Source organism: Anopheles merus, chromosome 3R (genome assembly GCF_017562075.2).
Source record: "Anopheles merus strain MAF chromosome 3R, AmerM5.1, whole genome shotgun sequence".
Classification (NCBI taxonomy): Eukaryota; Metazoa; Arthropoda; class Insecta; order Diptera; family Culicidae; genus Anopheles; species Anopheles merus.
In genome coordinates, this window is record NC_054084.1 from 50031484 (window position 1) to 50175662 (window position 144179).

Consider the following 144179-nt stretch of genomic DNA (forward strand, 5'->3'; position numbering starts at 1 on the left):
CGTGTGAAAATTCCGCGACCCAAGCGGCGAAGGATGTCCTCTGAGGAGACTGGTGCCATGGACGAGGAGATGCGCCGTTCATCGCTAGGGCTAACTAGCGCGAGCGGAGGGCTAATTCCGCAGAACGGTGCGATGCTGCAACCCAACGTGCATCTTTTGGGCGACCAGCGCATTCTCGGTGGTATGCAGCGAAGTGAAGATGCCGCGCCGTTGCAGATAGGGTAACTGTACCAGTTTTCGGCACGCTAGTGCAGCAGTTTCACAAAAACTGCTCACAAATAAACATTTTTTATTATTTTTCATGAAAGTGATGTTATTCTGGTTGATAGACTATCATAATATGTTACACTATTTTTTTATTTGCCGGTTCAAAGCCCTTTTTCATAAATATTCGTAAAAATGCAAACATTGCTTTTGCTCCTATTTTCGGCAGTTTGTTCCTATTTTCGGCAGGTTGTGTTCCTATTTTCGGCAGCGCGAATACGGGTCAGAAAATGTTATTTTCTATGTAAATATGTACAAAAAATGTTTAAAGCAATTTTATACTCTTACTTTCCTAATACTGATGTTAAAAAGCACTTTAATTAATAATTTTATGTTGCTTATTTTGGCCCGTTTTGACAGCCATTTTGATGCGACGTTTAAACAGAGCAGCCATTGACAGTTTGATGGTTATAGCGTACGGTGCGAATTGGCTTACAAATATTTATTTTTCTCTTAAGTTAGTGCATTGTTTGTCGTAAAATTGGCGATATTTGGTACAAGAAAGGTCATATTATGTGTCTACATACGCATTGTAGTGTTCTGATCAATTTTAAAAGGAATATTCAGCCAAATTCAAAGTGTGTTATTGTTCCGAGTTTCGGCAGGAGCCCACAACATTGAGCTGTCAAAAATGAACATTTACTGTGTACCTATTTTCGGCAGCATTTAAAGTGAAAAATAACCTGTTTATCGTGATTTTAAAATTCCGAACAAGTTAGAATAAATTAAATAAGCATAAAATCTTTAATATACACCACTTTTTCATTGTTTTACTGTTCTGATTCTCTTAATCACAAAACCTGCCGAACCATTGGCTGACAGCAAAGCTGCCGAAAAAAAGCACAATTTATTTGATATTTTGAAAAATACGTAATGAAATGGTGTGAAACTTCGTATGTGAATATCAAATAATTACACTTTCACTATAAAATTGTGTTTTGTGAAATTTTTTACCACTTTTGTGCAGAATTTCACGTTTTTAGCTACCCTGCCGAAAATAGGTACACTGCCGAAAACTGGTACAGTTACCCTACGTGCGCAACCGCCAATGCAATCCGTGTCATTGCCTCTGTTCCACGGTGGTCAGGCGCCATTGCTGTCAGCTCCAACAGCGCCATCGCAGTCGGCTCCCGCACAACAGCACCAAAGTACAGGTCCGTATTTGAGTGGAAGTGATAATACGATGATGCAAACGCTGCAGCAGCTACAAAAGCAGATGGCACAGCAGCAGCTTATTAGTGAATTATTATGCCAGCGTTTAAATAACTTAGGTGCGTCTATGGCCGCGGTACACCCCGAGCAGATCATTGATACGCTAGCGAGAAATATAACGGATTTTCGTTATGATGAGGAAGGAGGTGTAACGTTCGGTGGGTGGTTTGCGAGATATGAGGAGCTGTTTAGGAAGGATGCGGAGCGTATAAATGAAGCCGCGAAAGTCAGGCTGTTGAAGACGAAGTTAGGTCCGGTCGAGCACGACAGGTACACGTCGTTTATATTGCCCCGGAAAGCGGGAGATTTTTCATTTGCGGAAACGGTCCAGAGGTTGACCGAGTTGTTTGACACGCGAGAGTCGTTGCTTAGCAAAAGGTTCAAGTGCTTGCAAATAGCGAAAAATAAGAATGAAGACCATATCCCAAGAAACATTTCCTATAGCTTTTACACTTAAACGTGTCTAAAGAATGCTTTACTATGAGTGTACTAAGCCTTATTGTTTTAAAATGTATTTTGAAGATGCTTTACAGTCTTTAAAGTTGTTAAAACTTTAAAACATTCTGAAAGCGATTATAAGACTGTCTGTTAAAACTATAATAGGAACCACATAGTTTAAACATGTCTTTTATAGATGCTTAACAGTCTTTAAAGTTGTTAAACCTTATAAATGATTTTTCTGAAACCTATTATAAGACTTATAAGATGCTTGGCTTTAATCACCCAGTAAACGTATTCTAAAGCATGTTTTAAGACACGTTATTTGAGACTGGGACATCAAGATCAACTGATCTTATTAAATGGTTATGTATTCTTGAATGAAGGGAACTTGGAACAAACTATACAGGCTGTATCTGAGATACGCTATTATCGCAAATCATGAAGAAGCGGTTTTCAGCCATTATATATTTAAGTTTCTTTTCCTTTTGTTTGCAGTGAGGGGTTATTATTGAAATTCTAAACATTTTTTTGTTTTTTTATCATGTTGCTATTAACTGATATTGTATCAAATCAATAAAATTTGTGCAAAGAACTGTCTAATTCAGAAACCCACGATTGTGTAAATTTGCATATACCAGGATCCGCGTATCTCGGACACTACCTGTACGTGGAGCGTGTTAAAACTTGTTAGTCTGCACAAGCGCTTACTAAAGCTATGTGATGTTTAAAACTATCTTAGCCACACACACAGCACTACAAATCGACTGAACTTGTGATCAGGAAAGTCCTCTTTATCTTAAGCCAATTGAATCCATTTTAATGCATAAGATTGTTGATTTGTGTACCCATAACGTGTCAGCAATGTTGATGTGTAGATAAACCCATTCATAATTTACAAGATAAATAGAAAAAGTGGCATTTTTTAAACGTTTTTCCCGTCATGTTTATTATGCCACAGCCTTGAATAAGCTTTTTGTGCGGGTTGAAGTTAGAGCACGATGTTGACTTCCGTACGAGGCTGCTTGCGCGAATAGAAGATAAAGCAGATATTACGCTGCAGCAGTTGTCGGCGGAGTGCGGCAGGATAGATAACTTAAAGAAGGATAGTGCCATGATCGAGTCCCCAGCACATGAGAATGTGTTGGCTGTACAGTCGGAAAGACACTTAAAAGTCAAAAGATCGCATCTAGATCAGCGTACGACGCAGAGTAAGCCCTGCTGGGCATGTGGGGATAATCACTGGCAACGAAATTGCCCATATCGTACAAAAGAATGTTTTAAGTGTAGGCGGATGGGCCACAAAGCTAGTCATTGCAACAAAAATCGAAGGAAATTTAGGCAACCTGAGTATGGCCTCGGATATGAGGAACAGGAAGGAAATGTTGTACAAGTGGTAACTCTGAGTGTGCATAGCGTAGTATCTAGGAGAAAATACGTGGAGGTTAGTCTCAACAACAAGCCAGTTCACCTGCAACTCGACTCGTTAATAACTCGGTCTGTGGTCAACCGCTAGTAGCTAGTATAAAGGCTGGTGTTGGCATAGATTATGCAGCAGGCACGGGAAATGCAATTCTATTCCTTTACAATGAGGTGGTTAAGCCCATGCAACGTTATACAATGCTGCGCAGATTATATAGCTATGGCAATTATGAAGGTCGAATAGATAGCGCTAATTACCTTCGTAAACAGCCCTCGCCGATAATTTGTCACGAAGCGTACCAAAGAAAAGGGAGACACGTGAGGTCCCAAGAACCTTAGCGTAGGTTTAAATAATGATTTATAAACGGGCATATGAGTTAAAGGATCCCTGGCGAGAGGGTACATGTCTCAAAGAAGTGCTAGAAATTAAGTGATACAAGAATGGAAAATAATGGTATTAATTTACGGTAGGATGTTTTAATGGCTGAGGGTAGAGTTTCTGGAACAACATAGCCGTCATAATTTTTAGCATTTTAGCAAACCCAGTTTTAGCCATCGTGGCACAACATTCCCCTAGCATAGTCTGCGTATGTGAACAAATGAATGGTCCACCTCGCCGCTCTTCTCGTGATAGAAGGGCGTCGCGCAGGTTGCAGATGTACCAGCTGAATTAAGAGAGGGAGATGTTGTGTACAGAAACAGTGCAGTGTAACCGCGACTCGATGCTGTCGTGCAACTGACAGCATCCGACATCCGAATGGCCGTTAAGGGCTTCGGGAGCGATCGGGCTACCGAGGGTCGGCATTCGATCATAGGCCGCGACCCGACACACACAACAGTCTTGTAGCATATATGTTATTTATATTAGAATATAAGTGGTTGATACAGAAGAGCCGCGTGTGTCCTTTATATCCTCAATTGTGCACCTGTCCGAAACACAAAACTTACGATGGCACAGAAGATCGACTTGACGCACATGGGATCGGTAAACTCGCTACAGGTTCGCGTAATTAGACCGAGTAGCTGATTTCCATTCGCAACAACGCTGTCAATGTGAGGGCGAAATGACATCTTCTGGTCGAGTAGCTCCCCCAGATCACAGATACATGTCGTGCGAACCAAAGCCGTGTTGAGCATAGTGTATGTAAACGAGATAGGGTAACGGACTCTGCTGAATGATATACACTGGCATTTATCAGCACACACTTGGAGGGCGTTTCTGCTGCACCAGCTGTCGAGATTCTCAAGGATCATATGAAGGCGTACACAGTCACTGTCGTTTCTAACTGGAGCGAATATTTTTACGTTGTCGGCGTACATTAGGTGTTGGCCTGGCGGTAAAATAAAAGATAGATCATTTATATAGATGAGGAAGAGTAGCGGTCCCAAGTTACTCCCTTTAGTTACTCCGGAGGAGCTGGTGAAGAAGTGAGAACGATGAGATCCTATGCTTATATAGTACGAACGACCAGTTAAGTATGAACGCAGCCAAGTGATGTGCCAGTCGAGAAAACCGAGTTTTTTTAGCTTCGAGAGTAGAATATCATGAGAGATACTATCGAACGCAGCCCTGAAGTCGATATATACTGCATCAACTTGAGTACCACGATCCATGTTGTCGAAGCAGAAACGAACAAATTCAGCAAGATTTGTGGTGGAAGATCTCCTTGGGAGAAATCCATGCTGACTAGGGCTCATATAGTTTGAACTGCTGTGAGTAGCGGATTGTATAGAATGAGCTCAAACACCTTTGCACAAGCGCATAGGAAAACAATGCCACGATAATTGCAAGCATGAAGTCGACTGCCCTTCTTATGGATAGGAACCATTCGCGCGTGTTTCCAGGACGCAGGATACGTGCCACGCGTAAGGTATATTTTGGCAAGAATGGGTGCGAGTGATTGACGGCAGTGCTTCAAAATATATGCGGGAATATTGTCAGGTCCAGATGATGTAGATGGTTTTATATCGCTGAGTGTGCGCGCAACTAAAGCTTCGTCAATTGTGGGTATAATAAAATCGATAGCATCCGGTGGAGTATTGCGAGTGGCCTCTGCTAATGTGTTAGGGTTGTGAACAGCAAGGGTGAATGCATAAGCCAAACGATTGGCGAAAGTGTTGCAGATATCGGATGTATCGATACTAGTTTGGTCATTGTAGCTCATTGACGGAGGGATACTTCTTACATTGCGCCGTTTGTTCCAGAAGCTCCAGAACCGTGTCGGCTTAGAAAACAGCTGCCTTTCAGTACGGCGAATGAAGGAGCGGTAGAACACACGATTTTGTCGACGATAATTGTTCAGTGCAACGAAAAAAATTCCCCTATGCAGCGATGATCTCGTTCTACTGTAATCCGCGTAGGCTTTAGATTTGATTTTTTTCAACCGTCTTAAAGATGCATTAAACCAATCGGGGCCAGACTTTCGTTGAGCAACAGGAACGCAGGAATTAATCGCTGAGCGCATAAAAACGATAAAGAAATCGTTGGCTTCGTCGATAGTGGCAAAGTTGGAGCAGTCAAAATTGCGGCCAAATGACACAATAAGAGAATTCATACGTTCCACATTCGTTTTGAAGAAATTTCTATTGACTGTACTGCGAGTGTGACTGTTGGTGGTGTGGGATAATTGTGCGGGATAATAAATCATCATATCCAATGAAGGATGATGAAAGTCCTCACTGAGAAGTGGAATACTACAGTGTGTAACGTATGGGAGGGAGTTCACTAGAGCCGAAGTACCATTCACAGAGTACAGAGGTGTGATTGAGTCGCACAGAATATTGGTTGCGGCTAGGTTTGCAAAGACCAGATCCAATTGACGCCCAGATTGATTTGCAATACCACTCAACTGAAATAGACCAAACCAATTCATCAACGAAATCGGTATTAGCCACGGAATTGCATAAAGGTGCATAATGCATGACAGAATAACATGGAGAGCAATCGGTGGCTTCTGATGTATTAGTCAGCTCCCATCTGATATCAGGTTTATTGAAATCTCCGAAGACGTATAATAAATCGCTCTCTTTAATGCGGCTTGAAATTTCACGTACACTATCATGTAAAGCGTTCATCACTGCGGGGTCATTCGCATGACTAGGCGGACCTGTAGATATGATAATTGTTGTGGACAGACCGCTGCCTCATCCTGAGGGCTCACTGTTGACAGCAGGGCTGTCATCCTGTGACGTCTTCAGTGAGGATCGCGGCGCGAGCAGGACCAGTCGTCCTCTCCCCGCATTGCGTGTGTGTGTGTGCGTTTCTATTTATATACGTGTTTATTTATTACTATACCAAATATAGGAATAAAACACGTATTCTGTTTGTGCCGTACACCACCGTCTACTATGTTTCATTTGTGCGGACACAACAATAATGATCGTCGGTATGGACTGAGTAAGCCAAGTCTCAGTGAGGAGGATAAAATCATATTCTGATTCTGATAGCGCCAGGCGATGATTTGTAGTTTTCGTTCGTAGACCACGTACATTTTGGTAGAAGATAGAGAGACTAGGATGAGCTGAGCAAGGTATATCGCCGGATGCAGTGCTAGATTGCTATTCGTCCGACGGGCCAGCGTCAGCAGATTCATCGGTCCGTTTAGCGTTTCCGCGCTTCGGTCTTTTTTTAGGAGCGGCTAAGCATTCGGGAGGTAACCTGGTAGGTGTGGTGGTAACAAGTAGTGTTGGGTCAAGTAGCTCTTTTGCAAGAGCGGAGCGCACCGCTCTCGCTCTCTAAAGTGTGCGGTGCGCTTGAGGTAGCTCCGCACAGAGCGCTGCACATAGGAGCGATTGTGCGATGCGCTCCCAGGAGCGATTGTGCGATGCACTCCCAGGAGCGAAATTTCGCACTTTACTGAGCGCTGCACGCAGGAGCGATTGTGCGATGCGCTCCCAGGAGCGAAGGTTCGCAATTCACGTTTCGTGCTTTCAAGCGCACATCTTCTAGCTCATTGTTTTAACTAGTGTTGGGTAAAGTAGCACAATCAGTCCGGATCAGTCCGGATTTTCCGGATCAGTCCGCACTACTCCGGATCACTCCGGACCAGTCCGGATCAGTCCAAATCACTCCGGATCACTCCGGATCACTCCGGGTCACTCCGGATCAGTCCGGATCAGTCCGGATTACTCCGGACCAGTCCGGATCACTCCAGATCACTCCGGATCAATCTGGATTAATCCGGATCAATTGAAATGAGTCCGGATCAGTTTGGATCAGTTTGGATCAGTCCGAATGAGTCTGGGTCACTCTGGATCACTTCGGATCAGTTCGGATCAGTCCGAATGAGTCTGAATGTCTGCGAACAGACGGCGTCCACGGGCCTGCCCACGCCGGAATGCACAGTCCATGGCATACGATTCTATCATCACGATTAACATGAGAGGGACAGAGCTTATACCCCGAACGTACCCGAAAGGTATGCATGCTTCACTCATCAAGATTTAAAGGCAAGGACAAGGCAAAAGAGACAAAGAAAAGTTACACGGCTACACATGTCCTCTAGACTGATCCGGTGTGATACGGACTGATCCGAAGTGATCCGGAGTGATCCGGAGTGATCCGGAGTAATCCGGAGTGGGTAAAAGTAAGGCTCAGCCCTCTACGTTACGCTAGCGTTACGCGTAACGCCTGTTTATCTCAAACCCAAGCAGCAAGTCTTGAACGCCTGTTAAATCCACGACGGTTAAATGAGCAAATTGATAAATATTAATGTCTAATAATCTAAACCTTCAGCAATCATTCATAAGGTTTAGATTCATTGATAATTCATTAGAATAAAAAAGTAATTATATGACTTGTACCTTACTACTTTTGATATCCATTAGTGTTATAGCAACTTTAAAAATATTTCTTAGCCACCTATTGGTAAAATTATGATATTGAAATCATAATCAATGTGTAAATGTTTTTGTTAACCTAATAAATGTAAATGCATTTATTAACCTGTATCATTGTCCTAATAAGAGTGTTTTTCAACTAAATGCAATTATGATTTAGATGGCCACAAACATAGATTTGATAAAAAAAATTCAAATATTTAACTTAATTAAAAATATTTTACATATTTTTTATGTTCTACTTATTGGAAATATTACTCCAATTTAAAGTTTCAAGGGTTTTAAGATTTTTTTCTTGAATATTTCTCATAAACTATATATATTACTTGTGTTTTTGAATTTAATATCCTAGATATTGGTTAATCTTAAAGCAATTTTTTTTATTTGCATAGCAGTTGAAAATATTCTTTGTTAAAATAATGCACTCTGGTCGGTCGCGTGGATGACAAGACTTTCTCTCTTTCTCTCTCTCTCTCTCTCTCTCTCTCTCTCACACACACACACACACAGTGCGAAATGTGCACAGCGCACTGAGATGTGCGTGCGTGTACGCACAGCACACTTCATTGTGCTACTTTACCCAACACTAGCTTGCATTAATTATAAGAAAATATTTTCTTTCAAACAGGTGAGTAAAAATAATTGACGCTTTCCGCTCACATTCCGCAAGTTAAAGCCTGGATTTATGCAAGCCATCATTTTCTGTGCGAAGCTTTCAAGCGCACATCTTCTAGCTCCTGCGTGCAGCGCTCCGTGAGGTGCGAAACTTCGCTCCTGGGAGCGCATCGCACAATCGCTCCTGCATGCAGCGCTCAGTAAAGTGCGAAATTTCGCTTCTGAGAGCGCATCGCACAATCGCTTCTGCGTGCAGCGCTCAGTAAAGTGCGAAATTTCACTCCTAAGAGCGCATCGCACAATCACTCCTGAGCAGTGGCGGATTTAACGGTGCGCGGACTGAGCGGCCGCGGGGGGCCCCGTCAATGTAGGGGCCCCGGGTAAGGTAATTCTAGCATATAGAACAATGTGTACAGTAGTCTCAGCAAGATCTTCTGTGCTAGTTAGGGGCCCCATGAATGAAGGGACTCATAAAATATTGGGGCCCAGGATTCTGCCCAGGCCAAGGACTGATGAGTAGGTCAGTGGCGGATCTAACGGTAGGCGGACTAGGCGGTCGCCTGGGGCCCCGCCGATTTAGGGGCCCCGTAGATCGCCATTCTATAGTATGCCGTATGGACAGAGTACTAGCGACAAGGGCCCCGGATGGCCGTTGGGGCCCCGAGGCTGGCGAATCATTTCCACCCCCCCCCCCTCTCCCCGTGAGCAAAAATTTTAGAACCTGTGACTGATGATCGAAAGGGGCTCCCGACGGCATTTCAAGTTTACTGTTCAATCTCCCAACTGCAAGTTTAGTGCCGCTACCCCCGCCCTAACAACATTTACCTTTACAGGGGGCCTCAACTCGTCTTTCCGCCTAGGGCCCCCGATACCCTTAATCCGCCACTGCTCCTGAGAGCGCATCGCACAATCGCTCCTGGGAGCGCATCGCACAATCGCTCCTGTGTGAGGCGCTCCGTGCAGAGCTACCTGTTTTTCCTGTGGGCAGTGCGGGAGCGCGCACAATAAGAAGAGCGGAGCGATTGAGGTACCTCTTTCGCTCTTGACCCAACACTAGTAACAAGCATTCGCTCATTAAGGTCTTGATGTGGTTCGTTTGTAAACAAAGCTGTATCTGTAGTGGTCATGGCAGGTGAGGAAATCGTAACAAGCTGTGCGAGCGTGTCTGTTGTAGTGGTTGGTATCGGGGCACTCCATCCAGAATGTAAGAGAGGATTATGATAAGTGTCGGTAGCGAGAGTAACGTTTTGATCGAGCATCGAATTTGTATCAGTTGTTGCACAGGTATTAGTGTTATAATTATTGGTCCGATAGTCACGGAACTCTCGGTAGGTAAGAGCAGAGGGCCATGTCTCAGGTGAGAGAGCCTTGTTGCGTAGAGTGGCTGGTATGCCCACCTTAAATGAGATAAATGAGAGTGTCCTAGTGTTGGCACCAAGCTTCGTCAGACGGTATACAAACACATCCCGCTTATCGAGTGCTAGACGTACTTGCACCATGAGAGAAATCTGCTCAGTGGTAACCGATGGGGAAAAACGTGTAAAGAATAGTCACATTCGCGTATCAGTGTGTGGGATGGTTTCTAGTGTATCAGAATCGAGCGGCGATTCCGATCCTCTGAGTAGTGGTGTTTGCGGGTTTTTAAGTGGTGGCATATTGGTGAAGGATGACGGTTCGTTTGCACTAACCCTAAGAGAAGCGGCTAAAGATGGATACTGTTGTAGTGTGGGTGTTATTGTACCAGGGATATTTTTGACCACTGAATTAAATAATTTAGGGTGAGGCGACGCTGGATTATGATGAATGGGCCGTTGAGACGGTAAATCGGTGGCGGCATTCGTCGAACGCAAGCAGGAACGGATCCCCTCCTTTAAAACTTCCAGAAGCTCAAACTTAATAGCTGTGGTATGCTGTGACAGCTCGCTACGGAGGCCCGCTTTAAGGTCGGCTATGCTGGACGATAGGTCGACAGAAGTGTGGATGTGGAAGACCTCAAGACGGCCGTACGCGGATCCTTATGAAACTTCACACAGGCCTTACAGGCCCAAAAAAGTTGTGCACAGGACTCAATAGTAGTATACAGCTCCTCAGAAAGTCCGCTGCATGAGAAGTGAAACTCAGAGTTGCACCAACCCTGACACTTCACAACGCGATCAGTAGCAACGATGTCATTGGCACAGGCGGAACAGATACCGACCATTGTTTGTGGTACAGTTAATGTTGAAGCGATGTTTTGATTGTAGGCCAGGAATCGTTCCCAGGTGATTGTAGGTGGGTGATCTGATTGTAAATGAAAACCTGGTTCTTGGATCTACTGCGTAAGCAGACAGGTTGTGCAGGAAATGTGTTTTCACTGAATAATATTGAAAAATTTCCGGAGCGCAAAGATTCCTCGACCAGACACAAGACGTTTGACGTTTAGAGTGTGAGTGGAATAGCGAGTGGAATAGCGACTGGTGTCAATATTGTTGGAGATACCATGGCCGATTGCAAAGAATGTCCAATGGGCATAGCCGTCATCCTTTTAGCAAGATAGGATCGCGGGCGGCTGAAATACTGGATTTGGTACATTCTGACATTTGCGGACCGATGGAAGTCAAATCTCTAGGAGGAAGCTGATCACGCCGGATGTGGACATATTTCTTGAAATTCAAGTCGGAAGCTGATGTAAACCAAATTTTCCAGGATTTTCACAAGATGGCAGAACGGCAATCTGGACGAAAATTGAAGGTACTCAGAACAGACAATGGAAAAGAATATGTCAACACAGATTTCACAAACTACTTAAAGAAGCACGGCATTGTTCATCAAACATCGAACGCATACCCTCCGGAACAAAATGGCATGGCGGAACAAGTGAATAGGTCGATTGTGGAGCGTGCAAGGTGCATGTTACACATGGCGAATCTTTCGAAAAGTTTTTGGGCGGAAGCTGTGGCTGCTGCTGTGTACCTTTCGAATCGTTCTCCAACCAAAGGCCATAATGTTACTCCGCAGGAAACGTGGTCTGGTAAGAAACCTAACTTGTCCCATATTCGGATCTTTGGTACTACAGCGATGAAACTTATTCCAAAGCAATATCGCAAGAAGTGGGACGCTAAATCAGAAGAGTGCATTCTGACCGGTTTCGATGAGTTTACCAAAGGGTATAGATTGTACAACATCAGATCGAAGAAAGTAACAGTCAGTCGTGAAGTAAATTTCATTAATGAAGGTGTTGCTGTTCCTATCCAAGAAAATTCAAACAGAAGGCATATGATTCTCCTTGACCATGAAGAGACAGTTTCTCTTTCACCGAATGCTACATCACAAATGGAGGCAGTTATGAGTGAAAATGAGAAGGACAGCGAGGACAGCGACAGCGAATACTTCACGGACGCGAACAATGAAACTTCCGAAGATACCGATGGAACTAGTAACGAATGTGACAAAACAGTGGTCGATGATGATGCAGCTGTGAACAGCGAAACTCTCGTCATGCCATCTCAATCGCAAATCCTGAGGCGAAGCAGTCGGACGCGTAGAGTCCCAGAGAAGTATAATGATTTTATAATCCCACATGGCTCTGGTCTTTTCAGTAATGTTACCAGTTCAAAGATCATGAGCAGCAATTCAAGCGAGGATCCAATCACACACCAGGATGCAATGTCGCGTAACGATTCAGAACGTTGGAAAGTAGCGATGCAAGAAGAATATCAAGCATTGATTGACAACAGCACATGGAGATTGACAACTCTTCCAGAAGGTAGGAAAGCAATAAAATGTAAATGGGTGTTTAAGACAAAACACGATGCCGCTGGAAAAGTCAACCGCTACAAGGCGCGCTTGGTGATAAAGGGATATTCTCAGCGAAAGGGGGTAGATTATAACGAAACATATTCACCCGTAGTTCGTCATAGTTCCCTGAGATATTCATTTGCACTAGTGGCCAGAGATAATCTTTTGGTTGATCAGATGGATGCGATAACCGCTTTTCTACAAGGAGATTTGGAAGAGGAGATATACATGGAGCAACCACCGTGTTTTGAGCAGCCTGGCAAGCAAAACATAGTATGTCGATTGAACAAAGCGTTGTACGGACTAAAACAATCAAGTCGTGTCTGGAATACGAAGCTAGATGCAGCACTGAAACAACTGGGTTTGGAGCAATCGAAGTATGATCCGTGTTTATATTTCTATAATGGCAATGGAAATATGCTGTTTGTAGCCATTTATGTGGATGATTTAATGATTTTCAGTAACAATAAAAAATGAAGAATCAACTGAAGACGAAATTGAGCAGTATGTTCCGGATGAAGGATTTGGGACCAGCTAAACATTGTTTAGGGATTCGTGTAAATCATTTAAATGACGGAATTGCACTTGACCAGGAAGCCTACATAGAAACTATCCTAACCCGGTTCAAAATGCAAGACTGCAAAGCTGTTGCTACTGCTATGAACTCTTCCATAAAGCTGTTGTGAGCTAACCTGGCCCGGACTCATTCACGGCGGTAACTCACGGATGACAGCAAATGGTCATCCGTCAATGTATGCGTGTGATTGATCCGGGGATTGATCGGTTGCGCGGTCACGGACGTTGACCGCCAAACACCAGCGTGCACTGAAGAACTAGCGGTCAGCAAGGAAGCGTACTCGGAGCCACCACCAAATTGTAACCAAAAGAAGTTGAATATACGTTATATAGTTTATTAGTAACGCGTGAGTTTTATTCGACCACCTCCGCGATCGAAATAACATAAAAGTGGCGACGAGTAAAAAAAAAGTGACGTAAAAAAAAATATATTTTTTTTAATTGCAATTCGACTGTGAGTGAAATTTTGTGCTGATCGAAAAATTACGCGCCCTCGAGCAAAACGCAGAAGGATGAGCACCAGCGAAAACGGTGCATCGGATTTCCCCATGGAAGGAGAGCAGCGAAGATCAACCTTGCTGCGTTCGACTGGTTTTGCTACGGGACAGCAAATTTTTCCACCCGCGAACGAGAATGTTGTGCCAACGGTGAATCTGCCATCGCAGAATGCAGCGGGGCAGCCATCGCTACAGCATTTTGCTGCGTCATCATCAGTACCGACGCAGTCACCCGATTCTGCGATGCTGATGCAGATGATGCAGTTAATGCAACAACAGATGCAGCAGCAGATGCAGCAGCAGTAGCAGCAGGTGCAGCAACAGATGCAGCAACAGCAGCAACTAATCACGCAAGTATTGCAACAGTCGCAGGTTACAAACCAGCAAAGCCAGGCCTTCCCGACGCAGGTCATTGCCCCCAGTAATCCGGAGTTGATTATTGATGCGTTGTCGGGCAGCATCACCGAGTTCCGGTACGAGGCGGAATCCGAAATAACTTTCGATACGTGGTTCGCGTGCTACGAGGACCTGTTCGCACAGGATGCCTCCCGCCTCGACGATGCAGTAAAGGTGCGCTTACTGGTGCGCAAGTTAGGCCCTGCGGAGTAAAGGTGCGCTTACTGGGGCGCAAGTTAGGCCCTGCGGAGCACGCGCGCTACGCTAGTTTCATCCTGCCCAGCGTTCTTCGGGAGATACCGTTCGATGAAACGGTGAAAAAGCTGAAGGCCCTTTTTGGGAGAGCTGAAACGCTTGTGAGTAAGCGCTACAAGTGTTTGCAGCCAACGAAATCTCGTACGGAGGATTTCGTGTCGTTTGTTTGCCGCGTGAACTGCTCCTGCATGAACTTTCAGCTGTCCGCAATGAGCGAGGAGCAGTTCAAATGCCTGATATTAGTGTGCGGCTTAAAGGATGAAGCTGATGCGGACGTGCGGACGAGACTTCTCTCTCGTATCGAGAAGAGAACCGACGTCACGCTTGAGCAGCTCTCCGCTGAGTGTGAGCGAATCTCCAGCTTGAAGGAGGATAGCGCCATGATCGCTACTCAGGCGGAGGAGCAAATCCTAGCACTAAGAAGAAGAAGCAATGCACAACAGCAGGCGAGCAAGTGGAAACAAAGAAAACAGTACCAGCATACGAGGAACAGTGATAATGTAAACAAACCACCTGGGCCGTGTTGGTTATGTGGTGAGGCTCATAGGGAAAGTGAGTGCTCATATTCTCTGCACAATTGTCGCGATTGTAACGTAACCGGTCACCGAGAAGGTTTTTGCAACCAGCAGAAAAGAGGCAACAAAAAAAGGAAGTACAAGAAAAAAACGCATGTCGGTGGACATGCGTACGGTGACGGTCAATGTTTGTCATGTCCAGCAAGCTAGAAAATTTGTTAACATTTTCATCAACAGTAACAGGGTCCGCCTGCAGCTTGACACTGGTTCGGATATTACAGTAATCGGACGAGAAACGTGGCAGCAGCTGGGTAAGCCAACACTGAAGCCGGTAACAGTCCACGCAAAAACAGCATCTGGGTCCCGCCTTGAATTGGATGGTGAATTCGAGGCACAGATAACGATCGGTGACAGAACGCGGTCTGCTGTTATACGCGTTATGGACTCGGCCTTGCATCTTTTGGGGTCCGATATGATAGCAACGTTCGAGCTCGGTGCTGTCCCCATGGACCAGTTTTGCAACAAGGGGGAAGCAGAGGGAGCGAAATGGGAGAGCCAATTCCCTACATTGTTTAAAGGCAACGGATTGTGCACCAAGGCGAATATACAGATTCAGCTCAAGCCAAATCACCGTTCTGTGTTTTGTCCTAAGCGCCCGGTAGCGTACGCGATGCGAGCAAAGACCTGTTAGCATTCGACTTGCTGCTGACGCACTACGACCCGAATGCAGAGATAGTGGTCTCTGCCGATGCATCGTCGGTTGGACTAGGCGCGACCATAAGCCATAGGTACGCGGATGGCTCGCTGAAGGTTGTTCAACACGCATCGAGAGCCCTTACGAAGGCTGAAGCAAATTAAAGCCAAATTGACCGCAAAGGTTTGGCGATTATATTTGCTGTGAAAAAGTTTCATAAGATACTGTTTGGGCACCACTTCCGACTGCAAACCGATCATCGACCCTTGCTGCGGATTTTCGGGTCACTTAAGGGTATACCAGTGTACACGGCAAATAGGTTGCAGCGGTTTGCATTGCAGTTGCTGATGTACGATTTTACCATCGAGTACGTGCAAACCGATAAGTTTGGCAATGCGGACGTGCTCTCAAGGCTGATACACGAGCACGCAAAACCGGATCCGGAATACGTAATCGCAAGCGATGAGTTGGAAAATGATGTAAGTTCCATAGCATCATATTGCATTAAAATATTTCCACTAAATTTTAGAGACGTTGCGAAGGCCACAGAGTCCGACCCTGTCCTGAAGAAGGTTTACGGATACATCATGGAAGGGTGGCCCCAAAATGTCGCGTATGCTGCAGAGCTGGCTTGCTTTTATCACAGAAGTGAAGCCCTAACCACGGTGCGTGGTTGCATTTTGTTTGGGGAAAGAGTGGTGATCCCTAGCAAGCTGCAGCAGCGTTGCTTGAAGCAACTACATGAAGGGCACCCCGGTATCCAGCGAATGAAGTCGAAGGCCCGAAGTTACGTGTACTGGCCATCCGTTGATAAGGACATAACGGAGCGCGTAAAGGGATGCCATGCTTGTGCGATAGCGGCGAAGACTTCACCTCGCGAGAAACCTGTTCCCTGGCCAGCGACACAGAAACCTTGGGAACGTGTTCACATCGATTTCGCTGGGCCAATCGATGGTGATTATTTTCTGATCGTGGTAGACACGTTTACCAAGTGGCCAGAGGTAATACGAACGCGAAGTACCACAGCAGCAGCAACGATCGCGATACTGAGGACAATCTTTGCGAGATTTGGATACCCGGAAACGGTGGTGAGCGATAACGGGCCACAATTTGTCAGCGCTAAGTTTTCGGAGTATTGCAGTAGTCGTGGTATACAGCACGTCACAACTGCGCCATTCCATCCGCAATCGAATGGGCAGGCGGAGTGCTTTGTTGACACCTTCAAGCGGTCGATGAGGAAGATCCAGGAAGGTGGTATAACGCAGGACGAAGCGCTTGACGTTTTTCTGGCGAGCTACCGGTCAACCCCCAACGCTATTTTACCGGACATGCAGTCGCCAGCTGAAGCCATGCTAGGTAGAAAAATGCGAACAGCGTTGGAACTGCTGAAACCTCTACCTGCAGCACAAGCAGAACCGATCAACTTGGGTAGACGATTTCAGCGCGGTGACCTCGTCTACACCAAGTTCTATGCGTGGAATTCATGGAAGTGGGTTCCGGCGCAAATCATACGAGAGTTGGGCAGCGTTATGTTCGAGGTGCATACGAACAATCAACGGGTTCACAGGCGCCATGTGAACCAGCTGCGACAACGGGATTCGGCCGTGTTGAGCGGAGTTATAACACAGTGGAATAAAGGAGGAGCAGAAACTAAACAATGAACTTGTATGTAATGTGTTATGGCCCAACCAGCCTAACACATTAGGCCACTCACCGACGACAGGCAAGGGTCTTCGTGTGTTGTGTGAGTGTAGGAGGTCGGGTCTCTCGGGAGAATGAGAGGGCATCAAGCGGGAACCGAGCGGCGGTCGAGCACTCGGTACGGGCAGGCAGAAGGGCAAAGACATTATTAGCGAATACACGGTTTTTACCTACATCTTAAGCTTAAACCCTTCCCGCGTTATTGGCCGTTGTTAAGTAGCGCAACATATCACAACAGTGGCGACGAGAGTAAAAGAAAAGAGAGACTATTTTAATCCAAATAAGTATTTATTTCTTTTATCGAACCCGACGAATTTTAATTTGCGTGCTATTTGTTAAAAGTGTGTCGTTTATGGAACTCTAAGTGTTTTATAATGTGTGTATCGCGCTAATAAGACGGGACAATTTCGCGTAAGCGTAGAAGGATGTTAAACCCGGACGAAATGATGGAGGATGAAGAGCATCGACGTTTATCGCAAAATTGGGGAAACGCAGGTTTTAGCAACGGGCAGCAGCAACAGCAACAGCCATTGCCAAACAGTGCAGCGTTACCATCTCAGCCACAGTCGCAGAACATGGCCGGAGCGCCATCGCAGCAAGGTGCATCGACCTCGAGCCCGGACGCTGGGCTTTCGCAGATGATTCAACTATTGCAGCAGCAAATGAGTGAGCAACAACAGCTTATGACGCAAATATTGCAATATCAACAGCAACCGGCAGCACAGTTGCTACAGCATCCACAGCAGCCACAGCATCCACAGCCTCCGCAACAAAGTTCGACACCGACAAACCCCGCGCTTATCCTCGAACCTTTGGCAAGCAACATAAGTGAATTCCGGTGTGATGCAGAGTCGGGAGCAACATTTAAGGCATGGTTTGAGCGGTATGAAGATCTGTTTCTACGGGACGCTTCCCGACTCAATGACGGTGCAAAAGTAAGGCTCCTAGGACGTAAGCTGGGCACCGTAGAACATGTACGTTATACCAGTTTTATTTTACCCCGCGCACCCCGTGACATGTCATTCGATGAGACGGTTGAAAAATTAACGGCGCTTTTCGCAGAACAGAGTCTCTACTAAGCAAACGCTACAAGTGTATGCAGATAGCTAAATCGTGCAAAGAAGATCTGCTCACGTTTGCTTGCCGTGTGAATAGGGCGTGTGTCGATTTTGAGTTCGCTGGGATGAATGAGGAGCAATTTAAGTGCCTTATCCTGGTGTGCGGGCTTAAGGAAGAAATCGATACCGACATGCGTAATCGGCTGCTTGCCCGCATTGAGGAGAAGAATGACGTTACATTGGAGCAGCTATCGGCGGAATGCCAGCGTATAACTAATATAAAGGTGGATAGCGCGTTGATCGCTAATGATCACGGAGAACGAGTGTTTGCGGTGAAAAACGGTGGCCAAAGATCGCATCAACAGCAGTTTTATCGGCAGCAGTACCAACCTTTCGGTCAACAAACACAGACACATCCCAGAGGAAACACCATGTATTTATGTAAAATGTAAAATGTAGTATGTAAAATTGTGAAAGCGTGTTCTGGTTTTCTTAAAAATATACCACAACGTAGGGATTTGCGCGATCATAAATTGGTGCTGGTCGTGCGGTGGTCCCCATTGGAAGAGAGAATGTCCATATAAGTCACATGTATGCACGAATTGCGGAAGATATGGACATCGGGAAGGATATTGTGAAAGAGTAAATCGATTTCAGCGACAGGACAACAAGAGAGGGAGCACACAAATTGCAACGCGAGTCGTAAACGTAAATGTGTGCAACGTAGTGTGTGTGCAAACACCTGTTAAGCTGCAGCTCGATACGGCATCCGATATCACAGTGATCAGTGAGGGGCTATGGAGGGATGTCGGACAGCCTCCTTTGATGGCAGCAACAGTAAAAGCGAAGACAGCCTCGCAAAATTATCTGCAACTAAAGGGTGAGTTTGATGCATCAATAACCATCGCTTCTAGAATTCAACAGGCAACAATCCGAGTCGCACGGGCCAACCTTTTCCTGCTGGGAGCGGATGTGGTGGAAGCTTTTGAGCTCGGATCAATCCCGATGGACCAGTTTTGTAGTAACATAGATGCGGTGAGTACACCTGAGTCAGTATGGGAGAAGCGTTTTCCGACAGTTTTCAAGGGCATAGGGCTTTGTTTAAAATCGCGCATAAAATTGTAAATAAAAGAGGGCAGTCACCTTGTATTTCGTCCTAAGCGCCCCGTGGCTTATGCAATGCTACAGACTGTCGATGAAGAACTGGACCGTTTGGAAGCCCTGAAAGTCATTACTCCCGTGGATTACTCGGATTGGGCTGCCCCTATAGTGGTTGTACGGAAGGCAAATGGAAAAATCAGGATTTGCAGTGATTACTCGACAGGGCTGAATGACATCCTACGACCACATGAGTACCCGCTTCCACTGCCAGAGGACATTTTTGCTAAGTTAGCCCGATGCCAAATTTTCAGTAAGATTGATCTCTCCGATGCTTTTCTTCAGGTGCAGATTGATGAAAAATTTCGCCCGCTGCTAACAATAAATACCCATCGTGGGCTATACCACTTCAACCGTCTACCGCCCGGCATAAAAATAGCCCCAGCAGCATTTCAACAACTGATTGATACCATGTTGGTAGGAATAACAGGAGTTTGCGGCTATATGGATGATCTCATAATTGGAGGTATGTCAGATAAAGATCATGATAATACGCTAAATCTTGTACTAAAACGAATTGAGGAATTTGGTTTCACATTACGACCTGACAAATGTGTGTTTAAAATGTGTCAGATTAAATATCTTGGGCATGTAATCGATGGCAGGGGAATACGTCCTGACCCTGAGAAGATTAGCGCTATACAGAATTTACCAGCCCCCACCGATATTGCCGGAGTTAGATCTTTCCTAGGGGCAATTAATTATTATGGAAAATTTGTTCCGATGATGCGCGATCTGAGATTCCCCCTCGATAATCTTCTAAAGAACGAAAAGCAATTTAAATGGACAACAGAATGCGAAGCAGCTTTCAAGAAATTTAAAGAAATACTGTCATCAAACCTGCTATTAACACACTACGATCCTAAGGCAGAAATAATTGTATCAGCAGACGCTTCATCCGTTGGAATCGGAGCTACTATTAGCCATAAATTTCCTGATGGGAGCGTTAAGGTTATACAGCATGCTTCACGAGCGCTGACCAAGGCGGAATTTAACTACAGTCAGATTGATCGCGAAGGCTTGGCCCTGGTTTATGCAGTTACCAAGTTCGATAAGATGCTATACGGGCGTCATTTCAGACTCCAAACAGACCACCGTCCCCTGCTCCGGATTTTTGGCTCGAAGAAAGGCATTCCCGTCTATACAGCTACCAGATTGCAGCGATTTGCCCTGACCATGCAGCTGTACGACTTTTCTATTGAGTACGTGCAATCAGGAAATTTCGGGAATGCAGACATCCTCTCGCGGCTTATAAGACACCACGTGAAACCGGAACGCGAATACGTAATCGCCAGCCTAAGCTTGGAGGAAGATGTAAGGTCAGTAGCAGTGAATGCAATAATTAATTCCTCTCCTCTTTGTTTTAGAGACGTAGAACAAAGTACGCAATCGGATTCTTTGCTGCGAGAGGTTTATCGTTATATACAAGAAGGCTGGCCGCGTGAGACTAGCTACGGCTCGGAATTAGCGCGTTTCCATGACCGCAAAGAGGCACTATCGACGGTTGAAGGGTGCATTTTGTTCGGAGAGAGGCTGGTTTTACCAGCAGACCTGCGAACACAGTGCTTGGAACAGCTCCACCGTGGTCATCCAGGAATCCAACGGATGAAATCGCTTGCGCGAAGTTATGTGTACTGGCCACTGATGGACAATCAAATAGTACAGTACGTAGCTACTTGTGAACTATGCGCAGCGGCTTCCAAGTCACCACCTCAAGCAATACCAGCACCGTGGCCGAAACCTTCCGGCCCTTGGCAACGACTACATGTGGACTACGCTGGGCCAATTCAGGACGCCTACTTCCTAGTGGTGGTGGACGCGTTTTCCAAGTGGCCAGAAATTATAAAAACTTCCACAACTACTACACGAGCTACGGTTGCCATATTACGAGGATTATTTGCACGTTTCGGAATGCCCCTTACAATTGTGAGTGACAATGGGCCGCAATTCACAAGTGATGCATTTAAGGAATTCTGTGAGAACCGCGGCATTCAACATATAACTACGCCACCATTTCATCCGCAGTCCAACTGACAGGCAGAGCGGTTTGTAGACACCCTAAAGCGCGCATTAAGAAAGATACAAACAGAAGACATGTCTATAGATGAGGCGCTGGACACTTTTCTGCAGTCTTATCGTACCACGCCTAATCCGGCGCTTGAGGGGAATGAAACGCCAGGGGAATTGATGGTTAAGTTTCCCGTAAGAACCCACCTCGATCTTTTGCGCCCGCCAACTGTAATTGAAAGGGAAACTAATATCGTTTATGGAGGATTTATGCCAGGTGACGCTGTTTTAACAAAAGTGTATGGGCGGAATTCATGGAGATGGATATCGGCTGAAGTGATAAGTAAGTTGGGGAATGTCATGTATCAACTAAAAGGGTCAGATGGCAGAATGCTCCGAAGACATCAAAACCAAATGCGGAGGCGAGCATCGAAGGACATCCCTCAGATACTGCAGCCAGGTAGCGAATCCATTCAACTACCCATTGATGTTATACTGGATGAATGGAAACTTCCGTTGGTGAGCGATCAATTACCACTAACCGATACATCAGGAGGATCGTGCTCGGACCCTCTCCCTCAACCACTCTCCCCGGAGCGGACGGCACCCCCAGAGACCAGTACTACCATGTTACGTTCACCTCGTCGGTCTTCGAGGAATAGAAGACCCCCGCGATGGTTCGACGCGTTCGTGTTTTAAAGGGGGAGATGTTATGGCCCAACCTGCCTAACACATTAGGCCACTCACCGACGACAGGCAAGGGTCTTCGTGTGATGTGTGAGTGTAGGAGGTCGGGTCTCTCGGGAGAATGAGAGGGCATCAAGCGGGAACCGAGCGGCGGTCGGGCACTCGGTACGGGCAGGCAGAAGGGCAAAGACATTATTAGCGAATACAATAACTTTATCCGTCTAGCTGAACTGCTTCAATCTACTGACTGGTCTTTCCTGGAAGGTAATCCGGATGTTAACTCAGCATTGGAACTATTTAACACAACACTACTGGCGCTTATATCTGATTGCTGTCCTCTAATGCCACCCCGTCGCAGTCCACCATGGTCTGATGCACGTTTACGCCGTCTAAAGCAAAACAAAGCGTCATGCTTTCGCTTTTACAGTACAAATGGTACACAACACTCCAAATTAAGGTTCATTGCTGCCCATAATGTATATAGAAGCTATAACAGACAACTTCATACTCGTTATCTCATTCGAGTGAAATCCTCGCTCATCAGACACCCAACACGATTCTGGAGGTATGTTGAATCAAAACGCGGTAACAGCTCGCTCCCCGATGTTCTCACATATAACAACGTCTCCACAAGCAGTAAGGAAGGCATGTGCAACTTATTTGCTGATCGTTTCAAGGACTGCTTTACTACGGATGATGCAAGCTTATCATTAGATGCAGCTTTAAATAATGTGCCCCGTGATGTTGTTGACATTGACGTACGCGATATTATTATCTCGGTAGATACTGTACTACGTGCTCTGCAGCAGGTCAAAACCTCATACAACCCTGGACCCGATGGTATTCCTACGGCAATCCTTGCCAAATGCCGCGAATTTTTAGCAGAGCCTCTGTCACAAATCTACCAACTCTCTTTTGCACAAAGTACTGTACCCACGGCCTGGAAATCCTCTGTGATGTTTCCGGTGTACAAAAAAGGGGATAAAAACTCTGCTGAGAACTACCGCGGTATAACCACCTTGCCTTCTTGTGCCAAGGTGTTTGAGATCGTCATACAAAACTCGCTAATGTATCACTGTCGTTCTTATATTTCTACACGCCAGCATGGTTTCTTTCCTCGACGCAGTGTTACCACAAACCTGGTGGAATTCGTCTCCAACTGCCATGCAGCCTTTACTTCCGGAGCTCAGATGGATGCAGTATACACTGATCTTAAGGCTGCGTTTGATCGTGTGAACCATCGCTTGCTGTTGGCTAAGCTCGCCCGGATCGGTCTCTCTACTCCGCTGGTGAATTGGTTCAGGTCCTATATCTCTGAACGTAGCTACTACGTACAAATCGATGGTGTCTCCTTCAACGTTTTCGAGAGTTCATCTGGCGTCCCTCAGGGCAGCAACTTGGGACCACTGCTGTTCTCGCTTTTTATTAACGACGTCACACTGGCCATTACGGAAGCAGATTGTCTGCTTTATGCGGAAGATGTTAGGCTGTTTCGTATCGTACGGAACACTTCCGACTCTCTTTCTCTGCAAAGATCGATTGATGTTTTCTCTGACTGGTGTATCAACAACGACCTGCTAATTTCTGTTGATAAGTGTACGTCAATGTCTTTCTTTAGAATAGCTAGTCCGATAAGGTATATCTATAGCATATCAGGGACACAACTACCGCGGTGCAATACGGTCAGGGATTTAGGAGTCACCCTGGATCGCAAACTAGATTTCCGACAACATTACTGTGATATTTTAGACAAAGCTAACAAAATGCTAGGATTTATTCGTCGACATTCGAGAGAACTCAATGACCCACACTGCCTGTTAACTCTGTCTAAGTCCTATGTTCGTTCCATCCTCGAGTTTAGTTCTACAGTTTGGTGTCCGTTCTCTAGTGTTTGGTCCAATAGAATAGAAGCTGTCCAAAAGAGAGTTACTCGTATTGTCCTTCACTTCACTCCGTGGCGTAATGTAACCCCTCGTCCATCGTATCATACTCGTTGTTTGTTGTTTGGTCTAGACACACTTGCTAGGAGACGTGGTAATGCCCAATGTACGTTTTTGTCCAAACTTATTGTCGGTGAGATAGATTCGCCAGAACTACTGGCTAGAGTCAACATAAATGTCCCTCCTAGAGTGTTCCGTAACTACAGACTAATAAGAACTGACCTTACAAGACGTGCATACAGCGAGAACGACCCAATGACTGCGATGGCCCGTAAGTTTAATCAGCGTTACATTTCATTTGACTGGCACCTACCTACTAGATTTTGTTGATCCGTTTTGTCATTGTACACTGCGTTAGTTATTTAAGTTTTAGTTTTAATTCAGTGATAAGGCCGCTTGTTTGGCCAATCACTTAATACAATAAACAATACAACAATACAACAATACACGGTTTTTACCTACATCTTAAGCTTAAACCCTTCCCGCGTTATTGGCCGTTGTTAAGTAGCGCAACATATCACAACATACTTACTTACTTATCCGGCGCTACAACCGCTTTGCGGTCTTGGCCTGCCTCAGGAGTATCCGAAACCGCTCACGGTCTTGCGCCTTCGTCTGCCAGTCCGTTATCCCGGCCTTAATGGCGGACGCCTCCACGCCATCTTGCCACCTCAATTTGGGCCTACCACGCCTCCTCTGTCCTTGTGGACGGCCTAAAAAGACTTTACGGGCTGGGTCGTCCGTTTCCATGCGTACAACATGGCCAGCCCACCGGAGCCTGGCGAGCTTTATACGCTGTACTACAGTGTGGTCGCCGTACATCTCGTATAGCTCGTCATTATAGCGGCTCCTCCATTGTCCTTCCACACATACGGGGCCAAGTATCCTTCTGAGCATCTTCCTCTCGAACGCGGCTAAGAGGGTTTCGTCAGATTTGGACAGTGTCCATGTCTCAGAGGCGTATGTGAGTACTGGTACTATATAGGTACTATATAGTCCCAGCTTCGTCCGTCGCGACAGGTTCTTTGAGGTGAACTGCTTTTTTATCACAACATAATGTATTTTAAACTAGACTGACGATATTAAACATTTTCTAAAGGCTACTGTGATGTGTTCATTGCACACATGTTGCTTTCTCAACAGGCCGTGGGGGCTTCCAGTGAGGACGTGGACATAGATCATTTGCCGTTTGATCTGCTGACGGACAGCGCGGTAGTGGAATCGAGTTATGTTCCCTTGACGGACCATCAAACTAGCGCGTCACCCACACAACCATCTCCACGCCCAATCCCGTTCGCTACTACAAGACGCCAGCAGCCGATACGGTCGCCACGCCGGTCTTCTAGGCTTAGAAGACTTCCGCGTAGGCTCGAGGGGTATCGTCTGAATTAAAAGGGGGAGATGTTGTGAGCTAACCTGGCCCGGACTCTGAAACACCAGCGCGCACTGAAGAACTAGCGGTCAGCAAGGAAGCGTGCTCGGAACCAACACCAATTGTAACCAAGAGAAGTTGAATATATACGTTATTAAATGTATTAGTAACGCGTGAGTTTTATTCGACCACCTCTGCGATCGAAAGAACATAAAAAAGCTAACTAAGGAAATGTCGCCACAGACAGAAGCAGAAAAGGAAGAGATGTCAGCGGTGCCTTATCAAGAGGCTGTAGGGTGCCTGATGTACCTAGCTCAATGCACCAGACCTGATATCCTGTTTGCAGTCAATCAGCTGAGCCAATACAACAATAATCCTGGATCGTGTCACTGGCAAGCTGTAAAACATCTTATGCGATATCTAAGAGGAACGGCATCGATGAAACTCAAATATTCCAGAAAAGGTAACGAACAAATAATTGGATATTCAGATGCTGATTGGGCCACTGATACAAAAGATAGGAAATCCACCAGTGGATATATTTTCTTGATGCAAGGATGAGCGGTGTCATGGTGTTGTAAACGACAACCAACTGTTGCATTATCAACCTGCGAGGCGGAATACATGGCTTTGTTAGCAGCGGTACAAGAAGCATCGTGGTGGAAAGGACGGTTAGAACAATTTGGAAAGAAGCAATCGAATCAGATATTTTGTGATAATCAGAGCACTATCTATATTGCAAAAAAAGGAGGATATACACCACGAACGAAGCATATCGATATAAGACATCATTACATCAGGGATGCTTTGGATCGAAATGTTGTGAATCTCCATTACATTAACACTGAAGAACAAGTTGCAGATGGACTTACAAAAGCATTACAACGAATCAAACAAGAACGTAATCGACGATCTATGGGAATTATATAACAATCGGCTTAAGGAGGAGTATTGGAATTATAGTAAGCCGTATTTGGGTTATGAGTAATTTAATTATAGTAACCTATGAATTTGTGTAGCTATACGTTTTTGTATGAAATACATTTCATTCTGTTTATAACCGTACTCCAAGCTGGTTGACTGCACTACTTCCAATAAAGAGCAGCCCGACCTAGTTTCCACTTTACCCGACAGATGGCGCACTAGGTACATAGATAGGGACGACTGGATTAGTTTGTGCACCATTGCAAACCGCAATTAGTTGCAAATTAGCATACGAAAAGATGACACTTATTTTAAAACTGCTCAAATAAATCGACAGCTCGAATCGATTGCTATACATGTAGCAACAAATAAGTATCATCAATTTTTTGCATCATTTTTTCTGTGCTGTTAGTACTCTACCTTAAACAATTCGTTAGTTAAAAAGGCAACGAAAATATCTCGTACCTTATCTCGATCGATATTTTTGAAAAAAAAAAAAAAAAAAATATATATATATATATATATATATATATATATATATATATATATATATATATATATATATATATATATATACATATATACGTTTATATATATATATATATATATATATATATATATATATATATATATATATATATATATATATATATATATATATATATATATTTCAAAATCAAACTGTGGTTGAAATAAATGTTGTAAATTTATTATCGGAACGTTTTCAACTCCGCTTAGCATCGCTTCAAAGTCGGTTAGTTCATTTGGTGTATCTTTGTCAATAACGCGTAAACCTTCTGCGGGACAAAACATGTGTAACGGTTTATGTATATATTTTGACAAAATATCAGATACGTTCAAAATGCTATGGTTTTTTTAAAGGACTAATATCCCGAACACGCCTCAACGACAAGTACGGGCGTCTGTTGTTTGTACTACCGCACAAAGGTGGAGGTGTACGATTTATGTATGGCGCACCCTGCAGAGGCCCGCGCTACAAACATGTTTGAATGCTTTTTTCACATTTGAGGTTAAATGATAATGATAGTTTTTTCAGTTTGTAATAGAAAGAGGTGGTAGAACAGCAAATGATTTTTTGTTGTCCTAAAAAGTATATTAAGTTTTCTTTCCAATGATATATTAAACATCCACCTACTACAAATACCACACATTGACTCATTATGCGAAAATATGACAAAAATCGGGTGGAGAACGTAATTTGGAAAGATTTTTCAACTTTGGCTAGTCATAACTTCTGAAGTTGAAATGATAGAGTTATAATATTGCAGATATTTTATAACTAACTATTTAAATTTGTAATTAACACGATAATTTACTTCTCGCCTTTGCGATCGGCTCACGGGCCGCACTTTGCGATTGCTGGCCTAGTACTCTGTCAACTTTTATACATACTCCCTACTATAGATCAGTGCTCCCCAACTTTTTTAGTATCGCGGAACACTTGGCTTTGAAAATACATTTGCCGTGGCCCACATTCATTGAGGGCATACTTTTTTTAGATTTAGTTCAAAGTTTTTGAACAAAAACATTTCTTAATCTTACTCTAGATATGCCTGTTGAAACTTCAATGTTAATGGTGGGGACAAACATACACGATATGTATGATAAGCTTATGCTTTTTAAAAATAAATTCCTACCACCGGTTGGAGACCACTGCTATAGACTATCCTAGCAACCGCCTAGTCCGCCTACCGTTAGATGGCAGGCTGAATAGCACTTCTTGTGTTAACTATTTTATTTGATGTCCCAATACGCGATTATTTTGCCTTATCCCTGTCACTTTTAATATGTAATTTCTTTAACAAGCTAAGATATACCGTCTGGCTCATCTTATCGTATGGAAAATCAAACAAACGTTACATAAACTTCGAATCGCATTTCCATCGTTCTTTTTTTTGTGGAACTGACTATATTACAATATGTAAAATAAACTTTTTTACTTGAATCAAAAATCATAGTTAGGGTCTCCCGAATTGCGTCCGTCGTGCCAAACTCGGCCGTAGAGAGACTATAAGGTGGCCCGCGAAGAACTTGTACATATAAAAAGAATAGATTATTATTTTGGTTGTATCAATCAAAAATAGTTTTTATATATTTTAAGACAAAAATCAAGCTTCAATAATAGATAGCTGTAATAATTTTGAATATTCAGTTATACTTTTCTTATCTAAACAAGGTTAAACAATTTAACTCCTGGTCTAGACCATACCAGACATGGATTTCAGGGGTCTCCCGACATATCAGTACGCTGGTCTCATTGCTTCGAAAACAACGGTATTAAGGGTCATTTTTACGTTAGCTTTAGCTAATGGGATCGTTTCAACTTCATTTTTATAAGAAAATACTTACTGAATGTATCAAATTTCTAAAGGTTTTAATTATTGAATCTTGATTTTCGTCTTCTTCTATTTGGTATATTGGCCTACGTGGATATGCCCGCCTATACAGGGACGCATACAGGGCATCGCGGGTCGCATTATAGGCATACGGCCCTCGGGCCGTAGTTTAGGGACCCCTGGCCTAGATCACGATTGTACCATGGCGTCGGTCCATACGTATTAAACTATCATGGCCCAATAAAATAAAGCTTCTTCTTCTTCTTTTGGCTCAACAACCGTTGCCGGTCAAGGCCTGCCTGTACCACACTACTTGTGGGTTTGGCTTTCAGTGACTTATTGATCCCCCCATAGCAGGATAGTCAGTCCTACGTATGGCGGCACGGTCCATTTGGGGCTTGAACCCATGACGGGCATGTTGTTAAGTAGTACGAGTTGACGACTGTACTACGAGACCGGAAAAAAATAAAGCTAAGCAGCACAAAACAAACCACGATTGAAATGTAGAAGAGAAAAAAAATGAATAGGATAAGAAGTGTCGTATTGTTTCGAAATATTCTTGCAAGAGTTGGACCTAAATTATTTATTTCGAGCAACGTGTACGTTTTACAGTTTACCTGGGAAGGTAAATGTTTCTGCCTAAAAATAACATTTTCCAAACAAGCAAATTGGATGAAATGATAGTAAAGAGAAAGGAATACGCGGGTCTCTTCGAAAATTTGAATTGAATGATTGACAGCACGAGCAATCTTCTACGGAGAAGGGGCAATCATTATAATTGTTTATAATTACACCGAAAATGTTTTTTCGGGAACAATCAGTTTGCCGAACGGATAGCGATACATTGGGATGGCACAGGAATGGAGTTTAGAATTGGATGTTATAGTTTTTTTAAACTTTTGCTGGGGGTCGGTTAGAGGTTCATTTCCAAAGAATCGACTGCCGCGGTCAATGTAAGGAAGAATCTGCTATAGTGTTCGGCTGTGGCAGTGAAGGAAATTGTCGATGATTGCGTGCAGACTAAAATTCTGGCTTGACATAATTATTTTAGTCGGGTCGGTTTCAAACAAAAGCGTTTGAGTGTGGTGAATGGGGAACATTTTATATAAACGTTGATAGAATTAAATATAGTTCAATGTGAGCTCCGATTCCAAGCTCAAGTAACACGCGATCGAATTTGCTCTATGTGATGGGAAGACTGGTTTACAAGTCGAAAAAGAAGAGAAAACACCCCATTTTTGCTGTCCTATGTACATGTGCGGCACTACCCGTGTATCGTACACCCACGAATCATTGAAAATATTTGCGCATGTCTCGCCAATGATAACCATTCTGCAATGGATTATTTTAACAGAATAATATTGTTACTGGCTCTTTTTCCATTGGTTCCGTTGTTAGGACAAGGGCAATGGATGAAGATGACATGATACAACTATGGTACAACCATATTAAATCTCATATTAACTCATATTAAATCAACATGTGCCTGTCTTACGTAGAATAGCACAATTGCAAGTGTTAAGGATATGACAAAATAATTTATTTGAAAATATTTCGTATTTCTGTTCGCTGAAGGGTCATAGAAACAAGTTATCTCCATTGTACAAGCCGGCCTGGAATGAATTATAGCTCCGCCCATTTAGCTGTTTGAGAGTGCTCGAAAAAATAGATGAACTTCACAGTGGGATGTGGAAGTTACACTTACGTTTAAATAATGCAAGTAATGCAAGATAAATTTACTAGAAATAAATTAAGTCGTTTTTAAATGGATTTAAATTACCACAAAGAAGTACCTCGAAACAAAAATAATATGTAAGAGATGTAATTGTTAAGCTTTTTTTTAAATTTAGTGTATATATTCCTTGCCGTTTCATTGTGCTGCAAATGTTTTTTAGAATTAATTTGAATGATTGAAACGTTGAAAATATGTCAGATTTTAACGATAGTCAGTGATACACCTTTGGGGAACGCATGGTCCATATCGGACTTGAACCCATGACAGGCCCATGCAGTTAAGTCGTGCGAATCGAGCCCTGTTCTGCCTTTCAGAAAATGGGGGTTTAAATAAATAAAAATTGTGTTCTGTTCAACTTTTATTGAGCACTCTGAAGGTAAATTCTTCCTACAGTTGAACAACTACGATCATGTACAATTTCTTTTCACCTTCCAAAATAAGCTCTGTCAAATGAGTTTGAACGCATAAGTTCTATACCCCCTTTCCAACGTAATATTCTCATAATACGTTTCGTAGTCATTAGCGCAATTAAAATATTCATCCAAATATCCATCCAAAACATATTCATATTCAACATATTCAATTACAATTAAACGAAAAAAAAATTGTTCTGTATTCTGCAAGTGCTACTATATGTGCGAAACTGCTCGAATAAAATAGCCTCGTCTAAGATAGTGGGAGAGATGTACTGGTCAACATTTATCGATTTTGAAATGAAATGCATTATTTTCTTGCGTTTTATTTATACGAGGAAAACAAAACTATAACCTCAAGTTATTTTCGCACTTGTTGAAAACATCAAAACACGAATACACAAACTCATTGTGCACACATTTGTTACCAAATAAACATACTGATTAGTCTCTCCCCACCAGAAAGGGGCGGTACTATAGAAAGCTTCTTATTTATATTCCTCTCCGCTTTACCCAACGCAGTGCAACGAATTCTATGCTTGCTCCTTTTGACTTATGTACTCGTTCCAACATTATGTGTCTACATTCGATAGTGTGCGGTCGAGTTTGCTTGTGAATCGAAGAAAAACATCGTAAAACGGTTAATAACTTAGTGTAGTGTGTTTTTGTTTGAACCATTGCTGAAGCAATCTGCTAATTGCTTAATGTGGCAAAATGTGGAATTATTATACAAAGCTAGTGTGTGCCGATCGCGTATTTTGATCATCAAATTGGTTTGAGTGAAATATTATGAATTAAAATGTTGCCACTTTACAGTTGTTTTACAGTGCAATTGTGTAAATATCGTAATATTGTCGATTTTAAAGTGGAAATGTTCATTGAAATGAAATATTGGTCTAAAAAAATTAATAAAGTGAAAGCTTGTGTTGCGAATTTTGATGAAACATTTCAAGTGACAACTAAAGTCGTGAGTTTTTCGGGCTACTAAACCTTGAGATCCTCAGGAATGAAAATGAGTCAGCTGGGAACAGTTTATGCCACCAAAAGGAGGCGTCGCAATGGCAAAAGGTATGCTCCAGGAAATGGAAACTTGACATCTTCGGAAGATAGTCAAGTGTTTTAGTTACGTGGGACGGCATCACGATATAGTCACTAACTCATACGACTTAAAAATATGTCCGTCATTAGTTCAAACCCCGTGTGGACCATGCGTTTCATTAGTCAGACTGATTATCATGCTATGGGTAATCAATAAATCTCCACTAACTTAACCCATTAATGTACGTTGAAAAAACGACTACGTTTGTAGGGTCACATAAGAAGAAAAAAAGTAGTGTTATTTTGTCATATATCGAAAACTTTATCTATATGCTCCACCAAGAAGAATGGTTGGATTTCTTATTTTGCGCAGGTGCGAGTGAAGAATTGTTATCGTCATGGCGATGATGAACTTTCTACATCTTGCTGATACCAGTGCCTAAGCAAACCATACAATTATTGCCTGTCCGAATGTTTGCCCTATTTTAGGCAACAATTTTCGAAGCTGCAAAATTGACGATCATTTATGCAAATTTCCACTGCAACCGTAATGTCTGCCGGCGTTCTGCAGGGTAGACAGGTATAGATGAAACGATTCCTGGAACAAAAACGGTTGCGTTTTTTGTACACATTTATGCCTGGCTCGGTAATTCTGGCTTCTTAGTAAATCAACGTTACTGCATACCGTGCAGTAGAGTGGACTCTTGAGAAAAAATAAGACGATCTGCATGCTCTTCGTTGAAAATTAATGACGGCCGCTATTTTTTTTTTTTTTTTTTTTGCTTACTAGTATGATGACTTCAAAAGTGTTATTTTGTTGGTGGTATCTGTACCTACACGCATAGTAAGAGCAGTGGGTTATATTTTCAACGTAAACATAGCTGACATTTCATTAAAAAATGTACCAAATCTCACTAAATATGTTGAGGATAAGCAGAGTGTTTATCATACAAAACAAAATTCAAAAAAATTCTTAACAGACCTTTCATATTTTTGTGATTTTTTTCAAAAAACGGGGGGTTTCTCCAAACGCTTTCCTCTAAACCAATCCCTTAAAGAAACCATCTAATAGCGATGTGTCAACTCATTAGGTGGGCGGGCCAGTTTGCAATATCGGAAAGGCATCAAATTTGATATATTTTTTGTGAGCTTTTCTATGAAAATGATTCACATTTGTTTTTATACATATTTTGTTTTTATCACATCAATTATTATTATCATTTGTTCCTTAAATCCGTAAAACCAACTTAAAAAATATTTAAAAAGAATGAAAGAATGAAATGAAACCATGCGCTGATCAGATATTTGAATATAATAAAAATAATGATGGTTGATATCAACCCACCGTTCTTCGGAAACAGTGCAGCGTATTTGGGCGCAGGATGTAAGTTGGAGCGATCGGTCGGAGATCAGGTGCAAAGATGGATGAAATTTTAGCTGTTACATTTTTTTTTTTTCACCAAACACCAAACCAAACCTGACGTATCAAAGTATCCTACAGAGAACAAACGGAACTTGGAAAAAGAAGAAAACACATCAAGATATATTTGCACAATCCTGTCGAAAATTCACTGTTTACTTTACTTTAGCAGTTTCTCTAACTAACTTAAATTCAAACCCTCCAGTAAGATGTTAAAGTCATATTAATGTTTCAAATTAAATTCTAGAGTAAAGTTGTTCGTTGCAGCTTTGGAATCTAATTTATTTTACAAGAACTTTCGTGAGTGTAGGATGTAATTATATGTAATTTTATGGTAGCTTATAATATGAAAGTTATGGTTTGATTATTTTAAGATGATAAAACAGATGAATAAATAAATTTTAACGTACCGCATGTTCAATTTCAAATTTAATGTTCAAATCCGTATAAATTGACTGATACTAATTGGCTGATTGGCACTGATACAAATGCTGTTCTCTCAAAAATATAATTTTAATTAGTTTTGGCTAGCAGTATATATTTACTACAAACAATTAAAGAACGATTAAATTAATCGTTTAGTTAAAATAGCATCAGGCAAATTGTATATTGAATTATCTGAAAGAAGTCCGTGCTAAGCTGTACGCTTTTTACCAGTTTTTGTTCTTGTTTTAAATTACATTAACTAACTTTGATTTCATCGATCGTACAACTATTGCGTAAATATTCTTGTTTTTTCTAGAATTGAATTAAATTCTATCCTGCGGCCTATGTAGACGATTTCTTCTAGACATAAAAAAAAAGAATTATATGAGTTTTGTCATTTCTCGTTCTCGTTTACATATTTGGACATTTGTGTCGTGTGTGTGCGAGTTTGAATGTTAAAAAGTAGCATTTAACCAAATGGATACTAACCCCGCATCGGCTTGTTAAATTTTCCCGATCTCCTACCGATGAGAACGCCGGTAATGCACCACTTTAAGCATCTCAGTTTGTCAGCCACTTGTTCATTATTGTACGAACCTCTAGGGCCTCAATAGATCGATCGATAACCGGTTATAAATTAGCTTCTTTTTCTTATTTTGCGCAAAATCTATTGTTAGTCCTTGAAGACTTGATTTTGCATTTGTATTTGATTTTAAACAATGCAGGGTAGTCAATTCTGTTAATTGTTGACTCGATCCATGCGAGGCATGAACCCGTGACGGGCTAGTTGTTTAGTCGCAAGACCTGTCAATTGTATTGCGAAACGAATCCAGTTTAGATAAACTAGATCACTTCATTAAAATTAATAAATTCTTTGTATTGTTATCATCCATTGCCGCAATATAGTATTGTATTACAAAATTTGAAAAATTGCCGCATTTGGTTGACAGATTCCATTATATTTTGGTATATTGTATAATATTTTATAATATAATATAATATAGTATAATAAAATATAATATAATAAAATATAATGTAATAAAATATATTATAATATAGTATGTGATATATATCTAATTAACATATGTATTAATTGAAAGTTCGTGTTTTATTTTTGGCATTATTATTCACAAGTTGGGCCGGTCTGGTGGTACAGTCGTCAACTCGTACGACGTAACAACATGCCCGTCACGGGATCAAGTCCCGAATAGACCGTGCCCCCATACGTAGGACTTGACTATCCTGCTATGGTAACAAAAAGTCACTGAAAGCCAAGCTCACTTCACTAGTGGGTACTGGCAGGCCTTGACCGACAGCGGTTGTTGTGCCAAAGAAGAAGAAGATGAATTCACATGTTAATACTATGTACTAACGATGTTCATTTTATCACATGTTTTTAAAACGGTATTTTTATGTTGCTTCAAACTAAACAGAAAAAAAACAAAGCTTTAAGTAAACGATTCATCACATATGATTTTCACAAATGGAGTTATCAAATTGATTTTTTTTTGTCTTTTTGTGATAATATCGATAATGTAGATAATATATCTGCAGTTTTGGATAGTTTTCTAACGTCTTCCAGCAAATAGCAAATGTTGTGTACAAACTGAAACACAGCCCAGGTGAAGTCTTCTTCTTATCTTCTCAAGTGATATAAGTAGTTATACTGGTCGATACAGGCTTTCAGAACATACGTACATACATACGTCATACGTACCGCCTAACCGGAACTTGCAATTAAAAGACAGTGCGGATGGGAATCTAATTCGTCCGTCGGATATGTATCGAGAGGTTTATTCAGCTCCCGATAATGTTAGTATTGCTTAAAATAAAACAAAACGAAATGGTAAATATTTTATAAGAAAAGGGTCAATTTGCAATATACCAATTTTCCACCAGCTCCTGTTATTGCAACCGTTAGGAAAGAAAAACTTCATTCCTTGTTCAGGTACAATGCAGGTCAAGTTTGTTCGTGAACTTTGCCAGCTGAACTCCAACGTCAATTACATAGTTCGGCAATATCTTCAAATCTAATGAACACAAAATAAACAGTAAACTGGCTTGCAGCAAAACTTATCTTAAAACGTGTAGCTGAATATGTGTGTATGTGTGTATCTTAGTGTATGTGCTTTATTTGGATTTAAGACCAAAGCATATTCGCCGTTTTCCTTCCTCGACCTCATTCGAAAAGCCCCTCGAGTGGTACTTCTTTCGTATCGTTGCCCAAGCGATTAATAATAGATGATAAATTACAAGTACACATAAACTATACACATTTCAGTACTGGCCGCTGCACCAAAACTCGTCAAAACAGAGAAAAGCTAGTAGAATGTGAGCGCTGTTTTTTGCGATGATCGCTTGCCGATATCAGGAAGCCAGAAACTCTCCCAATGTAAGGTGAAGTAAAAATGTTGGTGTCGGCTTTGGCGACGTGTTTGGCACCATACTTTCCTTCCAAACATACCGAGACAGACAGTTTGACTGCATCTATATAGAATGGATTCAAAAGGATCTTGCGTTTGGATTATATGCTACGATTATACGAAGCGAACGTCAAAAAATTCTTTGACCCTTGCAGTTGTTGCGACTCACTTCTTTCTTCGTGTGCTTCGGTCATTTACTGTGGCCAGTAAGATAGCCCATCTTACGCCCACTCTTTACTTACGCTCAAGGTTGAAAAGATTGCCGTTTTTTTAAATAAGGAACACTTTACATGTGCAAGGCTCACGATATTTAATGTTCGTTTAGTTAAAATAGCATCAGGCAAATTGTATATTGAATTATCTGAAAGAAGTCCGTGCTAAGCTGTACGCTTTTTACCAGTTTTTGTTCTTGTTTTAAATTACATTAACTAACTTTGATTTCATCGATCGTACAACTATTGCGTAAATATTCTTGTTTTGTTCTAGAATTGAATTAAATTCTAACCTGCGGCCTATGTAGACGATTTCTTCTAGACATAAAAAAAAAGAATTATATGAGTTTTGTCATTTCTCGTTCTCGTTTACATATTTGGACATTTGTGTCGTGTGTGTGCGAGTTTGAATGTTAAAAAGTAGCATTTAACCAAATGGATACTAACCCCGCATCGGCTTGTTAAATTTTCCCGATCTCCTACCGATGAGAACGCCGGTAATGCACCACTTTAAGCATCTCAGTTTGTCAGCCACTTGTTCATTATTGTACGAACCTCTAGGGCCTCAATTGATCGATCGATAACCGGTTATGGCCACGTTTGTGTAAGATTCAAGTTGTTTTTTTTTGTTCGTGCTTTTTGTGCCCGTTGCCATGTGTAGAGCAAAAATATTATGATCATGTGTTGTCCTTCTGGCGAAAATACGGTAGGTGTTGGTTTTTGCTCTGGGAAACGTAAGTACTAAATTGAAAACTCAATTTATAATATCTCATCGGGTGGATAATGTGCACACCGGTAACAGGTTAATCATGCCTGAATTTACGTAATATTTCACAGTGATATAATATTTTCAATGCAATCAATTCATGTGTGCGCCTAAACCGCTACAAGCAGCAAATGGAAAAATCAAACGAATTCACAAACGAACGAATGAAGGGTCAAACGAAGAAAGCGTGTAGAAAGAGAATGAATGTGTCAATTAATGGTAGGAATTTAAAAAAAAAGCGCATTGATTTGCTTATTCAAACACTGCCATCGAACACTGGAGCAATCATTGATAGTTTTTTCATACATAGCTATAGTTTTGGATTGTTAGCGTAGAAGAGACGAGAGCGGTGGTCGATAGTTAAAATTTGTGGGGGTCTTAAAACTCTGCTTTGTACGCAAATTTAAAAAAAAATCACGAGGACAACAAGTATGGATCATCTATGAGTCCACTCAATAGGCGCAAGGCCATGAAAGTGACAAAATGCTGACAAATTTTTCAAAACGTGAGCTTTTGTCACTTTTTTGAGTTTTTGTCAAATTATTGTAATCTGGAGCAGCCAAGAAATAGTTGACAAAAGTTGACAAATAAAGACAAAATTTGACGTTCGCAAGAAACGTAAACAAACAGCTATTTGGCGCAGTTGTGACCCGTGGCTATGATTATAATGCTAAAATTCATGTATCTAATTGATTTATGTACCTATTTAGTACTTTTTAAACAAAATATCAAAGATATTTGGATGTTTGAGCTTTTTGCCGTTCTTGTGCATATTTTTGGTGCGGCCACGAGAAAAGCTCTTTTTTGCAGTTGAGCAATTTAAACAAAGTTGAAATTTTTTTCAACATTTTGTCACCTCCGTGGCCATGCGCTAAATAGTTTAAACATTAATTAAATAGTTGAAACATTAAGAGGGGGAGGGGCACTTTTACTACTTTTAATACTAGCTACTAACACACGTTAAAAATAAAATATGAATATTGCAGCAAAGTTTACATGGTTTTCACTTCAACCAAAGACCGTGGGACACTTATGCGATTCGTTATGAGTCAATGCCACGATTGCGGCACACCGTCTGAAAACCGAACCAGATCCAGTAAGTGTACATTTCATCCGCGGTCTCACTCTCGGAGTTCGAAAAACTCCGTAAAAATGGACAGGTCAAGAGCATTTCATTATTTTCCTTGATATATTATAACTTTTACACTTGTATGTTACATAGAGTTCATACTATTTTTTACGCTGCTTTTTGCAAAAAGTGATCCTCTAATATTTTCGCCGTACTCACCGTTGTTCAAAGTTAATATAAAGTGTTAAAACAATTTGTTGCTTAGCTTTAAACCGCTGTAGCTCAACCGACACCCATTGTACTCCGTTGCAGTGAATACGTCCTGTGGAGCATGTACACAGCTAAAAAGCAGAATCTTCGTCATATTTGAAATCTGTGGAAACACCAACTTACTACAAGACAACGAGAACCGATCGATGCATCCCCACAAATCGCTACATTCGCACATCCTACCGCTTCAACCCCCAACTGCCACAGTCTACTTGGGATTTGATTGTGAGCTTCGGATATCCAGTTCCCCGGAGCGCCGCATCGATATGTTGTGCTAGTAATATTTTTTCCCGCTTGTTCCGTTCAATTCTACCGCGAATAATTTGTTAAGCGATATAAGGGAAGAGAGTGTTATGGGGCAGACGCGTGCAATGCGCTCAGGGTCTGTGCCGTGCGTTTGGCTGTTGGTAAATTTTTTAATATTTGCCTTTTAGGATACCTCACACGCCGGGGAGCTAGAAGCCACAAAAAATCCATGTATATATATATATATATATTGGATCTCGCGTGTACCCATGACAAGTCAAATTTTATGCTTTCTGCCTCGATTCAAGTTTCAGGATAGCAAAGCGATGATTCGGGCTGGAGAGAGGCACTGCAAAAGCCCAATTTCTGTTGCAAGTTTTACTACTGGAATAAAATGTTACTAAACACAAACTCGTTTATCATGAACGCCGGGATACCACGGGGCACAGCGCAGCAAAAGGGATGTTGTTGTTTGTTTAATTCTCTGCTTTCTTCCCGCTCCAGGCACTTGGTACGTTGCCGAGAGTGTGTGTGCTTCTGGGACGCGCCGAATTCCGTGCATTTTTTTTGTGATGTTCAGCACCTCCCAAAACAGCAAATGCAGTTTTCTGCAGGCTCTGCGCATCATCAACGCCATGTACGCCGGTTTGATTGTGGAATCCTAGGTAGTGGTTTCATTATAATTTGTTTATTTGTTCTTGGTGCCATTGTACGGGCTGTTGCAGCTACCTCTTTGTCCTTTCGTCCGCAGCAACAGCGGTAGATTATTTCGTTAACATAAATTAAACTACTACTGTGCAGACACTGGCTGAAGCGCCCCACGCCGAGCGACGGAATGTGGCATTAGTTAGGCAAGCTCGTAGAGTATTTGTTTTGCTGTTGCTTTCATTTGTTTAGCAATACATTCATTCGTTTTCTGGATTTACACGTATAGAAATTCAATATCGATTGCGTATCGTTTTACTGCTGCTTTTACATAATGAAGCAGCGATAGGAACTGTTTTGCACTTACATAAATGCTATACGATGAATAATACACCCTTATTTTACTCAATTTCACTCGCTGTTTAATTGAGAAGGTCTTATTGCACACGAATTGAGTGCAGCAGAATATGATAATATTTGCTCCTTTATTATAAATTCAACGGATCGTATAATTAATTATATCCGAAACTTTACTTAACTTCTTTATTTCTATATATTTCGCACCGGCTGGGAAGGTTAATCTGGGACCAGTTCAACATTTTGCTTGCCGGTACCGACTGAAGGAGATATTTTCCCCACTAACAATGGCAAACGCAAGCGCACGTGATGCACGCGATCATATTAAACGAAAAGAAGGCTGTGAGCGTGTGTATGATTCAGGACAGGGCCGTGGCATAATGCTGCAAATTTTCAGCAGCAGCGGGCAGCTTTTCACATTGTCTAGACAATAGTGCTCGTAAGAAGAATCATTGCTCAAGCATTGCACAGTAGACAGTATAAGTTATGTGGAATGGGACCTCAGAATCGGACGTTATATTGGAAAGTTTCGTAGCAACATTTTAAAGGTGAGGCGTTTGTAGCTATGGTTACGAACACACTTGCTAACATCATTCATCTTCATTTGTTTGCTACATTATTGATCATTTACTACAATTGCACTGTTTGGTAGGGCCAATACGCTAAACTATCTCATTAAATAATTACAAACAAGATCGGTTTCTCTACTCTGCTGTATGTTTCGATACTGCTATTTTAATATTTAATCGCGTGTAAAGCTGTAGTTTCTCTTCTTTTAATTTGTTTACACGTGGATAAAAAGTATGTGCATGATGGAATTAAGCACCTAGATATTCCATATGTGTCAAAAAATTACCAATACGAGAAAGATGATCTATTAAGAATGATCATTCTGCCCTACGTATAAAGCAAAATTAGAAAACATATACTGAATAAGTGAAATGTTTTTTCTACATTTGTTTTAATTTCCACAAAATATGCAAGCAAATGTTATACCTTTTTAGAATAAGGTATTAAATAATGTATCACAAAGTTAGATTCACAAACATACATTAGAACTTCGTTGTATTTCGTTACCTTAGTTTAGTTGCTAGCAAGCATCACGCCGTTAAATATGTACAAAACATAATGAAACATATTGGACTGGTTTATTGAATTTAGCTGCTTTTGTCAGTGACGAATGAAAACAACTACTTAAACCTTTCTGAAACAGTAGATATTTGAGAATTCCTTAGGGACTAACGAGGAAACGTATGCCGTTAATTTCTAATGCTTCCTTTTTAAATCGAAGTCACGTGATTCATATAATCGACGCAAGGCGAATCAATACCAGCAGGAAACCGGAAGGGTCGTTTTGCGTCATTGCATTCTCATTGACCATTGTATAGATGTTATAACATCCCTAACCGCAAGGTCAGTGCGACGTCCTCAAACTTGTATCAAAACATAGATAATGGGTATCATTTTCCGCCCATTGATAGTTGTTGTAGTCATTCAATTGTGTCTATATATGTTTGTGCCGTTTTGGCAAGAGAATACGTTCCAATTGTGATCACATCCGATTTATCGGTACGATTTAGCTCGGTATCAAATGATCAGTGGTATCGACATCCGTCAAGGATGTAGCATGTTGTAGTGTTTCCTTCTGTTTGTAGAGTTTAGGAAAGTTTTCGCCTCTCATAGCATTTGTCAAATGGACCGTGCGTACGTTGGTTACCTGCACCATTGGCACCAAATTTCCCACTTTTCACTGAGATAGCTGATTAGTTGCTCGGGGAGTTAGTTCACTCGTCGCCCCGTAAACCACAAAGCAAAACAAAACAAAAGGGGCACAAAATACGATAAAGGACCAACCATACCACTCTACAGCGAGTTACTTTCAATGTGAATCTAGCTGGATCAGAAACATATGCTTCCTGCCGTTTCGAGCGTCGAGAGCTAGTAGCGATTCTAGCAACAGTGTAAAACGCCCTCGCTTGGTCGAACGCGTGACGTGCGGCAAAGGCACTGCGTCAGGCGGCCAGTGTAAGTTATTAAAAACGCGCGTGACTCATAACCTTTGTTTTCTGTTTTTCTCGTTTCGGGATCGGTTGATTCCATTTACGGGTTTTGGGGTAGGTGAGACACCCATCGTCCACCGTGCCGCCGTCTGTTTTCGGTGTCCCTCGGTAACGAATAAAAGCGAAAATGGTGTGGCACTATCCCTGAAGAGAGTATCAGTGGAAGGGAGCGCACAGGACGCCGCGTGTATCATGGACCTTAAACAAAGCGGAACAGAGAAAAGAACAAAACAAAAACGAAGGATAGGGTACAAAGCCAAGCCCATATCCTTTGCCGGTGAACTTTCGGCCCCCGATGTTTTCGTTGTTTTCCCTAATCATGGTTTCATAGCAATAAAAATACACGCAAATAGTGCAATATCCTTTTCGGAACACCTTTCCCGCCACACCCGCCAACCTCATTGTCCGCTCTTCCGAGCACCAAATCTAAATGGATATTAGATCTATGGCGTAGGATAACGAGCTAAAGGATGCACACGGCACCGCAGCAAAACGCAGAAGAAAGAGTAGCAGAGGCCAGCAGTCGTGCTAGGTACCAGTAATCGTTGCAAACGACAGGTAAATCTACAGCGGGACTAACAGCTCATACTGGTGCAGGTCACTCACCTCATCGACCTTGCATCCTAGCGGATGCGGTGGTAGAGCAGAAGCAGAATGGCAGGAAATAAATTAAGTAAACGCAAGTCCGCGTGCTTAACGGAACCTCAAAAGATCCCCTTGGTTTTCTGTTCCATTTGAATGAACTCGATGGTTCGCTGGAGCGTAGGGAAAAAGAACCTCATTACCAAAATGGTACCACCAGCTGACTACCGTTGGTCAAGAACGATCTGCAAAAGTGTCCACGGTCCGGAATAGCCCTACGCTCAGTAACGATCTATCAACCAACTCACCGTTTTTTGAAACCAACAAGTAATCCTTGAAACATATCAAACGAAAGCATAAACACGCTTAAGGTGAGCGTGTTAGAACAGATCCATGATCGTGAACTATCATGTAGTTGGTTTGTCGGATTTTCTCAGCAACTTCGACCCTCGGAATTGGGGTTCCTCGTTCTGAAGGATGGCAGGAAGAGGCGGGAAGAGTGAAACATGTGTTATTAATTGATTTTTCACAGAAATAAATATGCTGTCTTCAAAAGAATATCATATTTTCATCGATGAACATTCGAGCCGTACACATTCAGCTACGCAGAGCACGGAGTAACGCAAGCGCTTGCCATTTATTTTGTGCTCTTCTGTGTTTATTCCCCCCTCCCCTTCCTCTCCCCCGTCAATATCTTGTTGTTATTGAGATCCGGCGCGACTAATTATTCGCTGTTGTGTGATAATCGGCTATTAGAATGCAGTTCGTGATTCGTGAAAGTTATTTATTGATGTATTGATTAGTACCCGACCTGTGTTGGAATCAAATATCCTCAACGATCTGTTTTTAGTTTACGAGTGGTATTGGCAGTATTCAGCCGAGTGGATGACATGTTTCATGGCTCATTACCGTGGTTTATTAGCGTGTTCACGGATGGAAAAGTGATATCGTCTTCATTCATTGACATTTTCGTTAAACATGTGCCGCGGCAGACCATCAGTAACTGAAATTGAACGGCACATAAAATGTGATTATTGAATGATCACTTATTCAATGCGTCACTGGGGATGACCTCTTACATGAACTGTGTACCATCATTCTGCTAAGCTAAATCATTTGATGCTTAATTATAACTGACCGTATGCTATACAATGTGCAGTGAAATGGCATACGAAACAGCGCTGTCTGGAATAAGAACAGACATTCGAGCGAAGGTGAAAGCAAACGATCAGTCACATTTCGTTCATGTGCCAAAGGGACCGATCAACACACGAACGCATACACCATTTGCAATAGCATGCAGCGGTCCGTGTTCCGGGTGAAGCTCTTTACGATCGAATGCATTCGCAGAATGCTACAAATAGCAGCTGGGAGAGGTGTCGTTTCACTGTTAATAATTATCTTTTCGAGCATTTATTGTATATAAGACTACGGAATTGCTACCTGGAAAGCTGTTGTCCAGCGAACCAACCAACGAGCTTTGGGATGTTTCATTCAATTGAACATTTGGCAGAGCAACAGACTGTTGTGCCCTTGAATTGCAGACATTCGAGCGTCTAAAGCGCAAAAAAACATATGCCATTGTTGCAGTTATGCATGCGTGGGGATGATTCCTAAAAAAGGAAATTAAACTAAAAAGAGTACGAAACTGAAATAGCTATAATCTAATATTGATTATTAAGGCTAATAGAAGGTTAACGAAACGATTTAACGTTAACTCTTTTCATTTTTTTCACTTCTTTTCTTTCAGTACTGTTATTTCACCTATAGCCAAGGCTTTACGTTTGATATAGAACTATTTGAACAAAATTTGCTTGACAAACAGAGCAGTTTTATTCAAATAAAAGGAAATCTAAATGCTGGTCGATGTTATGATGTTGCAACGTTATGACGTAGCTTTTGCCATTTTTCACCTGTCCAGTGAGTTCAGTGTACGTATATAAGTTTTAATGAAGAGTGCAGGTGTCTGGGACGTTGATCAACATGTTCAGCAAGGTGTGAGTGTTTAATACGCGTCTGTGTATATGCGAAAGAACGATGGTTATGAAAGCCAATACACATCTCCAAGGATAATGATAGTGTATCTCGCTCTTTAGGTTGGTGAATGTTATCAAACTCAATCGAGGGAAAGGGCCGCAGTTTGTGCCGTTTGTCCTATTGCAGCTTCAGTTTCAACAATGAAAGCTGCAGCTGATACCCTTGCATGTGCACTTCACTCATTTATGACTAACACATTTCACCCCATTTAACCACACGAGCATAACGAATGTGCTTAAAGTAAATTAAATATGTGCTGAATGTTTTTCCCCCGCAAGCCTCCCCGTTTCATCCTGCTTTATTGGCATTCATATGAAGTTTTATACACTAACATGAGGCTTGGGACCGATTAGATGCCGTGCGTTCAAAGTATGGTATGGACATTTTATCATAAAACTACGACCACAAAGCCTTTAGCCGCTGTGGAGGGTATGCTGAACTAACGATTTTATAGATAATTGCTTATGGTTTGCGTTCGCCGGCTTCATTATAAGATTGTATCACATTGCTAGCAGGTAATTATTTGCAATAGCAACTCAATGAGCAACGACCGTTGCAGGCGTTTTAGTGAATATATTTCGATTGGAAGCTTATTTCCATTTCCATATTACGTAGTTATTGCGGTGGCTCGATCGGCTTCTACAAAGTTGGATCGTATCGATTCTCATCCAGACCATCTCCCATCACCGTCTCTATCTCCATAATCATAAGAAGCCGGTTTAGACAGGCATAATCGCACTTGGCTACGTCAAAGGAGAAGGAATAATAACGAAGATTTTTTCTCCTGTATTAAAACTAAAATACCATCCTGTCAGGGCGATGTGTAATGTAGCACCTTTACAATTGGCAAATCCACCGTCGGGAGAGTAGCTTAATGTGAAACTATTTTGTCCATATCCCCCATTTGTCCTATAAAAAAAAATCTGTTGGCGTATATCTTATCGGCCGGTGCAACGACTGGTTAATGCATTAATTTTTGCCCCCGTTTTAAATGCATTGGAAGCGATTTGACCTTAACAAAGTGCTACCTTGTTTGGGAATTGAGTGAGAATTTGTGGAATTTCGATTGATCTGTCACCTTTTAAAATATCTGCTCCTCGGCCAGGCTCGTGCATATGTTTGCATACATAAACACATGCGACGCTTAATCAAACGGCCTTAAAAGAGACCTATGCCAGCCCTTTTTGGCAATTAAATTTAAATAAACCGTTCTCCACGATCTTTGGCTGATGCTGCTGTGTGCTACTACAGCGTTGGATGCTGTTTGGCTTATGATTAATTCAACACCTCCACCTGGAGAATGCTAACCGAATCGTCGTAGTTGTCGTCGTCATCCAGTCTTCTGAATTACACACGATGTGGTGGCAAGCATGTGGTCCGCACGCTCGGAAGGCGTTCGAAGGAAGTTGATTTAATTTTTAGTTGCTACCACATTCTACCACTGTTCGTTGTTTTACGAATGGCAAGTTCGATTGCTACCCGATAACATCCCACTTCCCGCTTGCGAATGTGCAGGGAGCATAGATGTATATGTGTTTGTGTGTATGTGTGCAAGGTGACACGGATGCAGGCATGCTCCTGTGACTCTTTATTTAGCAGACCTATCGCGAGATTACACGAGAAGTAAAGAATGGGACTGCAAGTTTGTTTTGCCATTAGCCTTAATAAAAGGTGAAGATTTCTTGTATTTGATTCTGTTGAGAGCTACCTTTATACCCTCTCTTTATTTGCCCTCGCTGCGGACTTGCCTCACAATGAGCAACAGCGTTGGTCACAATAGAATTGGTTTTACCAAGTGTACAATAGACAAGGAATAAATCAGGATTGAAGCGAATAAAACCTCAAGGTTTTATTACGTGAACAGTCAGTCGTTCAATTCAGTCAATCTAAATGTTGTAAGTAAATTAGTCAGAACCCTTGGGAGGTTTGAACAAAGAACGCTTAAACCAAATAATTTACGATGGACATCTCGATGGCTTGCTTTACCGATCACACAACAATTCTGACGCACTGTTAAAGCGCACAGTGCACACTGTGCGATCATCCATGACTTTCGACGGTTTTTGCATCTACACGAATGTCGCAAAAACCTTAGCGGTTGCTTTTTTTGAGTTGATAATTACTCTCATACATCTGTTCTACACGAGGTGACACACATGGTTTTACCACCATCGCATAAAAATACCTTTCTGAGCCTGTCGTACAATGGCCAGGATATTTGTGAAATGGAAAAACAACTAACAAAACGAAAAAGAACAAAACGAACGAAACACTATTCGCTCACACGTGAGGCAGATTTAACACCTTCACTCTACGGATGGTAAGATTTTGTCTTCATATCGGGTATGGTAAATCCAAGAGACAGCCACACGGTCGAAAAGCGATCCAATAAGTGAGACGAATCAGCACCTCAATACGTATTTGTGAATTCACACTCTGCACAGCACATCTACTGTCGGTCTAATTGTGCAGAAAATGTTTTCGTTTTGTCACCATTGGAAATAATTATGTTCAAACGTGTGTGTGTGTTTTTTATCATTCGCTTTATTCGCAGTATCAAGACAACACCAAAAGAGGGCATCACGAAAAGCAATCCTTCCAAAAGACACCGGGAGCGGCTAAACGCTGAACTAGATCTTCTGGCTTCGTTACTTCCATTTGAGCAAAACATATTGAGTAAGTTGGACAGATTAAGCATTCTTCGGCTATCGGTGAGCTATTTGAGGATTAAAAGCTATTTTCAAGGTAAGTACAGTTGTTATAATACAAAATAACATAATTATCCTTCAAATTGTGAGGTATGCATAGTTACAGAGGTTACAGAAAAAAGTTTGATCATGCTATAAGAAATGATTAATTTAGCCTTGTATTTCTTTAACCTCGGCTTTGTATTGCATGATCAATTTTTTGACGATCAAAAAAAAAATAATAATAATAACAATAAAAGAACCTAAATAAGGAATATCGCATAGGACTAATCCTTTAAAAGATAAAACGAAAAAAGGTTTGTTCTAGATGGAGTCTACAACGATAGAGAACCCTAGATTAGAGGAATGCATCAAAAAGTCATTATGCATTGGCTTACTATCGAGAAAGAGACTAGTAAATATTAAATCATAATGGGAAGTCGTTTATTTCATCCTTACAAGCATTCTACTTTTTATATTTGTGCAGCTCATATTTTAGGACATGACAGCTTATGTCCAAATACTTATGCTTAATATCAATGATGAATTGTAATAAACTCATCAATAACGATTTATAAAAAACATTCTATTAGTTGCTTACATGAAATTTTATATTTTTGCAACTGTAGGAATGAAATATCATTTATCACCAGAAAATAAAACAAAAAAAATCAGTGTTTTATTCTTTTAGACGTTTCCTTACGATTGAAAAACACGGTGATACATTTTCGTAATGAATGAAAATTGTCGGGATGATAAAATAATAAAAAGGAGTCTCTTACCTTAGTCATTGCTCTAAGTTTATCTTACCTTAGTTATTGTTCTAAGTCTTTGCAATTTATATGTGATTATATTTACTAAAAATAAATGATGTTGGAGAATGTAACCTTTTAGTCCGGAACTGCATGAAAGGAAAATCGCTACAAGCTTGATGTTGTTTTTCATTTTGTTATTTTTTATCAGACCATCGAAACTTTGAAGATCTTTGCTACAGTCATTGCCGCTAACTTGTTGCTCTAACTCACCTATTTTTGTCTTTAAGGTACCTATTTTGGACAGCGTTTTTTGGACAGACAATTTTTACCTCTAAGGCATTAATTATACTGTAAATGAAACGCTTTAATTATAAAGTTTAACTTAATTTCTGAAACTATATGTTAAAAAAATAATTGAATGTAAGTTAAGTAATCAATAATTTCATTCAAAGTATTTAAAATATATCCAATTTTATGCCAATTTTGGAAGTTTAAATGAAGTGAAAAAAGGTGGCATGTATGTCCAGTTATAAACAATGGTTTTAGAATTCATTTTTTTAACAATTAAATTACATAGTTTTTGTAGTGTTTTGTGATTTCCAGTTATTATGTTATAAATCTGCTAAAATACCTTGTAAATTTATCATGATTCATACAAGAGTCATAATATTTTTGACTTAGGGACAGAAATTGGTGCGTTTTAGTCAAAAAAATACGCTTTAGCGCAACAAATTATACACTCTGTCAAAAATGTATGCCTTAAAGCCCAAAATTTTCCGACAACGACTGTAAATGTTACTACATACAATACTTATAAGCTAAAATAGGGTGCACAACAAGGTGGTTGAAATGAGATGCGCAAATAATCGAAATATACTTATAAATAACATACACTTATGTAAACTGTTGTTTGAACTGTTGTTTGAACCAATGCCTTAAAACATCTTGGAGTAAGTTGAAATCAAAAAGATCGTAGTTATCAGTGAGAGTCCATCCAATATATGACAAGGGGTTCGCAAGGGGACAACGAGACGTAAGCGAGTTCTACGATAAGGGACAATAAGAAGTTATGTATGTAGAGTCCTATGGGCTGGTCTGGTGGTACAATCGTCAACTCCTACAACTTAACAACACGCTCGTCATGGGTTCAAGCCCTGAACAGACCGTTCCCCCATACGTAGGACTGACTATCCTGCTGTGGTAACAATACGTCACTGAAAGCCAAGCTTACTACACTAGTAGGAACAGGAAGGCCTTGACCAGCAGTGGTTGTTGTGCCAAAAAGAAGAAGAAGAATCTTTGGGCGAATCTTTGCAGTGTTTTTTAGCCCAAAGATTAAAGTATGTTATGAGTCGATACGGACCAATTCTAATATTTCACAACTTCAAGGTTGGCCAATGCATATCTTTTTGGTTCTTGCTCTGATTAAAAGCGATATTTTATCTGAATGTCACACTTGTATTTTTAATAATAGACCTATTTCAATTGTAATATTATCATTCAGAAAACTTTTGTCTGCAATTCATATGAATAATAGGGTGATCATTTGAATGCTTATAATATACATAAGATACATTCCGAAACGCTAATATTTATTTACAGCAATACAACGGTATTAAATATGTTTCATTTGTTCATTATTTCCTTTGCTACTTACAGTTGTGATGCACAAAGAAAAGGGTGAAAATGGATTGATGCCACACTCCGTTTCAGAGGAAAGCTATCGGGCGCGAGATTTTACTTCCTATGATCATAGCTTTATAGTGGACAGCGACATGTTTTTGCAGGTATAGTAAAATCATAGTAATTAAGTTGTTGTTACTATATCACTTTAATACGACAAGTTCATGTGGGATATCTCTGCTATTCAACGTTGTTGAAATAATCTCATTCGAAATGTGAGCTATATTGAGGCTTAAGGTTTTAATATATTCCAACATATTTCAAATCAATTGTTTTGTCAATTTAAAAGTTCACAACAGCAAGCAAAATCAATGATGTGACCTAGCCTTAATGTTTAAAATTGTGTTTATTTCACGTGTTGGGAAAGCAGCTATATCTCAAGTCCGGTGAGCTGCAACTGAATCTTCCAACAACCAACTGAGAAACTGACCATCATAATTATGATAGCAGTGAAAAGTTGCGACGGATCACCAACCGAACCATCCAACAGAGTATCGCTTCCGGCGGGACGAGTTAGGTCCCAATACTGTAATTAAAGAAATATCAGCTCATGAAAGGGAAAGGGGAAGAAACAAGTGAGACAACGTGCTGATGTCTCAGTATAATGCTTTACAGTATCTTTTCTACTTCTGAGTAATCGTTATTTAATAGCACACCTGATTGAAAACGCGTTTCTCTGCCGATGCGTTAACAGCCGATCGAGTTGAAGCTTCTACATTTGTACAATTCTGCGATTTCGTGTGAACTAATCACTCTGAGGAACTCGTGGTATGAATGATAGAGCTTTTCTGGTAGCACTAAACTCGTTGGACATACAAAAATTGTCCTACTTTTGGGCACTGTTTAAAATGTTAAAAAAACCCCTGCTGCAAGATACGTTTTTGGAGTGTTTTCGTAATGTATTTACATGGATTTTTTAAATGTCTAACACCTAATTGTTCACATTATCATTACAGCTGATTTGCAAATGGACGAACAATGAACAACGATGCATGAATACTATAAATGATCACAACCAAACAATTGTTTTTTTTTTTTACTTTTTCAGGCACTTAATGGTTTCATTATGATTCTCACCTGTGAGGGAGAAGTATTCTTTGCAACACACACTATAGAAAGCTACCTAGGATTTCATCAGGTAAAAATTCTAAAATAATTTTGTCCCAGTAAACTAAAGAACTGTAAATTATTAATAAGATATTAAATAACTTATTGTATAATAAGAAATTGTACAATAATATGAAGTGATCACTAAGCTGATGATGCAAAGGCTGTATTTTGAAGAAAAGAACAGATCAGATCAAATCAGATCCTTGAAAAGGTGTAAGATCAATCAAGATTGAGTTAACGGGCTTGCTCATCTATACTTGTTGGTAACTTAATCGATAAATGTATCGTGTTCTTTTAAAACTCTAAAGTTAAAAAGTAAACTCTAAAGTTGAAACTCCAAAGTTATAATAAAACATTAAAAGTAACCCACCCCTTCCACTCATATGCAAGTGTGCAAAGTTAACATACTTGTTTACTCTTTACTTCTTATGCAGTCCGATATCATCCATCAATCCGTATACGAGCTGGTACATTCAGAAGACCGAGAAGAGCTGCAGAAACAACTGTTGTGGAACTCCTTTCTGCCGGCTGATCTATCCGGTATTCAGCTGTCCGAAGCTTTAGTGCCTGAAAAGGATAAGCTTTTGGAACGAAGCTTTACCGTTCGGTTTCGATGTTTGTTAGACAATACTTCCGGCTTTCTGGTATGTTTTTTGTCCATCTTTTTATCATCCTTATCACGAAGTCTGGTTGCGGTACGAATTTTTCAAACGCTTAAACATTTCATTCTGACAGCGCTTGGATATACGTGGCCGGGTGAAGATATTACATGGACAAAATAAAAAGAATGAAGAGCCTCCTCTTGCTCTGTTTGCATTTTGTACACCATTTGGGCCTCCCAGCTTACTAGAGATTCCACCGAAAGAGAATATGTTTAAGTCCAAGCATAAGCTAGACTTTTCGCTTGTTTCTATGGATCACAAGTATGTATTAACAAACTGATTAAGTGCAAGAGAATCAGTTATACTTGTATGAACATGTATAACATATATGACCGTATATGTTTTTTGTTTTGCTTTCATATAGAGGGAAAAATACTCTGGGATATTCCGATTCCGAGCTAGCAAACATGGGAGGATACGATTTGGTGCACTACGATGACTTAGCTTACGTGGCAAGCGCTCATCAGGAACGTGAGTATGAAACGATCAATCTACAAGAGCACTCATTACACTTTAAAACCTTTTTCCATTTGGTTTATTTCAGTACTAAAAACGGGAGCCTCGGGAATGATCGCCTATCGGTATCAGAAGAAGGATGGTGCATGGCAATGGCTGCAAACAAGCTCTAGGCTGGTGTATAAAAATTCCAAGCCTGATTTTGTCATCTGTACCCATCGTCAGCTGATGGAGGAAGAAGGGCGGGATTTACTCGGCAAACGCACGATGGATTTTAAAGTATGTACAGAACAGCATAGGATTTAGATATTTAAGTCAAAATCTACACTCTACTATGTATTTATTTGTTAATCTTCGTGACAGGTTAGCTATTTGGATGCTGGCATCTCTTCGACGTATTTCGAGTCGGAACAGTTGATAGTAAGCTCAAATAATAGCAGCGCACCCAGTTCGCCGACCACATCCCAGCAACGTGCCAATCGGCGTTATAAAACACAGCTGCGCGATTTTCTCTCCACCTGTCGCCACAAGCGCAAGCTACCGAACCAATGTGCTGCCGAACAGGTAGGAAGAAACCTGCATACTTTTGCTTGTGCCCAATATTGCTACGTTTACTGTACTTCAATTGAGTTTTTAACGTCGAGAGAGTTTGAGAATTACCATAATTGATGCGAATGTTTGATAATTCCTGCAGAAGGGATAAGAGATAGAAATACCTTTTTTGATGGTGAAGTAGTCAATAATAAGCTATTACTCCCGTTTGATTGTTTTGTGTGCAGGTTTCGCCTAGTGTGTCCGTAGTGGATTACATTCCTGGTGGACCGCCAGGTACGGCGGCCGCGGCAGCCGCTGTGGCAGCAGCTGCCTATTCCAACAGCATTAATAGTGTGTATTCGCCAGCAGCACACTTTCCCGGCACTGCGCCAGACAACGTGTACATGACCGGGCCGGTTCACTCGTCGAATTTTTACCCGATGCCCGATAATCTTTTCCACCAGTATCGGCTGCAAGGTGTAAGTGGCTACTATCCCGAGTATCATACCAGCACTAGTGCATCCACCTTTGTTCCTACTAACGGGCTTATTCCGTACGACAGTTATGGAATCACTAAAGAGGACACCATGCGATGGCATGAGGGGACAAAGAGCTACGGTCCACCCGGCGAGTCAGGCCAATCGCACCCGACCAGTGCCGAATCATCGCAACAACCGGATGCACCTAGTGGATGTACCACAAGCGAAGCACCATATCTGGTCAGTGGCTTTGCAGCTGCAGTCGGTACCGATCCTCGATCCCCTCATGTTCCTAAAGGCTCGTGCCACCAGACTGTTAAAAGTGTTTCCCCACACTCATCCGAGGAGCTGGTCGATCCATGCTGTACGGTGGATGGTAACGCCACACCGACCAAAGATTCAATCGATCGTCACGCACACCATGGCAGCCAGGCGCATCATGGGCCGCACAGCACACAACACCACCATCCCGGTACCCATCATCAAGCCTCCCACCATAATGCTCACCACCACCAGCACCAACATCACCAAGCTGTGCAACATCATCAGGATATTCAGCAGCTGCATCCGCACACGCATCCTCATTCGCATCCCACTCATCGCCATCGGAACGGTGATAGGACGGAGGAGCACAAATTGGGCGGCGTAAAATCACCGGCCGCTTCCTCGTCGCCTATCCGCCACAACGAGCCGCAGCGCCAGACCGTTCTGATGTGGGGTACGTCTTACAATAATAATTCCATCAGTGGCAACGATGATCCTCACGTTGCCAGTGGCAATGGATCGCCGTCCTACGATTATATTGACTCCGCGGGTAACTTTAATATGGTCAACCTGTCAAAATCCGGCTCCATTGGTGCCTCTATAAGTAGTAGTGAATTGAATAATACTAGTAGTTCTATCAATGCGAGCTCCACTACATCCACTAACGCTAATCCCAACCAAACACATTCGGTTCCTTGCGAGCCACCGCCACAATCGTCTGGTGAACCGATCCTGGAGCCAGCAATCGACAACGTTTCGCGCACGATCGCAAAACCTATCACATCGCACGTTGCGCTTAATAAATCGAAGCAACTGCAACCCTCCGATTCCAGCGGTGGTAATAACAACACTTACAGTGGCAAACACCAGCCAAAAGCCTATGTTAACCATTCTGCTAACCAACCTCCAACAACACCACACTCAGTACCGCCTCAGCAACAAACTGAGCCGCAGGTCGAAGGAACGACTGTCGTTCCAATGGACCCAACCAATAACAACAACATGACTACTTCTTCCGTCGATAATAAATGGTACTGCACCGATGATGCATAACACACTCACAGATACGCTGTAGTTCGTAGTACTAATCGTATCGTTTTGCCACTAATAATGCATGCAGCCCATCCAACTAACCATGCTGGCGTTGCTTCCTCGAGATGCGTTTAGTTTAGATCTAGAAAGGCAAACACTGATACTATGAGCTCCAAAATGAAATCCTTCTTCTTCTTCTTTGGCACAACAACCGATGTCGGTCAAGGCCTGCCAGTACCCACTAGTGAAGTGAGCTTGGCTTTCAATGACTTATTGTTATCATAGCAGGATAGTCAGTCCTACGTATGGGGGCACGGTCTATTCGGGACTTGAACCCATGACGGGCATGTTGTTACGTCGTACGAGTTGACGACTGTACCACCAGACCGGCCCAAAATGAAATCCTATCCCAAAATAAAACAGCCAACTCAGTTGCAGCGATGGAGAAACATGCTAACCCTAATACGCTTTTTAAGGTACGAGTTATAGTATAGTTTGTAGTTAAAAAGGCGTAGTTAAGTTTTAGGGCAGTTTGCACAATACATTTCATAAAAATAACATCGACTGTCTAATACACAATTACACAATGAAACCATAAGGGAGCTTTCAAATCAATTGGCACAGTTGTCTCGTGTTTTAACACGTATTTTTTAACTTTTGAGTTGAATTATTGTTGTGGGTCGGTATACTATTAGTATTTGAAGTATTATATTACTCCTGTTCGAGTTCAGTGCTGAATCAACCACGAAAGGTCCTAAGCAAACAGAATTCATAGGAATAATTCGTCTTCACTATGAATGCGGCAACTTTTATTAAGAAGTAGACATTTTATATAAATCGGTACCTTCATCATACGTACACGATACCATCCGTATAATCCATATAACACTAAAATCTCTCCCTAGAGTATGTTTTGGTGTCATTACTTAACGCTTGCTGACCCATTCTAATAAATAAACGTTGGAGCTCTTCATCCTTAATTAATTTTAATCATCGTTCCGTTTATATGGATTTCCCAATTTGACTGTTAAATAATAAACAGCATAAAAAGAGCATACCACTTATAACATCTTAAAAGCACATATAGTACTTTCAAATCGAAAGAAACTTGAACCATTTCTAAAAATGTTAATCGTTTAAGACATATATTCTTGTATTGCATGAGTTATAGAAACAAACAAGTAGAAAACCTTAGGAACAAAATATCTAGCTATTGTTATATCGTGGTTTGCGTTGGCTGCTTACTATCATTACCCATACTGTGAACTATTTAAATAAAGTAACATTGCGTTTTTGACCGTATAGTAATTTATCTTCTATTTGTAGGTGATGCTCGACACAAGCGATACACTGAAAGGACTGAATTATTCGATGTTACCAAACGCGATCGACCCAAATTGCATTGCTGATCTTCGCCGCGATACAGCTTGGAGCTCTGGTATGGATATTATGCTGATCAGACGCTCCAATCACACCTTGATCCAGCAAGATTGGACATAACATTCGTACTACGCACACAATCTACACGAACTGCATAAACAGTACTATCAATAATAGACAATTGAGTGTGCAGGGATCCAGACTTCAGGTTTCCAGAAACGAAAAAGCACCTCGTAATAACTGTTGTTGGTGAAATTATGGAAAATGGTTTCATTGGATGCAGCACGCTTATTATAATGACCTCCTACAGCTGATATTTTTACTATGTTAGTCTTTTAGAAAACGTGTGAATATTCCCACTACCAAGAGCATTTGTGAACAGCTGATACTTGAAACATCTGTTAAAACACAATAAAATGTCTCTTAACATTGAGACACCTTGACCACTAGCTAGAAGAGCGGATCAGTCATATAATAAATAAATATTAACTATAAAGTTTATTTAGTCTGCGGTATCAATATTCAAGTAGCTCGTTGTGATCAAACGTAACTATTTATAATCAATCACTATTGTCCACATTGAAATCTTGAAATTGAAATGTAAACATTGAAACAATTATTTAAAATAAAGCTATTTCCTGTGCTTAAAATCAAATGAAATATGTATTGATGGTTTGTACCTATGTACATTGACTGTTTTTTTGTCTAAATCGTGCACCTGTTAATAAAGTCTCTCCTGTTCTGAACTAAGATTTGTCAAAATTATTAATAATTTGTCATGAATTACCTAATGCTTCTCCTTCTTCTGATTCTACTTCTTCTTTTGAATGTAACGACCTACGCGTTTTGGCCGGTCTATAATTCATTCATTCATTCATTCTTCCGAAACTTGTTTTGTAACTCACTCCCGGATATTCAATCCTTGCTATTGGAGGACAATCCGATTGGGAATTGTTTCTGTCGGGCCTTGCATTAATTAGCTAGGGCAAAGTGGTAATTTTGTGGATACAAAAATAATTGTCAAAATATGAGACAATTGTCAAAAATATGAGATTTTCATTTGATAACGTGTGATCCATTCTTGCTCTTTCAGTAATCGCTGCTAATTATGTATGGTAATATAAATTAAAACGTGTCGCAATGCCATGCTCACATTGTTTCTACATAATATTGCGACAAACGCATTTGTTCGAAAATCACAAGCCAAACGCGAAGTGAAAGATTTTTAATTTTTTCTTCATGTTGAATATTGCATGCAATTTTTGGAAAAGCGATTGTCGCACTGTCGTGTAGCAGCCGTTTAAAAGAAAGTGTGCCCGAACTTTTCATTCAAACTAGAAGGCGCAAGCGCAATTACTGGCAAAAAAGCATTTGCTGCCTCCACAACTTACCTCTTCTCAAGCTACCCATTTAAAGCTCTCCTTCAATTAAACAAGTTATATTCCCCTTCATGACGACCTTTAATATAAAGATTTTTTCATTAAAAAGTCGGAATTAGATTACCTAGTTTGATAAAAAATCCTAAAAAACCATAAAAAAATTATTTAAATTTTATTATTTATCATTACTTAACTAAAATAAAAAAATCCAAACATAAAACATCACAGTTATTGGAATAACTTTGCAGGAGCCCCAAGCAAACACGTCCAGTTGCTTCGTTTTCGTATAGCACAGGGCGAAGCAAGTACGACAACTTCCGAGTTCGTACCGCGTTGGCGTACGCTCGTGCCATTCGTTTATCGTGGGGGTTTTCCATTGACATTTTCCTTTTCCGTTGCAAGAATGTTCTAGCTTCGCGTAGTCACATTAACATCGGCACATGACACGAACGGCCACCATTCGGCAAACGAACGGAGAACAAGCATCCTCCGTTCAACGAATAGTTTACAGTGTTACAGTGCTTTCGTTGCCCGTTGTGATTGGAGGCTGTTAAAATAGTTTAGATGTTTAGTTAAAACTTTGCGTAGTATCTCATTGCTTTACGCGTAGCAACGACCCACAAAGGAAGCAAGGTTACCATTTCCAGATATTGTGGGCTTTAAAAAAATCCATCCGCCCTGTCTGCCCTACAGTGGGGCTACAGCTTCTACAGTGCTGTGTGGGAAGTATTGGTGCGCAACGAAAAGATACTATTACACTGCGACAGAACATACTGCTATTTAAATACAAATCCTTAGGACAACTTCTCCTTGCCAGAGATTCCCATATTAATCATGGCTCCTACAAACTGGTTGTGGTTTGGAAACATATTTTTTGTGTCCTTCCCGTTGGCGATTTTGGGAATCGATCTAAGTAGACTCTACGGGCATATGCCAGCTGTTTCTAAGCGCAATGGTAAGTATGAATCATATTGAAAAAAGGGCGTCTACCACTTCGCTAACGCGTCAAATGTTGGCTGAAACGATTGATTATGTGTAATTTGTTATGTTTTTTCATCCCTGCGGCAGAGGCTTGCCATCCATACGAGCCGTTCAAGTGCCCGGGTGATGGAAATTGTATTTCCATACAGTACCTTTGCGACGGAGCGCCCGATTGCTCCGATGGGTATGACGAAGATATGCGTCTTTGTACAGCAGGTAAGCAAGGCTGGTCTACTACTACACCTAGCATTTTCTATGACGTCGTTGTGTGACATATATTAATTCTAAGCACCGTTTACAGCAAAGCGTCCACCAGTAGAGGAAACAGCATCATTCTTACAAAGCTTGCTGGCATCACACGGTCCTAACTATCTGGAAAAATTATTCGGAAGTAAAGCGCGTGACGCATTAGCACCACTTGGTGGTGTGGAAAAAGTGGCAATTGCTCTCAGTGAATCGCAAACCATCGAAGATTTTGGAGCCGCTCTCCATTTGATGAGGTGAGTAACTTAAATGCTTCAAGAACTCGAATGAATATGACGTTGATTAAATGAGTATGAATTTATATACGATGCTTTACGTACGTATCTTCTATAAACCCCCGAAGAAATATTTATTTGAGTTGAATAGACATGCAAAAACATGAGTTCAATTTTATTTTTTATGTTTTTTTTTATGCTGCACCAGTTTTTTTTATAAATTTACTATACCCAAATCATCGATTACAAACGAAGTAATGTACAATTTGTTCATTAAGGCAACATCGGCAACCATTTTTCATTGATCAAGTAAATATTATAAAATATTCGTAGTGTACCCTTTCGTTTTAAAACCTCAATACAACACTTAACCTTCAACTGACTTTCAAAATCGTAATAATTTCATATCGCTTTAGCATTAGTTTAATAACGTCCCAATGTCGTACGTGACCTCTCGTTTCCCATTAATCTCTTATTCTAAAACTTCGATAAAGATGATCTTCTGTCCTTTAGAGTGATGTGTGTAGTACCCATGTGTCATTGAATTAATCCACGCATTTGTTGCTGATGTTTACAGGTCTGACCTCGAGCATTTACGATCAGTTTTCATGGCAGTGGAGAACGGCGATTTGGGCATGTTAAAATCGATCGGTATCAAAGACTCAGAGCTGGGTGACGTAAAGTTTTTCCTAGAGAAACTCGTCAACACTGGCTTCCTAGACTGAGTATCGTCCGAGCTGCCGTATAGAAGTAGCTTCTATTATTTACTACCATTAACACCGCAGATTTATTCTTATTTAGGCTCACCGGAAGGTTTCAGCTATTAAGAAACAATAATTCTATCATTCACTGTTACCAGTCACTGAGGCATGTGCCGTATGTTACCAGTGAATCTTGACGACCATATGAAAAAAAAGTTATTTTATTTTATTATATCATCAGGAACATGTTTCGTTAGACTTCCGTAAGAAGAAAAGAAGTAGAGCCTGCCGTAACGATGTGGAGTTTGGCGAATGAGACAAATATCAATTATGGATGACTGCTCGCTGGAAAGGAAATATTAGCATAGAAAATCAATTAATCTTTGCATGAGCAGCATTTAAGCCAATTGAAAAATCCTGACACAAATCATGATCCAAACCTGCATCATCGTCACCCAAGCCTCTACTTCGATACGATTTTCGCTTCAATGAAGCATATATTGTTGTTGACTACAACAAGTAAAACGAACGAACAGATTGCATCACGATGCAGCGAATTTTCTAAAAGAGGAAAGGAAACTACGGAAGGAAACAACCATCTAAGAAGGTTGTTAATGTCAGTAGCACAAAAAAAAACAAAAAAAAAATAAAAAAAACTCTAGCATTGGCAACCAACGGAATCAATTCACGTCCATTAGCTTATTTAAGAAATACTGTCATTCGTAAAGTTTAGTTATTTAGTTTAGTGTTAATATTTGTTTGCCCATGTGCATCTCGAGCTACTCGAATGTGTCGAGCGTGTTATAAAGAGATAACAACAGTAGAAATTCCTAGGATGAGATGAAATCGATCAGATCAGAAGTGAAAATAAGAGTACAGAAACATAAATACATATCATTATATTTAGAGTGCCCCCATGCATGCTTATACATTATACACGTATACACGATTTTGAAATGATCACACACTAGCGTGTGTTCGTGTGCAAATTACCTTATCATACCATGCTCTTACGAAAAAAGCACACACCCACACATACAAAAATCAAAACATATCAACCGAAAGATGATACCGAAGGAGGGATGTACCTTATGTATCGTGTAATGCAAAGACTATAGACTGGCGTTATAACCAGTAGGTTAAGAGAGAAGGCGATTAGTGTTGTGGTGTCGCCATGCATTGCATTGTAAGCAGATAGAGAGAAAAAAACAGGGACAAAGGATTACTTCAAATTTTGCATTCAGAGACAACGCGGAAGACAATTCATGGATAAACTAATGTTTAAAGCAAAACCAGAAGACATATCAAATTTTTAGAAACCTTACCCCCCCCCCCCCCCTCTTTTCTCCCACTCTATACACTAGTACACTGTTATAGAGAACTGATTTTTGGAGAATGTATTGGCTCTATAAATTATACACCAGTTCAGCATTGAACACCTCTCACCCACGTACATTTTCTGCAGTAGTTCACACAAACCCACACTCTCACACCATAATGTAAATCGCATTTATAGTTTACTCACTTGCAAGCTAAATACAGCCTTATCGTTGATGCCACCACCACTACCACCACCATTCGCCCTAAATCAACACAAAATCAAACTGATATGGTGTATGTAAAATGTAACAATCATCGATTGTATCCAGAAGATGAAAAGAAGTACTTGACGCAGTGGAGTAGTTTGCTGTTGAGATAAAAGCATATACAACCTATACCAGCAAACACGAAGAACACACCACAACACGCAACATGCGAAACGTGCTATGCTCAGCATACAAAAGAAAATATATCTAAACCGGTATCTTGTGTCAATTGATTGTGTTGAACAGTGTTTTAATGCCTTTGTTTTATTGTATAAATGATGAAAATGTTAAACTGTTTTGTTCTATCATTGTTTGTTTATTGAGTTTTGTTTCTGTATGCAACAACTACTACTATCTTGCTTGGATTATTAGTTGTATACCGTCGCACAGCTTCTATTCTTAGTATATTTGTAAGCAATTTAAACATGCCATAATGTTGTATTTTTATCCAGCAATAATTTTCCTTCGAGATTGAGCATCAATCTACATCCAGTTGGTTTACAATCAATGGTGCACTTATCCTATGGGATTTTCGCTTCAAACTAAGTAAAGCATTGAAGTGCACGCACCGGGAGTTAAAACATTCTTCATCTACTAGTGTTGCTGAATATGTTATGTTTGCTGTTGATAATACAACATGAGATGTAAGACATTGCGATCAAAGCATTTATTATACTGACGACTCTTATCATTGTTGTTTCCCTGTCATGTTCGTGTCGTTTATGTGTAATAGGTATAGAGTTTTCCTTGGGCCCTCTTCAAACAATTGCTTAAGAATCGCACTCGCATTCGCACATATTGACGATAATTTCAAATACTGCTGAATACTTATACTGGTCAAACTTGTTTTAGAAAATGTTTTTTGCCGGAGTGCAATAGTACAAGTAATGCGAAGGTAATGTTTTTTTTTTTGTTTTTGTTAATGTCATACGAATATTTAACTACTGCTTAGTTTGGATGTTTTAATAACAATGCGTCTACATAGAAAGATGGCATTACAGGTTTGTTAATATGTTTCACTAGTGTCGAGCATTTATGGAGTTAGAGTATCCGGTTTGTAAAAAAATGGAAGATATGTCTATGTAAAGGTTAGTGAAGTGTCTTTTGTATGGTAGTACGACATATAACTAAACGATCCTTCTTATTTCATTTTGGATTTAGCTTTCGTGAAATGTATGACGTTTTTACGTTGCCTTTCCGTAAACTTAAGGCGATTGACACCATTTGTTTTGGTTTAATCATTTTATTATCCTGTTTTTTATTCTTCAAGTTAATATCCACTTTTAATCGATCAGATTGTTACGCTATTTTCCTGTTGTTATTGTGTCTTTGATATGTATGGTATGTCGATAAGCGAACGACAAAGCACAAAATTCGTTGAACAGAGTTGAATGTTGAATTTTCATTGTCGGAATACATTCATTTTTTTGTCGACTTATTTGCATTTTCATTTCATGGTCACCTCTACACAACAATACATTTTAAACTGTTCGATGTTGAATCATTATGTGCGAAATGTATTGCATTTTTGTTAATACTTTTTTAGAACGATGTTTACTTGTCTTCACAATAAACAAAAAAAATTTCGACGAATAATTTTATATTACTAATTAAAATCACCATGCAAAATAAATGTTCCGCGCTGATAAGTTGCATTTTTTGTGTTTCTATTTTGCCTTTTTTATTACATAGAATGCCATATTTTTAAATCTGTTTATGGAAATCTTTATAAAAAAAATTAAATTATTCAATATAATTCAATTATTTTATCATCTGGTGAAAATAACACTTTAATAGCAGTGATGGACAAAATCAACAGGAAAGTATGATTTATTACACTTTTCATACAAGATATATAACATATTACGAAACATACTTTAAAAAGTCGCTTTGTTTAGCTTGCTAAACTGAGCAGAGGAAAAACAGCACATATTAAATGAATGAAAAACACATCGTCAGTTGTTGCGCGTATTCGTTTTGCCTTTTTACGAGAGTAAACATTATGCCTCATATGATATGAAAGGTTATTTAGCTGAAGGCAAGCTGTTAAAATTATGGCTTTGTGGCTTTGTTAAAATTATTTGCACGTATGCATTTTTTTCGTATATAGGATATATCTTTGTATAATAGATAATGTCCGTACCAATGATGGATATCATACTTGGATCAATAACTAATAATAATAATAATATAAATATTTGTGAAACACGAACTTCCTATCGAGTGTGAAATCAGCAATTGGGGCAACGTGTGTGTTTCCAAATGATGCCTGTTTGTTGCTAGATGTTAGCTATTCAATTCAAAAGCCTGTAATTATTTCATGATACGTAAAGGATATGCATGACTATGTTTCCCAATAGGATATCAATCGAATTAGACAATGGGGTTCATTAGCTATCTTTTAGTGATACGCACTACCACTACTACTACCTTATTGTTTATTGCAGTCCAACGTTTGTGCTATCGTTTTGCAAATCATCTTTTGACTCCGTCGTCATGATGTGCACCAATTCCTCCACAGCTTTATTGAGGTCGTCTGATGAGGGGTGAAACAACACAAAAGAAGATAATATAACAAAATATTACAATATTATTAACTTAATTTATATTCAACAAGCGAGAAATTAAAATTTATCAAATAGTCTAAGCAATTACTTTAAATAACTGCGACTATGCGAGAAGTACAACATAGAATAAGATAAATAATTTTATTTACTGTATTCTTCCTGCAGGTATTATGGTGCCACGGCGTCGGGATCGGTTCCAAGAATATTATTGCATTATATGAGAAGCCAAAACCCGATATGTTATAAGGGCAATACGTAATGTAAGCATGAAAAAAAAAACAACAAACAGACCACACAGAAAAATGTGGTAGTTAGTAGGTTAGAAAGCGTTAGGAAAACATTAGTATTATTGTTGTTATGATTTGATTATTGTTGTCATTACTAACTTGTACACTTACCGGCCATGTGTAACAAACTTGAATGGGGTGGCGGAGGTGGTCGCTCATCCATAGTATATTCGGATGACATGATATTACTATGCGCACCACTACTCCCAATACCAACGCCACCTTCATTAGATCCAGCAGGTTTATTGGCGGCAAAAGCGCTGGTGACAGCAGCTACTCCAGCACCCGTCTTATCAAATGCATCCACACTGTATTGCTCGCGTTGCCTCATTTCTTCGCCTGCCATTGATAAGAATCCGTTTACGCTGCCTCCTCCGACAGCGCCATAAAATGAAGCTGGTTTTTGAGATGATTCCGAAGCTGCAAACAAAATAATTAAAGTAAGCTGTAAACTGATTTCAATCATAACATTATTAACCACAACACATTACTAACACATCTTATGATCATAATGTCCATTGTGTTGCATTTTGGCCGGCGAATCGGTATTCAGTTGTGATGCTGTGACGGACCGAGTTTGCAGCGTTTGTGGTTTAGGAATTGTTGGCTAACATATAATAAATGTAAAATAAACATATTGTTAAATTCAGAATGTTAATGTTTTCAAAGATAATTTAAAATATCAAATTTTACACAACATCTCTTTATTACATGAAAAGTAAATCTAATTAATACCTCATGCAGCAATTGTCGAAGACGTTGTAACTGTGCCTCTAACTGTTTATTATGGTCTTCTAATATTTGCATCCTTGCTTCTAATCGTCCTTTGTGTTGTCGGAGCAGTTTGGCCTCGGTAACCATGTCCTAAACAACGTTATGGAATAACAAATGCATTTCATTCTACATCTTTTCATTAATTTTAAGGTTATTTATAATATTATTTACCGATCCTCCAGATGATGATGTGGTCACAGATGAGACAATGGCATTAGATGTCGATGTTGGAGTTTTATATCCTTCGTCCGGTGTAGTGATGGGTGTGCTTGTTTTCTTTGCCTTAAGTTTCTCATATTCCGCTTGCAAATTCGCATTTTCTTCTTCCAGCTCCTTTATCATGGTTTCTAACTCTTCGCGCTGTTCTGCTTCCATTGCAGCCATCACTTGAACGGGAGACTTCGGCCCACCGCTTCCCGTACAGTTTCCAACAGCATTTGCAGCGGGTAATGCTTGACAGTACTGCGCAATCAGTTGGTGCTCATCATCACTATCCGGTGTAGAATTTGATCTAGTTCCACACTCAACTTGCGCTAATCGAGAAGCATACATTTCCAGACGGGAGTGCATATCATTTTGTAGTGTATGCGTTCCGTGCTGCGGGCTGGGTATAGGGCTTTCCAAAGCGTCTCCTTCTAAAACACTTTGAACGGGAAGGTAACCCACGCGGGGGTGTTTCTTAAAATACTTTCGACTCTTAAACTTGTTCCTTAATGCTCTTGTGAAATCTCTAACGTCTTCTGTCGATGTAGCCTACAAAAACCGCAATATACATACAATATCAGCAAATTGTAAGAACCCCCAAGTTAATCTTCATCTGCATGGAACACAACGCACACCATAAAGGGATTTTTAACTTACCGTTGTGCAGTATTCATGCATAGGATGACTGAGCTTATGGTTTTTTGTGCTACGACCAGTGAAGAAACACTTTTGGCACATATCGAAATTGAAACATTTCAAGCAGCGGTACCGAAAGCCTTCAATTGGGTACTCCTTGCATATGTTACATTTTGCTTGATGTTTTGCAGTTTCAGCTGCAACAAGTCTATGAAGTACAGGAAGCCATACAATGCTTTGCGGTTCATGTTGTAGCCAACTAAGGAAATGCTGCGCCTCAATGGCTGTCTCCGTTAGCTCTACATTTTGATTAACGCCTCCAGCGAGTTCGAAGCACGATCGAACTGAAGGTTCAATATTTGATCCACCAAACGCAGCAACTTCTCCCAACTGACGGGGCACTTGTATACAATCGTGCAACAGCAGCCCCATTTTTCGTTGGTCCACCTTTTTTTCCAGGTCAGCAATCAATCGAAAAAGGTAACGGTATTTTTCCTCCAGATGGCCACGGCACAGTAAAATCAAACCCACCTACATAACAAATAGAAATGTACAAATGGTTGATTAATGTCCAAACAAAAGCATTTATATGAATCTTGCATATACCTTGGAGGTTTAATTTCGATTTTAGTTTATTTATGCTTATCTTACCTTGAAACTGAGCACCCTTATTTGTCCCGTACGCTGTGAATCATACACATTGAGAACCCAATTGATAGCTAAATCAAGCATTACTGCTCGATCGATTGGTTCAAGCGTTGTGTACAATGAATTTAAAATCGTTGTCATATCGGGAATATCAATTAGCTTGTCATTTTGTGCACGTAAGCCATATCGGTCAAATATTTCAATCGCTATACTCATATTCAAACGGTCAAACGCTAGAACAAAAATATGTTAATTAATATTTAATTAAAACAATTAATTAAATTCAAATTTAAAAATTAATCTTTTGTGTTTTAATACCTAGCTTTTTCTGCACAGTACGGAGCTTCAAAGCAGTACGGTATGCTGAAAAACGGACTTCATTCAAATCAGCCAGTGATTTCATTAGTTCTATCATTTCTGGATGATCCCAATGTGTGCTTTCGCGTTCATGACTGTTATAGAATATTGTACAATTAGTAAGGGCTATGACTGCATGATAAAACAATCCAAAACTTACTTGATATAATAAGGCACATTAGCAGGTGTCACTGCACGTTCCCATGGTATTTGGACACTTTTCTCTAAGTTTGGAACAGTCGAACTTCCGGTGGCAATGTGAAGAGGCTTTGAAAATTTGCCACCCTCCTCATGGTGACTCCCAACTATACCATCTTCGCCAGTTGTTTGCATACTTTGCTGCAGTACCTTAAATCGCTCTTCCACAGCAATGTGCAAAAGCTTCATACTGTACGAGAGACAAAAAAGACGAATAACAAATATAGTGACAGGATACCGTGCATCTAATATATACTACCGTGTGTTAATGTCCTCTAGTTTTGCCAAATAAGGGCTCGGAACAATTACTCGACAAGACGAGAAAAAATTCTGCTGCTCGTTGCAGTCATCCAGTAGTGCATTTGCTGTTGTAAGTTTGTCTTTTAAGCGCTGCAAATGTTGCATTTCTTCTGTTGTATCTGACCCAGGAGCTGGGGTCGTCCATGAATGTGTAATTGTCTCGGCTGATGCTACTCGCGAACTTAGATCTTCCAAGATTTTTTGGAATTGGCGCATTTTCTGTGCAAATTAATAAAGTAAGTAATAATATTAATAAATTAAGTATAATATATATATATATATATATATATATATATATATATATATATATATATATATATATATATAGCCGGCAGCATTACTTTTCAACTTCTTACCGTTATATTTTCATCCAGACGATGCTTCCATTTATCACACCTTTCAATCAACAAACTCCACTGTTCCGACAGTTTGTTGACCTCTCTGCGTATGCTTCGGCTGAGGATACGATTTTGCTCTTCCGTAGAAATATACATTGTTTCGTCAATCGCTGTTAAATGCAAGAAAACGAGAGGTTAATCATCATCTTAATTGATTCTCAATTCGTTCGGTGTGAACCTTCCGAATCGCTGGCATCAGAGAGTGGTGATTCATTTGATATGTACTGCCTTCCATTCATTAGATTGTTTTCAATGATTGACCGCTTATCGTCAAGCTGCCGGCGAAATGCTTTGTGTTCATCAAGCTGCATTTGTAAACTGTTGGAGTCTCCATTGATTGAGCCAAAACCGATTGAGGTGAGTTCGGTATTTTTTCGAATTACCCATTCGGTAAGCTCGCGTGACGAAAGTAATAAAGCATTCCAGTGATCAGAGTTAGATTCCAACCGATTTCTGATGGCAGCACTGCGCGAATTCAGATGATTCCAGCGTTGATTCATTTCATCTAGCTTGTGCTGCAACATCACTGCATCTTCCTGAGAAGTTAGTGAACGCAGCAATTTACGTCCAGTATTATCCAATCCTTCGTAAACCTTGCGGTTTGCGTCGATTTCAGATTGCAAATCCTGCGCAGGCAAAAATAGAGAGCAAAAACATGATTAAAAACTGAAGTCAGCACAAAAGTGTGTTGATTCACGGAACCATTTCCTATTTGGGAAAAAAAATACCATTTATGACCGTCACCGCACGTACACCTAGAATTATTAAAAGTTGCAAAAAGATCGACAATAGACGACTCTGCGCATGAGCATGTTCTACAAACTCAAGTACGAGCTAAACCCTGTGGGTGAAATGCGATATGCAAATAGCACCAACACCCACTTCAAGTCTCTATGTCTATTGGCTTATACTGCACGATCTTCACCCGTAGTTGTCGTTATTACGTTATGTTAATGTGAACAATTCGTCAACTAATGATGTTCAGTTTACGAAATCAAATTTTTGCTCCAGACACTGGATACAAAATATATTTTTCTGAATTTTGCTCCCGTTTTGTTGACAAATTGCTGTGCAAAGCTTACTTCACAACATGAGTGTTCGGTTGCTTCCCATGCAGCAATTCTTGTTGGATTTTGACCGTTCAAATAGACATAGAGCGAAAACGTCGCGCGCGACGAAAAATAGCTCAAAATTTCACTCTATGTAGATCAAAGTAGATCATTTGACTCAGTCAACCAACTTGTTTTGTATTTGAAAACACATAAAAATAGGTTAAAATGTGTTCAAATCTAATGCGTTTGGCATTAATCTGGCTTGTAAACAAACTAGATAATACGATTATTTCGGATGAAGCAAAAATGTCGCCCGAGACGAGTAGCTCTGTTTGCAAAATTGAGCTACTTTTTGTCGCTGTATGTCTATTTGGACGTTGATAGATTTTCGTTTCCATACGTCAATTGGGTGTCACAAATCACAATTTTGTTTGACAAATTATGGTGTGGTCTAACTGTGGTATGCTTCATATTCCACACAAAATCCTTTTATCATGCTTAAGCTAGGGCCGGGCTCTGTGACCTATCGAACAAGGTAAGACTCGAACAAACGTTTTAAATTATGTGTTGCACCATCTTCTTCTTCTGTAGGTGTAGGTGTAGGGTAAGGCCCGGGTCTAAGAAAATTGCGGGAACATTTGTTACCAAATCGTATGGACGTGCTGTCAAACTCATTTTGCGGGAACAATTTTGTTGCATGAGAAACAAATCGATTTGATCCATTTTTTTTTTTGGATGAACATTTATAAAAAATAAAAAAATTGAAATAGTAAAAAATAATTTCAACTTAATTTCAAAATGTTTTTGTGAGTGAATATGAATGAGCACAGTTTTTGAAATAAATAGGAAATTCCAGAAATGTTGCCATCGAACAAATGTTACCGCAACATGTGCATAGACCCAGGCCTAACTATACCAGTTTTCGACAGTGTACCTATTTTCGGAAGGGTAACGAAATAAACAGATACGCGGTATTTTGCGGTAGTTTTCGGTCCCCATTAACCGTGTATCTCGGGGACCGCCTGTACGTGATTTTCGGGTATCCCGAAAATCTCGGTTCGTGTATTGTTCGTGTTCGTGTAGGCCTAACTGTACCAGTTTTCGACAGTGTACCTATTTTCGGAAGGGTAACTAAAATCGCAAATCGAAATTCTGCATAAAAGCGGTAAAAAATATCCCAAAAGGGAGGGAGACGAGTTGGGCTGCAACAACTACAGGGGTATTACGGTGTTGAATACCGCCTATGAAATATTCTCCCTGATCCTTCAGGATCGCCTTGTCCCGCACGTCGCAGAGATAGTCGGAAACTATCAAAGAGGATTCCGAAACGGAAAATCAACCACTGATCAGATCTTCACCATGCGGCAGATCTTGGAGAAGATGGCTGAATACAGAAACGACACATACCATCTCTTCATTGACTTCAAAGCCGCATATGATAGCATACCCAGGGTAAAACTGTACGATGCTATGAGCTCATTTGGAATCCCGGCCAAACTGATACGGCTAGTTAGAATGACTATGACCAACGTCACATGCCAGGCGAGGGTGGATGGAAAACTCTCAGGACCTTTTGCTACCACCAAAGGTCTACGCCAGGGGGACGGGCTTGCCTGCCTCCTATTCAACTTGGCGCTAGAGAGGGCCATTCGCGACTCGAGGGTGGAGACAACGGGAACCATCTTCTATAAGCCAACCCAGATCCTGGCATACGCTGATGATATAGACATCATTGGTCTGCGGGTCTCCTATGTAGCAGAAGCCTATCAAGGAATCGAGCAGGCGGCAGAGAGCCTCGGATTGCAGATAAATGAGGCAAAGACCAAATTGATGGTGGCAACATCAGCGGGCCTACCAATAAACAATCAGAATCTACGTAGGCGTGATGTAAAGATAGGTGAACGCACGTTTGAAGTCGTCCCAGTATTCACCGACCTGGGGTCAAAGGTCAGCAACGACAACAGCATGGAAGTTGAGTTGCGCGCAAGGATGCTGGCTGCCAACCAGTCATTCTACAACCTGAAAAATCAGTTCACCTCAAAGAACCTGTCGCGACGGACGAAGCTGGGACTATATAGTACCTATATAGTACCAGTACTCACATACGCCTCTGAAACATGGACACTGTCCAAATTTGACGAAACCCTCTTAGCCGCGTTCGAGAGGAAGATGCTCAGAAGGATAATTGGCCCCGTATGTGTGGAAGGACAATGGAGGAGCCGCTATAATGACGAGCTATACGAGATGTACGGGGACCTCACTGTCGTACGGCATATCAAGCTCGCCAGGCTCCGGTAGGCTGGCCATGTTGTACGCATGGAAACGGACGACCCAGCCCGTAAGGTCTTTTTAGGCCGTCCACAAGGACAGAGGAGGCGTGGTAGGCCCAAATTGAGGTGGCAAGATGGCGTGGAGGCGTCCGCCATTAAGGCCGGGATAACGGACTGGCAGACGAAGGCGCGAGACCGTGAACGGTTTCGGACACTCCTGAGGCAGGCCAAGACCGCAAAGCGGTTGTAGCGCCGGATAAGTAAGTAAGTAAGACATTTGCTCGAAATTATTTTTCCATATCTACTCGACTAGTACTCGATACGTCTTAAATTGTGGATTTTTGTGTGATCAAGTGTGTTGAATGCGCCAAGATTATGCGTGTTCGTAAATTTCTTAAGTAAGTTTCTTCTATCAATGGACGATAGTGTCGAACCCATTTTACATTCAATGCTTTGTGTTTTGTTAAAAATTGAAGGCCAATTTTTTATAACATTATTTTGAATAATTTAGGTATTTTTAAAGTATAAAATGGCTACATTAACATTTATAACGATAAGAAACGTCATTTACAAGTGAATCTACAAGAAGCCGACGAAAAAGTCACACCACAGTTGATTTTAGAGGCCTTTTTCTAAATTCCCTTAAACTGGTGCAGTTTATGGGAAGTTGAAGGTTCCAGATTAAGGGAAATTGCTCGAATTATCGATAATTCGTGCTTAAAATTTCAATTTCCAACCCAAATGACATTTGCTCGAATTTTTTTTCCGTTTCTGCTCGATTAGTACTCGATACGCTTAAAATTGTGGATTTGTGTGTGATCAAGTTTGTTAAAAGCGCCAAGATTTGATGTGTTCGTAAATTAGACGTTCCTATATTGATGTACGATGCCGTCGAGCTTATTTTATATTCATAGCTTTGGTATTTGATAAAAAACCATATTTTTATGGAAAAATAATTTGTTGATCGTGATTTAAAAATTCCGAACTATTGGCTATTGCCGAAAAATACTGAGCTCTGTACAATTAAGATGATATTTTGGAAAAATACGTAAGGAAATGTTGTGAAACTTCGTTTATGAATAACAAATGATTTTATTTTCACTACAAAATTGTTTTTTGGGATATTTTTTACCGCTTTTGTGCTAAATTTACCGATTTTAGTAACCCTTCCCAAAATAGGTACACTGTCGAAAACTGGAACAGTTAGGCCTGCTATGGAGCTTTTGCTTTTTTTTATATGTATGTTTGAATGCTTTCCAGTCGTTCAAGCATAAGCTGTGGCGCTTGGTTTATATAGCGTTATGATTGGACGCATTTTGAACACTTAAACTGTCTTCATTTCAGGCTCGTAGAGATCGTCATCTAAATTTAGTAAACGGCTCATACAAAGAAGGGGATTGTGAAACTTTCATCACCAATCGTATCATATTCATATCGATTCTGCAATCTGTAATATATGTTTGTTCGAGTCGCTTGTCATGTTTGATTGGTGCCAAAGCACCGTTCAAGCAAACATTCCACCAAATAGCGTCGTGGCCGCGAAGCTTGAAGACAAAACCGGTAAACTCGGACCTTGATTATTACATCTTTATGACAGATTTTATAACAAAATTAACAGCACAATACATATAGGTCTCCGAGATACACGGTCCCTCTTATACGCGGATTCGGAGATACACGGTTTTCCAAATTTGACAGTTCTTTGAGCAAATTGTACTGATTTGACACATCCATTGTGAAATACCACATAATTTCCGTATTGATCGAATTTGAAATACTATTTCAAAAGGTTTAAAATGAACAGTTCAGTAGAAACATATCAAATAATTAATTTGTTGGCTAAAACCATCCCCTACTTGCAAAATTGCACGAAAATTAGTGATATTTTGGCTGGAAATCACGAGATTCGACTTACGCGGAAATTCGAGATACGCGGTATTTTGCGGTAGTTTTCGGTCCCAATTAACCGTGTATCTCGGGGACCGCCTGTACGTGATTTTACGGTATCCCGAAAATCTCGGTTCGTGTATTTCTAGCCTAATCACAATCTGTGTTTTGTGTTGCCCACAAAACAAATTCGAGCAGCATGCGAGCTCGCATTAAGCCCGATGACCCTCGGGCGCGTTCAAACGTGTGTAACAGTTCCGCAGAGATACTCAGCATGAGCATCTCTGCGTTTCCGCGGCATGTTCGAATGACATTTCATTTCTATGGCTGGATTGTTATACGCGTTTCCGCGGGCGCATCAACGCGCGTCATTTATTTGCGGCCTAAGGCCGAGGAATCTTTTTCGTGCGATTTTTGCCATCCGCTGTAGGCTGGATGAAACCATTTTTTTTTCTTGTAATCTTTTAAAAGATGTAAACAAAACTGTGTATTTTGGTATTTAAACTTATTTTTGGGATCCCTGTGCATGGGAGAACATTCGTTTTAATTTTTTTTCGCGATATCCATAGGATAAAAACTAGTGTTAATGTTTATACGTTCATAAAATCGCCATTTTCGAATCCACGGATGAATCATGTCATTCTAAAATCGCAAATCGAAATTCTGCATAAAAGCGGTAAAAAATATCCCAAAAGGGAGGGAGACGAGTTGGGCTGCAACAACTACAGGGGTATTACGGTGTTGAATACCGCCTATGAAATATTCTCCCTGATCCTTCAGGATCGCCTTGTCCCGCACGTCGCAGAGATAGTCGGAAACTATCAAAGAGGATTCCGAAACGGAAAATCAACCACTGATCAGATCTTCACCATGCGGCAGATCTTGGAGAAGATGGCTGAATACAGAAACGACACATACCATCTCTTCATTGACTTCAAAGCCGCATATGATAGCATACCCAGGGTAAAACTGTACGATGCTATGAGCTCATTTGGAATCCCGGCCAAACTGATACGGCTAGTTAGAATGACTATGACCAACGTCACATGCCAGGCGAGGGTGGATGGAAAACTCTCAGGACCTTTTGCTACCACCAAAGGTCTACGCCAGGGGGACGGGCTTGCCTGCCTCCTATTCAACTTGGCGCTAGAGAGGGCCATTCGCGACTCGAGGGTGGAGGCAACGGGAACCATCTTCTATAAGCCAACCCAGATCCTGGCATACGCTGATGATATAGACATCATTGGTCTGCGGGTCTCCTATGTAGCAGAAGCCTATCAAGGGATCGAGCAGGCGGCAGAGAGCCTCGGATTGCAGATAAATGAGGCAAAGACCAAATTGATGGTGGCAACATCAGCGGGCCTACCAATAAACAATCAGAATCTACGTAGGCGTGATGTAAAGATAGGTGAACGCACGTTTGAAGTCGTCCCAGTATTCACCGACCTGGGGTCAAAGGTCAGCAACGACAACAGCATGGAAGTTGAGTTGCGCGCAAGGATGCTGGCTGCCAACCAGTCATTCTACAGCCTGAAAAATCAGTTCACCTCAAAGAACCTGTCGCGACGGACGAAGCTGGGACTATATAGTACCTATATAGTACCAGTACTCACATACGCCTCTGAAACATGGACACTGTCCAAATTTGACGAAACCCTCTTAGCCGCGTTCGAGAGGAAGATGCTCAGAAGGATAATTGGCCCCGTATGTGTGGAAGGACAATGGAGGAGCCGCTATAATGACGAGCTATACGAGATGTACGGGGACCTCACTGTCGTACGGCGTATCAAGCTCGCCAGGCTCCGGTAGGCTGGCCATGTTGTACGCATGGAAACGGACGACCCAGCCCGTAAGGTCTTTTTAGGCCGTCCACAAGGACAGAGGAGGCGTGGTAGGCCCAAATTGAGGTGGCAAGATGGCGTGGAGGCGTCCGCCATTAAGGCCGGGATAACGGACTGGCAGACGAAGGCGCGAGACCGTGAACGGTTTCGGACACTCCTGAGGCAGGCCAAGACCGCAAAGCGGTTGTAGCGCCGGATAAGTAAGTAAGTAAGACATTTGCTCGAAATTATTTTTCCATATCTACTCGACTAGTACTCGATACGTCTTAAATTGTGGATTTTTGTGTGATCAAGTGTGTTGAATGCGCCAAGATTATGCGTGTTCGTAAATTTCTTAAGTAAGTTTCTTCTATCAATGGACGATAGTGTCGAACCCATTTTACATTCAATGCTTTGTGTTTTGTTAAAAATTGAAGGCCAATTTTTTATAACATTATTTTGAATAATTTAGGTATTTTTAAAGTATAAAATGGCTACATTAACATTTATAACGATAAGAAACGTCATTTACAAGTGAATCTACAAGAAGCCGACGAAAAAGTCACACCACAGTTGATTTTAGAGGCCTTTTTCTAAATTCCCTTAAACTGGTGCAGTTTATGGGAAGTTGAAGGTTCCAGATTAAGGGAAATTGCTCGAATTATCGATAATTCGTGCTTAAAATTTCAATTTCCAACCCAAATGACATTTGCTCGAATTTTTTTTCCGTTTCTGCTCGATTAGTACTCGATACGCTTAAAATTGTGGATTTGTGTGTGATCAAGTTTGTTAAAAGCGCCAAGATTTGATGTGTTCGTAAATTAGACGTTCCTATATTGATGTACGATGCCGTCGAGCTTATTTTATATTCATAGCTTTGGTATTTGATAAAAAACCATATTTTTATGGAAAAATAATTTGTTGATCGTGATTTAAAAATTCCGAACTATTGGCTATTGCCGAAAAATACTGAGCTCTGTACAATTAAGATGATATTTTGGAAAAATACGTAAGGAAATGTTGTGAAACTTCGTTTATGAATAACAAATGATTTTATTTTCACTACAAAATTGTTTTTTGGGATATTTTTTACCGCTTTTGTGCAGAATTTACCGATTTTAGTTACCCTTCCCAAAATAGGTACACTGTCGAAAACTGGAACAGTTAGGCCTGCTATGGAGCTTTTGCTTTTTTTATATGTATGTTTGAATGCTTTCCAGTCGTTCAAGCATAAGCTGTGGCGCTTGGTTTATATAGCGTTATGATTGGACGCATTTTGAACACTTAAACTGTCTTCATTTCAGGCTCGTAGAGATCGTCATCTAAATTTAGTAAACGGCTCATACAAAGAAGAGGATTGTGAAACTTTCATCACCAATCGTATCATATTCATATCGATTCTGCAATCTGTAATATATGTTTGTTCGAGTCGCTTGTCATGTTTGATTGGTGCCAAAGCACCGTTCAAGCAAACATTCCACCAAATAGCGTCGTGGCCGCGAAGCTTGAAGACAAAACCGGTAAACTCGGACCTTGATTATTACATCTTTATGACAGATTTTATAACAAAATTAACAGCACAATACATATAGGCGGTCTCCGAGATACACGGTCCCTCTTATACGCGGATTCGGAGATACACGGTTTTCCAAATTTGACAGTTCTTTGAGCAAATTGTACTGATTTGACACATCCATTGTGAAATACCACATAATTTCCGTATTGATCGAATTTGAAATACTATTTCAAAAGGTTTAAAATGAACAGTTCAGTAGAAACATATCAAATAATTAATTTGTTGGCTAAAACCATCCCCTACTTGCAAAATTGCACGAAAATTAGTGATATTTTGGCTGGAAATCACGAGATTCGACTTACGCGGAAATTCGAGATACGCGGTATTTTGCGGTAGTTTTCGGTCCCAATTAACCGTGTATCTCGGGGACCGCCTGTACGTGATTTTACGGTATCCCGAAAATCTCGGTTTGTGTATTTCTAGCCTAATCACAATCTGTGTTTTGTGTTGCCCACAAAACAAATTCGAGCAGCATGCGAGCTCGCATTAAGCCTGGATTGTTATACGCGTTTCCGCGGGCGCATCAACGCGCGTCATTTATTTGCGGCCTAAGGCCGAGGAATCTTTTTCGTGCGATTTTTGCCATCCGCTGTAGGCTGGATGAAACCATTTTTTTTTCTTGTAATCTTTTAAAAGATGTAAACAAAACTGTGTATTTTGGTATTTAAACTTATTTTTGGGATCCCTGTGCATGGGAGAACATTCGTTTTAATTTTTTTTCGCGATATCCATAGGATAAAACTAGTGTTAATGTTTATACGTTCATAAAATCGCCATTTTCGAATCCACGGATGAATCATGTCATGGAAAAATAAATGTGAAAAAAGCATATGTTTTACAAGCTATAATGTATGCTGACATAACTGTTTGCGATGTGCAATACTTGCTAACTGCATTGCATGGGCTAACTGCTGAAACTATGGGCGAAAAAACTGCTTGCCCTCACAAGCTGCTTAAATGCGAGGCTATGAAGTTGTATGGAGTGCAAGGCCGTGGACCACTCGATTTTGTTTTGCGAGCAGTGAATGATAATTACGGCGAAAAAAGCGATGAATATAGTTTTTTGAATAAAAAATTAAAAATTTAAGAAATTATATGCGACTTCGTGGAGGAGATGTTACTCGAAATCCACGCAATGTTTAGCGGGTTTATGTTTTGTAGGAACAACATCAAATTTTGTAATATCGTTCTATTAATGATTACCTTTAAGCAATGCGGATTCCTTTCTGCTTCGGATTCAGTGTTTTCACATAAAGATTCAGCTTCACTCAGCCAACCAAGGAACTGGAAAAAAATAAATAAGAAGACAATTTTGATTCAATCTATAACAGATTTAGTATATTTTTTTCTTATGCTAATAGCAACTGCAATTTGGGATATCAATTCTGCAGTCTATAATATAAGTTTGTTCGTGTCGGTTGTTATGTTCAGCTGGTGCCAAAGCACCGTCTCAGTGTCACCTTGCAACCAGACATCCACCAAATAGCGTGGTTCCGCGAAGCGTGACATTCGATGATATTCGATGAGAATTCCCTACAAAAACAATAAAGTCTAAATATAGTCGAGTGCCCGAGCTCATCGGGACTCGACTTCGACGGGATACTCAAATAACACGGATAATAAGTCAAAGTTTATGTTTTATCACAAATTCCTTGTTTTTTTTAACCTTTAAGTTGGCAACCGGATACCCGGGTATTTTTTTCAACTTCGAACTACAATAACTTTTGATTCATTGCTTTTATTGACCTGAAATTTTCCGTAGCCTCGCAACTTTTAATTTATGATTTTTTGGTGCATAAGTTGTAATTTTAAACAGCCTGTAAGTATTTTATTTTGATTTTTTTTTAACTTTACCACGTAAGTTGGCAACCAGCATACCCGGGTATTCCATACATTTTGTATGGAGAATGACGTTTCTCTTCTTCCTCTTTCCGTAATGTGCTTATTTTTGAATAAAATTCAAGCGATTCCAAATTTCAATTTGACCGTTATTTTTATAATAAAATGAAAGAAAATAATGAATAAATGAAATTGAAGAGAATATATGGTCGGCATTACTTGCTTACAGCATTAAAATATAGAAAGCATTGTTTACCTATGAAAATCGTTAATTTTTTGTATCAAAACGTGTGGAATACCCGGGTCTGCCGGTTACCAACTTACCCGGCGCTCTAGCATCAATCGAACACGACATCGAACATGAAAAATGTATGGGATTTGACATGTTTGTCTTGTTTGTCTTGTTTGTTTGTTTGTGTCTGACAGTGCACCTCCATATCAAGGTGGAATATAGAGGAGGTGTCTTCTTAGCGTTTGGCATGTTGCCATTTTGAGATTCAGTTTGACAACAGCCGTCGATAGTTGTTTACAGGCAGCAGCTACATTATAACGTGTAAAATGTCGATTTATGGAGTGTGAATGCAAAATACGAATTTTTAATGCTAAAAAAATGTGTATTAAACGAAAACAATTCATATATCATATCTAAATACCAGCAACATTCGTCGCATTTGACAACTGCCGTCGATCCTGGTTTTGTGCTTTTTTCTAAAGCCTCGATGCCCAATTGTGCTACATGACGACACCTCCTTTCTACCCACTTTGCTCCATATGATAATATGGGTTTGTTCGTGTCGGATGTCGTGTTCGATTGCTGCTAGAGCGCCACCTTACCCGGCGCTCTAGCACCAATCGAACACGACATCGAACATGAAAAATGTATGGGATTTGACATGTTTGTCTTGTTTGTTTGTTTGTGTCTGACATTGCACCTCCATATGATTATATGGGTTTGTTCGAGTCGGATGTCGTGTTCGATTGGTGCCAGAGCGCAGCCTTACGTGTGTAAATCTGGTTGCCAACTCTACGGTTAAATGTAACTTAAGTTTTGGTAAAACCTTCTTATTCTTCTGCGGCACTTTAGCCGCTGTCGGTCAAGGCCTGCCTGTACTACACCTCAAATTCCTTAAGGAGTCGTTAGCGCAAACAAAAATCGGCGCTAGTAAAACTGTATTTTTTATACTAAGTTTTGCTACCGACGTTCGCAAAAAAGGCTAAGCTTAGAAACAGTGTCATCGATTGCGAGGCTGCGACTTGAAGTGTAAATAATTAAGCAAAGCAATATTCAATGCTGAGTGTAGTGTATGTAACATTTTGAAAATTTGTATGTAAATTATAAATTAAAAATAAAAATTTCCCTCGATTACTAAACGTGCCAGTAATCGAGGGATTTTTTTTAAGTGCATCGATACGTATTGCAATTAACGTATAATTTGCTCCTTGACATATCCTTTTTGATTGAACGTTAAAAACCATTTTAAATTTAAATATTCCTTCAGAATCAGGTTTAAATTTGTTGTATTCCTTCAGAATCATATCAAATAATTAATTATGTGGCTAAAACCACCCCTAATTGTAAAATTACATGAAAATTAGTGATATTTGGGCTGGAAATTAATAGATTCAACTTACGCGGAAATTCGAGATACGCGGTATTTTGAGGCCGTTTTCGGTCCCCATTAACCGTGTATCTCGGGGACCGCCTGTATTTCAAAAAATATTCTTTGAAATATCACTAAAAAAAACAACATTTCACGTTGTTCACGTTCACTCGACCACCAAAAGGATCTTAACCTTAACTATGTCCTACCTGTTCAAATGTACGATCAAATGTTTGCAATGAATGTATGGCGGCATGAAGCTGTTTTCCTCTTGATATGATGGAGTTATTTAAGTTATTGTACCTAATGGAAATGAGATACATGGAAAAGTATGATTTTATAAATTACTTATACTTTTCAATTACACGTTGTTAATATTCTGTTACCTACCTCAGGTTGATTGATTCCGTCATACGCTTAATTCTCGATGTATCGTCACACTGGTAGACTGATATTAACTTTTGGGTCAGTTGGTTGAATAACTCAATTTGATGATTAAATTTATGCAGCTCCGCATGAAACGACTAAACAAACAATATGTGTTCCAGTTAAGAATTCAACTGATTAGGTCCTCAACGCTTGCTGTTCGGGTTCCGTTTATTTAAGTTGGCAAACATTACCTTTTGCTCTTTTTGTTGAATGTCCAATACGTCGGCCGTCGTTGCTACTGGTCCCATCCGTTCCGTTATTGTCTCCATCCTACTTAACCAAGCGTCTATTTCCAGGCGCTTTGCTTCGTATCTAAAGGGTTATCAAAAACATGGCAACGAGTGAGAAAAGTCCTTATTACAACGAAATCCTCAAATAAATGATACATTTGCTTACCTTTGAGAATCGCCAAGCATTGCCGTTAGTTGGGTTTTGCGTTGCATTACCGATTGGTTTGTATCCTCCCATTGCTCTTTCATTCGGGGAGCTAGTAGAAATCGAGGAAATTGTTACAATTGAAATTATTTATGCGTATCACCTATTCACATGTATATGTCTAACATGACATAAATATCAATCCGAGATAGATGTCTTAGGTGGTATTTTTCATTTTTTAACAATGAAACGGAGATTACATAAAATGGACTTTGCCACAAAATCCTGTTAAGCGATTTAAGTTTTACTAAGCTTTTGAAACTAAAACTTTACACCACACTTACCTGAATTGTTTATCGAAAAAAGGCTCTCATCATGAGATGAGCGTCTTCTTGTTCGAAGATCGTCCTTAGAAAGTCCCATTTGACGGTTTAAGCTGTTTGTTTCTTTGTTTCGTGCGATAACAGGAAGTAGCTGTTGTTTGATAAATTCCATTTCTTGCGAACGTTGCCGCTGCTGTTGGCTGTTTCCGTACTGCAATTCGAGCGGCAGATGGCGATCCAGCGACCGAAACTGATGGTCCATCGGTCTTTGCGGTATGACGTGTTCGGTGCCATTCGAGCTATGATCGTGAAACGAGCCTGATCCACCAGCTTCGTAGCGCAATTTCTCCATGCTAACACCACGTTCCAATCCGATTTGCTTGGGATTCTGATTGAATCGGTCAAACTTAAACCCTTGTGCCATGCCTGGAGCCGAAGCTGGCGCGGCATCAAACGGATTATCCAAAGACGTGGCTGATCCCATTGAATTTGTATGTTTGCCCATCAGATCCAAGCGCCCATATTTCACTTGATGCGTGATGTTATTTTGGTGCTCCTCTAACTCTACAGAAGACCGCAAGCTCATTTGCTCTTTGATGGCTCTTTCAACGTTTCGCAAACCGCTCTCAATGCCTCGTAGAGCATCCTCCGATCCATAATCTTCTAGCTTAGCAGGTTTTGACGTCTTAGCAGTAGCCGGACGATCCTTGCTTATTGCATCAATAGTCCTAGTTGGCATAGGAGCTACCAATGCCGCTGCTGCTGCTGTTGTTGTTGTTGTTACAGCAATCCCTCCAGACACTCCCACGCTAGAACCAACGGGTTGTGGCGCTGGTTGATTAATTGTAGTGCTGTTGATGCTACCCTGCGCAGCGTTTGCCAACTTTTGCGGCAAGGGAGGCGCACGGTTTGGTGCAACACGTTGCGATAATAGCATACCAGCGCTAGGAATATTTTCATCCTTGCTGGCAGCTCCAATAGTGGTTGGTCGTTTCGTGAGATTCTTTGGAGGTATTTCTGGTGCTTTAACACTCCCTGCACCGACACGGACAGGTATTTCAGGCGGTTTTGCATGGTTTGCACGAAAAAGATGCGTGTTGGATGATTCTACACCAGCGGGACGCGTATACGTTTCCTTCAAGCCAACGGACTGATGCTGATCCATGATTTATACTTGTATTTTTCACACCGACAAAAAAAATGATACACACTCTAATCACATCAGCTAATGTTCCTAGTTAACGCTTTTGATAATTGAACATCAATTGTGAAAACATTGCGCTTTTCCTGCTCAAAAAGAATCAACGTTGAACATTCCTATACTATTGCAGCAATTTGTTGTACAGTCGCGTCCTGGCAATTTTACAAAGATTTCCACTCGACGGGGTCGAAATCGGGTTCGATTTTACTCGCTTCATAAACCTCCAGAAAAGGGAGAAATAAATAATTTACCCCTAAAAACTAATCGCGCCCCACAACTCCACATCTATCTAGAACGAGTTACGAGGTTTTCTTTACCCTTCGAATGGCACAAGCTTGATGAATACCTACCACCAGGCACCCTAAAGGGCTCGATAATTTTAATCACTGCTTGATATGTGTTATGATCACTATCTTTCGGCTAATAAATTTTCATCATTGAACCGAAACAGCGTTCATGTTCAATCGTACACACAAAGCTACACTCGACACATTTGCAGTTTATACATTTATATTTGCAACCGATTGTCGTGTAAAATAAACCGTGATACGAAAAATGGAAAATTAGAACCGAAATGTTCTCCTAGCTCTTGGCACAGCCACAGCCATTTGCTCTCGGTCCTTTTTGCTAGCAACCGATACGGAAACGAGACGAACCACCTGCAAGCGGCTTACAAAAGGACATGCGCAATGAATACATGGACCCATCAAACTAGGGAAACAAATCCTATGCAATATCAATTTCAATACCTCAAAGAAAATGAACACAGTTAGCTGTGTCTGGTCGGTCCTTTCGTTGTTATGTTTGAAAATAGTCAGAGCAGTGTTAGCCTCATTGGTGTGAGGATATTCTTGTGTTAATTGACTTTCAAAGTTTAATGATGACCTATCTGCGAGACATGTAACCAGACTTTTATCTTAAATTGAGTTATTGATGGTATATTCATGTTTTTTTTCTTCTGAAACAATAAACGTTTTATGAATATAAACTGAAAATCTCATGGCAATGCTTCCCAATCCGTTGCAGTAGGAAAGCAAAGTGACAGCAAAGTACACCGATTCAAACTAGTGTTGGCCGTTCCGGTCCGAACCTAGTAAAAAAGTTCCGTTCTTTATGTAGGCCGTACCGTTCCGATCCTTTATACAAAATCGTTCCGTTCCGTTCATTCCGTTCTTTCCGTTCTTTCCGTTCATTCCGTTCCGTTCCGTTCATTCCGTTCATTCCGTTCATTCCGTTCCGTTCCGTTCCGTTCATTTCGTTCTTTCCGTTCATTCCGTTCTTTCCGTTCATTCCGTTCCGTTCAATTCGTTCTTTCCGTTCACTCCGTTCCGGTCTTTGCCGGTTCAATATTGTCAGCAAGGTGCTATCGTTCGTGCGTTCCGTTCTTTAAAAAAACCGGCTTTGTCCGGCTGTTGCTTGCTGCGTGCAAGATAACTGTTCACTCTTTCTCGCACACAGTATGTGTTGTCTGTGCACTCTCCCATGCTCACAGGAATATTCATCGCACTTCGTCGCGTATCGTTTATAAAAATCGTGATAAGCGAGACCAAAAATGTTATTTGGTGTTATGGTGCAATTTGTAACATCTATTATACTTTTTGTTATAATTTAGCTTATCCTAACCAGACAAATAATTATTATAAAATTTAAATCTGTACTCATATGGCAGAACGGGTTGGAAGAGATGTATTATAATATGCGATTATGAACAACGAAAAATAAAATGTATTTATTTTTTATGCCACGATATCCGCTTGATCTTGGCACTCGGCATGATTCCAATATTTATCCATTCGATTCGAAGCATTCTGTTCCATTCGACAACCGTTTGCGTGCCGTGATGTTGTAAACGATTTATGTGAAAGAACAAATAGTCTAAGTAGTAAGTGAAATTCAAATAATTAGTCAATCTCGTGATACAATCGTCAACTCCTACCACTCAATAACATCGGCATGGGTAAAAGCCTTGAATGGATCGTGCCCCAATACGCTGGGATGATTATCCTGCTATGGGCATTTAAGTTACTGATAGCCTATTAGTGGTACAGAAAGGCTTTGACCGAAAATGGTCGTCGCATCTAAAAAGTTTAAAAATGCTAGATAATAAATGCATGCTTTATATTAGCACAGCTGGTACAGCTTCCTGGACATCAGGTTGAACCCATTTGGATTTGGTGATTTCAGAATGATGAATGCCTTTTCATATCCTGTCTCAAGTAACACCCCCCCCCCCCCCCCCCCGGATGACAGTTTTGCTTCTAAGCCCTCGGTCGGTTCATTTGCACCCCAGGTTCACGTTCCGTTCTTTTTGAAAAATGAACTAGTTCCGTTCCGTTCCTTTTTTTTAACGAAATTCCCAACACTATTTCAAACGGCCCATCTCCTTTCTTATATGGTACTAATATCTTTAAAAAAATTGCCAATACTAAAGTCTAAACACTATCTAAAAACATTATGTAAATATTTAAAAATGAATTATATTACAACAAATTGATTTCAGTTAAAAATTGCTACCCATAAAAACGAATACATATCAGCCAGTGGTACAGTAAATAATCGCAATGGGATACGCGCGTGCCATCACCGTTTCTATTGTTTTGGTGTTATGTTGGAACGTTTGTAGGGTTCCTCGGAACTGTCAGCGCATGATGGAAAAAATAATGTATAAACAGTAAGGCAGCGGTCTAATCTTGTTGCGCGCAACATTGTTGCTCGGAAACATATCGCTGAGGTGGTCTATGAATGTTGCAGGCAACATTTCGCTTTGACATTGTTTAGCCTCAAAAAATTGCTAATTAACAGCTCAGAGTTTATTTTTTATCATTCACTTGTTGAATAACGTGTTGAAAAAAAACAAAATATACACCAAACAATGTATTATAAATGCTTAAAATCCAAATTTAGCGGATGTCAACAAAACGCACACTGCTGCTGTGTCATTTCATACACCCGATCATCATGACTAAGGTAAATAAAAAATGTTGCCAGACAAAAATCAAATTGGATTGAATTTGGCATGCAACAAAGTTGCGCTAGCTGTCAAAATCCATACATTTCGCCAGCAACAATGTTGCGAGCAACAAGATTAGACCAGTGCCTAAGTGAGAAAGCAACCAAATTAGTTTTCTTTTCAAACTATTATCAACGAGGGAACAATACAGCCAAACAATTAGCGCCAGACACCTGCAAAAAAATCGGTCATAACGATAAACAATAACCTATCAACATGACTGGCCGATGAGCGAACGTTATCCAGGGTATTTTTCACGAGGTCGTATTTTGACACATTGTGACAGCTTCCGACGAACTAAAAACAGGACAAGGAAAAAGAACAGCAAATGTTTGGATACCTGTGCTACGTGTTTCGCTCCAGAAATCTGAATTAAATAATCTGTTCAGCAAAGTACTTTCCCGTTCATACAGTCACGTTTTGTAAGAAGATTTACCCAACAAGCGTCCAACAAGCGTGGAATGTGTAAAGGTGCCTTTCTAGGATTGTCGAACAAAGGCTTATTCTGGTTTGCATAGTGACGAGTGAGAGGTTATCATTTTCATAGAAATTCAAACTATTTCACTAGTCCAAACAATCTTAAACATGAATGGATTATCCTTACGCATTTCCAATGTAAGAGCGAACGAAAATGTGAAAAAGAATTCCGAAATCCGAATGGATCTTTTCCAAGTGCCTTCAGTATATTTAACAACAGGTAATGTAAAGAAGCACGATAAAAATAACAACAACAAAATGGAACCTGCTAAACCTGTTTGGAAAATTGGTTTTCTTTTCAGATAACTCTTACCTAAGCCAGTTAAATTCATCGGAAACTATAGAGGGTCAAGTTAAAGTACTGAAAGAGGTATGTTCCGGATATTTCATCTCGGCGTCGGTCCAAGATGTAATCGGTGTTTTTGTTTTAGTACTCGTCGTTTGTGGTGGGACTAGAGGATTCATTAAAGTTGCATGTACAGACACTGGCCAATTTGTTCATGGAAGCACCCCTAAAGCATGCCGTTCGAAACACAATAGCTCGTTCTTTGAGCAACTTAAGTGCCAGTCGTGAAATCGTTGCGGCAAGCATTGCAAACAGTATAAAAGCACGCATCGAGCAGGATTCAAGTGGCTCAAGCGAGCCTACACGACGAAATACAACCATTTGCAACATCGGAAGCTGTTTTGAAAACTTCAAGGTGGGTTGTGAAGCGGTTCGTCTCAGTTTGCAGCAACTGTTTCAATTTCTGAACAAATCCGTCATGGTTTATCTTGAACGTATGAAGTAAGTATCTAGACAAAAAACATTATTTATTTTTTTTCCACAAAGTACAATTCATATTTATGTTATTTACAGTGAACATGTTTCCCCATCGGACAAAAGCGAGCTGTGTTTGTTCATTCATTCTGCCATCAGAATCGTTATATCGTGCTTTCAGCAATTCCCCGACCAATTAAAAGCATCTTACGAAGGTGAAAAAAATGTAGAAAAGCTTGTGCTGATTTGCTGGGACCTGTTGGAAAACCCTGAAATACCGATGGATACAAAAACAAACTGTGGCATCCTGATAGCCATGAACGCAAATTTAGAAAAGCGATTCTTACGACTGGCACAACGAGTGTTCGACGAGGATAGCTCAGCTAAACAAATGTGTCTGGTGAATGGGATTATCTGCACGATAGAAAATGAACATTTTGCTGGTCCGGATTGGAAGGGCATAGAAGTCCTCCATCAAGCAGCAACGGTTTTAAAGGAAATCTCCGAAGAAAACTCTGTGGAAGTAAGTATTGTGCTTGGGACGACGCGCGGCTTTTTTCAGATGACAAAACGTCTACTAAGTCTCAAGCTTGATGGTTACAAAACCACAGAACGGAAGGAACTTGTCGACATACTGGCAATTAACCTGCGCTACTCTTTATCCCATCTGGATCATTATGTCGACAGCATACGACATATATCTCGCGATTTGCTGAAGTGTACCATACAGCTTGGAACAAGGCTAGATGACACTTTGAATGGCATAATTTATGATTACATTCGTAATGGAGCAATTAACATCAACACGAAGTGCGTGTTGATCGGTGCAATATCTTCAATTCTGAAGGCAAAGGAGGTGCTACGTGCCATTCCAGATGTTCCAGAGTTTTTACTGCGCTCGCTCACCCGTAATGATCATGCAAATACAAATTTGCACATTAATAACTGTTACGAATCACTCATGATGTCTTACTCTTATGAAGAGAACAAACAGGAATGGTTTAATCGATGGATCAACCCAATCCTGACAGAAATAACAAAGGATGGTCGTGATGGAACTATTAGTGGAGTTAACGAAACGGTGGAAATAGACGTAACAAGTTCGCATGAGGCAGATGATGGTACCAATGATGGAAGCAGTGGTAATGATGTGCGAGAAACGTTGCATGATTTAATAAGAAAGGCGATACGAGCGTATCCGGCAATCGCCATATACATGATAGACAGCAAAATAGGTATAAGCTTCGGTTTAATACTGTCCTCATTAGGCATTGCTCGTAAAAACGGGCTTTTCGATACAGTTCAGTCGACAGACGTGATGTGGAAAAATCTTCTTTCCTACTCCGACATACGACAGGCGATGATATCGGCCGACGATTCTACCCGTATGTCCGCCTTGTACCTGATAATAGAGTGCCACAAGAGCACGGAAATATTCACGAAACAAGAACTGGAATGTATTCTATTTTTCTTGGAAACGAACATAAATGTCCAAGCAGCTTCACTGCGACAAAAAATCACATCATGCATGAAAAGCGCTCTAAATCGCCTGCGTTCAGGATTTTTGAGCATCATAAAGAAATCGGACATCGATGGAAAAAGTCATTATTATTACGAGTTTGTAAAACGGCTTCATGAGTTCTGTATAGACAACCAGTTCATCGGTGCGAACTACAGTAGAAGAGCTATTTCGTTCCAAATTCTGCTGCAATTATTGCAAATTTCATCTTACATTTTCTACGATGACGAGAACACTAACATGTGGAATGAAAGGCAAGTGCGTATCCTGCTTACGGCGCTGAACGACAGTTACGAGTCAAACAAATATTTCTCATTGAAAGTGCTATCCTTTTGTCCAAAACAATTTATTGCACAATTCAATAACGAACTGAACTACGAAGTCACCCGCACTCTCATGATAAGCCCGCGGCCAAACGATTCCCTCTCGGCCGCATATTACCTAGAATATCTTTGCTTCGTAAACAACACAATCGAAGTTCCCCGGCTAGAGATGGATCCAGCAAACTGCAGCGTTGCCGCAAAAGTATATCAATGCTTTCTGTGGTGCGAAGAAATTCTTATGCAAGGATTCAGATTGGCAAGCCATTCGCTTGTACGTGCTTCTCGTGAGAATCCAATGTTTGGAGCATTAATTTGCATTCGCCATTTGCTGAGCAAATTGGACTTCAAGGATCTCTCAGAAGATGAGTGTTGGCGAACGTCAATTACTCGTTTAATTAGCACTTGTGACAGTATAGCAAAAGTTGTATCAGTTGTAACAAACAATTCTTCCCCTGAAGGAACATTTTTGGAAGATTTTTTAGAACGAAACCTTAATGAATGTGCTGACATCGAAATGGGCGACGAGAATGAAGTACAGCCATGTGATAATGTCAACAGTGTCGCTTCACATGCAATGCAAGAAGAGTCAGGCGATGGGGCGAAACGTGAAACGACACCTCAAATGATTTTACTTTGCTCTTGGCGAACGATAAAGGAAATATCTTTGATACTAGGTGACATCGCATCCCGTTCACCAATCATTAACGCCGGAAGTACCGTATTTCAGAACGAGAGTAACGGACTCTTAACTTGCCAGCAAATTTTAGGTATTGGAAATCAGTTCATCGAACTACTTTCAGAGACGAAGCATAGGGGCGCTTTTGAGCAAGCATATATAGGATTTTCCAAAATATGTTTACGACTTTGGGGGTCGCCACACATTGAACTTCATCAGCTCCCAATGCGCTGGATCAAAGAGTTGATTAATGCCATTGCTGGAAACGTCAATACGGAGACCGTACCACCACTTGTTCACAAAGAAGTTGTTGAAATCAACTTGGATAAATTATGTGTTACTCGTCGCAGTGCGGGCATACCTTTTATTATCCAAGCTCTGATCACCTCAGAACTACAAGTGAGCTCTACGAAAGGGCTGCAGTTTTGCATGAAAACCTTACTCGAGCTTTGCCGCTCATTTACTACAAGTAGTCAGACGCGCACCCATTCGCTCAATATATTACGTTCGTTGTTCAGATCCACCGATTTGGGCGAAACAGTAGGAGAATTCGTCTCGGAAGGAATTATGTGCGCTATTAACGGTTACGATGCTGAGTCATGGTCGGTAAGTTGTTTGTTAAAGTATTCCCATTGACTAGTTGAGTTGTTGAGATTAAATTAATTCCGATAATCAAAATTGTGCTTATCTAGGAACGTAACTCATCGACCTTGTTATTCTCCGCCTTGATGGTTCGTGTTTTCGGAGTACAAAGGACAAAGGATTCGGAGAATTTAAACATTCGCAATAAAATGACTGGAAGAATATTTTTCTTACGGTAAGCTTTGGCAAAGATGAATAAACAAGATTTGAATATAACAATGTTTGCTTGACGTTTACAGATATCCTATGCTGTATGATTATTTTGTGCTTGAACTAGAAAAGGCTAGTAAAACTATAATTCAGGGCAGTAGAAGCAAAAAGCTACATCCCCTATTACTACTTTTGAGCCGACTTTATCCATCAGCACTGGAGGGTAGTGAGTCAAACCTGAAAGTAAGTGTTAATGATTTTGCATTACATTACAAGTTTAAATTAGAAATATAACACACATAAAATGATTACAGCTTTCGAGATTCGTTCCTCTAGTATCTATTTGTTCCGGTTGTGCAGAACTACAAACTCGTTACTTAGCGGCAAAGATAATATCTATCATCGTTTCTCCGGATCTTATGTTTGATCGCATTTGTTTATTATTGGAAAGTTTAAATCGTTCCAATAATCGCAATGTGAATCCCAACTCGTTGCACGGAGCATTGTTGCAGATTTTATGCCTTATAAAAACAAAAAATCCCGGCTTAGTGGCTGCAGCAACATCGAGCGGACAGCTGAATAATTGGATTGAGCTGTACACAGCTATTTCAAATTATCTGTTCGAGGTGAAACCCAATTTTATTATTTACAGCACCATATTGGATATATTGCTGGAAATTTTGGCACGGTATGAAATTTATCTTAAAGAACGGAATGATTTCCTGTATTTTTATATGACTTGTTTTATCATTATCATTTCCAGGTGCCAACATATAATCATCGCAGAAGATGACCAGTTTATAGACGATCTAAGTAACATTATAGATTATCTGCTGAATCTGGCTCACCATCGAACATTTTATGGCGAACCGTTGGTATTTCAAAAAATAGTTCTGCTGAAGACGTTTATGTATCTATATAGTGATGATGAAGCAGCGATTCGAAGCACACAATGTTTCCTGTTGCGAATTGAATCAGATGGTGAAAAAAAGCAATCGCCAGAGTACATACAAGCCATGTTAAATACAATATTGCTAGTGCTGGATATTGATCACATTGGAAAGCACTGTGAAGAATACGATATCACTCCTGTGGAGGTGTTTTACTTCCGCAATATTTGCGAACTTAAGCCGGATCGGTTACGATGGCTTAAGGCTGAACTGTTGCGTTCACAACATTTCCACAGCTGTTTACGACGGCTTATCTTTGATGAATGCCACAAACAACCGTACACAATCCAGGTGAAGGCGTATCTAGTGCTAAGTTATAGTGGCGTGGCAGTAAGCAACGTTTTGCTGGACGGGAAAAGCGCCCGTGAAGCAATAAAGTCCATCTTCAAGGTGGCAAACAGTAAACCCTATCAACTGCGTAGTGCCATGTTCCGCTGTTTAAAGCGTATGCTGCAAAACGAATCGAAGGGCTCAAATGAGTTCACGTTGAACGTTGATTTTGTATCAACTCTTACAGCTGCATATCAATCGAAACCCATTAGGTAAGAAGCCATCGCTACGATAACAACTAATACAACTTGTATGATAACTAGCATAACATCATGGGTTTTATGTTTTACTCTCATAGGTTAACTGCAGTGGAGTGTTTGCATATAGTGGGTAGAAAAATTTTCGAAGGAAAATCGCTTAATCAATACATAAGTTTCAGTTTTGCTCTATTGAATTTACTAAGTGATGATGATTCTAGTATTCGTGCCAAAGCGTCAATGGTCGTAAGCCAACTTCACCAAGTGGTCGAAAAAGTGAAACAAAGTGAGTTATGAACCATATATTTAGTAAAATTCAGTATAAAGGTACAACATGTTTTTGACATCACACGATTATTAATTATCTTTCTTTTTTCAATTTCAAAATTGCAGAACCACTAGTAGCGACGTATGCACAAAGTGCATATTTACGATTACTGAACAAAACAATGATGGGTCATAAGTTTACCACAAATCAGATAGTATCTGTTATCGTCGTTATATGGATAATGAAAGAGCAGGAAGCGGAAGACGAATCTCCAAATATTGACGATATATCTGAAGTATGTGAAAATTTTCGTTTAAAAAAATCTGTTACAATGTTATTTTCTTTTTTCAGATGAAAGTTTTCGACAAAAATGAAGTAAATATCTACGGCGAGCTAGAATTAGTTAGAGATTATTGTATAGCCGAGCTAAAACATATAGAATCGAATAACACGGACTACACACTGGACAGCAATATAGATAAAATTCAAAAGATTGTCGACAAGCATCTGCAACAACCGACCTGTATACGGGAGCTCTTAAAATCTACCGCAAAAATATCATCTAGATTCATTGGAATAGTTCTATAAGAACAGACTCCGTTTCATACTACATTATGTGCTGACTAAACAAAACAAAAAAAATTAAAAAAAATAAACAGCTATAAATGTGAAACCAAAGACCAAGTAAACTTCAATGAACTGAAATTGAAAATGGGTTTGTTAGAATTACATAAAAAAATTGTTGGATTAACTATTCTAAAAGTTTAAGAAGAGAGAAATCGTATTGCGTTCATAGATTCTGTTGGCAATTCCCGTTGTTCCACCATTTTACTTAATTGATTTTATTAATTGTAACTATCTTGTCATGAGATGTGTTATTGTCCTATAACAACTATTCCTGATACTCTTGATACTCGATCATGTAATCAACATACGAAAATCATACGGGTCATGTATCGTACCTACCTTGCAGTATTTTTTTTTTTCGATGTCGCACGAGTTATCTTATGTTTCTTACCAAAAGCTAAATTCCCGACTGTTGTACTCATGCGCGATTAAACTCTACGGTGCAGCACGAGTCCTAACGAGCCCCCACATCGGGTTTTGGCTTTTAGTTGAGACAGAACTACCGAGGGATTCTTGTTCAAAAAGAGCCGCGGTAAATCGATAGTCAATCGTTTACTAAGCTCTTGTGCAGTTATACTTCAACATCATGGTAAGCAGAACCAGCATTGAAAAAAATACCGTGCACGGTAGAAGCAAATTTTGAGGCAGCTCTGCTTAAAGGCGCCAGCACTGTCCGACATGCGCCTTATTGGATTGCAGGGAAAAATCTTCCACGTTGCTATAGAATCTGCAAGTTCACAGGCAACATAGTGTCATAATTGCCGAAGCATCGTCTAAAATTTCATTCCCACCATACAAATGAAGAAATTGCTGCAAATTGTTTGAACGACGGAAGTCATATGTGGAAAAAATAGGTACCAAGTTGATAAAAAGTGAAAAGCGCCAAGGAACTGTGGTAGATTTGGCAGTGCTAGTGAATAATAAATGATGCAACGAGAATGGAAGTTCGCATAAGATTGAAGCTCAAGCTTTGAGGTAAAACAGATTCATTGAAAAAAAAATAATTCTGTTCTATCGTGTTTTATGGTTCAGTACAAATCTATTAATCTGCAAAAGTGCCTAAAAGATCCTGTTAGTGGGCATAGTATCTGCAACTATTCACAAAAGGTACGTGTACCCGTGTAGTGCGAATGCTTTCCAGCCTACCCTCACGCATATGTGTGTGTGTGGATGTGTGTGTGTATGTGCGTATGTGTGTGAGCGTTTTTTATTTGTAAAATGTGCAAAAGTGTAATTTTTCGTGAATGAAAGCAGCCACTCACGAAAAGTAGTTTCAGTTTGTCGTAGTTCTTGTTATCGAATAATATTCGATGAATTTTCAACTATACGAAAGCTTCCTGGTAGCATTCGTCGACCTAGCCAAGTGAGTGAAGCACCCGTAGTGCGTCCTCTGGTGTCATTTTCCATTCTCGATGTTCTTCTTGCAGACTACACATGCTGCAGCTATCTTTCCGGAAGCTATCGGAATTTGAGGAATGGATCAATACATGCCGAACACAGTTGCATCACGCCGTCATCGTTGCTGACGTCCTCCTTATCGGTTCGATTGTGTTTTAGTACGAGGCAAAACGATGTACCCGTTAACGGTTAATAATTCCAGTAGGCATGGGGGCGATTTTTACTGGTATTTCAGATAAACCACGGATCGAAACATTGTAGTGATTGATCAAACGGCAAGTGTGGGTTACAGTGAATAGAAGAAGCGAAAACAATACCAAAAAGCTTTTCATTACAAATCCGAGGCAAAGTTCTTCGTGCTGTTTTTTCACTTGCCGTGCCGAAGAGTGAGCTCCTTCTGGAATCGTAGCTTTCTCTCCTCTTTTCCTTTATTTTCCCTTCATCCTTCCTTGCTGCGGTACTAAAACTCCAAGTCGTATTTGATACGCGATGAATGTAGCATCGTCGTCTCCATCGTCTCGCAAACAGAAACGCCTTGGTCCTGCACCAATAGCCTCAATGGAAGATACATCGGCCGAAGAAAAAGCACAGGTAACTAAAATATACCACTTTTTTGAAATACTCTTCTACCTGTATAATTCAATCGAACAGGAAGGATTTCCTCTTAACATTACGTCACCATACATGTGCGGTTTGTTGTTATCGATCCTTGCTTGGTTTTGAACATTTAGTAATGCATAATGCACTTTTTTCAATTAAAAAACAAGAAACAGACGATGAGTTGTTTGTCATGGCAAAAGTGAGCTTCGAAATTGTCCTGTTGTTTGCAGAAAGCCTTAAGATGCCGAGCGTAGCACATGAGGCTTGCTTCGTTTAGTGCGATATAGACCCGATTATTTAATCACGTCAGGCTGATTCGTGTTTTAAAAATAGATCCTTCGAACATCCAAAAGAGGTCAGCATTGTGGTATAGGGTCGGGATTTCTAGGCTACTTGGTTGGTTTTTTTTCTGCTGTTGCTGTTCAATGTCCTTTTAGATAGCGGTTTTTTCATCTAACGCTAGTCGTTTGTGTTTTAAGTTTTTCAAACAGGATGGCTGTTTTTCCGCCTACTGTATGAAGGGTTATGTGTTTGTATAAACCTCATTTTCCTGAAGATATTTTGTTCTCTGTACTTTTCTCTTCGCAGAGTTTTCCTCGCATTTTCGTATGAGCTCTCGTCTTGTGTTTTCCATGGCTCATTTCTATTGCTTTCTCTTTTGCTTTCCGTATTTTTTCTCTTATTTCTACATGATAGCAAGATTTAACCCAGTTAGTATGTACACCACTCATGCCATTCAAATTAAGGTCAAAGTGCACTTTTGAAAAGACTCTCTTCGTCTTAATGCTGTTGTAATCATACATTACATTCCATTCAAGGTAGGTCTATTCCTGATTGTTCGATCTTAACCTTATGCTGGAACAGAACAGTAATGGGGGAACCCTTTTGTATTGAGTTGCATTCCTTACCATTGTTTCGGTGCAGGAGAGATTTTGAGTACAGTCTTTCCCCGAGTTACGCGAATAATGCGCGCCGAAGACATTGGCGTAACTCGGATTTTCGCTTATTGTAAGTCGAATATCACGTTTTTCAGCTAAAATATAGTTGATAAATAATTATTTTTGATTGAATTTAGTTTTTTATGCATTTTATTACTTATTTCATGCAAGAAGAAAATTTGATCATTTCTGTATTTTTAGTAATTTAAAATAATATTGTAATTTAATTGCAATTTGATTTTACAATTATTTGATGAAATTATACTGATTTGACAAATGAACTGTCAAAAATAAAAATTCGCGTATCTCGAGTGTCGCGTAACTGGACCGGGTCCAGTCAGTCCTTGCTTCGGGGAGACGGTCAATTCTTGAACCCAAGATGGGCATGTTATTGAGTCGTCCGAGTTGACGACTGTACCACACGACCCACCCACTTCGGTTCCAACTTCGGTTATCAAGTTTATATTCACAGATATTCGACATACTTACGCCTTTCTTTGGGACATTGTTTCGGTCCCAACTACTGTCGTACCTCGGGGGTCGCCTGTAGTGTTATGTTCGATGCCTATAAATCAAATGAATTCATAATCCATCAATCATGCAATTTTTATATAAAACTGTAAACTTTGCTCATTGAAATAGGTGTTTTAAGCACTTTTAAAAATTTACTAGAACACATTATACGATATACTTTGTATGAGGGAGTACTATCACTGTACTATATTCTTGTTGTCATCATGCCATCATCGTGCCACCCAAAAATTAATTAAAAGGAATATTTTTACCAAATAATCGTTGGTTAAAATTGTTTTTATAATGCATTTTCAATGAAAGATCCAATTTTTTATCGAACTTCTGTGCACGTTGTCAGACTAATAATTGTCATAAAACTTTTTTGGTGTTTTTTCCTTCCTTCTGTATATGAATTTGTATTTATTGTGCTCAAAACGAGCATTTCATTTCGCATACTTTGATTATGTTAAATGAAATGATTTTTTGTTTTATTTTAAACACGTTTTTAATGCCCCAGTACCAAAATAAAATTGCCCTAAAACGTGTTATTTACTGTTTACTTCATTCAAACTTTAATTAAAACTAGTTAAAATGGCCCGATTACAGGACTATGTAACGTTTTTTATGGGGCATATGAGAATTGCACTTCAATCAACCCTTTTTGGTTTTGGATTCTTTATAAAAGATTTGCTTTGTATGCTTATAGTATTTACAACATACATTGCAGTATATAGAACTATGATTTCTTAATTTTCTATTATTTAAAATTCTATCAATTTAATTGTGGATGGGGTACCTTTTGGAATAAATAATTTATTCATCAAAATTCACATTGTTGCCGTATGTAACTCTCGCCGATGAGGAGCAGCAATTCTGCGACCGCTTTCCGCTCTTCAGCATCTTGAATACCTTGAGCAATACCCTACTTACAAACTTACTTACACACAACTTTCAAATGACACAACCAAACGATCAAGCTTGTTGCATCAATTCAGACTGTGCTGACTGTACACGGATGTTACAGGAACTGTTAGCGTCCAGGTTGAGCGATAGCTTACAGAGTGTAGCGTACGTCCCCCGGTTAGCAGCAGAGCAGCAATTCTACTCGAAGCCACTGCGATTGCAATTTTTGATTGGCGTCGCATGTACGCAAGAATAGTTTTGAGCAGAAACGACTTACCGGTGCCACCAGGTTCATCAAGGATAGATTGTTAAGTCAAACCGTAGCTATCCACTGCTGCAGTAACTACATCGTACACCGTTCGTTATTCATTCGGTTCACGTTTGCTAATATGTGATTCATCACATCGATAGCATAAGAGTGCTCCCATAAGGCTCCGCACATCGATAGCATAAGGCAGATTGTAGCAGGTTTGGTCGCACATTTGCACAAAGTCGGCTAACTGCGGCTCGGAAACATCGTCAGCTTCTTCTGCGGCGTCATTTCGCGCCGGTGCTGATCAATGAGTCGCAGCGCTTTGAGGAGCTTGACAGCTCGCAGCAGCCGTTTCTGCTCAGAGTCTTCAACGGAGTACCGTACCGGTCCAGATTTTGCCGGTGAAAGTCTTCACAAACGCGGTTCACGTTTGCGTGCTACAATAAGAGAGGATTCTGGGACACTTCCTCAGACAATATAAGGGCAAACATGTGACGCAGATAATTGAGCATTTTAAATCAGACTGCTTCCTGTAGGATCCTGGATATTTTGGTGTCGTCATGCAGCAATCCCAACATCAACAGTACACCATGCAGCCAATAACGATATTAGTCTGGTGGTGGCGCACGATCCACTGGTTACCCGTACCAATATACCAGGGAAGCTGCTGCAATTAATTTTAAACTTACCTGTACTTATTTCATCTTTGTGCTATTTAGATCACTTCATACATATTACACAACTTTACATACATATGGACGATATTCGTATGTTTGTTTGAGGTAAACATGGTTGTCGTTTTATGTCCTACGCCTACATCGATGAATCGCTATGTCGGTGCAAAGTGTGCAAGACATAGCATCAACATGGTGCAAAAATCATCCAAGCTATCCGCACCTAACATCAACTCACTAACCAACATCGTCTCACTATAGAGTGAAAAAGTAACTCCTCTATAGTGAGAGATTGAAAATGAGAACCTTTTTGTAAAATTTGTTATAGGACTAGTTAAAATGCCCCGGTTACTGGGCTACGCAACGTTTATTGGGGGGTATATAAGAACTTTACATCATTCAATAATTTCGTTTTTGGATCCTTTGTAAACAAATTTTGTTCTATGCTTATATTATTTTCTTCTATTTAATATAATACAAATTAAATTATGGGTGGTGTACCTGTTGAAATAAATAATTATTTTTATCAAAATTCACACTGTTTGCGATAAATTTGCTTTACCTTTTGGATCATATGTTCCAGGTAATATCAAGTCCCGTGATATCTTGGCATACGCCTTATCGAAACCCGGGAATATCATATGCCGTACGGAGATACGGAACAGAAATTCTGCGAACTCTTTCGGCTCTTTAGCATCTTGAACAGTCTGGGCTGTCTGAATATGCATGTTTTCCCGCACACACAATACCCTAAATTTTCCCAACAGCATGTTCAGTTGGATGCACTGCTGCAGGACCTGGTCATTAATATCACGCGGGACGATTGGTAGTATCCGTCGGAAGTCGCCACATAGTAGAACCACCTTATTAACGAACGTTTGGCGATTTCCCATAACATCCTGCAGGACGCGATCCAAGGCGCGAGCTTCTAGAGCATAGCGGCTGCTCATTGATGTCTCGTTCCATACGATCCGTGATGCCTGTTTCATCAATTCAGCCTGTGCTAACTGTACACGGATGTTATAGGAACTGTTCCAGCGTCCAGCAAGTACGCGTGTACGCAAAAATAGTTTAGAGCACAGTGCCACCAGGACCATCAAGGAAAAATATTTGTCCAGTATGTGTCTCCTCTCGGATTGATTGTTTTGTCAACCCGTAGCTGTCCACTGCTGCTGTAATTATATCCTACACCGTTTGTAGCTCGTTGATCAATGGGTTCACGTTAACTACAATAATATGTTGTCCAGCACATCAAAAGCATAAGAGTGCTTCACGTTCACCAGGGAAAATATTTCTGCAGCGGATATGGCGCATTGTAGCAGGTCTGGCTGTATCTGCTCAAAGTTGGCTAAATGCGGCATACTCGGAAACATCGTCAGCGCCTTCCGCGGCGTCTTTTCGCACAGGTACTGATTAATAAATCGTAGCGCTTTGAGGTTCTCGACAGCTTGCTGGAGCAAATTTTATTTGGAGTCTTCGACGGTGTACTGATCCTGATTTGTCGGTGACCAAAGTGGTTCACGTCCACGTCCTACAATAACCGACGATTCTGGGACATTCCCTTCGACAATTTTTTTTGCGTCGTGTATTTGCGGCCTATACAACTTCATATACATATGTTTGTTTATGATTTGTCGTTTTTCGTCCAACGCCTACATCGATGAATCGCTACGTCGGTGCAAGTACATGGTACAAAAACCATCCAAGTTATCCGCACCTAACATCAACTCACTAGCCAACAACGTCTCACTATAGAGTGAAAAAGTAACGCTCTATAGTGAGAGATTGAAAATGAGAAGCTTTTTGTAAAATTTGTTATAGGATGGTTGTTGTGGGCAGCCGTGCCGACCCCTGGACATGCCGTGGTAGTTGTGCTACCACTGGACAATGTCCAGGGGACGACAGTGTGTCACGCACACTATCGTACGCACACTAAGCGCGGGCCGCTTAGTGTGTGTGGTGCGCTCGGACAAGCAAGTGTTGCGAGCAGTCGGTTGAGCAGGGCTCCCGGCAGGGCACGGTACGGCTGGCGTGCGGCCGAATATTTTAGTGTGTATTGTGCTTGTGAATTAATATTTATTATGTGTACTGTTATATCAGTGTTTTTAATAAAGTACCTGATGCAAGCCAAAGACACAACAGTGGCGACGAGGATGGGATCCTCTTGCGTAAGGAGGATCCCTAGAAGAACCCGCGGTCGCCATCGCGATCGAGCGCGTCGGTTGGAGCCGGCGCCATCGCGATGGCACGGGTCCCCGCGACAGTGGGACGCCGTTGGACGAGGACCGCTGCCGCCGCCGCCGTTAAGACCGTGGCCCCGGCTGTCGTCCCGCGATGGGGACAGAAGGGACAGCCGCACACACACACTCGGCGATGTTTTATTCGCCGGGCTGCAGGCCCAGGGAGCGCCGGCAATGGAAAGGTCGAAGCCTGATTGCCGGGCCATCTGCGGCGACGCTAGGTGTCGTCGGGCTGCAGCCCAAGGAGCGCCGGCAGTGTAAGAGGCAAATTGTCTTTCTGCCTAGCTGCCGGGCCATCATTGGTGACGCGAGAGGTCACTGAGTTGCTGCCGCTGTGTTCGACGGAGAGGGGGCGAGATGCCATGCCCCGCTGCAGCCGTCGTAGACCAGTGAGAGGGGGCGAGGTCCCATGCCGCCCCGCTGCAGCAACAGTGTCAACGGAAAGGGGCGAGGTTTCATGCCGCCCCGCTGCAGCCGTCGTGTTTGACGGAGAGGAGGGCGAGGTTCCATGCCGCCCCGCTGCAGTAGTGTCAACGGAGAGGGGGGGCGATGTCTCATGCCGCCCCGCTGCTGCCGTTGTGTTTGACGCAGAGGAGGGCGATGTTTCATTCCGCCACGATGCTGCCGTAGTGTCGACGGAGAGGGGGCGAGGTCCCATGCCGCCCCGCTGCAGCCGTCGTGTTTGACGGAGAGGAGGGCGAGGTTCCATGCCGCCCCGCTGCAGTAGTGTCAACGGAGAGGGGGCGAGGTCCCATGCCGCCCCGCTGCTGCCGTTGTGTCGACGGAGAGGGGGCGAGGTTCCATGCCGCCCCGCTGCAGCTGGAGTGTCAACGGAGAGGGGGGCGTTGTCCCATGCCGCCCCGCTGGTGCCGTTGTGTTCGTCGGAGAGAGGGGGAGGTCGCATTCCGTCCCCAGTTGCAGCACCGACGTGTTGCTCCCGACGAGAAAGGCGAAATGTGTGCCGTCCTTGCTGCAGCAATTGTACCACCGCTACAGGATGCCATAACGGGCTGCTGGGATATGCTCTTCAGCCGGATGAGGCTTGCGGGACAAACCGGTCGCCGCCGGAGAGATCGCCAGCAGCAGCGTAGCAGCGTGCGGAACGAGTTGCTTGGTAATGCTCTCCTGCCACATGAGGCTAGCGGGACATTACGGTCGCCGTCGGGGAGATATCCTGCAACATCGTAGCAGCGTTGCGGTAGCCGGGTAGCGGGGTCGCAGCTTAGGAACAGCATTTGCGCAAAAATGCCCCAGGACAAGGATCTATGGCCGGAGGGTGTCACCACACCGATATTCCCGCAATGGAATATGCGCGTGTCGGTTCGACCCCCTCCGGATAAGTAAAAGGGGGAGATGTTGTGGGCAGCCGTGCCGACCCCTGGACATGCCGTGGTAGTTGTGCTACCACTGGACAATGTCCAGGGGACGACAGTGTGTCACGCACACTATCGTACGCACACTAAGCGCGGGCCGCTTAGTGTGTGTGGTGCGCTCGGACAAGCAAGTGTTGCGAGCAGTCGGTTGAGCAGGGCTCCCGGCAGGGCACGGTACGGCTGGCGTGCGGCCGAATATTTTAGTGTGTATTGTGCTTGTGAATTAATATTTATTATGTGTACTGTTATATCAGTGTTTTTAATAAAGTACCTGGTGCAAGCCAAAGACACAACAATGGTAAAAGTGAGTAAGGCTCGGGACTATGAAAATGTTGCGCGAATATTTGTTGCCATATTCTCTCGAACGTTTTAGTGACAAGAGAATGAAATCAATTTGTTTCATGTTTATTTGTTGCAGGAACATTTTCGGATTTGTTTGCATACCGGATTGTTTGTTAAATTAATTTTTTTAATTTTAATTTTACTTTTGTGCGCGAATACAGTGAAGCGTCGTTTATCAGGTTACCTTTTATCCGGCTGTTCTTTTATCCGTGCTGATAAGAAATTACATTACGTGCCCAGCAGAATATTTGAAAAAAAAAAAACGGTTGAAAGTATATCTAGGAGGTCAAACCCTACCGATCAAATAAGAAGAAAAAGAGAAAAAATCGTTATCAAAGCACATTGTTATAACAAAGAAAGCTTTAATTCATGGCACATTTAAAATACTCTTATTGAAATATATGAAGTTAATAAAAACTGGCTGAGTTTTACCAAAATAAAATAAAATAAAATAAAAATCAGGAATTTGTGATAAAATATATACAGTAGAACGTCGATTATCCGGGCAGCTCGGGACCGGACGGTTGCCGGTTAATCGATTTGCACGGATAATGGTCCAAGAAATATCTAATTCATGTAAAAATTTCAAAATCCACTATTTTTATGATTAATTCACCTTGAATCAATCGATTAATCGTTAGGCCAAAATACACGGACCGGAATTTCGCGGCCGCGGAATCCCGCCTGCTGTCAAACCCATATACAAAGTGTCAACGGCAACTTTCCCGAACTGTCATATCCATACATTTTTCAGCAAGCGGAATTCCGCGGCCGCGAAATTCCAGTCCGTGTATATTATTTAAATCAATAACTGTAGGTGTAAAACTGTTCATGAACAAAAATGAATGTCAAAAATACCACTAGACACTACAGAGCTGCACAAAAAACAGATTGTCCACTTGTCTATCGCTGCAAATGTTCGCCATACGTTTGAACAGCTGTCACATTTATGCGCACGATTAAGGCTGCGCTCTGGCACCAATCGAACACGACATCCGACTCGAACAAACCCATATAATCATATGGTGCACCTCAGACACAAACAAACAAACAAGACAAACATGTCAAATCCCATACATTTTTCATGTTCGTTGTCGTGTTCGATTGGTGCTTAAGCCGCCCGCCGGTTAATCCGCCCCCGGATAATCGACGTTCTACTGTCCCGCTGCGCAAATTCGAGCAGTTTCCAGCGCAGGAAATGTACCAAAATCTGCGCTGGCCAGCGCAGATTTTGGCTGGTCTCCCGCGCAGGACTTCAGCGATTCCTGCGCTGGGTCGAGCAAGTTTAGCGCCATCTGTTGGCGAAATGGACGAACTTTTTATGGCGGCGGATGTAAAAAAAAAACAGTCAAAAAATTTAAAAATATTGGCGCCCATTTTTTCGTCCGCTTCTTCTCCCTCCCTCACCCTGCCTTGCCTTACTTGCGCTTCTGCCCGTGCCTTCCGCCGCCAGCTGATTGGTTGTTGTGGTGTATGCGTTGATTTCATATGTGCATTGCGGTTGTGTATTGTTGTTATTGGTGGGTGTTAGCATTTATTAATTTGTGTGTGACCTTGAGACGCTGTGGGAGAAGCTGGATTGGGATTCAAAGTGTTATCGGTGTATTGATGGTTTATTTTATTTCGTGCCGCTGCTGATGAGACCATTCGATGCCCCTGCCAGTTGAGGGTGAAGAAGCCTATTTAAAACAAGCGTAGGAGAACGTCTAACACTAATCTAATATTTTTTATTTGAACATGTTTGATGCTTCAACGACCTTCTAAGCATCATGTAGCACAGTGTATAGTGGCAATAATTTTTTTTAATGTGCCGAAATCTGTCTCGAGTTTTCGGGCCTCGATACACACACGCACACACACACACAGCGCGGGGAAAGTGTCCGTTCACTCTATCACTAGATCGTGCGTGTGCGTGGGTTCGTAGGCGCGTTCTCGCGTGCGCGCGTTCGTAGGTGCGTTATCGCGTGCGCGCTTTCGTGGGTGCGTGCTCGGGTGCGCACATTCGTTCATGTGTGTGTGTGTGTGTGTGTGTGTGTGTGTGTGTGTGTGTGTGTGTGTGTGTTTGTTGCGCGTGTGTTGTGTGTGTGTGTGGTGTGTGTGTGTGCGTGCGTTTTGAAACACCAAAACTATTTGATTCTGGTGCGTACATTTTCATCCGCTGCGGCTACAAAGTCCATGCATTTTCAATTTCGCTACCTGAGAGACAACACAACTATCGGATTGGCATCACGATCTTTGTGATCGGTTCTGCTGTTGGGGGTATTAAAAAGACACACGATCTAAGCAAACGTGCGTGTGATATATTGCACATTTCTTTCCAATTAAGCTAGCGGGCGCAAGTGGAAACAAAAGTTTAATTGAATCCATACAAAGGGGGATTCTGGATTTGTTTATTACGGTGCGCGTATGGTGCTGCACCTGTCCGTCCAGAATCTGATGGCTTGTTGGTTTGGAGTAGTTATCATGACGCCGATTGACCGGCAATGCCTTGGAATGGGTTCGGATCGGTAGGCTCATGTTTTGGTCGAGTGCATTCCGTGCATTTGTCGCGCCACAGCAGTAGACCCGGCAGCAACAAAGTCAAGACAAACTCTTCCCCGGGTGTGGACTGTTATGCTAAGTTCTTATTATTATTACTATTATTATTATTATTATTATTATTATTATTATTATTATTATTATTGTCATTATGCGATCATACGCGATCATACCAGCCTTTTCAGGACTTGAGTACCAGCGGGTAACTTGCATACTGCCACATTGTCTCCTTCCCGATGCATACGCTGCAAGCAGGAGGATGGATGCACCTCCACAACAAAAAAACACCGTCATGAACCAGCGGCGGATCTAACGGTAGACGGACTAGGCGGTCGCCGAAGATCGCTAGTCTGTAGTATGCCGTATGTCTACAAGTGAGCAGAGTATTAGCGACAAGGGCCGCCGGAAAGATGGTCGTTGGGGCCCCGCCGCTGGAGAACCTTCTGCCCCCCCCCCCCTCCCCTTCCGCCGGCAACAATTTTAGGACATGTGACCGGTGATCGTAGGGTTTCCATCGCCAATCCCCCCCCCCCGCCGGCAATTTAAGTATAATGTTCAATCTCATAACAGCCGTATGCCAGTACCCCCTCCTCCCGGTCATCAGCTACCATTTACAGGGGCCTCAACTCGTCTTTCCGCCTAGGGCACCCCCGATTCCCCCACTCCGCCACTGTCGTGAACACCTTCCTTCGATCGATCATAACATTCCGGAAGAAAACACATTTGGCGACAGTTTTGGCACACACACACCCTTGCGCAGACGGCTCAGCATATTTGTGTAGGGGAAAGCGGGGCAAAATGGGCACCCTGTATTTAAACATTATTTGACTACAAAGATACTTTCCAATGCTCAAAATGTATTCATTAGTGTGTTCTATGTACACCATGTAAGTTTCATAACCCTTACATAACAAATAATCAAGAAAAATTCAAAATAAGGTTTAGCAGCATATTGATGTAATTTTTGCCACTTCGAAAATAAGCTTAAACCAGTGTTACAGGGATGCGTTGAAGTTTTATATGATATATTTTAGAAGATATGATATTTCTGTACAATTGGTCTGAAGAAAGTAAGGCGATTGAATGCGTATTTTTACTAATATAACAAAAAATACAAACATGCTCCACTTGGGGCAAAATGGGCAGTCACACTTGGGCCAAAATGGGCAGATGCTTTTGACATACGGCGCTTGGTGAGGCTATGGTGTTGTATTTGTCGCCTCAATAATGATAACAGACACAGCTTCAAAAGATTCGATTTTGTAGATTTAAACGTGTAAAAACTGTTTTAATTTTAATAACTTATTTTTGGAAGAATTTTTAGGGCTTTCCTGACCAGCAAAACAAAAGATAGAATGAAAATACATTTGACGAAACGTGCGCAAAAGCATAGACCATTACCTAAGCGCAGTTGTTGTGGCCCATATTGCCCCAGTGTTTTGACGTTTCACAGTTTGTTTACATATGCCCATTTTGCCCAAGGATAATGTATTTAGAAGGTTGATTTTTATCGCTTTTGCTGGGCGACATTGTGGAGGACATCTGTCACTCTCTGCATACTAATTTCATTACCCCGCACCAGCCCTCCCCGATTTTTATACCGGAGCCCCCGGAAGAGAAATGTCAAGTCGAGAAATGTCATTTTGCTCTGAAAAACTTCACCTTGTCATTTATAACACCTTGATTTTGCCCCAGGGCTATGCCCATTTTACCCCGCGTGTCAAAATAACTGCTCGTAAAACATCAACTTTTATTTTGCACTGTTTTCATGGTTTTAAGTTGTTTTCATTCTAATTGGCAATTGAAATCCATAGATAAAGGGTGGAGGCATACAATAATGAAAGAAAAATTTTGTTTTGTGGCATATTCAAAGGAATATTCAGTAAACTGCTTAACATGCCCATTTTGCCCCGCTTTCCCCTAATCTACACCAAATGAAAGCAAAAAAGCTTAGTGTAACAAAGTTATGCTTAATGCTTAACACGTTAAGTTCGATGGCAGGCCCCAGGGACTGCCAGTGGACTTTCCAGTATGCCGGTTGCACAATCAGCTTGCGTTCTAGATCCCGGCGGAACGGTAAGCCCATGAAAATCAGCGCCGGACTGAACGTGTTAACGCGAATTAGGGTTCTGCGCGTTGCACAGCAAACCCTCCTGCGTAAACTAGCGATTCCTTAGTCATTTTTATATTACAGTGTTTGAACTCATTGCGATTTTTTGGTTTGATTTGTGAAAATGCAACTTCATCGCCGCAATGTTTGTTAACGGCATTTTTAGGCGCCACAACAGCTCGCGAGCATTGATCACACGCGAGAAAGAGATGGCGCTATGGAGGGAAAAGCACGGACGACGGCTGACAGCGATTGGCCGTCTGACGCACCAACACATCCAACCTTCGATAGCGCGCACAGGCGAGGGGTATGAGGCGGAGCCAGGGAGGGGAAGCTCGACGAGCTGCTTGACAAATTTGCCGTTGGAGAGAAAGGAAGGCATGATAAAATTCTCAGAACGCCATAACGCCTTCCGTCGCTTTGCACAGCGGGATCCCGATGAGCCCGGAGAAACGGCGCTGCACTATACGTGCATAATTTTTGAAAAAACAGAAAAACACAGAGGTGATGCCTTACTTACTTATTATCGGCACTACAACCGCTTTGCGGTCTTGGCCTGCCTCAGGAGTGTCCGAAACCGCTCACGGTCTCGCGCCTTCGTCTGCCAGTCCGTTATCCCGGCCTTAATGGCGGACGCCTCCACGCCATCTTGCCACCTCAATTTGGGCCTACCACGCCTCCTCTGTCCTTGTGGACGGCCTAAAAAGACTTTACGGGCTGGGTCGTCCGTTTCCATGCGTATAACATGGCCAGCCCACCGGAGCCTGGCGAGCTTTATACGCTGTACGACAGTGAGGTCGCCGTACATCTCGTATAGCTCGTCATTATAGCGGCTCCTCTATTGTCCTTCCACACATACGGGGCCAAGTATCCTTCTGAGCATCTTCCTCTCGAACGCGGCTAAGAGGGTTTCGTCAGATTTGGACAGTGTCCATGTCTCAGAGGCGTATGTGAGTACTGGTACTATATAGGTACTATATAGTCCCAGCTTCGTCCGTCGCGACAGGTTCTTTGAGGTAAACTGCTTTTTCAGGCTGTAGAATGACCGGTTGGCAGCCAGCATCCTTGCGCGCAACTCAGCTTCCATGCTGTTGTCGTTGCTGACCTTTGACCCAAGATAGGTGAATTGTGGGACGACTTCAAAAGTGCGTTCACCTATCTGTACGTCACACCTACGTAGATTCGGATTGTTTATTGGTAGGCCCGCTGATGTTGCCACCATCAATTTGGTCTTTGCCTCATTTATCTGCAATCCGAGGCTCTCTGCCGCCTGCTCGATCCCTTGATAGGCTTCTGCTACATAGGAGACCCGCAGACCAATGATGTCTATATCATCAGCGTATGCCAGGATCTGGGTTGACTTATAGAAGATGGTTCCCGTAGTCTCCACCCTCGAGTCGCGGATGGCCCTCTCTAGCGCCAAGTTGAATAGGAGACAGGCAAGCCCGTCCCCCTGGCGCAGACCTTTGGGGGTAGCAAAAGGTCCTGAGAGTTTTCCATCCACCCTCACCTGGCATGTGACGTTGGTCATAGTCATTCTAACTAGCCTTATCAGTTTGGCCGGGATTCCAAATGAGCTCATAGCGTCGTACAGTTTTACCCTGGCTATGCTATCGTATGCGGCTTTGAAGTCTATGAAGAGATGGTATGTGTCGTTTTTGTATTCAGCCATCTTCTCCAAGATCTGCCGCATGGTGAAGATCTGATCAGTGGTTGATTTTCCGTTTCGGAATCCTCTTTGATAGTTTCCTACTATCTCTTCGACGTGCGGGACAAGGCGATCCTGAAGGATCAGGGAAAATATTTTATAGGCGGTATTCAACACCGTAATACCCCTGTAGTTGTTGCAGTCCAACCTGTCTCCCTTCTTGTATACGGGGTAGATGATGCCGAGATTCCAATCACAAGGCATCGATTCGCTATCCCACACTCAGTAACAATTTGATGAATCTCGTTTTCTAGTCGTGCACCTCCATTCTTGACCAGTTCAGCTGCAATTCCGTCGGTTCCGGGTGCCTTGTTATTTTTCAGCCGACGGATAGCCTTTCGTGTTTCTTCTATGCTAGGTGGCAGTAGCATGACACTATCTGCTAGTGGCGCTTCTAGCTGTTCGTTTAACTGGTCGTTGAGTAATTCATCAAAGTACTGAGCCCACCGCGAGAGGACCTCTGGCTGGTTACTAACCAGATCTCCATCCTTGTTGCGACAGCAGGTTACCTTAGGTACCACGTTGTTTCGGTGACCTGCTATCGCTTGGTAAAACTTTCGTGTCGGTCCGTACGCCTCTCTGGTTTGCTCGAGTTCCCGCATGTTTTGCGGGATGCCATTGAACAAATGCCATTGAACAAAGAGGTGATGCCATTGAACAAATATTGCCGAAACATGTACATAGACCCGGGTCTAATGAAAGAAATCCAACATTGGGGCCCTTTCCGTTTGAAGCTCGTAGGCTGAAATTTCAGCCTGTCAGCTGTTTGCATTGTATAGCAGTTTTCGAGCAGCTATCTAAGTGAGTATAATATACAGGTGGGCTTATCCCAAGGTGTATGAATTTAGAAGACTGATTTTTATCGCTTCTGCTTCTCAATGAAGATTTTAAGAGTGTTTTGAGTATTCGTCAAGCCTCCAGACAGCTCGTTGGAGCAAAAGTTTTCACTCGTTCTGTCAAAAAGTGATATTCAAATTTGGTTATAAAAATGCTTTGAGACCACCTGGACTACATACACTTTGATTCCAGATTCGATCACCTGATTTCTTTAATGCACCTTGGGATGAATGTAAACAACACCGTGTTTTCGAGCAGGTACTCGAATCTAATTCTAGCTTTGTAGCTAGAATAATCTAGACTGAAAATTGCAGGCTAGTTTTTTGTGTGGTTTTGTATGAAGTGTTTACATGATTTCAGCCTCCAACTGTCAAACTCCATACAAAAAACTAACTAGAATCGTGAAGGCCCCCAATTTTAAGTTATTTTTATTTTGGTTGTTCGCATTAAACAACGCGTTATTGATTTTTTTTTAAATTTGGTTTGACGTTTCGTTAATCAGCCTCATCCTACTACAGCTAGAATTCAATAGTTGCACGCTTTTTAGTTGGCATGCATTTTAGTTGCTCATGCTGTTGTAATCGAAATTACACTAGCAAGTACGGACAATGTACCCTGGCTTTAAGGCCGGGCTACATTGATCGTACTCGCAAGTGTAATTTCGATTTTCACTAGCGCATCTGGCGGCGGCTGACCGAAGCATTTTGCCAAACAATTCGTAGCCGCTTCAGAAAATATGTTATTTTTCCATGTTTTTTTACTTTTACTGGACTGGAAAAGCTTTGTAATTGATACATAAATATGCTGTGCAAGTATTTCAGCCGTTTTCACATCGAAAAACGATGAAAAAACTACTTAATTTTGAGATCCGGTGCGACCATTCCCTTGATGACAAAAAAAGCTTCCACCAGCCTCCGCCAGATGCGCTAGTGAAAATCAAAATTACACTACGGAGTACGATCAATGTAGCCCGGCCTTAAGAAATATGTCACTGAAAGTAGGGGCAGGACAGCCTTCAGCCAGTAACGGTTGTTGGGCCAAAACACAAGAGAAAAAAGAAGAAGGAACGATTGTTGAACGAAATGTTTTACAAAGTTGTAACTATTACGCAGTGTATAGCCTATGTGCCCACTTTCTACATCCGGGGTTACTACTAAGGCGCGGTCTTGGCCTGGCGGTCTTGGACGAGTGTCTAAAACTGACACCATTTTGACCCATCACCTTAAGCCTAAGGCGGAGAATGGAGCCCCTACAGAAGTCGGTGACTCGAGCCTTAAGGCTAAATATGGAATTTACACGCTATGACCCTGCGCGGTCGCCTAGTCTTGATCCGCCACACATCTCCAGGAGCTTCTACCAGCGACCTGGAGTCATTGTCTGGGTACAAACGGCGCGCAAGGGCCTACCCACGCCCGAATGCAGAGTCGATTACATACGATTCTATCTTTACCATTACAGGGTTTCATACTTTATCTCAAGACCGCGGGACCCCTTCCCGAATCTGTCTTAGCCAATGCCAAGACTGCGGTATGATGCTTGAAAACGTTGGTGATACCTGAAAACGTTGATGATACCTGAATTCATCGGATGCAATGCTGAATCTGCGGCACATTTCTCGAACACACTGGTCCGCGCCGAGGACATGCGGTCGAATATTTTTTTACACGTATAACCTTTGTGTACATCAGTGTAGTAGAAACACTCAATTATCCTTTTCGTTTTTTTACCAAAAAAAAGACAATTTAATAAAATGAGTGAATGCATATTTGTTTAATTAAAATATTTACAAGTGTTAAGAAAGTACTTTGAACTGTTTAAATAATCTTTTTTGGTAAAAACAAGAAAAAATAATTGACTGTTTTCAGTACACTGATGTACACAAAGGTTATCCGTGTAAAAAAATATTCGACCGCATGTCCTCGGCGCGGACCGGTGTGTTCGAGAAATGTGCCGCAGATTCAGCATTGCATCCGATGAATTCAGGTATCATCAACGTTTTCAAGCATCATACCGCAGTCTTGGCTTTGGCTAAGACAGATTCGGGAAGGGGTCCCGTGGTCTTGAGATAAAGTATGAAACCCTATAACATGAGAGGGACAGGCCTTATACCCCGAACGTACCCGGAAGGTATGCATGCTTCACTCATCAGGATCTAAAGGCAAGGACAAGGCAAAAGAGACAAAGAAAAGTTTCTTCACGGCTACACATGTCCTCAAGACGCGTTGTCTATGCGTCTCGCTCGGTATCACAGTGGCATACGACAGGTAAGCAGTACAAATGCTGCTACCTGTTACGCACACATGTTTATCGAACACAACTATTCGGTTCGGCTCGGTAAACTTCGCAAGGACGCCGGAACAAAAGGGCGCAGACTTTTTCTTGATTTTGTATGACTTCGGCTGTTTTGGACCACGCGTGTAGGCGCTGACAGTAGGTGCATTAACACATAAGCGACCGAGGTCGGGTCGAGCAAAAGTAGGTTCAAGCCCCGACCTGAACTCGCTGCACCAACAGGTCGATGCCACTTATGTTTCATTGCATCGAATGACCCGCACTACGGGTCAAACTTGATTTCAATTCCGACCTTACGATCTCGCTGATCCCATGGGTCGGAATGGATTTCAAACGACTCGCATCCAACTCCGGGTTGCGTCGTGAAATGAATCATTTGGCTCAGTACTAGCACTAATACACAGCACGCCCAAAAAAGATTTTTAAAGCTGAGGTAGTAAAGGTCTTCTTTAAGTATTAACTTACTTATCCGGCGCTACAACTGCATTAAGGTCTTGGCCTACCTCAGGAGTGTCCGAAACCGTTCACGGTCTCGCGCCTTCGTCTGCCATACCGTTATCCCAGCTTTAACGGCTGACGCCTCCACGCTATCTTACCTACACAATTTAGGTCTACCATGCCCGCTCTGTCCTTGTGGCCAGCCCAAAAGAGTTTACGGGCTTGGTCGTCCGTTACCATGCGTACAATATGGAAAGCCCACCAGAGCCTGACGAGCTTGATACACTGCACGACAGTGAGGTCGCCCTACATCTCGTTAGCCTTATGAGCATCATCCTCTCGAACGCAGTATCAAGGTGAATTCAGGGACGACTTCAAAAATACGTTCACCTATCTGTATGTCAAGCCTACGTAAGTTTGGATTTGTTATTGGTATAATTTATCAACAAAACTTAGTGCAAAACCATAATTACAGCAGGGGATTCGCAACCGCAAAGAGATGAAAATCTGTTTGTGTGCGGAGGGAAGTCCAGTTTCCAGTTGCTGGAAACCTTAATTTTTTATAGGTCTTATTCCTTAATAGTGTCTTATTTATTTAAGACACGCAATTTTTCACGCGATTAGAAATAAAAAAATAATAAAGAATCTTTTCAACAGTAATAATAATAATTAAACTACTCGAAAAATTGGAAGGGAATTGATTTTTTTCAGACGACAGTCCCCAAGTGACATTTGCTTGAAATTGTTATCCCATATTTGCTTGATTAGTACTCAATACGCCTGAAATTGTGGATTTGTGTGTGATCAAGTGTGTTGAAAGCGCTAAGATTTGGTGAGTTCGTAAATTAGGCTTTCTTCTATCGATTGACGATGACGTCGAGCTCATTTTACATTCGTAGCTTTGATTTTTTTATGAAAAACAAAAGCAAATTTTGTGTGACGTTATTTTATAAAAAATTGATATTATTTAAGTATAAAATGGCTACATGACCAACTATAACGATTGAAAACATCATTTCCGAGCGAATCTAGAAGAAAATAATGAAAAAGCCGCATCACAGTTGATTTTAAAGGCCATTTTCTAAATTCCCTTAAACTGGTGCAGTTTAAGGGAAGTTAAAGGCTCCAGTTTAAGGGAATTTGCTCGAATTCCCGATTATTCGTGCTAGAAAATGTCAATTGGGTCATAACGGGTGTCGTTAGCTGCATTGTCGTTAAATATTTGACGATCGTTTGTTGTTAGGAGACTCCGGATATTTCATACAGAAATAAATGGATGGAACAGTACATGGACTAAACATTCTTTGAAAGATAGCAGTGAGGCGTTGAAATCAAAAAACGAGCTCGTTTGCTATCTAAAGCTTATGATTTGATGTATATAGTTGTCTTATGTTGCTCATGACAAGTAGTCATGACTTCCCAATTGACATTGTCGAGCACGAATAATCGGGAATTCGAGCAAATACCCTTAAACTGGAGCCTTAAACTTCCCTTAAACTGCACCAGTTTAATGAAATCTTGAAAAAGTCCATAAAAATCAACTGTGATGCGGCTTTTTCGTTACTTTCTTTAACGTTCGCTAGGAAATGATGTTTCCTATCGTTATAGTTGGTCATGTAGCCATTTTATACTTATCTATAAGATAAAGTCACACAAAATTTGGTTTTCATCAAAAAACCGTAGCTATAAATGTAAAATGAGCTCGACGGCATCGTCCATCGATAGAAGAAAGTCAAATTTACGAACTCACCAAAACTTAGCGCTTTCAACACACATGATTCACTGACTATGCATTTCTGCAATGTGTAAACTAAAAAGTCATAATTAGATGTCGAAAGCTGAAGTACAAGAGTTAGTTAATTTAAGATAATAATAATAATATTATTATGAGTAACACTTTCGTGAATGCCTTTCATGTTCCATAATGTCATTTAACCTCAAATGCAATTTCGGTATCTCCAGATGGAGCAACAAAATCATCATAATTTGCAACGCTGGTCGCATGAAAAATCATCAATTGATTCGTCTCGTGGCTCTCCGACAAAACCATACGAAGGTCATTCGGCGCTGATACCTGCAACACCACGCATCGACATCAGTAGAGCCTCATCCCATTCATCTCATCATGACAGTAGAGACAGTAGTCCCGAAAATGTGTTTGAACAGGTAAATTTTGGACAACTTCTGTGGTTTAGACATATAAATACAAATAAGGATATATCATCAGTTTAAACTTTTTTTTTAATTTTAATGTGGTATCGATCTACCTGACGCAGGTCGGTACAGGTACGTTACAAGACTCGGGTGTACTTGGTTTTCGTGAGGAAGACACACTGGACTTACGAAACTCTACCGAGGAACTGCAGTTTATGGAACCGGAGAAGGGTAATCGCGAGAAAGAAAAACCTAATACTCAAGTAAGTACCAATCGGAGCTAACACCAATGGGAAATATACACCTCTTACGTGAAATTATTTGTGCATTTATCTGTTTAATGGTAATATTGCACATAACCCGCAATACAAAAGTTAAAGATAAGTTTGAACCCTAAGCAACGTGCAATAGTGTCTATTTGTTGTTAAACGAAATCCCTGGTACTAGCGTAACTCCAGTATTCGAATAAAGCGATTTTTTATGTAATATCATATTCCTATACCCTTTTTATTTCAATACAACATATTAGAATATTGGGCCTTTTTTTACCTAACAGGTTGGCTGATAAGCCCCCGGTCTAACAAAGAAAAACACATTTTTTTTATCAAAATTCGTTTTTATTATTCAACATAGTTCCCTTCAAGAGCGATACAACGATTATAACGACCTTCCAATTTTTTGATACCATTTTGGTAGTACTCCTTCGGGTTTGCCTTAAAATAGGCCTCAGTTTCGGCGACCACCTCTTCATTGCAGCCAATTTTTTCCCTGCGAGCATCCTTTTGAGGTCTGAGAACAAGAAAAAGTCGCTGGGGGCCAGATCTGGAGAATACGGTGGGTGGGGAAGCAATTCGAAGCCCAATTCATGAATTTTTGCCATCGTTCTCAATGACTTGTGGCACGGTGCGTTGTCTTGGTGGAACAAAACTGTTTTCTTCTTCATATGGGGCCTTGACAAAAGTTGCTTGACAAAAGACGCTCTGTCTCACAAACTAATTGACATACAGACGTCAAATTTTGACACGAATCACTTGAAGGTTGGTACTATATAAAAATAATATGCATTTAATACTAGCGGCGCCATCTATGTGTCAGACCGGGGACTTATCAGCCAACCTGTTATTTATAAAATTTGTTTAAAAAAATCGAATTAAATACTTGAAAAAAGTCACTAGAAAAACGTATGTCATATTGATCTAATTATTTTTGTAGATAAACTACGGTTCCTGCCCCACACAACGTTACTCACCAATCATTTGGAAACTAGAGGAACAGCCTAGTCAGTCGCAATATCAGTACCAGCATCAGCAGCAACATAATCGTAAAGATTCTGCTAGTTCTGAGGTAGTGGCATTCCTGTCCATTTCTGGACGTACTAGCCGGCTTTCAAGTGTTGGTAGTCAGGGATCAGCTAACAGCAAACTTTCGGCTACATCGGCTGTTTCTGGCATTTCACGGTCACCCTCGCCTCATAAGATGCTACTAGAAACCTCTTTCTGCGGTGCGAAACCTCTACAGACTTATGCCGAAAGTGGTGTTGTTGGAAGTAGTCTGGAGCCGTCTACGGAAAAGATGCTAGAACAAGTCATACTGTCCCGAAAGAAAGATCCGACGGAAGCAGTTCTAGCGGAAGGAGTGCACGTGCTATCTTCCGCAGGGATAGCTGGCTCCGCCCTAGGAAATGGTCACCACAGAGGAGAAAAAGAAAACATTCCTCAGCAACCACCTCCTGGTGGTGGAGATGTTCAAACTGCAGCACAACAAAGTACCATGATGGGTCATACACGGCGTAAGTCGGATTGCGGCATGAGCACGGCGAACAATCTAGAGATACAAAATATCAAAACAAATCAAACAAGCCGTAGCGTTGGCAATAAGCGTCATATTCCACCGCGTGATTTGAAGAACTCAATAGTTGGTGTCATGCCAAGTGGTACAGAGTATATACGAATTAAGCTTAAACCGGATCATTGCTACAGCGATAACGGCATTGCAGACAACGAACGTGTCGTAGAAAAACCGAAGGACAACATCCAGGACCTTTCGGTGGCAGCAACCCACAATCAACATCGAACACGTGCGTCCAGTGTTACCCGATCGCCGTCACCCGCAAACGTGAGTGTTAACAGAAAGAACTCTTTTTGTTGATTTTTTAAATTTTTTAGAGGCTATTTTCACTGATTATTCTAATAATTTCCAACAGCAACAGCAGCACCTTCCCCGGAAAAAGCGTACATCGACGGCGTCCAATGAATCGACCACACTTGGTGGTAAGTACGATCAAACAACGGATCAACCTACCGCATCGGCCAACTCGACACCTTCGAAGCAGAAGCTGGTACTGAAAATGTTCAAATCTAAACGGGAACCAAAGTCGAAGTCTCCTTCGCCAATGGGTTCGGCAGCAGACGGTATTGGGCAATCCTTCTCCAATTCCGCTGGTTACGACCAACATACGAAAGGCAACATCGCTGCAGCACGATCGCCTGGATCGACAGGATTACGCTACTATGACACACCGCTCGATGGCCAAAGTATACATATTCCACTGCACACGCCGCCAGAGGAACGGCGTTTGGGTTCATTCCGCAGTGCGGCTGGTGTAACATCATCTTCCTTTATGGAAGCAGCAGCGGCATCATCAGGAGGAAGTGCATTTGAAAGGCAAGTGTCGGTATCCGCTTCAGGAACACCCACAGGACATGGCAGTAGCATTCAAAAACACGCCAAAACACCTAAGCAGCAACGCATTGCCAATATGACAGTTACGATACATGATCGACCCAAGCCAATGCCACCGCTCAAATGCTATAGGATTGACAATCCGGACGGTAGTATTATAATTCCACTAAAATCCCCAATTGAGGATAAGGAAAATAATTCACATAACTGGGAGAATGTTATTGGGGAGCTATCACAGCGCATTGAAAAACATGTTAGTGAAGATCTCGATGATGGTGAAAAATGCTCTAAGGCAAAATCGCACTCATCGACGAACAATAATATAGAACCTGTAAACCGGAAACAGGAACAAAGGCACGGTAATCAAGCCATGCCTCCGCCTCCCCCGCCACCGCCTCCACCACCTGCATCTAGAGCAAAAGTACCAAAATCTTCTGTACCTACTTCGACGGAAAACAAGGAAACGGTTGATATAGAACTTCATACAATGCAACAAATTAATCAAGCGCCAACGTCCTCGGTAAGTGTTTCCATGCGTAAGAAACAGGCGGCTTTATTTCAAATGCGTATGGGTTCTGGCAGTGAGGAGCAGATATTCAGCACCACTTTGAAAGATTACACTAAAGAGATGAACCGTAACAGCTCAACCGTAAGCCAAAGTTCTGAAACCTCGCTTCAGAAAGCCCAGTGCCAGCAGGTGCATAGGGGAGACAGCAACAACATGTTGATCGACGGTAGTATTGTTATTGGTGGCGACGGCACACAAACAAGGAAACTGTTGGCCGGTAATTGTAGTGAGCATCCAATCGACCTAGTGACAGCCCATAGTGTAACAACATCATCTTCACCTCAACAGGTCATGCAGGCGCAAGGAGCAATGTTGATGAAGGAACTACATGAACATCAAAAACAGCACCAGTTAAGACAGCAACAGAAGCTAGAGCAACAGCAGCAGCAGCAGCATCAGCAGCAGCTACAACAAGAAAGAAAGCAGAAGCGGGACAGTTACGGTTCACTTAAGAGTACAGAAGCAATAGATGATGAAGCGGCTCCAATAGTATCACGCAGTAGTACTAGCCCAGCCGAATGTATTGATACAAACCATCACCAACACCAACATCAAAATCATCATCATCAGCTTCACAATCATGTCCATCGTCAAAAGCACCATGATCATGATCAGACGCCATCGATCGAACGGCCAGGCTCCAGTGCCACTGTCGACGACGGAATGGCGTCGTCAGAAAGTGAAAAGGATTCGGAATTTGATTCCGCTTCGATACAAACGGGACGGCATGCTCTGCGACCAAATATGCTCGTGATCGAGGATCACGAAAGTGCTGGTCTAGTCTTTCAAGAATCATTCGACGACGAATTACCATATATTCCCACAACATTGCCGGAAGAGAAACCGGTTGGCATCAAGTTGGTGCCAGCAAAGGAGCGCACGCAGATCGATTTGAAGACGTATCCTCTTGAACGACCCCGCTCAACAACACCCATCCATCCAGGCTCACTGGATAAATATTGCCATGATCGTTCGGCGTCAGCTGGAATGAGAGGCATGACGGTACGTTCTACCACCGGTGGAGATAAGCAAGCAACATTACACGACTCCACGTCTACACTAAACAGTTCAAATGTGGCAAAGCTTCGTATTAGCCTACCGGTCAAAAAGTCCAACGAAGGGACCGGATCAGGAGTGGGATCCCGAGTTTTTGAGCATCGCTCATCGTTGGGGGCTATTACAATGACAACTACAACAGCAGGAGGAAATGCAGGTGGAAATACTAGTGTTGCTGGTAGTGGAAGTACGGGTAGACAATATCGATCGACTTCCACAACGACGGCGATGATGTCCTCAATGGTAATAAGTAACCGCGGAATTGTATCAGAAGATTCACCAACGCCGCCACCACTGCCACCGCGTAAAGCGTCCGCTTCGTCATCGTCTGCAAACACAGTCACGCCTCCCGGTTACAAATGGATCGATGTGGAAGCTATACCAGAACTGCGAAAAGCACCCAAACGTATAACAGCAATACCACAAAAGCAACAGCAACCATTATCGCAAACACGTAACGCCAACAATGACAGTGCCGGTTACACGAATGATCGTCGAGAAACGGCTCTGGATGGTCAAGTGTACAATTATGTCAATCCGGAAGATTGCCAATGCGAATGCCACGAGCATGAACGGACAGTCGCCAACTCAAGCACAAGTGTCGGGGCGCATGACGATTTGATGGTCTCTTCAGTCGAATTGGCTGATGATTGTAGGCCTCTGTTGCGCTCGTCCTCGTCTTCTTTAACAGCGGCTCCAGCAAGCACTACTCCTATGTTAGATGAATGCCCAACGGATCAAAAAGTGAGACCAGAAAGCGTGGTGCCAGATAGTGACGGATAAAATCATGGCAAATATTGCTCTTCGACTACTCACAAACTGGTCTGAGTTTCCTTTCCTTACCTTTCAGAAGCGGCACATCTGCATTGATGCGAATATTATGCCAAGATCGTCTTTAGAAAAGGTAAAGTGAAGGACGAAGCTCGAGCAAAAAGCAAAAACCGATGTAGTTTATGAAGCGTGTTATCTATCGATGCCGCCTTAACTACGGCACCCTTGTGCAAGTAAGAAAAACTAATAGTTGATAATTTGAACCACGTAAAACAGCAACAAAAATCCATTTAACATTAATTTCATACTTGTATACTCCAATATGCTACACTCGCAATATGCTCGGACCATAGATAACAACACGTTACGATGTAATAACACTTAAGGAATCGCATACACAGTGGTAACAATAAAACACAATTGGAAGCAACATTTAAGAGGACATATTGACATTTGAGGTACTTAACAATGCTGTTGATTGTGTATTACACATGTAGTAATTAAAACAAGCGGAATTCGCAATGGTCTACACTACCATTTACTTGCTCCTGACCATCAATTTGTCCTCGTCCTCGCACCAGAAATGAACGGACACCCGCAGAGGAGATGTGGAAATGTTTAGCTAAGCTGTGCATGTGGCATGATTCGGTGCAAAATGTTGGAAATAATTGGTAATAATAAAAGTTGAGACATACTAATTGACCAACGAATATCCAGCGGGATTCCCCTTCCATTGTTAGTTCCTCAAACATATTCGCAGTTATTATTCTAAGCTCAAGCATATTGAAGCTGCGGCACAGTTCATGGAAGCATGCGAGTAGAATGTAAGAGTCATGCTCATGAACGTCGCGTTACTCCAAAAGCTCCCTCCCCAAAATTTGTTGCACTACTTTTACTCATCGATTTCAAAGCTGATCGCTCTCTGTACACTTGTGTTGTATTTGTATCGTTGCAAAGGTATATAACGTTAAATAAATTAATAAAGAAGTCATTTAAACATCAAATCGATAAAACAATTACTCAATTAGGTCGCTGAACTTGATTTACCGAACTCAGTCTATGGCACCAATTCAGGATCAGGATTAGAGGATTCATGCAAGTTAACAGGATAATTTATCATTTGGGTTTGCAGTACGTATCACAATAAAACAGTCGTGGTTGTCATTCTTCGGGAATGTAGATTTCGGGTCTCCAATAAAATATCACGATTACAAGATAAGCCAAATATGGTATGTGTATTGTGGCAATTCCATTGTTAGCGGCTTCCGGGAAGGCTTGCTTTTTTCCTGACAGTTCTATTGAATATTACGTCTGTAAGGTTTGGAGGTGTAACACAGAATGGACATTTATTAACACATAACCAAAGGGTACTCCAATTCGATGGTAACTATTCTAACAAGTTCAAATAAAAAATACTCATTTGCAGGGGAACATAAGTCTTTGAATTCATTGGATAAACCTCATCGCGTACAAGAGAAATGTACTGCTTTTTTTCGTATGATGACGTCTTAGCCCAGCACAGGATTGAGAAGGACGGAAGTGTAATGGTAGTATTACTGCTGTTAGGATGGATTTCTCGTTAACCGTACAAGAACGGGTCTGATATTAGTATATCACAATCACTTTTTCACTTTCACTCACTTTTCTCGTCCCTTTGCTAATGTGAATCACTGGTTAGTCACTTGTCTGTAGGCTTTGTCGCTGGTCCTTACTCCTCGCTGGTTGGATCGCTTCTCTTCCAACGTTCTACTCTGTTTTTCATTGCACTTCTCTTGGCGTTCGCCCGGTGAGACTTTCGTCTCTTCAGGGGTGCTCAAACGGCAAGGGTGTCGAACGGTTTCGTCGCAACAACTGCAATGATAGGTAAAAAGGAATCCAATAATCGAACAATTCTCTGAAGTACTCGCTGAATCATAGCCACATTAAAAATAACCAATATAGTTCCGGCAAGAAAAAACGGATCTTACGAAAAAAAAAATGGATCGATTGCAATGATATTCCCTAGCATCATCTACGTAGCCCGCTCAGAACCAACGAATGGACCTGGAGTTATGAGGACACGCCATGAAAATGGCCTTTTCTACCTTCCGAAACAGAAGTAATTGATATGTTGCAGGGAATATATCTTGTTTGTTGGGTGCGTACGTGCAGGGCACTCACGCACCCTCTCCGCGAGATGTATTTCTCGCCAGTTGATGGGCACGAGTGTCCTTAGCGAGAGATTCGTCCCGATCCGAGAAGATCGATATCTCGTTACAGGATCGGGATGCGAGCGGCAGTTGGGATCCAGGCGGAATAAATTAAGTTATTTAGTGTAATGTAATTTGCGTTGCGTCGTATATACTTTATCCGGCTACAATATTACACGGCAAACGTAAAATTATTATTAAAACACAAAAGACAACACCGTTCACAAGGACAAAGCGGGCGTGGTAGGCCCAAACTGTGGTGACAAGATGACATTGCCGTTATCCCAGCCTTAATGGCGGACACCTGATTGGCATACGGCGCGAGACCTTGAGTGGTTTCGGACACTCCTGAGGCAGTCCAGGACTGCAAAGCGGTTGTAGCCCCAGATAACAACAACAACAACAATAAAAGACTACTGTTTTGTTCTTTGAGAATATCCTGCAGGAAAAATCCCTTTTCAACTAAAGGTCGCTTTAGACCTCGCCTGAAATTGAACGTGAAATTTTGGTTATTTTTGCAATATTTTATTAAATATTTATCAGAATATGGTTCATCGTACACCAAAAGAAAGGATATTCAATTCCCCAGCTATTTAGTTCATAAAAAATATTGAAATAATGAATGAAATACATTTGCTTGTGATTCCACGCTGAACATTATTTTTTTCATTGTGAACAAAGAAGGGAATCACAAGGAAATAAATTTGATTTATTAATTCAATATGTTGTATAGTCTACATAGTTGGGGAATTTAATAACCTTTTTTTTGGTGTGCGATAAGCCAAATTCGGACAAAAATTTATTGAACTATAGCAGAAAACCCCAAAATTTCACTTTCATTTTCACTGGGGCTCTAACATGGGCTTATGTGCCAAACAGGGGCGTTTATTGAAAAATACGAAGGTTTGTTAATTTTCAGTAAAATATTAAAATAAGTGTGTTGTGTCCGCACAAAACAAGCATTGTGGCGGTGGTGTACGGCACAAACATAACATGTTTTTTATTACTATCTTTGGTAATACAATAAACACGGGTAATAATATAAACACAACACACGCAATGCAGGGAGAGGACGACTTGTAATGAGTTAGGCGATAGCTACGGTCGCCATATGATGAGCTGTCGGTACCTCAAGTACCGTCGCGGTAGGTCAGTTTTTACTGACATGAGCCGAGGTGGAATAACACTTTTGTTCGAAGCGGACTTTTCAACACTTGATCGTCCAGGCGATCATAGAAACCTTTAGGAGGTTTCCCTTACTGGAAACGTTGGAGTTTAGAAGCCTTACCTTGGGTAGGGGGACATAACTAAACTCTTGAAATAAGTTGGAAGGCGAAGTATTAGGAAGCGTAACGTCCTATCTTGGCAGTCCGAACGAATCTGACCTGCCACGGTCGGATTTGGTTTTATTTATACTCAATAAGTTTCGTACATTTGGTTTTGGAATGTGTTTTTGTCCTAATTAAAGGTTATTGATATGAGGTGCAATTTATACATTATATTGGAGTGAGGTGTCTATGTTTTTACGAAGGTTCTGGAAAGTATAAACTGTTCTAGCTAAAGAACGGGTGCGTTCGTCGATATTTGCCTACACTGCGCTTTTAGCAATAAGTTGCTATGCGTTCTCTGTTGGTCCACTTTGCTGCAGTAACGCTTGAATTGCTTATGTTGCCCGTTTCGGTTGTTTTTGATAAGTGTGTCACGTCTGTTATTTGTTTGAATGGACGGCCTGAACTCTTCCGGTTGCGGTGCTATGGTATGATCTGATTTGCTGAATGTGTTATAATGAATGTGTTACAATGGTGTGGTTTGGCTTTCTAAAGTGTGTTACAATGTGTCTATTGCTGATAGTGTGTATTATAATAAGTTCTGTATAGCAGATATGCTACACCTCCCCCCTTTAATAGAATAACGTAATGAATTACAATGATAGAAGTTATTCTCCTGTGTACTTAATTAGTCTGTGTTTGTGTACTGTAGAGGTTTTCTTTGTTGTATTGTTTTGTATTATGCAATTAGGCCCTTGGTCACTTACTATTGTGAAAGGTCCAATGTAGACTGGATCTAATTTTTTTCTGTTTTCATTTTCCAAATAAACCTGATCTCCTATCTTTATAATGAGTGGTACTGTATCTTTATTTAAGATTTGCTGTCTTTTATTCTTTGCTTTTATCAAATTTTCTCTAGCTATTTCGTTTGATTTTTGGAGTTTATATTTCATTTCGAAATAATATTGGTCAATATTATAAACTGGTTCTATTTTTGTTTTAAATATATCTTGTGGTAAATTCGCTTTTCTTCCATATACCAATTCGTATGGTGTGTAGTTTGTGTCTGTGTGTTCTGTTGTATTGTAAACAAATTCGTAAAATTTTGTCCAATCGTCCCAGTCGTCATGATGTTCGTTTGTATAACTTCTTAGATATTCGTTTAGACATCTATGATTTCTTTCTAATGATCCTATTGTCTGTGGGTGGTAAGCTGTGCTAAAGGTCTGTTTGATTTTTAAGATTTCTGAGATTTTGTGTAATATTTCATTATTATATTCTAGTCCTTGATCTGATTTTAATTCGATAAATGTTCCAAATGTTAGAATAAAGTTTTCTACCAATGCTCTTGCTATAGTATTTGCTTCTTTGTTATGGATAGGTATTACTACGATGTATTTTGTTAAGTCACATTGTATGGTTATTGCATACCTGTTGTTTTTGTTAGTTTTTGTTAGTGGTCCTACTGTGTCGATTGAAATTATGTTAAAAGGTTTTGTCGGTGTTGTAGTTACAACTGTGTCTTCCTTAGTATGTCTAGTTGTCTTATTAACTATGCATGCCTTACAATTTCGTACGTATGTCTTGATATCATCTTTCATATTTTTCCATTTGTATTTTTCCCTTATTTTCTGGTACAGTCTGTACTGGCCTATATGTCCTCCCGAAGGGGTCATATGATAATCTGAAATTATTCTCAGCCTATCTTTCTCTGTTGTTATCCATCTAGTTGGAGTAAACAGGATTATTTCAAACTTGGTAATGGCTCTGTTGGCGATTTCCTTAATAGTTTGTTGGGAATATTCTTTGAATAAATGGTCTTCTTCTGACCACGCTAGCTTATTTCTTCCATATTGCTTCGCGATTTTGCACATTGTAGAACATTGCACATTGTGCACATTGTGTGTCTTCTAGCTCCAACTTTACTGATTGCTCTATGGCTACTTCTGGCGCTATCTCTTCTGCAATATATGCTTCTTCTAGTTGTTGTGTTAATTTTTCAATAACGCTGCCAAAGTCTTCTATCGTTCCAGTCTGTTTAGTATTGTCCATTTTTGATACTATGATCTCTGGTGTTACCTTTATGCTGCACCTGTTTTGTAATTTGCTAACTATTTCTTCAATTGAGGTTGGGGTTTCCCCTACGACAATTCGCGCTTTTCCTGTAAGACGTCCTAGTATCAGTTCTATTACTGTTTCTTTATTTGCTGGCTTTACTATTTTCTTTAATACATTTAAGTTTGATACCACACCTTTCAAATCCTTCTCATTGCCATCATACTTCGATATAAGAGAAGTGGTGATTTTAATTAATTCCATAATGTCCGCCATTTTGTCAGGTTTCGTTTCTATTGTTATGTCAAATTGTTTCTCTGATAATTTCGTATTTAATGAATCTGGATGTCTTTCGAAATGTATTTATATGCACTTATTTATTTCGTAGTATATGTATCTACTCTTTTTAATTAGCTTCGTTAATATTTCATCTTTAATATACGATTCGTGCTTTCGTAGGAGTTCTTGTATTTCGTCGCATATTTCCTTAGTATTATCCCTTAATGTTGTTAACGCGCAAAGCCTATAACATTTGTTCAGCTATTTCACCTGTTCATAAATTCTATCTAATATTTCTATTTTTTCGGATAGTTTTTGCATATTTATGCAGCCTCATCAGTAAAATTGCATATTTACGGTACCTTGTTTAAATACATAGCATGTATTTGTTGTTGTTGCTGCTGATGGTGATACGCTCGTTACCGGTGCTTGGTGGTTAATCGGTGCTTGATGTGAAGTTCTACGGTGTCATCATTCGTCGCTCGATGTCTTGTCGGGGTTGGGACACTTGTCCATTCTCGCCTGCCAATCCAGATTGGGCAGTGAGCTCGCCTTGTCTTTTCGTCTTCCACGTTGGGAACGGCTGTTCCTTTCAATCTCGCTGGCCAAAACTTGTTTTACACTGCTTTTTATTATTCCATATCACTTGCTCCACGAATCGTATAGATTACCAAAATGAGTTATATTATATAGGCAGTTGCATGTTATTGATTGCATCACGTTTTGCTAGAGTTATCAATATTTTGAAAATGGTTTTAATTACTTTTTGCATGAGTATGATAGCAAGAATTATCAGCACAATGTTCAGTTTTAACTCATGGGTTTCATGCTGCTCTGAGTGAACATTTTGTGTTTGAATAATGGTAAGATCATTATCACCATTGACATTAGCTTTAGGGTTTGATGCGTCGTTACCCATTTTATAAATCTGTGCTGTATTGTGGGTTATTGTGAAAAGTTAGCATTTTTTTAAGCTTTCATCAATTCTCATTTCAACGTTAATCTACTTGGTAAATCGATCGCAAGAGCGTTCATACGTTTTTACACATTGGGATAGGTTCTTACAATACTGTGTACGGATAATGTTTGTTCATCAGTTAAACATTCATTTTGCACTTACACTGCACTAAATGTTTTTATTTTTTTATTTTGCACTGCACCGAACTTGCTTGTAGCTGTTCTTTCACCGTTATTGTTTTTTTGTTTACATATGGGTTACTTGCCCCAGCTGCGTTGATGAATGTTCCGTAAAAAAATGCACATTTGACACTTTTTTTTTCACTTTCCGTCGATAGCCGGTTATGGTCACAATACTTTTGGTTCGTCACACGACACTTACGCTTTACGTTACCGTTGTACGTATCACATTTTACTTGATTTTTACTTTAACTTCTGCCCGTCGATTGCAGATTATGGTCACGGTCGCCATGTAATGAGTTAGGCGATAGCTACGGTCGCCATATGATGAGCGTACAGCTGTACCTCAAGTACCGTCGCGGTAGGTCAGTTTTTACTGACATGAGCCGAGGTGGAATAACACTTTTGTTCGAAGCGGACTTTTCAACACTTGATCGTCCAGGCGATCATAGAAACCTTTAGGAGGTTTCCCTTACTGGAAACGTTGGAGTTTAGAAGCCTTACCTTGGGTAGGGGGACATAACTAAACTCTTGAAATAAGTTGGAAGGCGAAGTATTAGGAAGCGTAACGTCCTATCTTGGCAGTCCGAACGAATCTGACCTGCCACGGTCGGATTTGGTTTTATTTATACTCAATAAGTTTCGTACATTTGGTTTTGGAATGTGTTTTTGTCCTAATTAAAGGTTATTGATATGAGGTGCAATTTATACATTATATTGGAGTGAGGTGTCTATGTTTTTACGAAGGTTCTGGAAAGTATAAACTGTTCTAGCTAAAGAACGGGTGCGTTCGTCGATATTTGCCTACACTGCGCTTTTAGCAATAAGTTGCTATGCGTTCTCTGTTGGTCCACTTTGCTGCAGTAACGCTTGAATTGCTTATGTTACCCGTTTCGGTTGTTTTTGATAAGTGTGTCACGTCTGTTATTTGTTTGAATGGACGGCCTGAACTCTTCCGGTTGCGGTGCTATGGTATGATCTGATTTGCTGAATGTGTTATAATGAATGTGTTACAATGGTGTGGTTTGGCTTTCTAAAGTGTGTTACAATGTGTCTATTGCTGATAGTGTGTATTATAATAAGTTCTGTATAGCAGATATGCTACAGACTGGTCTCTCTCGCACTGCGATCCTCACTGAGGATGTCACAGTGAGCCCTCAGGATGAGGCAGCGGTCTGTCCACAACAAAGTGAAACTTAGTGTACTATCTCGGTGAAAAACGTCCGCATTCGGTCGTGGGTAAAAATATACAGGCGGTCTTCGAGATACATTATTAATGGACTAAAAAACGGCCGTAAAATAACGTGTATCTCGATTTTCGGCGTAGCCCCAAGTCCTTGTTTCTTCTTTTTATAAATGATGTTTCCACCATTCTCCCTTATTTTCGTTACTTTCTGTATTCTGGTAATATAAAAATCTTGCTTCCCGTTTCTGATCTCAGTGATAGTCCTGCTAGTGTTATGCTAGTTATCTTGATTTTTGTACCAATTAGTGTTCATTTCTCCAGTTCCCGTCAACCTATACATTTTAACCATTTCCGTAACTCCTTCCGCGAATCTCGTGTAAATGTGATCCGTGACCTGGGAGTGACCCTTGACTCAAAACTCTCCTTCCCGATACATTACGGGAATATAATTTCTAATGCGTTTAAGATGCTTGGTCTGATCTGCAAATTTATCACCGTAATCATAGACCCCATTTACTCTAAAGGAATATTCTGCGCCCTAGTGCATTCTAAGAACTAATATAGAATATTAATGAATTATTCTACGCCCTAGTGCATTCTAAAAACTAAAATAGAATATGGCTGGAATCATTCTGCCCAATTCTGGTCGGCAAAAATGTAAAAAGTGCAGCGCTGCTTCACCAGAGTCGTCTTCAGGCGATTCCTTGGTCGCACTGCATTCCTTTGTATGTCCCTTCCCGTTCCCCCCGTTCCCGTCCATTCCTAGCTGGTCTTCCAAGGCTCGCTTCAAAATCCTGTACCATTTATTTGACTTCAACTCTTCCTCTTCTTTTCCTCCTTTCTAGTACAATTTTAAACCATATTTAAAGAATCGTAAAATTTTACCAGAAGAGAATTTCTTTTGTATTTGACATTTGATGAGACAACTCAGTACAATTTGCTCTAAAACTCTCCAATTTAGAAAACCGCGTCCATCCGAATCCGCGTATAAAAGGTACCGTGTATAGGTGTAGGACTACCGGGACCGGGACTACCTGTACTGTCCACGGCCTTTGTCGGAGTTTCGGGTGTCCTAATCGGTCGGTAGATGGCCGAGTAAGTCAGCGGTAATCGTCCCTCAGCCCCCTCTCCAGCGTATGTCTCTTCTCGAAGGGAAGCGCTGGTTTCTCTCGCCTTGGCTCGCTGCAGGATTCTAAAAATCCAGCGAGCGTAGACCCTACGATGAGACTGAAGGTTAGGGGAGAGGCGTTGCAAGCCACCCTCATAAAATACAAACGCAAAGAACAGTCAACAAGAAGGAGTAGCTTATGGACCAATCGATTCAAACCATCACATCATATGTAAAGACCCGAATTGCAATTGAAGAAGTTTGGGCCTGCGGATTCGAGATAGTAGCACTTCTGGAGGTATGCTGGAAAGGCGTCATGGTGTTCCAGCACCGTAGCAACAGCACGATCTACTAGAGCGGTGGAGAGACTCGCGAGCATGGTAATGCTCGGAGGGTGGAGGGTGATCGGGTGGTGGCCGATCAACGAACGGATGTGCAGATTGAAGATTCGTGGCAGATTCTTCAACCTGAGCATTATTAATGTGCACAGTTTGCACATTGAGAGTACCGATGACGAAAAGGAGGTCTTCTATACGCAGTTCGAGAGTGAAACAAAACATGATGTGAAGATCGTCATCGGAGACCTTAATGCTTAGGTCGGAAAGGAGGAGGCATATAAACCAATGATTGGAAGTTTCTGCGTCCACCAGCTGACTAACGACAACGGCCTTAGGCTCATAAACGTTGCTTCTCCAAGTACATGAGCATCTGCAGCACCTTCTTCTAGCATGCACGCTGCCTGGAGTGAGGATTCAAAGTCCCAAATCGACCATGTTCTTTTTGTGTTCTTTTAATATATATCGTTTATCACTATTATAATTTTTACATTAGCACACTGATATAGTACACTGGAGGATAGCGAGCAGTTGCTCCGATTATGTCGCGGGCTCGAATGACATCTTTTCCTAAAATCTCTCTCCTGACCTCTCTCTACTTATCCCTCTCATGTCGATCGGTAGTGAGAGAACGATCTCGATCGTTACCGAGAGGACGAGCACTCGTCAGCCAACGAGAGATCGCTCTTAAATCATTGCTTTTAAAAACATGTATAAATATAGAACCTACTGAGCGGCCTTCTATGCCTAGAAGACCGGCATGGTTCCTGTTCTGAAGATAGCACAGGGGCTCGTGGATTCAGAAGGCACGTACGAGATAACAGTATCACGGCAGGGGCTGCATCCAGATTGATGACCGATGCTGAAGTCTGCAGTTGATGGTCAGATAATAACCCAGGTAACCACTAACATACTTCGAGGTCGGCTTAAAATCTGGTAAGGCTATATACGACTACGGAGTCTGTTAAGGAAAATTGGTTCAAGACTTTGCTATTTTATATCATTTTCACATTTCGTGAAGCAAATTATCCAAGTATCCTATAATTTGTAGTGAAGGCCCAATTTGTCTATGTGTTGGCGCGTAAAGTAAACGTTTGATCTGTACGGGAAATTTCCTTCTATTTTTGGACCAGAAAGATAAAAAGGTATGTTAATGCTTCCATGTGTTTCCTTTTCACAGGGTTTCCCACGATTTATTGGTCAGTTCCCATGATTTTTTGGTGCATTCCCTCGATTTTTTGATGGTATCCCATAGATTTTTGGTTCGTTCCCATTTGTTATTGGTATTTTCCTATTGGATATCAATACAGTTGGAACAAAAGATTCTAGGAAACGGCAAAAAAATCGTGGGAACGCACAAAAAAAAAAATGGTAGCCTACCAAAAATTGATGGGAACCAACCAATAAATTGTAAGAAACCCTGCATAATATAACGTGTATCTATGAAAAAAAAACGATAGAATTTATCATTTCAGCTCTCAAAACATGGTAGGAAGAAGACGTCCCACATCGGAAAGCCGTACCACCGTGGTCAGAACCGTAAATCAGTTTTTTAATATTGAACAGTGCCATTCCCATAGTGCTCCCCTTGCTCTTGTACGGTACCCCCTGCTGGACGGTACACTAACGAAAACTGGACTTTATTGTTTACGATTGTCCACCTGGCGGTAAACAAAGTTCTATTTGTTATGGGCCAACCTGATGGTCCCATAGATCGCTACCGAGGACACTCATTGAAGTGTGTGTGCGATCTATCGGGAGGTCAGCGAACGCGCGCTCGGCACGATGCGTGAGTGCCGATCGGAGAGAAAGATATGGCGCGCGCTTGAGAAAGGTCGTGGAACAAAGTGGTAGCAAATCGTTTACGAGTAAATATAAATAAACTAGGACTTTCCGAACACATCGTTTTAAAGGAAGTAACGCGTTAACGTTTCTTAGCGTTCTTCGACGAGTAGAAAAACACAAATAAGACTTTTTCAGTGCAGTGCAGTTAGTACGAAAGGCATTGTTAAAGTGTTCGCGTGTGAAGTGCATCCTTTAGCGGAAAAGAGAGGCAATTTCATCGCAGCGGCATTCAAATGTTTAATCCCGAAGGCGATGCCGAGATTGAAGAGCAGCGACGTTTGTCTCTGAACGGTGCAAGGGCTATGTTCCCGGGCTTTGTTCAGCCAACGCAAAATGCACCGATGCAACCAGCACAACCGCCATCGCAATCGCAATCCCGCCATCCCGTTGCTTCATCGACACAAGCAGGACTGGTCATAAACGGTTCTGAAACGGGAATGTTTTTGCAAATGCTGAATCTTATGCAGCAGCAAATGCAGCAGCAGCAGCAACAGCTATCTCAGCAGCAACAAATGATAGCACACATGATGCAGCAAACACCACACACGACAGCGCAGCCCCAACAACAAGCCCAGCAGGCTCAACAGTATGCACAGCAGCCCGCAGCACCAAGGAATCCAGAGTTGATTATGAATGCTTTGGCAGGAAGCATCAAGGAATTTCGGTTCGAGGCAGAATCCGGCGTGACGTTCCCTGCATGGTATGCACGTTACGAGGATTTGTTCGTGCAAGACGCCTCCCGACTAGAGGATTCAGCGAAATTGCGGCTGCTCATTCGCAAATTGGGCACAGCGGAACACGCGCGGTACTGCAACTTTATCCTTCCTCGCGTTCCCCGCGACCTCACGTTCGATGATACAGTTAGCAAACTAAAAGCCCTATTTGGAAGCGCGGAGTCCCTGCTTAGCAAGCGATACAAGTGTTTGCAAATTATGAAGGCGCATAACGAAGACTTGATGACATTCGCATGTCGGGTTAATCGCGCTTGTGTTGATTTCCAATTCAGCGCTATGACCGAGGAGTAGTTCAAATGCTTAATGCTTGTTTGTGGTTTGAAAGAGGAAGCAGATACTGAAATCCGCACACGGCTTCTTGCTCGCATCGAAGACAAGGCAGACCTCACGCTGGAGCAGCTTTCTGCCGAAGCTCAGCGCATCACAAGCTTGAAGGTGGACAGCGCGATGATAGCCACCGAGGGAAACGAGCGAGTTTTCGCTATGCGCGGTGACTACAAGCAACGGTACGCGCAGCAGACACAACGCAGCTTCAGCAACCAGCAACATCCTCGGCAAGCAGACCGAAGCGCACCAGCAGCGAAACCACCGGGTCCATGCTGGTTATGCGGCGATCATCATTGGATACGAGATTGTTCGTACCGGTCGCATAAGTGCGAGGATTGTGGCAAGTATGGGCACCGCGAAGGGCATTGTAACACTGCAGGGCGAAAGAAAAGAAAAAATAATTTCTACAAGCGCTCTTCAGTAGCGACAAGGGTAGTTTCCATTAATTTTTTTAGCGTACAACAAAACCGGAAATATGTGACTATCCACATTGGGCAGAAATCGGCCAGGTTACAGCTCGACACTGGCTCGGACATTACGATGATAGGACGAAAGACCTGGAAACAGCTCGGCTTGCCAACTCTATCTCCAGCGCAACTGCACGTTAAAACGGCAACTGGTGCACACATTCAGCTGAATGGCGAATTTGAAGCAAATATTACGATTAACGGAAGGACTGAAACGGCGATAATAAGAGTTATTCCGTCAGATTTGCAGCTATTAGGAGCCGATCTTATCGATATTTTTTCGCTTGCAGCCATGCCGATGAACCAGTTTTGCAACAGAATAGAGAGCGATTCTGCAAAATGGGAGAAGCGATTTCCAGCTGTTTTCCACGGTACAGGTTTATGCACAAAGGCCAACATAAAGCTGCAATTGAAGGAAAATGTCCGTCCTATTTTCTGTCCGAAGCGTCCCGTAGCTTACGCTATGCAGGCAACAGTCGAGAAAGAGCTAGACAGGCTATAAGCATTCAAAGTCATTACGCCAGTTGACTATTCCGAGTGGGCTGCGCCGATTGTCGTCATTGGAAAGGGGAACGGTAGTATTCGCATTTGCGGAGATTACTCCACCGGACTGAATTCGGCTCTTCGGTCATACGAATACCCGTTACCGCTCCCAGACGATATTTTCGCTAAGCTAGCCCAATGCAGATTCTTTAGCAAAATCGACCTTTCAGACGCCTTTTTACAGGTCGAAATTGATGCCAGATACCGACCCTTGCTAACCATAAACACACATCGCGGCTTATATTATTACAATTGCCTGCCGCTCGGTATCAAAATAGCTCCTGCAGCATTCCAGCAGCTAATAGACACCATGCTTGCAGGACTAAAAGGAACATCCGGATATATGGATGACGTAATCGTTGGTGGCAAAACGGAACGCGAGCACGATGAAAATCTGCTAAATCTATTCCGCCGAATACAGGAATTCGGATTCACTATCCGTGCAGACAAATGTGCGTTCAAAATGCAGCAGATAGAGTATCTGGGTTTCATCGTCGATAGTCGTGGCCTTAGACCAAACCCAGCAAAAATCGACATAATTTGGAAGCTGCCAACACCAACAAATATCACCGAGGTACGTTCATTCCTAGGCGCGATCAACTACTATGCAAAGTTCGTTTCGAAAATGCGCGACCTACAATACCCGCTAGATATGCTATTGAAAGACGAGAGCAATTTTTATGGACTCGAGAATGTGATCAAGCCTTCAGCAAATTCAAGAAAATTCTCTCGTCCGATTTACTGCTGACACATTATGTCCCGAACGCCGAAAGTGTGGTATCTGCAGATGCATCATCAGTGGGACTTGGTGCAACAATTAGCCATAAATACGCCGATGGCTCGATAAAGGTTGTACAACATGCATCAAGGGCGCTAACGCAAGCCGAAACAAGGTACAGCCAAATAGACCGCGAAGGTCTTGCCATTATTTTTGCGGTCACTAAGTTCCACAAGATGCTGTATGGTCGTCATTTTTGCCTGCAGACAGACCACCGTCCACTAGTAAGAATCTTCGGCAGTAAAAAAGGTATTCCGGTTTGCACGGCAAACAGACTGCAACGATTCGCACTGACCTTGCAGCTGTATGACTTCAGCATCGAATATGTTCCCACTACTAAGTTCGGTAACGCCAAAATACTATCGAGACTGATAAGGGAACATGCCAAACCGGAACCGGAGTACATCATAGCCAGCGCCGAACTCGAGGAGAATGTAAGTTTTGTAGCAACAAATTCTATTAATGCATTTCCTCTTAATTTTAGAGACGTTGCGAGAGCTACAAACACTGACGCAGTCTTGAAGAAGGTTCACCAGTACGTCATGGAAGGTTGGCCTCGAAACCTGAGCTACGGTGCAGACCTGGCACGCTTTTTCAATCGAAGCAAAGCCCTTTCTTCGGTTCGAGGATGCATTTTGCTCGGGGAGAGGGTAGTGATTCCTACCAGACTAGGCGAGAAATGTCTGAAGCAGCTACACGAAAGCCACACCGAAATGCAAAGGATGAAGGCACTTGCCCGGAGTTATGTATACTGGCCAAGCTTGGATGAGGACATTTCCGAGTGCGTTAAGACCATGCCATGCATGTGCGTTAGCCGCAAAATCGGCTCCTCATGCGAAACCATTATCTTGGCCAGCCACTAAACAGCCCTGGGAATGAATTCACATCGATTATGCAAGGCCCATTAACGGCGAATTTTATTTGGTGATAGTCGACGCAAATACTAAATGGCCAGAGGTTATAAAGGCAAATTCAACATCGACCGCTGGAACAATTGCTATATTAAGAGACGTATTTGCTCGTTTTGGGTTCCCCATTACACTCGTGAGCGATAACGGGCCGCAGTTTTCGAGTACTGCATTTACCGATTACTGTTGTAGCAAAGGCATACAACATGTTACAAGCCCACCGTTTCATCCACAGTCGAATGGGCAAGCAGAACGTTTTGTCGACACCTTTAAACGGTCGGTCAAAAAGATAGAAGAAGGTGGAGCGTCCCATAGAGAAGCTCTCGATATTTTCCTCCAAGCGTACCGATCAACGCCCAACACCGCTCTCGAAAACCATCGCTCGCCTGCAGAGGAAATGTTTAATCAAAAAATAAGAACAGCGATGGAACTGCTAAAGCTTCCGCCGACCACTGAAACGCGGCCTGAGGAACATGGTGGGGGCTTCAAGAGTGGTGATTGCGTTTGCGCGAAGTGATATTCGCGCAACTCTTGGAAATGGGTTTCCGCACAGGTTGTTCGCATGATAGGGAATGTGATATATGAGGTTAAGACGGATGACGGCCGTATGGATTGCCGTCACGTAAACCAGCTGCGGAAACGGGACACCGGCAGTTCAGAGCAGTCAACTAATCTCGCGGCTCGTACGCAATTGCCGCTAGATCTGCTCATCGAAGAGCCAAGAGATGTCGTGCCAGTTGAGGACCCTACATTGATATCCTCACCGCTCCTACCATCATCATCCGACGAGGTCCGTGGTATGACCTCCACACCGCCGTTACCATCTCCACGACCAGTACCTGTCCAACGAAGAAGACGTCAGCAGCCGGTACAATCGCCACGCCGATCCAACAGGTCCAGACGATTCCCGCTTAGGCTTGATGGGTACACTGGTGGACATAAAAATAGGAACTTTTTTCTGTGACCGAAAGACATAGTTCTTGTCAGAAATATTTGGTAGCCCTGAAAAGGACTGTTTAAGTGGTTGTTGGGAGGAGGTGTTGCGATGTTCCACAGAGCGAAAACACATTCTAACGGTCAATGTGGTGACCGTTATTTGCTATCACTTCCTGACAGCGTTTGGCCATATCGTCGATGAGCTTACGGCATTCGCTTTCGGGTATGTTTTTCTACATAACCTCGCAGCGTGTCCATAGATCATCGGCTGAACGTGCAGGCTGGTTCTTAAGCTGACGCTTGAGAGTTGACCACAGATTTTCAATCGGGTTTAGGTCAGGACTCAACGCAGGCCACGGTAGAACTTGCACATCCTGGTTTGCCAAATAACATTTAACTGTTCGCGATGTGTGCTTAGAGTCGTTATCATGCTGAAAGATGTAATGCTCTTCGTCTCCGAATTTTTGTCGGGCGTATGGCAACATCTTACGACTAAGTATTTTTCTATACCCTTCCGAGTTCAGTGTCCCGTTGATACGGAACAAAGGACCCGGGCCGTGCCAGGAGAAGCAACCCCACACCATAACGTGGCCGCCTCCGTGACTTCGGGTTTTTATCGTATTTTTCGGATGATACGCCTGATTAGGAAGGCGCCAGACGTATTTAATGCCGTCCGAACCATCCAGATTGATTCTGGACTCATCCGAAAAAATGATTTTGCTCCACCAAAAGATGGATGCAGCTAAATGTTCTTCGGCAAACCGAATGCGCGCTTCTACGTGGTGCGGCAGCAGCTTACGAACCTTCCGCGGTCTCCGGGCACAGAACCCAGCGGCGTGTAAACGGCGAGACACCGTTTTCGCCGAAACTTGCAAACCAAGCTCCTGCTTGATTTGAGCGCAAGTTTTGAAAGGATCCGCCTTGATTATCTCAACAATCTGCGCGTCAACGTCGGCCGTTGTTTTTCGCGGACGACCTGTCGATTTACCCGTAGCCTCGCTACGAATGGCGTTGTCCACAAACGTCCGCGAACGGCCGAACGCCTTGCAGATTGTCTTGATTGGCACGTTCTCACGATAAAGCCCCTGAATGTGTTTTCGCTCCTCTGGTGTGCAGTGCTTTCCGCGACCCATGATGATTTTGTGGAATTTTTCAACAGCAACCTTTCACCTTGACCACTGATGGAAGAATGAAGCTCAACACGATTTGGCTCTCCTTTTATACTGCCGCAAAACGCTGCCGGCACTCAAAACTCAGATAAGTAGCGCACCAAAAATGAGAGTATAAAAGGCAAAATTCGGCTATTGCAAATTCAGTACGCCTCGAACTGTTGGCGATGACACACCTAGTGCACGCAAAAAAAAAACACACAATTTTTTTTTTCCTATTTTTATGTCCACCAGTGTACCTGCTGCAATAAAAAGGGGCAGATGTTATGGGCCAACCTGATGGTCCCGTAGATCGCTACCGAGGACACTCATCGGGCGTAGATCGAAGTGTGTGTGCGATCTATCGGGAGGTCAGCGAACGCGCGCTCGGCACGATGCGTGAGTGCCGATCGGGGAGAAAGATATGGCGCGCGCTTGAGAAAGGTCGTGGAACAAAGTGGTAGCAAATCGTTTACGAGTTATTAATAATAAACAAGGACTATCCAATCCCATCGTTTTGAAGGAAGTAACGCGTTAACGTTTCTTAGCGTTCTTCGAAAGAAAACGAAAATATAACACTACTCACACATCTACACATTTTGCTCCGTCAGTTCTTTTATTTGGCATTGAACAGAGAGGTCCAGTGATCGATGAATTAACCGAACATTTGGATGAGATAAATAACGATTCAAGAGTGGATTTAAATAGTATATGATCACAAGCATCAGTTAACATAATGAAACAACAACAAGTTAATGAGCAACAACACCTGTCGAAATGTAAACCAGCCCCTGAATTTGTAGAAGGAGAATTTGTGGTAATACGAAACGTAGATAGCACGGTAAACTCAAACAAAAAGCTTATCCCTAGATTCAAGGGCCCCTATGTCATACACAGACGACTTCCAAACGATCATTATGTTCGGGACATCGATGGGTGTCAGCAGACCCAACTTCCTTATGACGGAGTGTTGGAGGCGAATAAGTTGAGAAAGTGGATTGTGCCGATCCCGGGCAGTGATTGACTTCCTTTTGCGTATCTTTGGCAACATTTAGTCTATAAGTAAATTGAGGGCAATTTATCATGTCAGGAAAGGCCGAGCTGTAAACATCTTTAGTTTATAGTAATCTTGGGTTTTGATAAATACGATGTCCGAAGAAGTGACAGTGTGCGAGCTGTCAAAGCAAAAAAAAAGAGAAATAAGCTTTTGGGAAAAGACCTTCTCCAATAAACTCCTCGTGAAAAAACTAAAAATCCGGGTATATTACAATATAAATATATATAAGTTATAAGTTATATATAACATATATATACATATAAGTTTTGTGCGGTAACAAGTTCCAGCAACTGCATACATTTTCTCTCCAACACATGCTTTCTAGCTGGGAACTTCACTCGCTTATTTATCCCCTTGTACATAATGCTGACTGTTACTGTCGCCGACAGCGGTAATTAGGCTGCGCCAAAAGGGTATGCAATCTGCATCACAACCAACAACAACAACAAATGTCAACAGCGTAGGACGTAGGATCAAGGGCCAAGGGCTTAGCGATCGCTAGAGCAGCATGTACCAGCAGGATGCATACCTTTCTTGGAAAATTTGTAAAAACAAGGTTTTAAATCCCCAGGGGTAAAAATAAATGAATTATATAAACTGGAGAAAACATTTGGTGGCTCCAGAGAGGATAATAATTCATTAGTATTTTTATTTACCCCGTAAGAGGGACCCTTCATTGGGACAACCTGGCCAAAAAATATTAGTATATGTGTCGTATTGTCCAAAACCCCTTCCCCGCCCCTTCGAGTCCCCACCCCCTCGATCAACCGAGTCGGGCCAGCCAGCAGCCCCGCTGCCAGGGAAGGACTCAACCGAGTCGGGCCTGCCAGGAGCCCTGCTGCCAGGGAAGGACTCAACCGAGTCGGGTCAGCCAGGAGCCCCGCGCCAGGGAAGGACTCAACCGAGTCGGGCCTGCCAGGAGCCCCGCTGCCAGGGAAGGACTCAACCGAGTCGGGTCAGCCAGGAGCCCCGCTGCCAGGGAAGGACGCAACCGAGTCGGGCCAGCCAGGAGCCCCGCGCCAGGGAAGGACTCAACCGAGTCGGGCCTGCAAGGAGCCCCGCTGCCAGGGAAGGACTCAACCGAGTCGGGTCAGCCAGGAGCCCCGCGCAAGGGAAGGACTCAACCGAGTCGGGCCTGCCAGGAGCCCCGAGCCAGGGAAGGACTCAACCAAGTCGGGCCTGCCAGGAGCCCCGCGCCAGGGAAGAGCTCGTGGGAGCTAGGCCGCTGCCAGGGAGGTAGCCGCCCACCGCCCCGCACCAGGGAAGAGCTCGCGGGAGCTAGGCCGCTGCCAGGGAGGTAGCCGCCCACCGCCCCGCACCAGGGAAGAGCTCGTGGGAGCTAGGCCGCTGCCAGGAAGGTAGCCGCCCACCGCCCCGCGCCAGGGAAGAGCTCGTGGGAGCTAGGCCGCTGCCAGGGAGGTAGCCGCCCACCGCCCCGCGCCAGGGAAGAGCTCGTGGGAGCTAGGCCGCTGCCAGGGAGGTAGCCTCCCACCGCCCCGCGCCAGGGAGGTAGCCGCCCACCGCCCCGCGCCAGGGAAGAGCTCGTGGGAGCTAGGCCGCTGCCAGGAAGGTAGCCGCCCACCGCCCCGCACCAGGGAAGAGCTCGTGGGAGCTAGGCCGCTGCCAGGAAGGTAGCCGCCCACCGCCCCGCACCAACAGCAAAGCTGAGCACCGTAGAAAGTCGGTAAGCGATTTACTATTTTTTACTATAATTAAGAGTGAAGTGAAGTGAAACAAAAAAAAATGGCGACATCAAAGGCGAGGGCAATCAAGGACGCGGAAGTGAATCTCGTAGAGGTGATAGTTGGTCTAAAACAGGAATTAGCGGAAACCAAAGAAAAGTGGGAAAAGGAATCAAAGGAATTAAAAAAAGTAATTGAAAGTAGGGCAAAAGAAGATGAAGCGTCAATCCTCTTAAAGGAGAAACGCCAGGCTTTCGATACGATGATGATCGAACAACGACAAATTTTTGATGAATGGAAGAAACAGACTGAAAATCCGCAAGTAAAGACCACTCCAATTAACTCGACCAGTAATTTAGAAAGCATAGTACATTCATTAGCGGATGCACTGAAAACACGCACTAACACTGCTATCCTCGATCTTCCCGAATTTGATGGGGACTATAAAATGTGGCCTAGGTTCAAAGCTATTTTCGATAAAACTAACCAAGAAGTTGGAAGAAGAATATGGGAATGCAAACATAGTTTACAAAGCACTTTTAGCAGACCTCATGCAAAATGAACATCCATCCCTTAGTAAACCTGTTGGGACAAACTGAGCGCAGCACCGCTACTCAACCCTGTCGCCACGTGACAAGGGCTTGACGTACGCGTTCGGCTAAGCTCGGCGCTGCTCGACTAAGTTCGGGAATGAAGGGCTCGGGATCGGCCTCTTCATCTTTTATCCGCCGACCCGGACGGACGTAGCGCGTGCTCGTCCCGTTTTATCTTGTACAGTGCGTGTCTTGTAAACGCGTCTATTTTATGTAATATTTAATTTGTAAAATAAATAAGTAATAAGTTGCAAACCATAAAAGTGGCGACGAGTAAAAAGGAAAAAGACTTTAGTAGTGAAAAAAGTGTAAAGTAATACGTGTGCAAAATTCCGTCAACGCGTAAACGGCGCCGAAAGGACACGAGTCCGGAAGACATCGAGATGGATGAAGAGCAGCGAAGACTTTCGCAGCATTTCGAGGTTCCGGGACCGGTGTTTCTGCAACCGGTAAATGGTCAGCCCATCCTGCCCAACGCTCCTGCCATGGATCAGCCCACGGGAGTCCAACCATCGACAAGCCAGCAATCGCCATCGTTCCAGCCAGCGACAAGCCAGCAAGCGCCATCGTTCCAGCCAGCGACAAGCCAGCAAGCGCCATCGTTCCCGCAAGCCACAAGCCAGCACCCGCCATCGCTGTCGAATTCATGCGCAAACGGTGAGCCCTCAATGATCCAATTAATGCAACTTTTGCAACATCAAATGCAACAGCAACAGCAAATGCAGCAACAGTTGATGACAAAATTAATGCAGCAGCAGCAGCAGCCGGTATCACAACCGGTAACAGCATCACAACCAGTAACATCACCGAGTTCCGCTTCGAGGTCGAAGCCGGAATCACGTTCGAGGCCTGGTACTCACGGTACGAGGATTTATTCATCAATGATGCTGCACGGATTGACGATTCCGCAAAGGTGAGGCTGCTCATGCGTAAGCTGGGTGCAATGGAGCACGAAAGGTACGTTAATTTTATATTACCCCGTTATCCTCGTGATTTTACGCTTGAAGCCACAATCGAGAAGCTGAAATCAATTTTTGGCAAGGCTGAATCGCTATTAAGTAAGCGTTACAAGTGCATGCAGCTCAATAAATCCCGTTCCGAAGATTTTCTGGTGTACGCGTGTCGTGTCAATCGAGCGTGTGTCGATTTCCAGCTGAAAGGGATGAGCGAAGAGCAGCTTAAGTGTCTCGTTTTTGTGTGTGGGTTAAAGGAGGAAACGGATAAAGATTTTCGGCTCAAATTGCTCACTCGCATAGAAGAGCGCGCTGATGTAACACTCGAGCAGCTTTCGGCGGAGTGCAACCGTATTGCAAATTTAAAACTCGACAATGCAATGATTGTGGGCGAAAAGGGAGAGCACGTGTATGCAATACAAAATGGCGATCGGCAGAACAAGCCGAATTTTCGCGCAAAGGGATCACGCCCGCGCTGGGGAAATCACGATGGCTGATCAGGAAATGATAAGCCGTCCAATCCTTGTTGGCTGTGCGGTGAACTGCATTGGGTAAAAGATTGTCCGGAAGCTACACAAAAGTGTCGAGTATGCAACAAGGCTGGTCATCGGGAAAATCGCTGTCGCAATCGAAAAAGTGTTCGCCGGGGAAGAAATCAATTTTTTTCTACTAATACCGTTAGGGTGTGCAGCGTACAAGCAAACCGCAAATTTGTCAATGTATCCATCAATGGAACGGTTATACTCCTGCAGTTGGATACAGCGTCTGACATAACCGTCATAGACGAAACAGCATGGAGGAAATTAGGGCAACCATCATTGGTGAAGCCTTCAGTAAATGCGAAAACTGCCTCGTAGGTTCAGCGCGTACCGGCTGAATTAAAAGGGGGAGGTGTTGGGAAAAACTGAGCGCAGCACCGCTACTCAACCCTGTCGCCACGTGACAAGGGCTTGACGTACGCGTTCGGCTAAGCTCGGCGCTGCTCGACTAAGTTCGGGAATGAAGGGCTCGGGATCGGCCTCTTCATCTTTTATCCGCCGACCCGGACGGACGTAGCGCGTGCTCGTCCCGTCTTATCTTGTACAGTGCGTGTCTTGTAAACGCGTCTATTTTATGTAATATTTAATTTGTAAAATAAATAAGTAATAAGTTGCAAACCATAAAAGTGGCGACGAGTAAAAAGGAAAAAGACTTTAGTAGTGAAAAAAGTGTAAAGTAATACGTGTGCAAAATTCCGTCAACGCGTAAACGGCGCCGAAAGGACACGAGTCCGGAAGACATCGAGATGGATGAAGAGCAGCGAAGACTTTCGCAGCATTTCGAGGTTCCGGGACCGGTGTTTCTGCAACCGGTAAATGGTCAGCCCATCCTGCCCAACGCTCCTGCCATGGATCAGCCCACGGGAGTCCAACCATCGACAAGCCAGCAATCGCCATCGTTCCAGCCAGCGACAAGCCAGCAAGCGCCATCGTTCCAGCCAGCGACAAGCCAGCAAGCGCCATCGTTCCCGCAAGCCACAAGCCAGCACCCGCCATCGCTGTCGAATTCATGCGCAAACGGTGAGCCCTCAATGATCCAATTAATGCAACTTTTGCAACATCAAATGCAACAGCAACAGCAAATGCAGCAACAGTTGATGACAAAATTAATGCAGCAGCAGCAGCAGCCGGTATCACAACCGGTAACAGCATCACACACACAGCAGCAGTTCCAGCCGGGTCCACCCAACCCGGAGCAAATCCTTGATGCATTGGCCAGTAACATCACCGAGTTCCGCTTCGAGGTCGAAGCCGGAATCACGTTCGAGGCCTGGTACTCACGGTACGAGGATTTATTCATCAATGATGCTGCACGGATTGACGATTCCGCAAAGGTGAGGCTGCTCATGCGTAAGCTGGGTGCAATGGAGCACGAAAGGTACGTTAATTTTATATTACCCCGTTATCCTCGTGATTTTACGCTTGAAGCCACAATCGAGAAGCTGAAATCAATTTTTGGCAAGGCTGAATCGCTATTAAGTAAGCGTTACAAGTGCATGCAGCTCAATAAATCCCGTTCCGAAGATTTTCTGGTGTACGCGTGTCGTGTCAATCGAGCGTGTGTCGATTTCCAGCTGAAAGGGATGAGCGAAGAGCAGCTTAAGTGTCTCGTTTTTGTGTGTGGGTTAAAGGAGGAAACGGATAAAGATTTTCGGCTCAAATTGCTCACTCGCATAGAAGAGCGCGCTGATGTAACACTCGAGCAGCTTTCGGCGGAGTGCAACCGTATTGCAAATTTAAAACTCGACAATGCAATGATTGTGGGCGAAAAGGGAGAGCACGTGTATGCAATACAAAATGGCGATCGGCAGAACAAGCCGAATTTTCGCGCAAAGGGATCACGCCCGCGCTGGGGAAATCACGATGGCCGATCAGGAAATGATAAGCCGTCCAATCCTTGTTGGCTGTGCGGTGAACTGCATTGGGTAAAAGATTGTCCGGAAGCTACACAAAAGTGTCGAGTATGCAACAAGGCTGGTCATCGGGAAAATCGCTGTCGCAATCGAAAAAGTGTTCGCCGGGGAAGAAATCAATTTTTTTCTACTAATACCGTTAGGGTGTGCAGCGTACAAGCAAACCGCAAATTTGTCAATGTATCCATCAATGGAACGGTTATACTCCTGCAGTTGGATACAGCGTCTGACATAACCGTCATAGACGAAACAGCATGGAGGAAATTAGGGCAACCATCATTGGTGAAGCCTTCAGTAAATGCGAAAACTGCCTCGTAGGTTCAGCGCGTACCGGCTGAATTAAAAGGGGGAGGTGTTGGGAAAAACTGAGCGCAGCACCGCTACTCAACCCTGTCGCCACGTGACAAGGGCTTGACGTACGCGTTCGGCTAAGCTCGGCGCTGCTCGACTAAGTTCGGGAATGAAGGGCTCGGGATCGGCCTCTTCATCTTTTATCCGCCGACCCGGACGGACGTAGCGCGTGCTCGTCCCGTTTTATCTTGTACAGTGCGTGTCTTGTAAACGCGTCTATTTTATGTAATATTTAATTTGTAAAATAAATAAGTAATAAGTTGCAAACCATAAAAAAACCAAAGACATTTTTAAGCTTCATCAGGTCATTAGACGACCTTGTTACAAACATGACAGTATTAAAAAAAGAAGAATATCTTACGGATCCAAGGCTATTAGACGATTTGGTCGATAAGCTTCCAGAAGACCTAAAGCGTGAGTGGCTAATAACCTTGATTCGAGAGAAAGAGGAAGGAGGAAATAGTCGCATTAAAACACTAAACGATTTCTTGAAGTGGCTTAAACCTACAGAGAAGCTTGCCATCCTATTAAATGTAAATGAAGGCCGGGAGGAGGCTGTATGTGATAAAAACCTAAGTTCACCAACAGAACCGAACCCAAATAGAAATGCCAGAACCTGTTGCCATGTTTGTCAGGGAGACCATCGCATTGTCGATTGTAGAAGATTTCGGGGTATGCGATTAACTGAAAGGTGGGACGCCGTTAGAAGATTTGGGTTATGTACAAATTGTTGTAACAACAGAAATCATAATGCTAATAATTGTCGATTACCACCCCAGTGTCGTGAAGCCAATTGTCATATGAAACACCCTCCATTATTACATTACACAAACAAGAGTCAAAATAATTTAAACACATTGAACCATCACAGTACCATCGAAGGAATATTTTACCAAATAATACCGGACTCTGTCATTCACGAAGACAAAAAAATTGATACATTTGCCTTTATAGATACAGGTTCTTCCGCAAGTCTTTTGTTAACAGATATTAAAGAAAATTTGGGTGTTCAGGGGATAAGAAAGCCATTGGCTCTGACATGGACCAATGGCGAAATGCAGGAGGAAGCTACCAGCGAATTGGTCAATTTGCAAATAAGGGATATGAGTGGCCTAATACAACCATTGAAAGGATTGAGGACAATTAGGGAAATGAATTTACCTTCACAAACTTTAAACGCGAACTCGTTGAAAACCCGATACAAACATTTTGATGGAATTGATCTTCCAAACTACATAGATGGAGCACCAACCATTTTGTTAGGCTTACCACACGCTCACCTTATTTGTGGGTCGGAAAATCGTGTTGGAGGTCCAGATGAACCTATTGCGATCAAAACCTCATTAGGCTGGTCAGTTCTAGGTAAGGGATCGAAAAGGGAAAACAAAGGTAGCTTGTTTGTGCTAAATGAAAAATGTGATAAAGAAGAAAAAGGAATGGAGAAAATTATGAGGGATTTTTTTACAACCGAAGGTTTTGGTGTTCAACCTAGCCCAAACATAATAACCCCAAAACATGAAGAAAGAGCATTGAACTTGATGAAAAATACTCTAAGACCACTAGAAACGGGCTATGAAATAGGACTTTTATGGAAAGAGGATGATATAAACCTCCCAGAAAGCTATACCCAAGCGCTTAGACGGTTGCAGGGTTTGGAAAGAAGACTTGAAAAAGATGTAAATCTTAAAAACTGGTACCACAACGAAATTTCGTTCTACTGCCAAAAGGGATATGCTAAGGAAGTTAGCACGGAAATACAAATACACAACAGGAATTTAAACTATATACCACATTTCGCAGTAGTGAACTTAAACAAATTAAATCCAAAGCCAAGGTTGGTTTTGACGCCGCGGCTCGGAACATGGGGATCTCTCTGAATTCTCAGTTGCTGACAGGACCTGATGCTGTCCCTCCACTCATTGGTATGCTGTTAAGATTTAGAGAAGGCAGCATTGGATTCTCTGGCGATATTCAAGAAATGTTTCACCGCATTAGAATTCGAGCAGATGACAGATGTGCACAGCGCTTTCTTTATAGGGAATCCCCAAAACATTTAACAAAGATCATGGAAATGAGAGTAATGATCTTTTGCGTGTGCACAATACGTTAAAAATTACAACGCTGGATTATTTCGGCAGCGGTACCCTGAGGCAGTTAAAGCTATTGAAAATAATCATTAAGTGGACGACTATCTAGATAGTTTCATGTCATTAGAAAC

At 41.9% G+C, this 144179-nt stretch overlaps 6 protein-coding genes and 1 long non-coding RNA gene across 15 annotated transcripts; 5 read left to right on the forward strand and 2 right to left on the reverse strand.

Moving 5' to 3' along the window:
* Positions 1–16267: 16267 nt before the first annotated feature.
* LOC121595763 (uncharacterized protein K02A2.6-like) lies at positions 16268–17161 on the forward strand. Its single transcript, XM_041919966.1, has one exon. The coding sequence runs from the start codon at positions 16268–16270 to the stop codon at positions 17159–17161; it is 894 nt and encodes a 297-aa protein (XP_041775900.1).
* A 14594-nt stretch (positions 17162–31755) lies between these two features.
* Positions 31756–56098, forward strand: LOC121597221 (aryl hydrocarbon receptor protein 1-like). Of its 2 annotated transcripts, XM_041922824.1 has the most exons (11): positions 31756–31920; positions 46958–47148; positions 49505–49632; positions 50577–50666; positions 51073–51282; positions 51374–51561; positions 51665–51771; positions 51845–52035; positions 52120–52320; positions 52536–53487; positions 55392–56098. In XM_041922824.1, the coding sequence occupies exons 1-11, from the start codon at positions 31859–31861 to the stop codon at positions 55472–55474; spliced, it is 2403 nt and encodes an 800-aa protein (XP_041778758.1). In that variant the 5' UTR covers positions 31756–31858; the 3' UTR covers positions 55475–56098. The 2 variants fall into 2 exon arrangements, with proteins under 2 accessions (XP_041778758.1, XP_041778756.1); XM_041922822.1 differs by lacking the exon at positions 55392–56098 and having other exon boundaries at positions 52536–54324.
* A 1030-nt stretch (positions 56099–57128) lies between these two features.
* Positions 57129–60800, forward strand: LOC121596697 (IDLSRF-like peptide). Its single transcript, XM_041921862.1, has 5 exons — positions 57129–57556; positions 57623–57779; positions 57893–58021; positions 58107–58305; positions 58862–60800. Exons 2-5 carry the CDS (start codon positions 57659–57661, stop codon positions 59007–59009), a joined length of 597 nt encoding a protein of 198 aa, XP_041777796.1. The 5' UTR covers positions 57129–57556; positions 57623–57658; the 3' UTR covers positions 59010–60800.
* Positions 60801–62263: 1463 nt separating this feature from the next.
* Positions 62264–82023, reverse strand: LOC121596447 (dystrophin-like). 7 transcript variants are annotated; one of them, XM_041921428.1, is made up of 20 exons: positions 81664–82023; positions 80134–81534; positions 79811–79901; positions 79606–79726; positions 79376–79509; positions 79195–79288; positions 76749–76829; positions 67119–67566; positions 66899–67050; positions 66502–66761; positions 66205–66432; positions 66006–66139; positions 65691–65920; positions 65061–65570; positions 64371–64952; positions 64161–64289; positions 63921–64032; positions 63537–63845; positions 63288–63297; positions 62264–63107 (listed from the first exon to the last, which is right to left on the reverse strand). In XM_041921428.1, the coding sequence occupies exons 2-20, from the start codon at positions 81275–81277 to the stop codon at positions 63095–63097; spliced, it is 4782 nt and encodes a 1593-aa protein (XP_041777362.1). In that variant the 5' UTR covers positions 81278–81534; positions 81664–82023; the 3' UTR covers positions 62264–63094. The 7 variants fall into 7 exon arrangements, 6 of the variants coding, with proteins under 6 accessions (XP_041777362.1, XP_041777361.1, XP_041777360.1 ...); XR_006005281.1 differs by having other exon boundaries at positions 63022–63107; positions 63227–63297; XM_041921427.1 differs by lacking the exon at positions 63288–63297 and having other exon boundaries at positions 80134–81285.
* A 2453-nt stretch (positions 82024–84476) lies between these two features.
* On the forward strand, positions 84477–91288 carry LOC121596745 (thyroid adenoma-associated protein homolog). Of its 2 annotated transcripts, XM_041921945.1 has the most exons (11): positions 84477–85020; positions 85103–85170; positions 85232–85587; positions 85660–88684; positions 88771–88895; positions 88960–89113; positions 89185–89558; positions 89634–90362; positions 90449–90633; positions 90741–90910; positions 90967–91288. In XM_041921945.1, exons 1-11 carry the CDS (start codon positions 84909–84911, stop codon positions 91201–91203), a joined length of 5535 nt encoding a protein of 1844 aa, XP_041777879.1. In that variant the 5' UTR covers positions 84477–84908; the 3' UTR covers positions 91204–91288. The 2 variants fall into 2 exon arrangements, with proteins under 2 accessions (XP_041777879.1, XP_041777880.1); XM_041921946.1 differs by lacking the exons at positions 84477–85020; positions 85103–85170; positions 85232–85587 and having other exon boundaries at positions 85997–86083; positions 88597–88684.
* A 1470-nt stretch (positions 91289–92758) lies between these two features.
* Positions 92759–94261, reverse strand: LOC121595217. Its single transcript, XR_006005139.1, has 2 exons — positions 93271–94261; positions 92759–93194 (listed from the first exon to the last, which is right to left on the reverse strand). It is a non-coding gene; the product is annotated as an uncharacterized LOC121595217 (long non-coding RNA).
* LOC121595214 lies at positions 93130–118634 on the forward strand. The gene is made up of 5 exons (XM_041918986.1): positions 93130–93231; positions 112362–112565; positions 112676–112816; positions 113766–114668; positions 114757–118634. The coding sequence occupies exons 1-5, from the start codon at positions 93130–93132 to the stop codon at positions 117640–117642; spliced, it is 4236 nt and encodes a 1411-aa protein (XP_041774920.1). The 3' UTR covers positions 117643–118634.
* The last annotated feature ends 25545 nt before the right edge of the window (positions 118635–144179 follow it).

Excerpts from the sequence above, each read along its gene's own strand:
- LOC121595763 (XM_041919966.1), top strand. The coding sequence starts at position 16,268 with ATGAAGTCGAAGGCCCGAAGTTACGTGTACTGGCCATCCGTTGATAAG.
- LOC121597221 (XM_041922822.1), top strand. The coding sequence starts at position 31,859 with ATGAAAATGAGTCAGCTGGGAACAGTTTATGCCACCAAAAGGAGGCGT. Across the intron at positions 49,633-50,576 it reads ACAGCGACATGTTTTTGCAG|GCACTTAATGGTTTCATTAT; the intron begins GTATAGTAAAAT and ends TTACTTTTTCAG. Across the intron at positions 52,036-52,119 it reads AACGCACGATGGATTTTAAA|GTTAGCTATTTGGATGCTGG; the intron begins GTATGTACAGAA and ends TCTTCGTGACAG.
- LOC121596697 (XM_041921862.1), top strand. The coding sequence starts at position 57,659 with ATGGCTCCTACAAACTGGTTGTGGTTTGGAAACATATTTTTTGTGTCC. Across the intron at positions 57,780-57,892 it reads AGCTGTTTCTAAGCGCAATG|AGGCTTGCCATCCATACGAG; the intron begins GTAAGTATGAAT and ends TCCCTGCGGCAG. Across the intron at positions 58,022-58,106 it reads TATGCGTCTTTGTACAGCAG|CAAAGCGTCCACCAGTAGAG; the intron begins GTAAGCAAGGCT and ends CACCGTTTACAG.
- LOC121596447 (XM_041921427.1), bottom strand. The coding sequence starts at position 81,277 with ATGGATCAGCATCAGTCCGTTGGCTTGAAGGAAACGTATACGCGTCCC. Across the intron at positions 66,140-66,204 it reads AATGTGCCTTATTATATCAA|TCATGAACGCGAAAGCACAC; the intron begins GTAAGTTTTGGA and ends ATTCTATAACAG. Across the intron at positions 63,846-63,920 it reads ACATTATGATCATAAGATGT|CTTCGGAATCATCTCAAAAA; the intron begins GTTAGTAATGTG and ends TTTTGTTTGCAG.
- LOC121596745 (XM_041921945.1), top strand. The coding sequence starts at position 84,909 with ATGAATGGATTATCCTTACGCATTTCCAATGTAAGAGCGAACGAAAAT. Across the intron at positions 89,114-89,184 it reads GTAGTGAGTCAAACCTGAAA|CTTTCGAGATTCGTTCCTCT; the intron begins GTAAGTGTTAAT and ends AAATGATTACAG. Across the intron at positions 90,363-90,448 it reads TATCAATCGAAACCCATTAG|GTTAACTGCAGTGGAGTGTT; the intron begins GTAAGAAGCCAT and ends TTACTCTCATAG.
- LOC121595214 (XM_041918986.1), top strand. The coding sequence starts at position 93,130 with ATGAATGTAGCATCGTCGTCTCCATCGTCTCGCAAACAGAAACGCCTT. Across the intron at positions 93,232-112,361 it reads CGGCCGAAGAAAAAGCACAG|ATGGAGCAACAAAATCATCA; the intron begins GTAACTAAAATA and ends CGGTATCTCCAG. Across the intron at positions 114,669-114,756 it reads GATCGCCGTCACCCGCAAAC|CAACAGCAGCACCTTCCCCG; the intron begins GTGAGTGTTAAC and ends AATTTCCAACAG.